The 144,179-nt window shown below is 38.1% G+C and overlaps 4 protein-coding genes and 1 pseudogene across 9 annotated transcripts; 2 read left to right on the forward strand and 3 right to left on the reverse strand.

Annotated features, from left to right (window-relative positions):
- The first annotated feature begins 1,030 nt into the window (after window positions 1-1,030).
- LOC122050892 (collagen alpha-1(I) chain-like) lies at window positions 1,031-1,498 on the forward strand. The gene has a single exon (XM_042611761.1). It carries the CDS (start codon window positions 1,031-1,033, stop codon window positions 1,496-1,498), a length of 468 nt encoding a protein of 155 aa, XP_042467695.1.
- A 24,848-nt stretch (window positions 1,499-26,346) lies between these two features.
- Window positions 26,347-33,160, forward strand: LOC122050893 (annotated as a pseudogene).
- A 2,749-nt stretch (window positions 33,161-35,909) lies between these two features.
- LOC122053410 lies at window positions 35,910-58,848 on the reverse strand. Of its 6 annotated transcripts, XM_042615452.1 has the most exons (4): window positions 58,604-58,848; window positions 50,295-50,338; window positions 48,073-48,898; window positions 35,910-42,497 (listed from the first exon to the last, which is right to left on the reverse strand). In XM_042615452.1, the coding sequence occupies exon 4, from the start codon at window positions 41,908-41,910 to the stop codon at window positions 40,864-40,866; it is 1,047 nt and encodes a 348-aa protein (XP_042471386.1). In that variant the 5' UTR covers window positions 41,911-42,497; window positions 48,073-48,898; window positions 50,295-50,338; window positions 58,604-58,848; the 3' UTR covers window positions 35,910-40,863. The 6 variants fall into 6 exon arrangements, 4 of the variants coding, with proteins under 4 accessions (XP_042471386.1, XP_042471385.1, XP_042471387.1 ...); XM_042615451.1 differs by lacking the exon at window positions 50,295-50,338; XR_006132205.1 differs by lacking the exons at window positions 35,910-42,497; window positions 48,073-48,898; window positions 50,295-50,338 and adding exons at window positions 53,231-53,968; window positions 54,686-57,330.
- A 9,177-nt stretch (window positions 58,849-68,025) lies between these two features.
- LOC122053411 lies at window positions 68,026-70,724 on the reverse strand. Its single transcript, XM_042615456.1, has 2 exons — window positions 70,546-70,724; window positions 68,026-69,173 (listed from the first exon to the last, which is right to left on the reverse strand). The coding sequence occupies exon 2, from the start codon at window positions 68,778-68,780 to the stop codon at window positions 68,130-68,132; it is 651 nt and encodes a 216-aa protein (XP_042471390.1). The 5' UTR covers window positions 68,781-69,173; window positions 70,546-70,724; the 3' UTR covers window positions 68,026-68,129.
- Window positions 70,725-102,570: 31,846 nt separating this feature from the next.
- Window positions 102,571-103,410, reverse strand: LOC122050894 (zinc finger protein 36-like). Its single transcript, XM_042611762.1, has one exon. It carries the CDS (start codon window positions 103,408-103,410, stop codon window positions 102,571-102,573), a length of 840 nt encoding a protein of 279 aa, XP_042467696.1.
- Window positions 103,411-144,179: the final 40,769 nt, after the last annotated feature.

The following is a 144,179-nucleotide window of genomic DNA, read 5'->3' on the forward strand; positions in this document are numbered from 1 at the left end:
AATTTGCATGACCAGTTCATATCATCAATCATCTTGGTTTTGGATTTTAGATTAAACAAGGATATTCTACTGGATAGCTCCTTCAGGAAGATGCATGCTATAAATTGACTAATTATGTTGAAAACAACTTGCTTTGTACATTATTATTTTGAGAATTTATGTTTGTTGCTTCCAGAAGTTAGCTAGAAATTGACACTTTGCTTCTCTGGGGTAAATTTATGTTGTTTTTCTTATTAGTGGATTGTTTAAGCTTCATTCCTCTTTACAGGTTCTGCATCATTTGGTTGCATTACAGTTGCGGAGCTCGACTGGGGACACGAAGATCATATCAGAGCTGTCGAACCTCCTTTTGATTTCATCCTTGGAACCGATGTGGTAAGTTCAATTGACATTGTTCCCAAATTCTGATTTCACAATCTTTTCGCTAGTTGTCTGATCGTGAACATCTTCTGCTTCATGGTTTTCATCATCTTCATCGCTTCTGTGACTAGACTTTGGAACATGACTTGCCCCAGTGTGACAGGAAGTGGATAAGCAGTACAGGAAGCGGAGCTTATTGGCACCGATGTTGAGGGGATAGAAATCCCTGCTGGAGGCGCCTCCTATGGATGCTGGAGGCACCCTCAATAGGCTATTTGAAGCTGGTTCAAACAACAGCAAAGATAACAACAGTAACTTGTCATCCTTCTTCCGTGTGCTGCTTAAAGGACGATTCGACAAAGTCATAACTCGACCCCGTCAACCGAAAGCCTTAAAAATTTTTTCTTATTTGTCGGTATACTTTTAATTATTGCATTAATATTATACTTTCAAGTTGTAATTTTTTGAAGTTATACTGATTGTCCATCGAAAGCACTCTTATATGCGGGCCTTGGAGTAGGAGTCGCGACAGTCTCCGAACCAAGTAAAATCTTAGTGTTTGTGTTTAAGTTTTATTATTCTGCTGCGTATCTTTGATTGATTATTTTAAAATTAAAGTGAAAGCCACGAGCGTTATTCACCCCCCCCTTCAAGCGCTTTTCGATCTGACATGAAATCTCCACCGCCGAATCTGAAGTCTCTGCTGCCACTGAAGCTCCCATCGGATCTTAATCCTTTGCTGCCCCTAGACGTCTTGTTGAATCTGAAGCCCTTGCTAGATCTGAAGGCCCCCCGGGCCACAGGGGCCTCCGGGGCCTCGAGCCTGAGGGGTGAGTTGGCCGGTGGGGCCTGCTGGCGTTATGGGGTCTGCTGGCATGGCCCTGTTGGGCCTTTAGGCCCTAATGGTCCTACTAGTAGGATTGGTCACACTGGCCCTATAGGTCCGCTTAGGCCTACTGACACTACAGAAGGAGCTGGCCCAACAGGGTCCATTGGCCCCACTAGGCCTAGGGGCCATGTTGGACGACCTGGCCCTATAGGTTCGCGTGGCCCGCTTGGCCCACGTGGCCCTGCTAAACCTCCAAGGCCTCTTGGTCCCACTAGGCCAGTCGACCCACAAAGACCCACTGGACCTTAGGACCACGCAGACCTCCTGCGCTCACTGAAAGTTTTGAACTCGCTTCACTCTAGATCTTTGCTACTTTTCTTAAGAAAACTCTTCTTTAAGATTTTGTTTGCCTCTTTTCTATTAGAACTATAATTGTTAGCCAAGATCAGCTTTTTCCTACTGTTACATCTATATTCTATTAATCAGAATGTAATAACTGAGGTTTTGACTTTCTTAATTACGATCTTGTTTGTGCTTTTTTTTCTTAGTTTGTATGAGGCATTATAGATAAATTTGGTTTAACTTTCAGTATTTTGAACTGAAAAACCTTTAGAATAATTGTTCTATGTATGATAATAATGTTGTCACTGTTGGTGCAATCATGCCCTGAAAGTTTCAATGTGTTGACAATTATTTAAGTTTAGGTTAATACGTTGGATCTAACATACAGTGTGAGTTTGCAGGAGAAGTTCTTGCAGGTCGGAAGACCGGATGCAAGGCAAGAGAAGTCCAAGAAAGTCGAGGACCAGATTCTTGGCAAAAGAATCCTTGCAAGTCAGAAGACCGGATGCAAGGCAAGAGAAGTCCAAGAAGATCGAGAACCGGATTCTTGGCAAGAGAAGTTCCTGCAGGTCATAAAGCTGGATGCATGATCCCTCACGTATCAGAAATCGATTGGAAAATTGATTTAGACACAACTGTGAGGCAAAATGCCTCTGGATCGATCAGTCGATCGATTGGAGGGAAGCCGATCGATCGGCCGATCGATTGGGAAGGTTCTGCGCGAAGCACAGAGTGCTTCTGGATCGATCAGACGATCGATTGGGGAAAACCAATCGATCGAGCGATCGATCCAGGAAGCTTCTGTGTGAAGCACAGAATGCTTCTGGATCGATCAGTCGATCGATTGGGGAAATCCAATCGATCGAGCGATCGATCCAGGAAGCTTCTGTGCGAAGCACAGAATGCTTCTGGATCGATCATCCGATCGATTGGGGCAATCCAATCGATCGAGTGATCGATCCAGGAAGCCTCTGTGCAAAGAACAGATTTCCCTTGGATCGATCAGCCGATCGATTAAGGTTACTCAATCGATCGGGCGATCGATTCACAGAGCTGCGATTTCACGAGTAGAGGTCTGAATCGATTCATGAACTACACCGATCGATTCAAACTCAAGTGAAGCAATCTAAGTCGTTGATCGTGACGCGATGGTTTCCAACGGATACTTATGAATCTATCCAAATATGACTCCGATCGATTCACGGCGACGGCTACGTGAGAAACGACTAGTTTTCTCAACGTTTAAAGGCATGGAAGAAAAAGAAAAGAGAGAAGAAAAGAAACAAATACTGTTCCATTGCTCTCCAAGGTCTAACTCTCTCAAGTGCTCAAGATCTTCAAAAGGTGCTCAAGTTCAGAATCTCCCTCTCGCTACTTTCTCAAATCTCACTCAGCGAAGAAGAAGCCTTTTAAAGCCTGTAATCTTTCTTTTCTTCTTCATTGTGGTGAGTATGATCCTTTACTTTGGAGAGGGAGAGTTGTAACCGTGTAAGGTTTCTCCACCTTCAGTGTGATTCCGAGAAGAAGGGTTTTGATAGTGGAAGAGTGTGAGTGGTGTGGATCCTTGGACTAGTCACCTCCTTGGGGAGGTGGATATCAAGTAAATATCCGAGTTAGCATTGCCTTTGAGTTTCCGCTGTGCAAAATCAAGTTGATCAAGAAAACGAAGTGAGTCATTCACCCCCCCCTCTAGCTCAACCGATCCTAACAAGTGGTATCAAAGCATTGGTTTGCTTTTGACGATTCATCGCCAAGAAAGCACAAGTTAAAGAGCTACAAGATGTCTTTGAAGGAGGGACATAGTACTTCACGACCACCATTCTATGAAGACAGTAATTTCGCGTATTGGAAGAGCCGCATGGAACACTATCTTATGACCGAGATTGACATGTGGTCCTCAATCACGGAGGGATTCACGACGCCAACCGAAAATGGAAGAATGCTTGAATCATCAAGGTGGACTGTTGAACAAAAAATGAAGGCTCAAGCAAATGCAAAGGCGATTGTGACTCTTCAATGTGGATTAAGCTCGGAACAACTCAACAAGGTTGGACTTTTCAAGAGTGCCAAGGATTTATGGGACAAGCTCATTGAGCTAAATGAAGGCACCAAGGATTCAAGAATTGCAAAGAGAGATCTCTTGATAAACCAACTCCAAAATTTCACAATGAAGGAGGGAGAAATGGTAAGTTCACTACATGGGAGGTTCAAGGAACTCCTAAACGGTCTTCATTCAGTTGGAGAGAGTGTAGAGAACCGAGACCTCATAAGGTATGCTTTAAAATCCTTCCCAAGAAACTCATTATGGTCATCCATGGTGGATGCCTATAAGGTATCAAGGGATTTGTCAATAGTAAAGTTGGATGAATTATTTTGTGAACTTGAATTACATGAGCAAGCTAACACAAGTCACAAAGAGAAAGGTATAGCTTTGGTTGCATGTGAAAAGAGCAAAAAGAAGCACAAGGAAAAGAAAAAGGAGAAGAAGGAGTCATCTTCGGAATCTGAACAAGATAGTAATAGTGATAGTGATGAAGAGCTATCATCTAGTGAAATGGCAAACTTTGTTCGAAGAATGATGAGACATTCAAGGAAGTTTGACAAAAAGGATGTCAAGAAGATTTTCAATGATGAAAAGAGAAAAGGTAAATCTCTTGTGGATTCTAAGACTAAGACTGATGTTATTTGCTATGAATGCAAGAAAAAGGGGCACTACAAAACGGAGTGTCCAAAGTTGAAGAAGCAAGAGGAAAAGATCAAGAAAAAGAAGAAGGCTTTGAAAGCCACATGGGATGACTCATCGTCAAGCTCATCGGAAGAAGATGAAAGGAAGAGCTCAAAGCACATGGCTCTCAAGGCCTTAAGCCATGTTGAAGATAGTGAAGATGAAGATAGTCATGGAGAGGATGTGGAGTCTTCAAGTGAGTCATCATCTAGTGATGACGAGGTAATTTCTCCCAAGCTTGATAAGATGTATGCCACCATTGCATGCTTAACCAACGCACTAGCTAAACAAAAGGGAGGTTAAGAAATTGCAAAATGACTTAAAATCACTTAAAAATGAAATTGTGTCATGTGAAACTTGCATGCTTCATGAAAATGGCAAAAATGATTTTGATGATCTTAAAAAAGAAAATGTATCGTTGAAATTACAAGTTGATGATCTTAGAAGTGCTCTAGAAAAATTTACTTCAAACTCAAAATACTTAGACATGATTCTAGGCGCTCAAAGAGGTGTGTATAACAAAGCGGGACTAGGTTTTAAATCACAAGATAAGGAAGTTAAATTCATGTCTCTAATTAGTAGAAATCATGCTTCAAGGGTTAAGGTTGTTCAAGCTTGGGTACCCAAGCAATTTGTTATTGATGCTACCGGACCCAAGGTTTGGGTACCAAAACATTTGGTTTATCGTGTTGAAACAGGCATGCGCCAAGGGGGAGCATCCAACAACATGGTTCGTAGACAGTGGATGTTCTAAGCATATGACGGGGGATTCTTCAAAATTCTCATCATTTAGACACAAAAGTAAAGGTACCGTTTCTTTTGGTAATAGTGGTGAATTAAAAGTTATAGGAATTGGAGATATTAGAATTTCGAAAAATTTTGTAATAAAAAATGTGTTATTAGTAAAAGGCATGGTCTTTAATCTTTTAAGTGTTAGTCAACTATGTGATTCGGGTTATGGAGTTGAGTTCAACTCATCTCAATGCCTAATCAAGCATAGTGAACTAAACACCAATATTCTCATAGGTCATAGAAGAGAGAATATTTATCAAGTTGAACTATTTGGTGCTACTAATGTGTTTGCTAAGTGTCTCATGTCCAAAGAAGAGGAGACATGGCTTTGGCACCGAAGACTTGCTCACACCAACATGAAGAATATCAAAAATCTTTCAAAGAAGGAGTTGGTGCAAGGATTGCCAAAGTTGAAGTTTCAAAAGGACAAAATACTTGATGCATGTCAAATAGGTAAGCAAACCAAAGCCACTCATAAAGGTAAAAACGTTGTAAGTACCTCAAATGCTTTGGAGCTCATTCACATGGATTTATTTGATAGTAGTAGATATATTTCTTTAAATGGTAGTAGATATTGCTTTGTGATTGTGGATGATTACACTAGATATACATGGGTGTTTTTCTTGAAACATAAGGATCAAACTCTAGATACCTTGATTGCTTTTTGTAATAGAGTATAAAATGAAAAGGCTCATAAGATAAACAAGATAAGAAGTGATCATGGAGGTGAGTTTGAAAATGATAGATTCACAAATTTTTGTATAGAAAAAGGATATAAACATGAATTTTCCACCCCTAGAACTCCTCAACAAAACGGAGTTGTTGAGAGGAAAAATACGATTTTGCAAGAGGCCGCTCGGAGCATGTTAAATGAATATTCACTTCATAGTTTCCTATGGGCCGAAGCAATTAATACAGCATGTTATGTGCAAAATCGAACATTAATACATAGGTTTCTAGGAAAAACACCTCATGAGTTATGGTTTGGTAAACCACCTACAATTAAGCATCTTAGAGTGTTTGGGTGTAAAGTCTATATCCTAAACACCAAAGATCACTTGGGAGTTTTCCGCTAAGACGGATGAGGGGATCCTTGTAGGTTACTCAAGTCATAGCAAGGCGTATCGAATTTACAACAAAAGATCAAAATTAGTTGAAGAATCACTAAATGTTGTCTTTTAAGAAAATCCTTCTTTGAACTCTATAAGAACAAACGATGAAGAAATACGTTTTGAGTTGGAGAAATTAACACTGGATGGAATAGATCATCAAGGAGAACAAAATCAAGAAAGTGATGGTGAGAAAAATGAATCTTTGCCACTTGAACCCGAAATTATATTAAATCAAGAATCAAGACCTACTAGGATTCATGTAAATCATCCCTTAGATCAAGTAGTAGGAGACATCACTCAAGGAGTGAGAACTCGATCTTACTTTAGAAATGAAGGAAGCCAAGTCGCCTTGATATCTCAAATAGAACCAAAAACCATTGATGATGCCTTGTTTGATCCCGATTGGATTTTAGTAATGCAAGATGAACTATCTCAATTTGAGATAAGTCAAGTTTGGGATTTAGTTCCTAGGCCTACAAACAAATCGATTATTGATACAAAATGGGCTTTTAGAAACAAACTTGATGATAAGGGGATAGTTGTGAGAAACAAAGCTAGATTGGTTGCTAGGGGTTTCAATCAAGTAGAAGGGTTAGACTATGATGAAATTTATGCACCCGTAGCAAGATTGGAGTCAATTAGGATGATGTTGGCATTTGCCGCCCACAAGGGGTTCAAATTGTACCAAATGGATGTAAAATCAGCATTTTTGAATGGTGTTATAAAAGAAGAAGTATATGTTGCGCAACCACCGGGGTTTGAAAATTTGGAGTGTCCAAATCATATATATAAACTTAAAAAAGCCTTATATGGGCTAAAACAAGCTCCCCGGGCGTGGTATGAACGATTGTCAACATTTCTAGTATCAAAAGGGTTTCATAGAGAAAAATTGATCCCACTTTATTCTTGAAAATAGTGGTAATGATATGTTTGTGGCCCAAGTATATGTAGATGACATTATTTGTGGTTCTACAAATAAAGATTATTTAAATGAATTCATTAATCACATGGAGAGTGAATTTGAAATGAGTTTGGTTGGCGAATTGACATTTTTCCTAGGGTTACAAATTAAGAAAACAAAAGAAGGCATTTACATTCATCAATCTAAATATGTCAAAGAGCTATTTAAGAAATTTGGAATGGAAAATGAAAAGGAAATATCTACTCCCATGGCCACTAGTACTAAATTGGATAAAGACATTAAGGGTAAAGAAGTTGACTCCAAGGTATATCGGAGTGCTATAGGAAGTCTTCTCTATCTCACGGCTAGTAGACCCGATATACTTTTTGCTGTAGGCATATGTGCAAGGTATCAATCTTGTGTCAAGGAGTCACATTTGAGTATCGTTAAGCGAATTCTCCGATATCTTAAGGGAACTCAAAATGTTGGTCTTTGGTATCCTAGAACCGAAACTTTTGACCTAGTGGGTTATACCGATTCCGATTATGCCAGATGTAAATTGGATCGCAAAAGTACTAGTGGTAGTTGTCAATTTCTAGGATCTTCTTTAGTAAGTTGGTCAAGTAGAAAACAACATTGTGTAGCTCTCTCCACAACCGAAGCGGAATATATTGCCATGGGAGAGTGTGTATCACAATTATTGTGGATGACTCATACTCTAGAGGACTATAAACTTACCTATAACAATGTTCAAGTTCTTTGTGATAATGTGAGTACAATCAACTTGACTAAAAATCTCGTTCATCATTCAAGAACGAAACACATAGAGGTTCACATTTCACTCCAGAGAGCATCTGAATCGATCAATGGATCGATTCAGATCGTTTGGATCGATCAATGGATCGATTACGACGCACTTTCGTTTAACCACAGAACGCGTACTCGAGTTTTTGCAGAAGGCATCTGAATCGATCAATGGATTGATTCAGTGCGTTTGAATCGATCAATGGATCGATTCAGACGTATACTCGATTCTCACAGAAGCCTCGTGAATCGATCGACCAATCGATTCACATGCTCTCAATCGATTGGTCGATCGATTGAGAATTTAAAACCCATCTTAAATCCCTAAATCCAATGGTTCTCGAATCGATCCACTTATGCTCATCTCTTCCTTTTCTCTCTCTCGACCCTGTCTTGCCCTAGGCGATTTTCCAGGCGACTCTTTCGTCTACCTCGCTCGTTCACTCCGACGTGTTTCTCCGGCGAAGGGGAGCTCTTCCACCTCTCTTCCGGTTCTGCTTCTTCTCTCTCGACGCACTGTGCAGCTTTTCTTCCTCGTCTCTGCGTCCTCACACACCATGCGGTCTCAAAACCCTAACCCTAAGTAAATTTCTTTGCTCTCTTCTTATTTTTTTTTTTTTTGTTTTTGCACTTATATTTGACCTAATCTATACGTGTCTTGTGTGTCTTTGTGCATTATCCCTCATGCATTGCATTACCTGCCCTAACCTTGCATTTTTTGCATATCTTTCGCTGCATTTTTCTGTTGCCCTGTAAAATCGTGTGCCACCTCTTGTGCTTTTTCATTTCCTATCCCACAGAAAGAAACAAAAAGTTCGTGAATCGGGCGAAGGATCGTCCGTACCTCCATCACGTCCTCAACCTCCTACTGATCTGAGATTCCCTAATGCTGCAATGCAGCAAACCTTTAGCAAACACACCTTCAAACTCATAACCCCTAAATCAGTTGATTTGCAGTACTATAGGACGTCTTGTTTTGATACCTATAACCGGTTCAAGCACTATAAACTTGATTCATTGTTAACCTGTGAGAGGGATGTCAATGTAAATCTTGTCTCCGAATTTTATAATAATTTGCACACTTCGGATGGTGTAAATTATCGCACTCGCGTTGCGAAACGGAGCTTAGACTTCTCCTATGAGATCCTTCAATCTTTTCTTGACTGTCTACCATCCACTGATAATTTTGTCTTTTATCCCAATCTTCCTGATGAGTTGCCTCCACCTTTTGAGCATATCAGCATTGCATCCATGCATCAGTTCCTCTTTGGTCGTCCTCATCCGGATGGGCCAAATGCTCAAATCACTAAGTTTTCTTCACTTGAGTTATCGGCTGAGAACGTCGCTTTGTTTAAAGTGATCATTAACTGCCTTTTCCCCATTGTTTCTCGTGCCTTAGCCGCTCTGCGATCTCCTCACATGTTTGCCCTCTATGCCATTCGTCATTCCCTTGACATCAACATCGCTCTGAACATATTTCATTGCATCATTCATTTTATCCAGCCAGTGCAACAGACGGTCCACATGCCTTTCGGGCATCTTATCACAGACTGGCTGGAGTCTCAGAAGATAGATGTCTCCCGGGGATGGCTGGAGCACATGACTGTGGCTTATTCTCGGATTTCTTCCCACTCATTCACGAAGACGGGCTTAGTTGGTGGTCCAGCGGGAGTTCGATGGCGCGATGGACGTGCTTTTGGTGAGGGACCCAGGGCTCGCCGTAGGGGGGATGCACAGGCATTGGTTCCTGCGACGGATGATGTTGAGGAGGATATCCCCGAGCCAGCTTCTCCGACATTCGAGGAGACTGTCGACACTCGCTTGGAGGAGCTGACCATGGAGGTAGCCGACCTGCGTTCCACGATGGAGACTATGGTCCATCGACAGACTTCGATGCAGGCGACTATGGATACATTAGTGGATTTAGTGAGCTCCTGGGTGACGGGTCATCCGTCTCAGTCTGTTCCATCCACAGCTCCCATTCCCCATGCTGAGGATGCTGCTGGTGCTGACTCTGCGGCGGTTCCTGCTCTAGCTACTACGTCTACTCCTCCTCCTGCTGCTGTTGATGTTAGGATGTATACTAAAAGCCTAGCTTTTGGTATAAATATTTATTTAGAAATAAGAATCACATTGGTCAAATGTCTACATTTATGATAAATGTAGTTATTCAATTAATTTATATTGTAGATAACATGGTGTGTAGTGTCACACACAGAAGATCATGTTATCAGTACCTTATAAATTATAAATAGTAGCTCACGGCCAAGATGGAAAGGAACAAGCCATTGGAAGGTCGTAGTGTAATTAGGTATTAGTTTATCTTAACTATATAATTACACTAGTACACTTAGAGTGTATTGAGTAGGACCATTAGAGGTCGTTTCTTTTATACTGACTTTATAAATGAACAAAGACCTCAGTTATTATGGAAGTGTATGCTCTTAATCCTAATATAATAACAAGCACATATATTTGATATTTATTTCTTTAATTTATCAATGGGTGAGATTTAGTTCGATAAATCAATAAGCTCGATAAGTTGGGAAATGATATCACTTATAGTGTGTGTTGTTGATTATAGAAGGAAACTGTGTCCTAGTAATCTAGGTTGAGAATGTCCCCAAGAGGAGCTCATAAGGATTGTCATGTTAAACCCTGCAGGTGGACTTAGTCCGATATGACGATAAGGTTAAGTGGTACTACTCTTGGACTAAGATATTAATTAAATGAGTTGTCAGTAACCCACTTAATTAGTGGACATTCGATATCTTAAACACAGGGAGATTAACACACTCATAATAAGAAGGAGCCCAAAATATAATTTGGGATTGGTGCGGTAGTTCAATAATAGTTCTCTAGTGGAATGAATTATTATTGATAAAATTAAGTTGTGTGTTCGGGGCGAACACGGGATGCTTAATTTTATCGGGAGACCAAAACCAATTCCTCCTCTCGGTCTCTATCATAGCCTCTTGTATAGAGATATTTATACCCACCACATACCCACCTTTTTATAAATTTCCGGAAACAAATTAGGAAGTTTTAATTTTTGTTTTAATTAAAACTTTCCTTGATTTGGGGAGAAGAGTGGCCGACCAAATAAATTGGAGAAGAGAAAATTATTTTTAATTAAATAAATTTTCTTTTTCAATGGCAAAAGAATTAAGGAAGTTTTATTAAATTTTTCTTATTTGTCAAGACCAAGGATTATAAAAGAGGGGGTAGAGTAGGCTTCATGGTGAACAACCTCTATTATTTTCTCCCTCTTTTCTTCCTTGATGTGGCCGGTCTCTTCCTCTTCCTCTTCTTCTCTTCTCTCCATCCTTTGTGGCTGAACCTCACATCTTCTTTGGAGATCAAGTGGTGGCCGGATTCTAGCTTGGAGAAGAAGGAGAGAAAGTTTACATCCCTTGGAGCTTGGTTGGTGGAAAAAGATCTTCATCTTTAGGGAAGCATTGTGCTTGGCCGAAACTTGAAGAAAGGAGAAGAAGGTGCTTTGGTGGTTTCTCATCTCGGAAGATCGTTGCTCACACAACGTCCGAGGTTAGAAGAGGAATACGGTAGAAGACCTAGAGGTTTTTGCTTGCAAAAGAAAAGGTATAATAGTATTTAATTTCCGCATCATACTAGTTGTACTTCTTTGTAAAAATACCAAATACAAGAGGCATGCGATTCTAGTATTTCGAATTTATTTTCGATGTTGTGTTCTTTTGTGTTTTCTTTTCGAACTTGTGCTTCGATTGTTCTTTTTGGTTAACCTTGAGTTATTTAAGGAAATTAAATATTAGCTTTCCTTAAAAGGCTTTGTCTAGTCGGTGGTGGTTGTTCCCATATCCAAGAAGGTCATGTGCCTCGCCATGTCAGTACTGGGAGCCAATTTTGAAAATTAATATTTAATGGAATTAATAACCTAGGTGATTTGGATCGAACGTGTTAAGTTCCGCAGGAGATCCAAGTCTAAACCTAAAAGAACAAATAAATTAAACTTAGGATCAAACGTGTTAAGTTCCGCAGGTGATTCGAGTTTAATTTAAAAGAACACATTGTAGCTAGGAAAATGTTCAGACCTTTGTACAAAATTTTTATACAGTGGAACCGTTAGGCTTTCCGAGTAGCAACCAACAATTGGTATCAGAGCTAGGGTTTTGCCTCTGTGTATTTGGTATTAGTTTAATTATGCACATGTCATACATAATTTAGGTAGGATAATAGTAGGATGTGCTAACTTTGTGGATGCAAGATTCAACTATTATGGCTTATAGTTATTATGTGTGTGATTGGACCCTTGGACATGTTAAGGGCATTTTATTGTGTGTGCATGATTGTATTATAAAATACAGCAGGAGGTGTATTTAGTTTTTATTAGAATTTTATTTTTGATCTAGTTACATGTACATTCTTTCGAGGAATATAGGATCGAAAAATGTAAAATTCTATTTATGTCGCGGATCGAATCTTGCAAGGCGTGGAACCTTTTGAGGACCAGAGACGCTGCGGAACAAGGAGCAAGATGGATGCGACAACTAGACCCGGTGGCGGTGGCCAAAGATGGCAGTAGCTAGGGTTGGCGACACACGGAGGACAGCAATAGATAAAAGCCATAATAATTGAAAATTAGTTTTTCTATTTATTACTTTTTATGCTGTGTTGTGTGTGCTTGTTAGTATGCATGCTAAGTAGGCTAGCATAGTCAAAATTCCTCAATTTAAATAACTAAGTGGGAGAGAGATTTATTTTAAATAAATTCCACGGTCTCCATTACTGGTTTATAAGTGATGCAACAAACTTGCGCGTTGGCTTTGAGTGCCTTCCTCCATATCGGATGAGTTTGTTTGCAGATCACTAGCTTAAACTTCCATTTTGGATGACTATAGGAAGTTAATTAAGAGCGTGTGATCTTCCCCATCGGAAGGGGCACAATCTTATTAATGGACTTAGTGTCAAGTAATGGTATACACTTAGGCACGTCTAATAGTATCCTCCCCATCGGAGTCACTGCTATTATTTGTGTGACCGAAGAAAACCAACTATTAATTTGTCAAATAAATAGGTTGACAAGATAATAAAATTAAAAACCCCTCTTACGAATGTTTGATTTTGTATACGTCCACACTATCGTGACATACAAAATTCACGGTGTTTGAGGTAATTTTATTTGTCATAAAGATTTATTGACAAGGTAATTAATGGGTAAACCCCTCCTCTTACAAATGTTTAATTTTGTATACGTCCACACTATCGTGGTATGCAAAATTCACGGTGTTTGAGGTGTTGGTGAATTTAAATAATATTGTTTGAGGAATCAATGTTATTTTAAATTCAAAAGGTTTTGACCAAATATTTGATCAAAGACAGATCAACTATTAATTTTATTCGTCATAAAGTAAAGTTGACGAGATAATAAAATTAATGGATAAAATCTCTTCTTTGATTTTGTATACGTCCACACTATCGTGACATACAAAATTCATAGGGATTTTAAAGAATTGATCTTGACCAAATATTTTTGTGTGATTCTTAGGATTAAAAATGTTTGTCAATTCCCTAGTTGTTATACTATAGAAAAGACTTAGTAGTCCCAATTGTAATGATTGGAAATAGGACTTGGACATTAAGGTAGACTGTCTTCTTAGAACTAAGAACAATATAAGTGTATTTAATTCATTAGTTGAAACATGTTTAGTAGTGTTATCTACCAGAACCTGGAGTGTAGATACAGATGTCATTAATCATGTCCGCAATTCATTGCAGGGTTCCAGGAAACCTGACAACTAAATGAAAATAAAAACACCGTCCACATGGGCACTGCTGTAAAAGTGGCAGCTGTTGCAGTGGGAGATGTTTATCTTTTGATAAGAATAAAATATGGATTTTAAGTAATTGTCTTTACGTACCAAGTTTAGAAAGAACTAGTTTTCAGTTTCTAAACTATTCAAAGAACTTGATATTCTGTCTCTTTTAATAACAAAGTTTTTATTAAGAAAAAGAAGGAAGTTATCTATTCTGGTACGTTGGTTGGCAATTTATAAATCCAATAACTCCCACGATGCAACAAATGGAAATTAGTAACACATCTTCTGACTTTAAGAGAAAGCAACCTTTGGAAATGAACCAATTATATCTTTGGCATCTAAGGCTAGGTTATATTAACTTGAGTAGGATTCATTGGTAGCTGATGAACTTTTGGGTTCATTAGTAGTGGAAATCTTTCCAACCTGCGAGTCTTACTTGGAAGGAAAAATAACCAAGAAGCTTTTAAGTGTAAGGGGTAGAAGAGGACTATTTCATGAATCACAAGCCCATAAGTAAATTTGTTCTTAATAAAGGACACGTCTAATCTAGTACCAACTGTACAAGATGAAATATCACAAAAAACTGCAACACGTATCACAATTGATACACAATTATAAACAGTGCCTAATTGTAGTGGGAGAGTTGTCAAACAACCTAAAAGATTCATGTTTTGGGAGAGTCTTTTGGACTTGATCCCAAATGAACATGAGCCTGATCCCGGACATATGATGAAGCACTCCAAGATAAAGATGCAGCAAAGAGCAATGAATACAGAATTAGAATATATGTATTCTAATAAAATCTGGAAGCTTGTAGAACCACCAGATGGTGTAAAAACCATTCGGTGAAAATAAGTCTACAATAGGAAAAGATGGATAGATAGGAAGGTAGAAACTTTCAAAGCAAGGCTTGATGAAAAAGGAAACTTTTTCACTGGTAGTCATGCTTAAGTCTATCCAGATTCTTTTATCTATTTGGCAAGTGGATGTCAAGACAACATTCCTTAAATGGAAGTCTTGAAGAAAGCATCCATATAAAGCAACCAGAAGGGTTCATTGCAAAGGGCAAAGAGCATCTTGTGTGCAAGCTCAATCAGTCTCTGGATTGAGGCAAAGCTTCAAGGTCTTGGAAGATCCGGTTTATCAAAGTAATCCAGACTTATGGATTTATTTGGTAACCGGATAAGTCTTGTGTATACAAAAAGTGTGGTGGAAACGTGGTGGTATTTCTTGTACTATACGTAGATAACATTTTTGGTAGTTGGAAACAATATCAAAGTGTTGTCAGAAGTAAGGGTATGGTTGTCCAAACAATTCGATATGAAGGACTTGGGAGAATGTATATATTCTTGGGATCAAAGTAATAAGGGATCGCAAGAAAAGAATATTTTACTTATCCCAAGCTTCATATATCGAAAAAAAATCCGTGCTCATTTTAAGCTTGCAAAACTCCAAGAAAGGTTTCTTACTTTTTTAGCATGGAGTAACTTTATCTAAAGAGGTGTCTCCGTAGATATCAAAGGAGATAAAGGAAATAAAGACAGTTCTTTATGCTTCGGCTGTCGGAAGCCTAATATATGCTATGCACGAGATCAGAAATCTGTTTTGCCAAGGGCATAGTTAGCAGATATCAAAGTAACCCTAGACAAGGACATTGGACTGCAGTAAAGCATATATTGAAGTACCTTAGAGGCACTTAAGATTATATGCTAGCATACAAGGCAGTTAATTTGGTCCCTGTGTGTTGCACGGATTTTGATTTCCAATCGGATAGGGACAATAGTAAGTCAACCTCGGGGTTTTGTGTTTACTTTAGGAGGTAAAGTCATAACTATGAAAGAGTGATAAGCATATGTGTTTTTCTGGACTTCACCATAGAAGCTGAGTATATGGCAAGCCTCTGAGGTAGCTATAAAAGTTGAATGACTCAATAACCTCAAGATAGACTTAGATATGATTTCTGGTTTGTCCAAAGATTATTACAATTTATTGTAATAATAGTGGTGTAGTAGCAAACTCAAAGAAACCATGAGTCTATAAGGCAAGTAAACATAATAAAGCGCAAGTACCACCCAATACGAGAAATCGTATAAACGAGGAGAAGTTGTTGCTACCTAGATTACATCAGATGATGACCTATAGATCTTTTCACTAAGGCCCTTAAGGCAAGAGCTTTTGATGGCATGTTGAAGGGTTGGGAATCAGGTGTATGGCAGCAGATGTGGCAGCTTAGTCTTTTAGTATAAGTGGGAGATTGTTAGGATGTATACTAAAAGCCTAGCTTTTGGTATAAACATTTATTTATAAATAAGAATCACATTGGTCAAATGTCTACATTTATGATAAATGTAGTTGTTTAATTAATTTATATTGTAGATTACATGGTGTGTGGTGTCACACACAGAAGATCATGTTATCAGTACCTTATAAATTATAAACAGTAGCTCACGACCAAGATGGAAAGGAACAAACCATTGGAAGGTCGTATTGTAATTAGGTATTAGTTTATCTTAACTATATAATTACACTAGTACACTTAGAGTATATTGAGTAGCACCATTAGAGGTCGTTTCTTTTATACTGACTTTATAAATGAACAAAGACCTCAGTTATTATGGAAGTGTATGCTCTTAATCCTAATATAATAACAAGCACATATATTTGATATTTATTTCTTTAATTTATCAATGGATGAGATTTAGTTCCATAAATCAATAAGCCTGATAAGTTGGGAAATGATATCACTTATAGTGTGTGTTGTTGATTATAGAAGGAAACTGTGTCCTAGTAATCTAGGTTGAAAATGTCCCCAAGAGGAGCTCATAAGGATTGTCATGTTAAACCCTGCAGGTGGACTTAGTCCGACATGACGATAAGGTTGAGTGGTACTACTCTTGGACTAAGATATTAATTAAATGAGTTGTCAGTAACTCACTTAATTAGTGGGCATTCGACATCTTAAACACAGGGAGACTAACACACTCATAATAAGAAGGAGCCCAAAATGTAATTTGGGATTGGTGCGGTAGTTCAATAATAGTTTTCTAGTGGAATGAATTATTATTGATAAAATTAAGTTGTGTGTTCGGGGCGAACACGGGATGCTTAATTTTATCGGGAGACCAAAACCAATTCCTCCTCTCGGTCCCTATCGTAACCTCTTGTATAGAGAGATTTATACCCACCTTCTTACCCATTCAATGGGGCCGGCCAAGCTAGCTTGGAACCTAAGCTAGGGCCGGCCAAGACCAAATGGATGAGCCAAGATTGGTGGCCGGCCAATGCTTGGGTCCCAAGCTTAGGTGGCCGACCACTAGAATATTAAAAAGGATTTTTATTAAAATTATTTCTTATGTGGATATCATGGTTTTAAAATAGAGTTTAAAAATTAAAAATTTCCTTTTATAGCTTTCTACAAAAGATTAAGAGAAGAGATTAATCTCTTTCCTTATTTGTAGATTAAAAGGATGATTTTAATTTTTGGTAAAAACTTTCCTTATTTGTAAATCATCCACATGATTAAAAGAGAGTTTAAAATTTCAAATCTTTTCTTATTTGTTGATTAAAAGGTGGATTTTAAATTTTAAGAAAACTTTCCTTTTTAACCATGTTCATGATTTAAAAGAGAGTTTAAAAAATTAAATATTCTCTTTTATAAGTTTCTACAAAAGAATAAGAAAAGATTTGATATCTTTCCTTATTTGTAGATTAAAAGAGATTTTAATTTTTAGAGATAACTTTCTTTTTATCCACATGTTTAAAAGAAATATTTTAATTTATTAAATTTCCTTTTTATAAACCAATCATGAAGGAATAAAAATTATTGGAGAAATTTTTATAAATTTTCGGAAACAAATTAGGAAGTTTTAATTTTTGTTTTAATTAAAACTTTCCTTGATTTGGGGAGAAGAGTGGTCGGCAAAATAAATTGGAGAAGAGAAAATTATTTTTAATTAAATAAATTTTCTTTTTCAATGGAAAAAGAATTAAGGAAGTTTTATTAAATTTTCCTTATTTGCCAAGACCAAGGATTATAAAAGAGGGGGTAGAGGAGGCTTCATGGTGAACAACCTCTATTATTTTCTCCCTCTTTTCTTCCTTGATGTGGCCGGCCTCTTCCTCTTCCTCTTCTTCTCTTCTCTCCATCCTTTGTGGTCGAACCTCACATCTTCTTTGGAGATCAAGTGGTGGCCGGATTCTAGCTTGGAGAAGAAGGAGAGAAAGCTTACATCCCTTGGAGTTTGGTTGGTGGAAAAAGATCTTCATCTTTAGGGAAGCATTGTGCTTGGCCGAAACTTGAAGAAAGGAGAAGAAGGTGCTTTGGTGGTTTCTCATCTCGGAAGATCGTTGCACACACAACGTCCGAGGTTAGAAGAGGAATACGGTAGAAGACCTAGAGGTTTTTGCTTGCAAAAGAAAAGGTATACTAGTATTTAATTTCCGCATCATACTAGTTTTACTTCTTTGTAAAAATACCAAATACAAGAGGCATGCGATTCTAGTATTTCGAATTTGTTTTCGATGTTGTGTTCTTTTGTGTTTTCTTTTCGAACTTGTGCTTCGATTGTTCTTTTTGGTTAACCTAGAGTTATTTAAGGAAATTAAATATTAGCTTTCCTTAAAAGGCTTTGTCTAGTCGGTGGTGGTTGTTCCCATATCCAAGAAGGCCATGTGTCTCGCCACGTCAGTACTGGGAGCCAATTTTGGAAATTAATATTTAATGGAATTAATAACCTAGGTGATTTGGATCGAACGTGTTAAGTTCCGCAGGAGATCCAAGTCTAAACCTAAAAGAACAAATAAATTAAACTTAGGATCAAACGTGTTAAGTTCCGCAGGTGATCCGAGTTTAATTTAAAAGAACACATGGTAGCTAGGAAAAGGTTCAGACCTTTGTACAAAATTTTTGTACAGTGGAACCATTAGGCTTTCCGAGTAGCAACCAACAGCTGATCCCCCTCCTTCGGGAGACGAGCTCATCGAGTTTTATGTCTCTTTGTGATATGTTATTGTACGTCTTATGGATGGTTGTTATGGAGTCCTTATGTGAACTCTATTTTATTTTTGGATATATGATATGCAACTTGTTCTCCCTTTTCTTTTGTTTCTACAATTCACGTGGTTATATTTTGTTGATATATGTGTGGTTTAGGGGGAGAAATCCTTGGGTTTATTGTGTTTGCTTAGTACACATTTTGAGTGGGAGTTCTGTTTTTTTGATATTTGACAAAGGGGGAGATATATGATGAAATTCATGCTAAATAATATATGTTGAAGTTCATGCTAAATAAAATTTAAATTGAAACTTAAGCTTACTGTGTATGCTCATACTTACTGCTTATGTTTAACTTAGATGATTTTCAGTGTTGTTGAAATCATTATTTATCATTGTACTATTATGGTATATTGGAAATTGGCCTAAACTTAAAAGATTGTCAAACATCAAAAAGGGGGGGATTGTTGGTGCAATCATGCCCTGGAAGTTTTAATGTGTTGACAATTATTTAAGTTTAGGTTAATACGTTGGATCTAACATACAGTGTGAGTTTGTAGGAGAAGTTCTTGCAGGTCGGAAGACCGGATGCAAGACAAGAGAAGTCCATGAAGGTCGAGGACCGGATTCTTGGCAAAAGAATCCTTGCAGGTCAGAAGACCGGATGCAAGGCAAGAGAAGTCCAAGAAGGTCGAGGACCGGATTCTTGGCAAGAGAAGTTCCTGCAGGTCATAAAGCTGGATGCATGATCCCTCACGTATCAGAAATCGATTGGAAAATCGATTTAGACACGTGCCTCTGGATCGATCAGTCGATTGATTGGAAGGAAGCCAATCGATCGGCCGATCGATTGGGAAGGTTCTGCGCGAAGCACAGAGTGCTTCTGGATCGTTCAGCCGATCGATTGGGGAAAACCAATCGATCGAGCGATCGATCCAGGAAGCTTCTGTGCGAAGCACAGAATGCTTCTGGATCGATCAGCCGATCGATTGGGGAAATCCAATCGATCGAGCGATCGATCCAGGAAGCTTCTGTGCGAAGCACAGAATGCTTCTGGATCGATCATCCGATCGATTGGGGCAATCCAATCGATCGAGTGATCGATCCAGGAAGCCTCTGTGCGAAGCACAGATTTCCCCTGGATCGATCAGCCGATCGATTGAGGTTACTCAATCGATCGGGCGATCGATTCACAGAGCTGCGATTTCATGAGCAGAGGTCTGAATTGATTCATGAACTGCACCGATCGATTCAAACTCAAGTGAAGCAATCTAAGCCGTTGATCGTGACGCGATGGTTTCCAACGGATACTTATGAATCGATCCAAATATGACTCCGATCGATTCACGGCGATGGCTACGTGAGAAACGGCTAGTTTTCTCAACATTTAAAGGCATGGAAGAAAAAGAAAAGAGAGAAGAAAAGAACAAATACTGTTCCATTACTCTCCAAGGTCTAACTCTCTCAAGTGCTCAAGATCTTCAAAAGGTGCTCAAGTTCAGAATCTCCCTCTCGCTACTTTCTCAAATCTTACTCAGCGAAGAAGAAGCCTTTTAAAGCCTGTAATCTTTCTTTTCATCTTCATTGTGGTGAGTGTGATCCTTTACTTTGGAGAGGGAGAGTTGTAACCGTGTAAGGTTTCTCCACCTTCGGTGTGATTCCGAGAAGGAGGGTTTTGATAGTGGAAGAGTGTGAGTGGTGTGGAACCTTGGACTAGTCACCTCCTTGGGGAGGTGGATACCAAGTAAATATCCGAGTTAGCATTGTCTTCGAGTTTCCGCTGTGCAAAATCAAGTTGATCAAGAAAACAAAGTGAGCCATTCCCCCCCCCCCCCCCCCCCCCCCCTCTAGCTCAACCGATCCTAACAGTCACCTTCCTACCTATCTCCAAAGCTATGTAATGCAAAGATTTGTCTTAATCTATGTAGTTTTGTTCGTTAAGTCTATTTTTCTTTACATAAGTTGGATGACACAGTTGATTATCTGTTACTTTGATCCCTTGCTACATTGAGATTCTTCCTGGTACTCAGAGGTCCAAGTGAGGTATGTTGCAAATGTCTTCGGTTGGAAGACTCAAGGGAAGTTTATTCTCATTTTTAACCGTAAGGTTTTTAACCTTCAATCAATTTTTTTCTCCTATTGTCTTCCCAGTGCTCCTTCTCTCCTCTTCTTCTCCTTCTGCAAGCCTCGCCGACGATCTTTCCAGCAGTAAGCTCCTTCTCTTTCTTCTCTCTTTCTTTCAATCCCAAAATTCCTCTCCTTGCTTTATGGCTGACTCCCCTCGCCCTCCTTCGATCATTCCTGACCTTTGGTACACGTCTACCGTATCTGATTTCAATGGTAGCGATGTTGATTAGAAGTGAATGACCTATCATATCCCTAACGACCACCGAATTGTCATACCTTTTGCTTATGACCACCCCCACAATCCTCCAGATAGTTTCCTTCCTTTTTTCAAAGACCAGTTGTACGTCGGCCTTCAATTCCAGCTACATCCTTTCTTCTCTGACGTCTGTAGGTATTTTAATAGTTCCTAACTCATTTAGGTTGTTGTGCGATATTGTCTATTGAGGATTGGTGGTTGGCTAGAAGGGGGGTTGAATAGCTCGTTACCCAAAATCACTTTCCTACGATGTTAACACTGCGGAATACAAACAATAACAAATAGAAAGCTAATCTAAAGACAATAAGAAGAAGGCAAAATACTACACATTGTTTAATGTGGTTCGGAGATTAGGCTCCTAGTCCACGACTTGTCCTTGAGGTGAACAATCCCTATCCATCGGTGGATTAGCCCCAAGCAAACTCCGACTATCTCAGATTTCCTTGTGGGAGAAGAAACCTCTCCACAACACTAACCAAGACTTGAATTTTTATTTTTACTTGCACTGAAATGAACTTTTTTTCCATTTCAATGCATTGGTGCTGATAAATATTAAAAAAATGGAAGTCTGGTTTCGTTGTCTAGTGAGCATTGCACCTGTAGTTTTTAAATGGAGACTTCATTTCCAATTCTGAAAATTAATATTACTAGAATATTAAAATTGCCAAACCACATTAGTCTGTTAAAAAAAATCAAATCTTTATTTTTACTTAAACAAGTCAGCATAGCACTTTGAAGACTAACTGGAGATTTCTTTTCCAATTTTATGAATTGATATTGTTGTAATAGTAAAATGTCATATTATTCTTATTTTTTTCAAGAAAAATTCTATACTTAGATAAATTAATTTTATCTGATGACATGGTCTAATTTTTTTCTATTTGAATAGTAAGATGTTTGCATATTAACAGCAGTATTCTCATACATTTTCAGGTGTCGGTGGAACAATATCATCAGGCCATCCTTGAAGCTGTAGTTGCACTTCAGCTACAACTGAAGCTTCAACACTGCTTTTGCACAGTACACTGATGCATCTAATGACTACTTCACTGCTGTTGTTGTTACCTCTGCTGATTCTAGTTTTATTGGATTTGTTGGTCCTCCAGCCTGGCTCTCTTGGCCACCTGGCCCTCTTGGACAGCCTGGCCCACCAGGGCCACCTGGTGCTGTCACTCTTGCTGCTCCCACCTGCGATATCGCTCCCACCTGCCATACAACTCCTGCTGCTCTCACCTGCCACTGTGCTCCTACCGAGCCCACCGCTCCTATCATCTAGATCTTTTTGCTTCCTATGTTTCTCAAGATGACACTTCTGTTTAGATTTAAAGTTTCATCCGTCTTTTCTCATGAAGAAACAGAATAATCTTCTATATGACTTTGATTGTTTCAGTCCATTGAAATACAAAATCTATGTCGTTTGTTTTTTAACACCTTTTAACCATTTTTAGCTACACATTTTATCTTATATAGGTAATTTCAGTTCACAAATGATAACATTTATTTCTTATATCTATGCAATGCATCCACCTCAACAAGCAATGGTGCTATAGGCATTGTTTCTTAAACATTGAAAATTGGTTGAATAACACGTAGACAACATTTCCAATGTAATACAAGAACTTCGTCTAAATAATTGACTCAAGGGATAATATTATGATATCACATAGAATTCATTAATTATGCAAGGTTATATTCTTACTATTGGTTTTTGGTATATTTATAAAGAAGATACCGATCGGTAAGTTTTAGTTCAGATGATATACCTATCCAAGTTTGAAAGAGTTTAGGAGATTGTGGTATATTTTGATCGGTTATCCTATTCAAGAAAAATTTGACAATTAAGATATGCATGAGGGGTTGTGAAAATATATTTTACAATACTAATTGTAGAGTGATCTAGTTGGCATGCTAAAATATTTCCATTGGCCGGTACAATTTGCTCAAATTGGTGGATCATTTCCATAGGCGTGGTCTGTACCAGCCTCTATTCTTAAGGTATCCTTTTTTAAGTGGCTTGGCCATTCTTTGTCATTGCTATTCTTGTAAAATTTCCTACTTTGAATTCTTCATTGGTGAGAGTGATACATATCCTTTTTAAAATTCTCTATTTTAGCATAATGGAAGGCGAGCAATTCTTGTGGCATTTTCCTCCTGAGATTCTAGTCCTGGATCCTAGTGCTAAACATGTCGTAGCTTTGATGCCTTCAGTCAACCTGTTTCATGGAACAAATGACAAGTCTATACTATCAAATTCCAAGTTGGTTTAAATTAATTACTAGGATAATATAATCTATGCCTTTTCGGATGTTTCTTAGATACACTTGGGTTAAAGTAGTGATTAGGAGAAAACCACAATTGTTATATCGGATCTTGCTCTGATTGTCTTAACTGTAACAAATTGCATTTCTTTCCCTATAGTTTTAGGAGAGTGATTAATTTTTTTGTTAGTTTCCTACATTTTCAACACATCAACTTGATCTGTACCTTCGCTAGAAACCCAATTCTCTGAGCACGTGATGGCCTGAATGACAATTCATTGTTTCAGCCATTAGATTATGTGAAAAAAATGCTAGACAATGCATGTTGCTTATCCAAATCTTCACTTATTGACCAAGATAGAGCATAAAGAAATAACAATGAAGGATTTATTTATCAAATAAAATATAAAATTGTCTTCAAGTACATATGAAGCAAGTAGTAAAAACATTAGGCAGAATATAACCATAACTATTATATCTGATCCTATTCTGATTTTGTCTAAACGCTAAACTATAGGGTTTAGGGGAATGCTTAAAGAACATTTTTGTTGGTTTCCTACTTTTGTCATGCTCCAAATCAATCCTTAGTCACAAACTAAATTCACTTAGCACATGATATTTTGTACAAAAATAAGTAACACCGTAAACTGTAATAATATATCATAAATCACATAATAATAACCATAACTGTATCACTTCCATAACTCTATGCATAGGCTTGTTAATATCACATTATATTTTGTTATTTTAGACTGAGCATGAGATATGTAGGTTTTCTCTAGTACTCAAACACTACAAGGTGGTACACTGAATTCATTGGAGCAAAAGGTGACGTCGTCACCTTAGCGGCGTGGTACACTGAATTCATGCAAGCATGAGTAACAACTTTTTTGATAATCCAAATTGTGCTATTGGCATAATGCTTAACGAGCTAACCTGAGGTCCATAGCAATTATCACAGAAGTTCTACATATGCATGTTATAAACACATTCAATCTGCACTAGAGCTATTATATTTATTGCAATTCAACATCAATATCACTTATGGTTATGTTTTTCATGGTATGGAAGTGTTTTCTAGTCATATGATAAGCAAGAGATGCTGTAGATAAGAACCTACTACTCAAGGATATTATTATACTTATTCAATCAACACTGAACTGAAATAAATATAATAACCAATTTTGCCTTTTATTAATAATGAAATATGATACAAAATAAATCCTTTACAATCATCTCATAATTGGTACTAGGGCTAATACTAACAATCTCCCACTAGCACCAGTGCTGATCACTCAGATATCGAATACCCATTGACCTAGTGTGACCATCATGCTTCCTCTGTGCCAAAGCTTTGGTCAAAAGATTCACAATGTTAGCATCGGTCAGGACTCTGCATATCCTCACGTCTTCTCTATCGTTGATCTCTCAAATGAGATGGAAACGAAGTAGTATGTGTTTGGATCTCTGATGTGAGCGAGGTTCCTTAACATGTGCAATAACCCCATTGTTATCACAATAGAGGTCTATTGGGTTCGCTATACTAGGAACAATACCAAGCACTGTGATGAACTTCCTGATCCAAACAATCTCTTTTGCTGCAACTGAAGCAGTAATATACTCGGTCTTTGTTGTAGAATCAGCTATTGTGTCCTACTTTAAACTCTTCTAGCTCACAACACCATCATTTAAGCAAAACACATACCTTAATTGTGATCTGTAATCATCTTTGTTAGTTTAGAAGCTAGCATCGGTGTAACCCTTTACAACAAGCTCTTCATCGCCTCCAAAAATCAAGAAATAATCTTGAGTCCTTCTCAAGTACTTAAAAATATTCTTGATTGTTGTCCAGTGACCTTCACCTGGATATGACTGGTATCTGCTCGTCATGCTTAAAACATACGAGACATCTGAGCGAGTACAAAGTATGACATACATGATAGACCTTATAGTAGATGCATAAAGAATCTGATTCATGCGACCCCTTTCTTCCTTAGAAGAAGGGCATTGAGTCTTCGAAAGACTCACACCATGTAACATCGATAGGAATCCCTTCTTCCTTTCCCTTCCCCTCTCTTCCCTTTCAATCTTCCCCTCCAAAGATCTCAAACTAACTCCTTAAGAATCAACCAAAGGCAGCACTTTTTAAAGATGGCAAGCACCACATAGTTTAGACTTAGCAAATATTCAAACAGAAGCATGTGCTTGTTATCATTGTCTGAGCATTCCTTTGGCAAACTTGATAAATATATATGTAGTCAAAATATCCTTGGCGGAAAATAAAAAGCGTGTCTCCTTTTTAAAAATTATCAAACAAGCACCCTTCTCATAATTTGATATCTGAAATACCCTTTATGCTCTACTTAAGAGCAACTTTGATCAAAGCTGCACCACTTTAGAGATATATTATTTCAAGAGGCACAAACAACTTTAACTTAAAATTGTATCACTTTGGAGCACAAAGGGGTATTTTGGATATCAAACTATGAGTGAAGTGTTCTTTTGATAATTTTTTAAAGAGGTATACCCTTATAACGATATAAATAACTAGAGGCCCTTTTTTGATTCTTTGCCAACATTCTTCCTGTTTGGCATATATTCTTTTATATTACATGTAACTTATTTAATCAACTGATGGCTATTGCTACCATTGATGTCTTTGACAAAAATGGGAGAACACAAGCTCTCTATTGTTACTCATGGAGAACATTATGATTGGCAAGATTTTTGAGGCATAACTGGATGTGCAAAAGTTGGTTTATTATATTATACTTGTGATCTTCATTACCCAATTGCAACAAAAGGTGATAACTATCACCCGAGGGTATCTCTTCAAGCTATAAGCAATTTTTAATGTACCAATATCCAAATTTACTTAATACCATGTCTAGGTTAATCTTGTTTCTTGTTTCTTGTGTAGCTGTAAATGTTGGATATCTCTTGTACATCTATAAATGTTTCTCACGGATTTGATACAGTATCCATTTGAAGAAAAATTATAAGATAAATTTTGTTCTTTATTGATCTAGTAACTTCTTGTAATCAGGAAAAAAATTGTCGTAAAGGAAGGTTTTGCCCATCTAAATTAAAAGGAAAACGTGTCATTGAACTTGAATCTGGTTGTGGCTTAGCTGGACTTGGTAAGTTTGTAGTACAAATTGGTATGTTTTTGGTATATTTTTCCTTGTACAAATAGATCGCTTCTAAATGGTATATATTTTAGGAATGGCATTGTTAGGGTGCAATGTAACATCAACTGAACAAACTGAGGTGTTACCATTGCTAATGAGGAATGCGGAGCGCAACTCTTGTTGGATTACTCAAGCAAATCCTGATTCAGGTCTTATTTGATTTTTTTTTTTTATATGTAGTATTTGCATAACTTTCCCTTTGTCTTTATCCATATCGTGTGATACATAACAATTGTGATACACTATTCACATACAGGCACATACTATACATGGGGATATCTTGTTTCTTATTTTATTAGTTGTACTTATTTCTGTACGTAATCCATGCCCAACCAATAGCCCAGATTTATCAAATTTGTTTGTTTATTCTTTATTAAATCTTCTTGCTGAAAGGAGTTTTTCATTTGTTTTGTTTTAACTCTTTTTGTTTGAGTTATACTTAGTCCTTGTCAACTTTTTCGGCTACATCCACCCTGATCATGATCTTGCTTGGAATGTGACCTTATTCTTTAGTGTTTTTTTTGTGGCACCATGGAAACCTTCACAAAATTTGCGTACTTTGATCAAATGGGTGTATGACCAATTTGGTGAAATCCATGTACTGAAATTTAGTGCTTTTCGAGCAATGTTTGCTTCTTCCACTTTCAACAACCAAGCGTACATCAGGCTAGCCAAAAGCAAAATAAATAAATGAATGAATAAAAACTGCTAGTCATGATTTTTTTTACAAAGGTCTTGAATTAATCAGCTAACATGTATGTTCTTGTAAATTTACATGACCAGTTCATTTCATCAATCATCTTGGTTTTGGATTTTAGATTAAACAAGGATATTTTACTGGACAACCCCTTCAAGAAGATGCATGCTATGAATTGACTAATTATGTTGAAAACAACTTGCTTTGTACTTTATTATTTTGAGAATTTATGTTTGTTGCTTCCAGAAGTTAGCTAGAAATTGACACTTTGCTTCTTTGGGGTAAATTTAAGTTGTTTGTCTTATTACTGGATTGTTTAAGTTTCATTCCTCTTTATAGGTTCTGCATCATTTGGTTGCATTATAGTTGCGGAGCTCGACTCGGGACACGAAGATCATATCAGAGCTATTGAACCTCCTTGTGATTTCATTCTTGGAACCGATGTGATAAGTTCAATTGACACTGTTCCATTCAAAATAGATTCTCTCATGAAGAATGTAGAATTAAGACTGCAATTCCAATTTCTTCCCTTTTCACTTAACAATTTTCTAAGTTATTTTTGCAGTTGAATTAAGGCGGTTTATTAAACATGAGTTTATGATAGCTTAGAGAGACTTTAACAATAAAATGAATCCAATGTTATAGTTATTGAATATCAGAAAAACAGTTTGAAGAACTCTGTAGGTTTAGTGATTCACCCTGCTTAGACCTGTGATTATTCAGTCTTGTGCAGGGATGCTGCCAATAGAGCTAGCTTTAGTGTAGTAAGGATTGCTTCTCCTCTGTGATTTCATTAAATTTGAAGCTCTCAATTAACCTGATAGATTTTGATGACCATTTTCCACCATTATTTGGTGTATCATACATATAATTTATGTATTATACTTTATAATTTTAGATGCTGCTTAAGTTAATAACGTAACTTAGTTTAGGCTAAACTCATGTTGTTAGTTTAACTTGTTATACTTGAACTGTACTGAAAACATGTCTTTACATACGTTCGCCACCTTCACCCCCTAACTATTGACATCAATAATTGATTTGATGCAAAAGTACTCATTTTTAAAATTTACTTGACACAAGTGACGTGGCACACACAACGTATGTTTATGGCACATCATTATTTTGTTAGGTTAATTAACAAGATAAAATGACATTAGCTGAAAACTCTAAAGGGTATTTTGATGATTTTAAAACTTGGGGGGAACTTTGAGGCAAAATCATTTTTTCTTCACTTGTATCAGTATATGAAAACCATAAATCTAAATATTTTTGAGAACTTTTGTGCATATTTTGCTTGATTTGAAAATGTAGTTTTAATTTCTTAAAATCTTTTGTTTTCCATGTCCTGTTGGTCGGTTGAAGGTATACACAAAGCATTTACTGGAACCTTTACTGCAGACTATTTTAGCTTATCAGGACCAAGGACAGTTATATTGGTACAACTTTTGCTTTTTAAGATTTTATTGTAAAATATTTAAAATGGGTGAATAACCATAAGGGAAATTTTTGAAAATTTTTCGGAGTTCATATGACCAGTTTAGGGGATAAATATTGGGTCCGGAAAAGTTTATTTAAACTACCCCATTTTAACGAGGAAAAGTTGGATTTTTCCTTTTCCTTTCCTTTTTCTTTTCTTTATTCCTTTTTCGTCGTTTCCTTCGTTTCTTCCCCTCCCCCATCATTATTTTGTTAGGTTAATTAACAAGATAAAATGACATTAGCTGAAAACTCTAAAGGGTATTTTGATGATTTTAAAACTTGGGGGGAACTTTGAGGCAAAATCATTTTTTCTTCACTTGTATCAGTATATGAAAACCATAAATCTAAATATTTTTGAGAACTTTTGTGCATATTTTGCTTGATTTGAAAATGTAGTTTTAATTTCTTAAAATCTTTTGTTTTCCATGTCCTGTTGGTCGGTTGAAGGTATACACAAAGCATTTACTGGAACCTTTACTGCAGACTATTTTAGCTTATCAGGACCAAGGACAGTTATATTGGTACAACTTTTGCTTTTTAAGACTTTATTGTAAAATATCTAAAATGGACGAATAATCATAAGGGAAATTTTTGAAAATTTTTCGGAGTTCATATGACGAGTTTAGGGAATAAATATTGGGTCCGGGAAAATTTATTTAAGCTACCCTATTTTAACGAGAAAAAGTTGGATTTTTCCTTTTCCTTTCCTTTTTCTTTTCTTTATTCCTTTTTCGTCGTTTCCCTAGCTGCCGGCTGATCCTCTCTTCCTTGCCAACTCCGATCGCCACCGACGTCTCCTCCTCGCCGACACCCGAGCACCGTCCAGCACCTACTGGCGTCGCCTTTCCTCCCTTTCCCTCTGCCCTTGCACTGGCTAGCCGAACCCTAGATCGTTGTTGGCGTACCTGTGCCCTAGATCGCTGAAAGACGAGAGCGCGAGTAGGTGACAGAGAGCTGTGAAGATCTGGCGGTGTGACTGGGAGGTAAGGGATTGGATCTCCATTTTGTGCTCTGTTCTTGTCCAATTCTGCCGTGAGCATCACTTGTGTTGGAGTGGAAGGTTATACTAACTTGGGAATGGTGGTTCTGGTTTCTGCAACAGCAGCTTCGATTTTTTCCCCGCAGCACTTTGTTGTAGCTCCGGCCACCAATTCCCAGCGTCAAACTTTTCCGATTGCGGGTCAACAATACCACGATCGAAGTTGGATGAGTTTGTTTGGATAGGTTTGATTCATTGTATAGTTGGTTGTTCATGTGTAGTTAGGTTAACTTGTGGTTCAGTTAGGAATGGATTGTTTTTAATTTGATGTAAGGTTAGGTTGATTAATGTATAGATTTTAATCGAATTGATTAGTGGGACGATTAGGGTTTAACGAAGTTAACCCCAGTTGATCAATGGATTAGATTTTAGCCAGACATTTGTTTTAGCTAATTAATTTATGTAATTAGCTAAATCTAAATATCATGCGTTACAGGACTTTGATTCGAGACGGTGTCTTGATAAGGAATCTATTTCGGATATGATCCTCTTATTGGAGGCTAGTACTTTGACTTATCTTTTTAGATTTGTCATTTGATATGCATAGTAGTTTTTAATAGGTAGTAATAATTATGTTTCTTATCTGCATCGATTTGTCACTACCGGATACTTGATACATGCTTGTTTTTGCTTACTTGTTATGCATTCCATGTTAGTATCCACCTAATTTTATATGCTTATAGAGGTATAGTGACATAACCATGCCTTATTATGTTTAAGACCTAGGTTTTTATACCTTATCTGACCTGTGTACCTAGATCATATTATTTGATCCATGTCTTTTGGTACATATTTTGGTAGAGATGGACAGGATAAGGATATTTCCATGCTTAGTGTCATGCATCATCTTACATGATTGCATGTTGTTCAATAGTCGGCTCCATTATTGTTGAGCACATCGCCAGTTACATAGATCTGCACACACCACCACTCATGGGTTAGTGGTATGTCAGGCAGGGTGTGTGGCAGTTCTGTTGTTAGGCTCCACTGGTCTGGTGACTCAGCATGGTAGCCGGCAGACAGTTCTGATCTGTTAGGCTCCGTTGGTCTGGTGACGCAGCGTGGTAATCGGCAAACAGTTTTGCTCTGTTTGGCTCCGTTGGTCCGCTCATGGGTAGTATCACGCAGCGTGGTAGCCGGCAGGGATCCCTCCTCTGGATTGTCTCAAGGAGATGAGAGCATTGCGCTCCCCCACTTATGATTTGGGATAGGAGGATAGGTGTACTTCGACAGCATCCCGTTCACTCGGTCACTCAGCAGAGTGCACGGTTGTCACAACCCTACCCACTAGGTCTCACCATCGTGTGTAAGACGGTCGACTGGCAATAGGGGTGATCAGGACATGTCATTGACATCATACGCACTGATGCATTTATTGCTTGTGTTTGCTGTATTTATTTGCTGCATATTGGGGTGATGCATATGTTTGACATGCATACAGGATTTCGATACCTCTTGATTTATTATCCATACACCAGGTCCTGGTTAATACAGTTGTTCTCCTATTTATTTCAGTTGCATTTATCCTTCTTATATCAGGAGACTGTACGCATGATTAGTGTTATTTGTTATATTTCTTATTATGCATGTCAGTAGTTACCCGCTAAAGAGTTGACTCACCCCATTGATATACTATTTTCAGGTTGAGGTTGTCCGGAGGATTTCCAGTCGCTAGTCCCCCTCCAGATTTCGAGGATTTTCGTATGGACCTTTTCATTGTTCTTTTCTTACTATATAGTTGTCTATGTATTGGACTTATGTTGTTTTGCTTTATGGATATTGTATTATCTTTATTGTCGATGAGTTTTATTGGATATATTTTACTACATGCCTGCCTGGACGGCAGAAAAGGTGAGTTGATTTTATTGCGTCGTGATTTGAGTTTTATTAGTATAGTTGAGTAGGATATAAGTTTTGAGTTTTATGGGTGTAGTTGAGTAGGATATTTGAAAGGATTTCTTTTTTCTTATCGTTGCATTAGTTTAGTTTTACTATTAAACTGGATGGGTGTTTGACTTATTTTTATTGTTATTGTTCCAGCCGTGTTGGCCGAAGTATCTGGATTGATGTAGTAAGTTTCAGATTATCGTCCGTACAAGAGAGATGTTGCCGAAATTTCTTCTGACAAGGATTCTCCCGAGGTGTGACATTTATTGATATCAATCTTCACATGCCATAGAAATGAGACTATTTGCTACTCATTTAATTAGGTCATGAGATCCGTTCCACGGTGGTGCATGATGGATATGTGGAAAGAAATTTTCATAATGAAAACGATCCCAAAGGCAAAGGTTGGTAAGCATTTCTTTTGCCTCTTGATTTGATTAACTTATGACGTCCATTAAATGCCTTTTTTTTCTTTTTATTATTTACCACTTGGTTGAATTTGTATTTTATTGAAGGTGAGCGTTGGCACAATAGTAAAACTGTTGCTTTGTGACTTAAAAGCTACTTGTTCGAATCCTAGAAACAACTTTTTATAAAAACTAAGTTAAGACTGCGTACAATGGATCCTTTTCCAGGACTCTGCATGGCAGAAGTTCCATGCACTTAACTATTTTTTTTTAATTTGCATTCCATTCACTGGTCTGAACCATAGATGTAACTAGGATGTGAGAGTATTGTGTTCCACCTTAAACTTTGATTGTCTGATAAATTGTTTACCATCTCTATTAGGATCAGAAAATAGAGCTCCTATTTAGTGTTATCTCAGTTATTACTGGCAACCAGATATTTAACCTAGATTGAAATCTCGTTCTACACGAGTTTCAGTTCTTGGTTGGAACAAGATGTGTCAGTGAATCGGTGATGCTGATAGCATACCAAGGTGGTGCCAGTCACACCATTCATACGAGGAATTGAGGGGAAGAAGAAACATAAATACAGGAATCAGCATGAGAAAGCCTCACGGGTTTCTCCTCTAAAACACTAGCTCGTGAAAATCTCAAAGTCATATTGTTGGGGAAGCTTTCTGAACTTTTAACCACCGGTACCATTTGTATCGATGCATCACAAAATTCTAAACCGTGTTTACAAATCAAATACTGGACATTGGTTTGATTGTTACTTGTTCAGGATAACTCCTCTTTCTTGATAAATCCTTTTTCAAACGTCATTGTTGTATGTTACATTTTTCAGCTACTAATATCATGATTTCTCTTGTATGCAGATGGATAGCAAGTATCAACATCCAAGTATTCAGCTCTTCATGATGAAAGTGAAAGATCAATCCAGATACTGCCACAGTGGGGCAAGTCAGGTTCCAGAGTCTAGTCACAGAAGAGATGAAGATGATGAAAACCATGAAGCAGAAGATGGTCACGATCAGACAACTAGTGAAAAGATTGTGAAATCAGAATCTGGGAAGGTGGTTGATGACTGGGAGATCATAAGACTGGGATCAATGGCTGCTCAACTTCTACGAGATGTTAAGATAACGTGGTTTGCTGGATCCTGAAAATTTGAAGCTGAGTGGGTTGAAAGCAACGTTGCTATGCATGGGATAGTTGATGATGCAGAAATAGTTAAACGTAAATGTTCTTTTTTTCTTTCTGACTTGTGGCTACCTCATCTTTTATTGTTAATGGGGGATTTGTGATGTAAGTCTGTCTTTAGTGGCTTGTACCTTTATGAACGTACATAATTATTCATCTAATTTAACATGCAAGGCAATCTGTTTGCTCCACCTATTTCTGTGTTTAATCTCCTAAGTTGGATATGTATTTTTTTTATTGAATTTCTGAATTAGGGATGTTTAAACAAATTAAATTCTCATATTATTAAAACACACTGTACTAACCTTAGACTTTAAAGTGCGTAATGTTCCATCAGAATCTCTAACATCTTCCAGACAAACAAGAGTGATTTTGAGGATATATGGCACACATGCTTGTACGTAGGCAGACAAACTATGGATATCATATAAAACATCAGGTACCACAGGATTTAACGGGAGGAATGGGATTTTGACGATTTTCTGCAAAGCATCCACATGCTGGCCAGCTCTAACTAACTTTTGCACTTGTAGAATAGCTTGAAGCTCCCGTAACACAGTTGCTGCTCAGAAACAGGTTCTCTTTTTTGAAGGCTACAAAACAAGATTAGTAAAGCTAGATGTGTGCTGGTAAAAGAGAAAATCAATAAATAAAATAATGAAACATTAAACAAATACAATTGCAAGAAGAAGCACTACCCCCGTTAATCAAGTCTGCAACAATTTATATGTCTAACCTGACATCAGAAGACATCCTGTTGCTCTCCAATATATCTGATCCTGTCCAAAATATGAACAGATGGTGAACTAGCAACATGACCCACTGATTGACTCGATGAACTCCTCACTGATCCTACAAACACAAGGAATGTCAGTGCCAAGCCAAAAAGGGATTCCCGACGTTAACCTTCTAACGCTTAAGTCAGTTTTCCGGCGAAACAGAATAGTGAAAAAACCATAACTAGAGCATGTAAAGAAATGAAGTTGCGCATACTGCCTTTATGGAAGGGGACCCATCTTCTATAAAGCTATTTTAACACCTGTGCAAGCATCTCAAAGTACAGGCACGTCTTCCCAAATGTTCTATGAAAGGACAATTTCAGAAAGTGTCCCTGATACTATTCCTTAAAAAATCATCTTCTGATAAGACGGCTGAAAGCTTTTAAGGTACTCTTCGCCAACTAGAGCAATCCTGCTATCAATGGCACCCACTCCCAGAAAAATGTGATAAGATGCTTGGCTCATGCAGAGCCGCTCGGGTGATCTGCTCGATCGTATTGTAGCCTGCTCGGCCACGTGTAGCCTGCTCGGCCGCATGTAGCCGCTTAGCCGCGTGTAGTCTGCTCGGGAGCGAGTAGCCTGCTCGGGAGCGCTCGGGCATATGTAGTCTGCTCAACCGCGTGTAGTCTACTGGGGGCGTGTAGTCTGCTCGAGCGCGTGTAGCTCGCTCGGCCACATGTATACCGCTCGGGTGATTTGCTCGGCGACTTTGACTCTCCTTCGGTGGGGTCCCTCGTTATTATCGGATCACAAGTCTCTCCCTCAAATCTAGTCGAAAGAGGTTGTAAGTCCGATTGACTAGACCATGAGAGTGCCTTGTCATTCGCCTTCCCAGGGTTTTGGTATGCTACTTGGCTGTCGAAGGCCTGGAGTTTGTGGCATCACTCAGCTGCTCCCGACCATGCGAGTAAGTGAGCCTGGAATTAAACCTGGTCGCACGGCGCATTAATCTTTGACACCAAGCGTGGCTAGCTAGGCTCACTTTTAACACAGTCGCTCGAGCGCGTGAATCTTTGACACTTGGCGTAGGGGCATGCCCACTTATAACACGGTCGCTCGACACGTGAGCCTTGAGATCAAACCTAGCCGCTCGGCACAGGAGTCTCTAGCACCGAGCGTGGCTAGCTATGCTCACTTATAACACGGTCGCTCGAGCGCATGAGTTTTTAACACTTGGGGTGGGGACACGCTCACTTATAACATAATCACTCGACACGTGAGCCTTGAGTTCAAACCTGGCCGCTTGACACAAAAGTCTCTGACACTAGACGTGGCTAGCTAGGCTCACTTATAACACAGTCGCTCGAGCGCGTGTCTGACACTTGGCGTGAGGGCATGTCCACTTATAACACGGCCGCTCGGCACGTGAGCCTTGAGTCCAAACCTGGCCGCTCGGCACGTGAGCCTTGAGTCCAAACCTGGCCGCTCGACAAAGGAGTCTCTAGCACCGGGCGTGGCTAGCTAAGCTCACTTATAACATGGCCGCTCGGGCGCATGAGTGTTTGACACTTGGCATGGGGGCATGTCCACTTATAACACGGCCGCTCAGCACGTGAGCCTTAAGTTCAAACCTGGTCGCTCGGCATATGAATCTTCTAACACTGGGCGTGGCTAGCTAAGCTCACTTATAACACGACCGCTCAGGCGCGTGAGTATTTGACACTTGGCGTTTGAGCATGCCCATTTATAACACGGCTGCTCGGCACGTAAGCCTTGAGTTCAAACATGATCACTCGGCACAAGAGTCTCTCACACTAGGCGTGGTTAGCTAGGCTCACTTATAATAAGGTCACTTTGACGCGTGAGTCTTTGACACTAGGTGTGGGGGCATGCCCATTTATAATATGGTCGCTCGGCACAAGAGTCTCTGACACTGGACATACCTAGCTAGGCTTACTTATAACACGGTCGCTCGGGCGCGTGAGTCTGTGACACTTGGCGTGGGGCATGCACACTTATAACACGACCGCTCGGCACGTGAGCTTTGAGTATTGTAGAGATTTCTTTCAAATTCCCCTATATTCATGCAACATATATTTCTAAAAATTACATGAATTCAATTTTGCACTTACTATCCGACCCAGCAAGGCTGTAGGTGGTTCATGCTCCATGGCCGTTCCAAATTCCTCCCGCTTTCATTTTGTAGACAATGAGAGTCTGAGCTAAGCTTTCCAGCTTAGTTAGCCTCAATTCCCCTCTCAATTACAATATAATCAAGGAAGCGCCCGTTTCTGGCAACAAACAAGCACTTGGCCGAATTCAGTCTAACTCCAAATTTCTCCAATGTTCGGTATGTTTTCTCTCCACATTTCTACCGGTGTGCTGCCAGCACACTTTGTTCATCAACATCTGGTAGGTGGCACCTGTGCTTTTATGCCTGAACGGTATGAGCCTAACTTTCGGGCTTGCGACTTCCGCGCCCCGTTAGAATCGCCATCCATCGAGCCCCTCACACTCATCTAATGTCGCCCCGAGCGGCATTCCTTTTATGTTCTTCCTCTTGCGTGGATATACGCGACCTTTCCGAAGATGCACGGGTAGATCTATCACCATGCCTCGACTATGATCGCCTACGAGCTGCCTCGACATGTGCGCTATCCCGCCCGTGCTGCGCATCCGCTCGGCAATAGTGTCGACGCTCGGGTCTTGGAGATCGGCGTTGAACGCCTTGCTGGGAGGGGCAGTGCGGTGGGAGATTGAAGCAGTAGCAGCCCCTCATATTGTGAGTCACCGTTTTATGCAACGAGCAAAACATAGGAGTCCATTGTCGAGGTTCTTTGACCTTCTTCCGCTCTGCCTCTACATGTTGCACGGCATGCACTTGGTGCTCCATATGCTGATTCGTCGTACCCGATCGGGGTCCCTTCGAGGGCGGATTATTGTGTGTCGCTCCACGCTCCTGAGTAATAACTGGCTTGACAGTCGCATCTCTCTTCCGAATCGCCTGCCTCCTCGACATTGATAAACTTCATTGCTCGTCCGAGCAACTCATCAAAGTCCTTTGGGGACTCCATGACGAGCGAGCGGAAAAATTTGCCCTCCGTGAGTGCCTAAGAGAATGCGCTACACAACACTTCCTGGGTAGTCGTCAGGACCTCCATAACCACCTGATTGAACCCCTTAATATAGGCCTTGAGTGGCTTCTTTGGCCCTTGACTTTGAAAAGGTTTACTTCCATCTTTTGGTAATGATGACTGCTAGAAAAGTGTTGCATGAATGCTGCTCGGAAGTCTCTGAAGCTGTGAATAGAACCGATCGGCAATCGTTGGAATCACCTCTGCGCCGACCCCGAAAGAGTGGTAAGGAAGACTAGACACTTGACTCCGTCCGAGTATTGGTGGAGTGGATACAATGTCGAACTCAAGCAAATGGTCCTCCGGGTCAGCTGACCCATTCTACTTCCCGATTGTCGACGGTCTGAAGTTCAATGGCAACTCGTCATTGTGAATTGCATGACAGAATTGTCGATTGACTCGCTCAGGAGATTCTTCGAGCCGGAGGGCCTTGTCCTTTCAGTTATCCCGAGCGGCCATGTCTTCACTAGATAATCGTTGCGTTCTTTCCGCTCAGCCTTGTCCTTCCATGGGAGTGAAACAGCACTCGATGTTATGGGATCGGTGCGTTAGGCGCCTGCTGATCAGCACCTATTGTCTGGCTACATGTCGTCGATCAGGCAGGTTGTCTGCTCGGGACCCATGGTCAGGTGGCTAACCTGGATCCAATGCAGCTGGGACCTTGGACACTTGGTCATCGCCCACCGCTTCCTGCTACTGCTGAAACATTCTCATCGCTCGAACATGTATGAACGCCCGCAGATCCTCGTGTTAGTGTTTACAGCTGTGAGTCGTCTAATGTCCTCCATTTTCACGTTTTGGATACAGGCTACGTTCTCACATACGACACCAATATGATTCTGTCCAAAATCTGAGATGGTGGGCAGGGGACGTGGCCCATTGGTTCTCGGTGAAGACTCCTCGCTGGTCCTACAAGCACAAGGAACGTCAGTGTCGAGCCGAGAAGTTGTTCCCGGCATTGATCCTCAGACGCTCAAGTCAATTTTCTGACGAAACAAAATAGTGGAAAAAAAGTAGATAGAGCGTGTAAAGAAATGAAGCTGTGCATACCATTGCTGTGGAAGGGAACACCCCTTTTATAGAGTCATTGTAATGTCTATGCATGCATCTCAAAGTATATGCGTGTTTTCCCAGATGTTCTATGAAAGGACAATTCTAGAAAGTGTCCCTGACACTATTCCTTGGGCAAACCAACCACCTTCTGACAAGATGGTTGGAAGCTTCTAAGGTACTCTCCTCCAGCTGGAGCAATCCTGTAAGCCAACGACACTCACTCCAAGAATGATGTAACAAGATACTTGCTTGACCCGCGCAAAGCCCCTCGGGTAATCTGCTCGACCGTATTGTAGCCTGCTCAAGTCTATGTAGCCTGCTTGCGCGTATATAGCCTGCTCGGCCCCGTGTAGCCTGCTTAGGTGTATATAGTCTGCTTGGCCGCATGTAGTCTGCTCAGGCGTATATAGTCTGCTCGACCACATGTAGCCCACTCGGGTGATTTGCTCTAGCGTACCCTCCATATCACCCGGTCTTGGCGATTTTCACTCTCCTTCGGTGGGGTCCCTCGTCATTACCAAATCAATATCATTGTCCGAATAAATCAGACTGGCAGCTTGACTATCAACATCTAACTTTCCTCGTGAAATGGGGCAGATTACATCTGAGAGAGACTTGTTAACTGTCTCCAATGCTACGGCAAATGCTCCAACTCGCTTTTATTCCCTTATGAAGATCTTCGATTGATAATTGTTGCAGATCTTCCAATAATTCTTTTGTCGATTGGTTTTCTGAGTCTTGATTCCTTCTCAATACTCCAGTTAGTTCATCCTGCAACCTCCTGTTTTCTGCTAACAAATACTAGGTATAATTGACAAGTTCAGAAATCAGATTTCTATCATCATACTGTACCGTTGGTGATGGCGATGGCCTTAAGGATGTTTTTAAATAATATCCTGCGCATAGAGTACATGTTGTTAACTTACAATTTATGCAGTGGCCTCTTGCTCTTTGCGTGGTATTCATCTTGCAGAATGTGCATTTGAGGAATTGGGAACCAATTTCCTGAATTAGTTGTCATTCATGTTCGCAGTAGTATTGTTCCTCTGGTACGTCTACCTGAACCTGTCATCCATGGATTTCCCCTATTAGCATAAATAATGTTTCATGTAGAGAACTAGTTACCATGCTGCAATATTGTTCTGTGTTAATTTCTCCTTCAGAAATACTGCAAATTGCGTCACTGTCCGTTTCCTCAAGATCTACTGACACCACATCATAATCATCTGGAAGATCTAATTCGTTGAGAGTAGCTATTCTTTCTTTATTTTCAGATCTATTTTTGCAGTCCCATGCAAAGTGACCTCCGCAAATAAAACATTTCCATTTTCGTACCTTTGCTCGGTCATTCTGATATTTCTTCTTAATAACCCACACATGAGACTTATGAGGTTTCCCTTTGTATGTCCTTGCTTTTCTTAGGCCATAACGTCGGGATGACTGATGATAGTATGAAGGTATTGGTATTTATGAGCAGAATTGTAAATCTTTTAGACTTCGTTGTAAAGAGGCATGTTTACACATCTCTATTAATTCTTGGTATGCATGATGTATTCGCGGGAGTACTCCTATAGTGTTTCCTGGGTGCTTTTCTTAGAATTTCTCCAGGTAGCTTCCAATTAATTGCGGCATTTTTCTATAGAATTTATTGGAGAGTTCCTCATTGATGAACATGCGCCCTGTTTTTGCTGCTAATGTTTTGTACTCGTTCATATAAGAAACTAAATTTTTAGTATCAAGGCATACCAGTCTCTCAAGATCCAAATAAGATTGATTTTGTTCCGTAGTTGATCCTGAAGCTGGGTCTTCAAGAGTTATAATCCTTCAAATCTGGGTTAGAACATTTTGTGTTTCATCAGCTGCTTCTATTAACTTATCATACTGATCTGGGAACATCATTCTCCATTGAATAAAAGTCTTCTTTTCTATTTCTCCAAGTAAATTTTCAATATACTGAACCTTGGTTTTGTTGTCAGCCCATATTTTCGAATCCACCACATTAGTGGTTATTGATTCCCATCTGGAAATTATATCATGATATAACCCAATATTATCAGGAAGAATTAACATTGCACCTATTTGCTGTTGCGCCGATAGCAATGTCCAATTTTCATTGTTATTTGCCTTTCGTTATCTTCCCACCTTTGCCTTGTAATAATCAGGATCATTATAGACATTTGGTGGTTCTATTTTTATTGTAGCAGGGGCAAATTGTGGAGGTCCCATAATAGCGTCTGTAGGTGGAATGTATGTTGAAACTGCTTATGTAGAGGCTAGCAAGCTTTCATTGCTGGATCTTTGTAATGGATAATCTAGCTCAGTTTGTAATGTAGCCATGTATTCGCTGGTAAAATAACAATCCTCAGGATCTTCAGCCGACTAAAAGTCTACTGTTGTTGTAGATGAGGTAGATGTAGAGGTAGAATAGCTTCCACCACCTTCCGCGAATGGATTAATCCATTCATCAGTATCATAGAGAACATATAAATCGTCCTGATCATCTTCAATAATAATAGGAGTGGGTGCAGGAGCGGCCGGTAGATGTAAATTGTACTGCTGCTCCTCATAATATTCTTCAATAGAAGATACCCCTTCAATTAAGTTTCTGAATGAGGAATCAAAATATTGCCTTGTGCAAGATGTATGTGGATGATCTTTATGTAGTGTTAATGGCCAAAAGTCCTCCCGTTCGCGTGGCAATAGGATATCAAAAATATATGTTTCCTGTGCCTGTTTGCCTTTGTTCATATGTTGTTGTTCTTATTTACTGGGAATCATGAATTCCTTTTGAGTTGTGGATCCAAATCCCATCGTTCCCCTAGGGGTTTCGTCAAGATTTTCAACTTGAATGACTTGTGGTATACAGATCTTTTCAATGATTAGTTGTGCAATGGCTTCACCTTTGACAAGAAGAATAGTATCAAAATTTAAATTGAATATCAGAATTTTGATTTCACCTCCATAATCTTGGAAAATAACTCCAGCGTCAATCTGAATTCCTTTCCATGTAACACCTGATCTTGCAACTATTCGCCCACAATAACCTTCTGGTATAACTACTGCGATGCCCGTAGAGAGTAGCATTCTTTCTCCTGAATTTAATTCATATGATTGTATGATAACAAGGTCATATCCTGTTGCTCCCATGGTCTTTCCATGAGGAATGACTGCTTCCGGATGTAATTTTTTAACTTTTAATAAAGAAGGTTCTTCCTCAGAAAGATATGCCAAGATTTCCCTATCAGGTGAACATATTTCTTCATCATCTTGATTTACTTGATTATTCAAGCGTTCAGGTACTGGTGTATATCCTACAAATTGTAGAGTAATACTACCATCCATTAGGGTTCTTGTGCTAACCTGAGTTGGTGTCAATGGGTTTCTTCTCACTGATGGCCTTAATATCCATCTTTGTTGTTGTAATTGTTCTGTTGTAAATCGAGTCCCCGGTAGAGCATGTACCCCTCGACTTGCCAGATAATCTGTCACATTTTTAACATTATAAGCAAAATTAGTGAAACTTGTAATGGTTAGCCTACCAATCATCATTCTTGTAATAAGGAGATTACTTGCTCCTCCTTGCCAGTCAATGTACCCTTGCGTTTGTAATGATAATTCTAAATGATTAGCAAAGTCTTCAATATTCATCATGATGTCTGGAATTACGTATACCATTTGGGTACCCCTAGTGAGATCCATTTCCATAGTAGCAATGATTGAACGATCATCTCGCCATCTTGTATCCCTTAGGACTACTAGAGTCATGACTCCAGTATCTCGCCTATGCAGAGTATAAATTCTTATCATAAGAATGCCAATATGAATATGTTGAAATCCTGACTCCCTCAAGGTCTAGTGGCTTTGTTCTGTAACCAGAGGTACATCTATCTGGTTATTTTCAATACACAGGACATCTTCCTCTGAATAATGTTGATATACCTTGTGTTGCGTTGGTCTATATCCTGTAGAGTATAAAACTTCTGCTGGCACCATTCCGACTCTATGCGTCCTGGAGATTTCTAATTGTGTTTCAGGATTTACCTGAGTCTCAATCGCTCTTCTGAACCTTCTTTGGTTTGGCATTAATCGTTGTTGAAGGTTATATAATCTTCGTTGATTTTGTCGATAATCTCTTATTTGATCTTCAGTATTTGGTATCACTGTTGTAGAGATAACTGTCGGTGGTCTATTTATATTCATTTTCTTTCTTCATTCTTCAGGATCTCTGCTGGATTTTTGAAAACAAGTATTGAACCCTTCTTCTTTGGGATAATCGGGTCAATCCCCAAATTTAGGCTTCCAATCCTTTTTGTCAGATCTGTGATTGATTCTTTAAGGTCTCTGGATGGTGTTCTTTGAGTAGTAGAAATTCGTCTGGTTATTTCTTGCAGCTCCTGTACTTGAAGTGTTAAGTTTACTATCAAGGATATCAAAGTATTGTTTTGCTTAATTAATACTTTTTGGAAGTCAAAGATTGTTTTTGGGTCTGTAGGGGACGCAAGACCCATTGTTGGTGTGTCAATAACTTCAGTAACTTTTAAAGCCTTCTTGTAATCAATGTTACAAAATTTTTAAAGCCTTCTTGTAATCAATGTTATTTGTAAGATCCTCGATATTCATCCACTTATTAGCTGCTTGACCCCAGCTATTAGGTGCTCAACTTTTCAAACACTTTTCTTAAGTTATTCGATCAACTTTAATGCCTCTTCCTCAACTACTTTTGGCTGTTGACTAACTTCTCTAACTAATTCTTGAATTTCAGATTTTTTTTTTAAGGGCTTATGAGATACTATCTCCTTTTCTAAGTAATTGATACTCCTTTGGAGTTGGATAATTTTTTGATTCAACTCCTGGTTTTCTTCTTTTAGGGAGTAAAAATGCTTTAAGGAAACCTTAGATAGGAGAGAGAGTCTGTCATATACAACCCCAATATTGTTTGCTATATCAACAATTTCTATTTTGGAATTTCCTGCTAAGTCAAGGTATTCAAGGCTTGAGGTTCGGGATTTACCATACCATTCTTTTATACTTTGCTCAAACTTTTCACTGATCAAGGCTCCAATAATCTATTGCTTACAGCTTAGGAGTTAATAAAACTTTCATGTTCACACGACTGGCAACGGCTCATCATGGAGGCTTATGTGCACGGCGTTCTTTTACAATCAGTTAATCAACTCGATCGTCTTATTGCAAATAGCAAGGGGTCCTTATAAGAAGTTATTCTAAGAATACCCTCCTTTGGGTTTCAAGACTTACCGTCTTAAGCACTTACTAGTCTTACTATCTTAGTAGCAAGGATGCATGTCGAGTCTCCATCTTTTCTCCCTGGATTCTTTCTTAACGTAATCACTTCTTATAATTGTACTAATAAAGTATAACAGAGTAAATGGCTTTCCCTTACCTTTTGCCTTGAATTATAAATTTAGCCTTCCATCAATCTTGCTCTGATACTAGATAAGGATCGTCTTTCGAAATTTGAAAAAGAAATCTAGATTATATCCGGATTTTATTTCCCTCGAAAGATTAGCACACAAGGAAAGCTTAGTGGAAAGCTTAGCACACAAGGAAAACTTAGCACTAAGAAGGAATGAGCTTCTTGGTTTTTGTCAAGGATGCTCATACCCCTTTCACTACTAGCTTTTAAATAGGCGAGAGTAGGTTGTGAAATGATGAAGGCGGGTACTCTGTTTGGCCCCATCGTCCCTCCATTATTCACCCTATGTCTGCCATTAAAGCTTTACAACACACTCTACACTCTTTACATCTCATCACTTTGGGAAAGGATGGCTCCCCGAGGCTCAATCCTTTCATAAAGTAATGCACTTATTAAAGTAGCATATTCTGCCCCACCAATGTTTCCATGTTATGGTGGGATTATTTTTACTTCGTGCCCTATCTGATGTACATATTGCATCTCTATGAATAGGTCCTTTTGATGCTTCCTTATCTTTTCAAGATTTTTGTGATAATAACTATCTCATCCCCCTTCTGCATGTCGTCTTCTGTTAAAGTCAAATTCCTTCATCTGCAGGATAAGCTCCAGCTCACGAAGGCATTCCAGCACGTTGTCAATTGGCTCATCTTCAATCTTAGCCATTCGATTTTTTTTCTCATGCTCTTCCTTTAGAAAAATTTTTGAGAACGTATCACTGATTAAATCTTCATATTCAGTTAATAAAGGGAATCGTGATGAACAGGCTGCTTCCTCCTTAGCATCAGTAAGAGTTGGTGGTCCAAATGCCACTTCCCCTTCTTCGGTTATGACCGCCAATGTTTCTGGTTCTTCTACTAGTCTTGAGAGCGTATCTGCAAGAATATTTAATTTACCATCTATGTGCTCAAAAATACCTTTACTCCTATGCTTGTAATGTAATCAGTGAATGCAAGCCAGCGTACCCTTGATGGTTTATTTCTTGAGGTTTTATTATGGAAACTGATAATGGCCTGACAATCTGTCCGCAAAGTGATTTCTAACTTGTCCATGTAGTGGATCTTTAGCGCAGTCATAGTTTCCATTGCAGCATATATTTCCGCGTCAATAACTGATTTTACTACTGGAAATTTCCCATTAGCATAAGCACATACTTTCTCCATATTTCTGGGATCATACTTGTTAGGCTTTCATTTACAAACTCCACCCCAGCCTGTCATGGATCCATCAGTTCCAGAACAATATAAGCATTTTCTGGTGGGATTTCTAAATCTGATAAATTATTAACTTGGGCTTTGATTTCTTTGACTAAAGCCCAATCCGAGCTTTTCATCCGTTTATCTCCATGAGGTGATGTTTTTTCATACAGAGGTCCCAACTTTGAACTTAAATTAGGAATATAGGTTCGTGCATAGTTGAGTATTCCCAACCATGACCGTAGCCCCTTCTTTTTCTTTAGCTGCATATCCTTGAATTTAGATATTTTTTTGATGATATGGAGGTGTAGCTTTAGCTTTCCCTCCCCAATTTCTGCTCCAAGAAATTCTATTTTCGGAACTCCAATTTTGCATTTTGAAGGAGATAGACTAACCCATGTTCTTCACAAATACTTAACATAATTTCCAAATGTTTAATATACTCCTTTACTGTGTTGAAAAATACTAAGATGTCATCAATATATACAGAGATAAAGTCTTCCGTATCTTGGAAACACTGATCCATTTTTCGTTTAAATACAGCAGGTGCATGCCTTTTGGCCTAAAGAATGCATCTGCTGTATTTCAACGAAAAATGGATCAGTGTTTCCATGCCTTTTGGCCTAAAGAATGCACCTGCTATATTTCAACGAAAAATGGATCAGTGTTTCCAAGGTACGGAAGACTTTATCTCTATATATATTGATGACATATTAGTATTTTCCAACACAGAAAAGGAGCATATTAAATATCTGGAAATTATGTTAAGTATTTGTGAAGAACATAGGTTAGTTTTATCTCCTTCAAAATGCAAAATTGGGGAGGGAAAGCTAAAGTTACACCCCCATATTATCAAAAAAATAACTGAATTTAAGGATATGCAGCTAAAGGAAAAGAAGGGGTTACGGTCATGGTTGGGAATACTCAACTATGCACGAACCTATATTCCTAATTTAAGTTTAAAGTTGAGACCTCTATATGAAAAAACATCACCTCATGGAGATAAACGGATGAAAAGCTCGGATTGGGCTTTAGTCAAAGAAATCAAAGCCCAAGTTAATAATTTACCAGATTTAGAAATCCCACCAGAAAATGCTTATATTGTTCTGGAAACTGATGGTTCCATGACAGGCTGGGGTGGAGTTTGTAAATGGAAGCCCAATAGGTATGATCCCAGAAATATGGAGAAAGTATGTGCTTATGCTAATAGAAAATTTCCAGTAGTAAAATCAGTTATTGGCGCGAAAATATATGCTGCAATAGAAACTATGACTGCACTAAAGATCCACTACATGGACAAGTTAGAAATCACTTTGCGGACGGATTGTCAGGCCATTATCAGTATACATAATAAAATCTCAAGAAATAAACCATCAAGGATTCGCTGGCTTGTATTCACTGATTACATTACAGGCACGGGAGTAAAGGTAAACTTTGAGCAAATAGATGGTAAATTAAATATTCTTGCAGATATGCTCTCAAGACTAGTAGAAGAACCAAAAACATTGGCGGTCATAATTGAAGAAGGGGAAGTGGCATTTGGACCACCAATTCTTACTTATGCTGAGAAGGAAGCAGCCTGTTCATCACGATACCCTTTATTAACTGAATATGAAGATTTAATCAGTGATACGTTCTCAAAAAATTTTCTAAAGGAAGAGCATGAGAAAAGAAATCGAATGGCTAAGATTGAAGACGAGGCAATTCGCAACGTGCTGGAATGCCTTCGTGAGCTGGAGCTTATCCTACAGATGAAGGAATTTGACTTTAACAGAAGACGACATGCAGAAGGGGGATGGGATAACTATTATCACAAAAATCTTGAAAAGATAAGGAAGCATCAAAAGGACATATTCATAGAGATGCAATGTGTAAGCGCGAAGTAAAAGCAATCCCACCATAACATGGAAGCATTGGTGGGCAGAATATGCAACTTTAATAAGTGCATTACTTTATGAAAGGATTGAGCCTCGGGGAGCCATCCTTTCCCAAAGTGATGGGATGTAAAGAGTGTAGAGTGTGCTATAAAGAGTGTAGAGTGTGTTGTAAAGATTTAATGACAGACATAGGGTGAATAATGGAGGGACGATAGGGCCAAAGAGAGTACCCGCCTTCATCATTTCACAACCTACTCTCGCCTATTTAAAAGCTAGGAGTGCAAGGGGTTTGAGCATCCTTGAGAAAAACCAAGAAGCTCATTCCTTCTGAGTGTTAAGTTTTCCTTGTGTGCTAAGCTTTCCACTAAGCTTTCCTTGCGTGCTAATCTTTCGAGGGAAATAAAATCCAGGTATAATCCAGATTTCTTTTTCAAATTCCAAAAGACGATCCTTATCTACCATACAGAATATTGCAACAACTGCCTAAACTTTGACATGGATTTTCTGCCCAGTCATCTTACGATTTTAATATCTATGAAAAACAAATTTCGGTTGATGTTTATGCATCTTTCAAAATACTTCCGAACCAAACAATTTACCTGCAAGGTGAATTTTTTGCTCTTCGGATAAAATTGAGACAGCCATTCCCAATACCCTTACAAAATGATGGATTAGATTTGTCAACCAATTAAAGGCAGCAAAATTAGTCCGACTGGAATTTGGACCAAGAATCTTTTATTTTGTTTTCCAAATAACAAGTGTCCATAACTACGAATGCTTTGGCTGATTAATAGTGTAACTAACTTCTGGTCCATGTTAAGTTACATGTATTCATATATCAAAGTCATAACAGCACTCTCAAATCAGTAAAAACTGAGAACCAATTATTTCATAATTGTCGCTGTCATTTTATACATGCAAATAAAATAGAGGTTAAAATCAAATACTTTAACAAGAAAGGGTATTACTTGAGTTACTACAAAAGCAGATACAAACTAGAGTTACTACAAAAGCAGATACAAACTATAATACTTCAAATCAGAACATCTAGGATAGGCATTACTTGACATTTTGCTTATACAAATCTTTACTAGTAGACCAAAACCATAGCAACAGACTCCTAATTGATATTCAGACATGCTTTCTAATGCAACTATGACACACAGCAAGTGGCACACCTTTATTCGGACTTTTGATAAAATATCACATTTTTATTAACAACTACTTTTAGTTTAAGTTAAAAAAGGTTGTGCACCAAAATCTAATGTCAATTTAATGTTTGATTGTGTTTTGTGAAATGTAAAAGGTTAGCCAATAAATTTAAAATGCATTAACAGGAAAGCCAATAAGTTCAAAATGCATTAAGAACGGAACAAATATGCAGCAAAATTTGATAGTAAAATTTGCTAACTGATTGAACTCTAGCCCAAGAAAATAAAGTTATGCAAGGGTTAAGAGGACATACTTTATCGTGGAGTCCAGATTCTTGGCATTGGCGAGAAGCTTCAAGTAAAAACTGTTTTCAGCCATTCTGATCCATCATATATTTACTAAGTGAAACTTCCTCCCCAGTGCCTCTTGGACCAAGTAAAAGAGAAACACCAACATCTTTTAGCAATATCTCTGTAAGTAGCTGTGCCAACATCTTATTTCGCTGCCGTTGCTGGTCATTACTACCCTGTGCACGCCATGACACTTCTCCACCACCCATAGCAGCAGATGCTTGAGCATAATATTCTAGAGCTAATTCGAAGGTGTTTGTTCTTTGTCTATAAGTTTGTATAGAGACAAAGGTGTTGCGTTTTAAAATATTTGTTTCTTTAGAAGGGTTGATTTGTAATAAATTATTCTGTCTTTCTTGTTAATCTCTTCAAAGAAATAGTGCTTAATGAAATTATGATATTTTTCTTTCAGCTCAAGGAAATTAAAAGAGACTAGTTCATTATTTCTCTCCCTTAACATTTCAATCCTCTATCTTCTCTAAAGGAGCAATGTTTTTAAAACTAAACCAAGCAAGGAACTTAAGGTCCTGCTATTTTGCTGGTTGAATTGACCAATCTGGTTCATCCAGGTGACTTTCACTAATAAAACAAAATCAGTTAGACTTCCAGTTCCCAACTTGGCTAATTGAACTTATCAGTTCCATCTGCGTTCAAAAACCACTTTTGGTCATTGAAAGGGAGCGCAACCAAAGCAATAGGTTCCTGAGGAGCAAAATAGTGGGCAGCACGTGACAATTCAGCAACTATCTTTGCTTCGTTGTAGTAGCCTGTTCTTAGACAATAATAAATCTGCATAAGACAAACAAGACAAATAATACCTAGTTAATACAAATACAATATAAAGTATACCTATATTTTCCTCAACTACAGTGTGTAGCTAAAGCAAATTGGCAACAGAAAATTAACTACTAGTCAGGAATGCCAAAAATTGGAATGTGGTCATTATAACGCAAGGAAAGCAACTACTAGTGCAAAGACTCAACCACATTTATTAATTTAATAGTTGAAATTGAATTCATTATCATTTACGTAACCATTGATACAATTCTAATGAATACAAGCCAACCAACAAGATTTATCGGAGAACATTTTACCCACCAAATGATCGTGTGTCATATAAAGAGTATGAAAATACTTTTGTGTTACTTTTCATTAATGTTTGCATACTAAAACTCTGTAAAGGTCTATTTGTCATCTAGTTGCAGCAGTGGCATCCACACATAAAAAAAATCTATTCATATGACTAATATCTTGGAAAGTTATACTAGGAATCATAAATATCATAGTATTCTCAGAAAAAATGTGGAGTGTTTACATTATAACATGTGAAATGTCAAAATAAATATATTATACAAAAAAGCCCAGATTGAAACAAATTTTCTTTCGGAATCATAGGTGGTGAATCTCAGAAAATCCACCTATTCTATGGGCTCTGGCATCATTATTTTCAGGAAATTAGACCATGGTGTAGGAATAATCATAAATACAAGATTTTAGGATTTAGTTCCATTCCAGCAACACGGGAATCAAGAATCTGTAAGCAAACATAAATTGAGTTTGGAGTGCTTTCTCAACGTGCTTTGAAAGCCAAAGCACTTTAGGAGTTAATTATAGTGTTTGATAAACTCATGTTCAAAATGCTTTTACCAGAGCTGTTTTTCTAATATACAGGAGAGTGCTTCCAGAAGCTATAGTAATATTTAAAAACACTGATCACATAAGATATTACATTATATATCAACAAAATGAGATGTAAATTTAATTATTTCTTTATACTTTCAATTAATAATATACTGTATTCTTATTATGCAACCATTGTTTTGCTTACAGTGAAAAGTGTTCCTAAATTACATTACCAAACACTATAAACTATAAAGCTTAACAAAGCAATTTTCAGATATAGGTTACTGAACAGTAAATTTCACAGAATGCACTTTAGCAAACAAGTGCATTTTCTAAATGTTCTTTTAAAATGCAAATGCAATGTCAAACCAAGTCATAGGATGAGTGGATTCAATTGAAACCATTGATTCATGCTAATTCTCATTCCATACTATCTATATCACAACCTCAACATTCTTGTTAGGCATAACCTGTCAATAGGCCCATAAAACCACTATAAAGGCACCATGTGCATTGATGCCATGGAGAACAGCAAGAAAAATGAATTAACAATTCAACGTACCCAGAGAAATGCCTGGATCTTTTCCCGGTTGTCAACAGCTCCACCTAGAGCAGCATAAACCCAAAAAGCAGAAAAGGCATGCTAATCATATTGATAAAAGAAAATACACCAAATAGAGCATAATCAAACAAATAAAAGCAATATTCGACTCTCATTCTCAAGATACTATTGGAAACAAAAAAAGACAAGAAATAAGCATCCCAGTACAAGAAAACAGTAAATGATTTTCATGTTTGCATTTGGAAACCTATGACATTTATTATGAGAAAAATTCCAGTTTATTAATATTGAACTGACAAAAATTAGAAAATAATACACTTAGAAAAAAAAGGAATTTTTTGAGCTTATATTAGGATATTTGAATTGCCACTATGACAAACTCATCACTGCCATAAGCACCATGTCCGTTACTCAGACTCGCATAAACAAAACCCCTATTAAGAGTATTACAGCAGCAACTGTGCAATCAACACTATTGTTGAGATATTTAAAAATGGGACAAGGATAACCTAAACCTATTAGATTAGGAAACAAAACAAGAGAATTAACTGCATGGTAAGGTTCCTTCAAAAGATTGTCCAAAATAATTTCTTGAGGCAGAAAAATGCAAGTCAAAACTACAGTCCAAACTATGTGAGGAATGAAATTTCAACTGACCCAAAAAAAAACAAATCCAGATGCCTTGCAATGTATAAAAAATTCTAAATAACACATATAATTATTAATTGTACGTTCTAAAAAACTGGGTTGTAAGTCTACCCATAATGGTATATCCTTCCAACAATAGCCATTCACGGAAGGATGATACCTGTGCAGGATGGGCTTTTATGGTATCAAGGATATATTTCTCATGGCCCCACTCAAGATGGTGCCTTGCACCTGTTATGAGAATCATTTTCCTTGACAATTTATGTTGATAATTTAAATATTCACCCACTAATGCCTGCATGAAATACCATCAAGAAAATTATTGAAGGATTTGTATAACATGTCCATGATAAAAAGAAACCAGATTACAATAATTGATTGTTAGTCACTACTAGCACAGATGAATGCCCTTGGCAATCTCCAGTAACTAAAAAACATACCTGGGTGAGGTGCCATATTTGCTGTAAGGTAACTGACTTATTACCAGAAAAATCGAGATTCAGATTCTCATAAGCTGTTTTGAAAGCTATAGCAGGCTCGCCAAAATATGAAATCAATTAATGCGGTGACACAATCATGCAAAAATTAAGATAGAACTAGTCATGCAGCGAGATAATTTAGTCAAAATGGCATAGGAATTGAGGAGTTACTAAATCTATTATGTTCAATGGTAAAACTCAAAACTACTCTTAGATAATTTCTACTAGAGACAAAATAAGAAGTGTTCTACTGGAAAACATTATCTTATTTTAAAAAGTAATCCACGTGCCCTGGCCTCATTTAGACTACTCACTATCTCAGCATATATTGTAGCTTTCTTATCAATTATTGGCTTATTAGCTAGAGCCACAATTTTTTTTTAATGGAAAAAGGAATATTAAATCTGTAGAAAAAGAAACCAAACAAGGAGGGGGGCCAAACCTAACCTCCTTCATTGGTCTACACACGACTATGCCAATTTACATGACACTCTCAAGTAAGGCAAACCATTTCTATCCATTCTACAAATACCAAAAACAGACCTATCTACCTCATGACTAGACAAAACCCTTTCCATAGAGAAACTAAATGCCTGATTTGCCAAATAATCTGCCGCTGCATTTGCCTCTCTATACACATGAGAATACCGAATATGATGCTTCACTATGAGTCCTTTGATTTTATTGATTAGATTTCTCAACTCCCAACCAACACAAGAAGATTGGATAGCCTTCAACGCCACCATAGAGTCTGACTCCAACCAAATTGGGAGATATTGATTTGCAATGCACAATTCCAAACCATTTAGAATCCCAAACAATTCAGCTCTTAAGTTTGAACCCTCCCCTATCACACCATGTATAGCTCTCACCACCATACCCTCATGATCACGCACAATAGCACCATAAGAAGAAATTCCAGGATTTCCTTTGGCACAACCATCCAAATTCAGCTTGAAGCCCCAATTTGGTTTCCTCCAACAGACCACATCAATGGTATTAGTAGTTTAGCCTTTCACATTCATCCCCATCACACTAGCAGCAAAGACATATCCCTTCCAATGTCTGTTCTTGATAATTCCTGCAGCCATACCAAAAAATATTTATATTCTGGGACCTTATCTTCACGGTGCTTAGATTCATTCCTAGCCCTTCACAAAGACCATAGTATCAGGAAGGGAATCACCTCCCTTGCATGCCCCGACGACCATTCTCTGTCACCTTTCCGGCTCCCAAAACAACTCTGCCTTCTCACACCAAGCAAAATATAGCCTTGTTTCCCTAGCTACTGTTCCATCAAAGAACAAGTGAGACCAATATTCCAACCCATCACAGAATTGATACTACGAGGTAAGACATATACCTCTTTTCTGCAACACCTCATCAACCGGTAATCTGCTTTTTAGGAATCTTCACATAAACACAGCAACATTTGGAATCAGCAAACTGCTCCAAACTGCCACCCAAATCCCACCTGACTCCTGTCCCCGCCTGACCTTCTCCCAAGAAGATTTCAGAGAAAATTTCCCATCCGCAGCTGGTTTCCAGATCATCTAATCAATTGCTCCATGAATGGAAACCGTTCCAGACACTTCAGCAGCTAAATCAGCAGATAGAATAGTTAACAGCTAATTCAAACCCCACCCCTGCTCATCCATGTAATCTGAAACCAAATTATCTGCAGAAACCTCACTAAACAGGAACAAAGGCCCCCTGTCAAGCCAAGTATCATACCAAAAATTTACTTGTCCCTTACCCAAGCTCCAACCAATCAGCTTTTCAGCAACTTCTCTAATTTTTATCAGCCTCTTCCGCCAGGGTGATGCATTCCTTTTGGAGAAACTATAACTGGATACTTACTCCCACAGTATTGCTGCTGCAAATACTTTGACCAGGGTGTATTTTGTTCCCTGAATCTAGCCCACAATCTCACTGAAACTGCAGTAGCTACATCAACTAGCCTTCTCACACCCAAACCTCCTCCTTCCTTCTTAGGTTTACAAATATCAGGCCAGGCAATCCAGCGTATTTTCCTTTTTGAGCTCAAAGACCCCTAAAAGAAGTTAGCAAACAAACTCTCAAGTTGATGAAGTGTCAAAGGGGAGGCATTAATACTTGAAGCATATAAACCAGCAGAGAACATAACACGCTTTGTATCAGAAACAGCCGACCACCATGAGAAAGCTTTGCAATATTCCACCCAAGAAGCTTCTTTCTCACCTTTTCTATCAATGGCTAGAAATGAACTGCTTATCTAACCCCTGCTACTATTGGCACACCCAAATAGAATATAGGAAAAGCACCTTCAGAAAATCCAGTAACTAATACAATCTTCTATCTCCTAGCCACTGAAATACCCTTTGAAGGAAAGAAGAAACTCTTACCTACATTACTTCTTGTCCAGAGCATGCCATATAAAAATCCAAAAAACTTTTAACCCGTTTGATACCATTTATAGAACCATTCATTAGTATCATAATATCATCTGCATAGACCAAATGAGAAACCCTATACTCACATCCAGATGACAGATATAATTGAGTATACCTGCAAAAAAGAAGATCCAATCCTCTAGATAAGAATTCAGCCGCAATGATGAACAACAAAGGAGAAATTGAATCCCCTTGTCTAAGTCCTCTCTTGGAATGAAAAAAACCCAATAAGCTGCCATTGATTCTCACAAAAAAACTAACAGTCCTCTATGCATCTCCTGATAATGTCTAAGAACTTCAGAAAAACCAAAAGCCCTAGTTACCTTGTATAAAAAACTCCATTGGATTCTATCATATGCTTTAGCCATGTCAAGTTTAAAAATTAAATTGTCACCCCGAACCCGATAATTCAGCTTATGGATAAGCTCTTGAGCCAAATGTACATTATCTAATATTAATCTTCCTTTGACAAAACCACTTTTAGAAGGTGAAATCAACTTATCCATCAATGGCCTTAACCTATTAGCTATCACCTTCGAGATTATTTTATTTGAAACATTACATAAACTAATAGATCTAAAGTCATTCCATTGTTGCACATTATCCATTTTAGAAAAAATAAAAAAAGGCAGCCCGGTGCACGAAGCTCCCGCTATGTGGGGTCTCGGGGAAGGATCCATTGTACGCAGTCTTACCCTACTTATTGCAAGAGGTTGTTTCTGATTCGAACCAATGACCTTTTGGTCACACAGCAACAACTTTGCCGTTGCGCCAAGGCTCCCCTTCACATTATCTATTTTAGGAATTAGAAAAACAATTGTAGCAGCCATACCCCTTAGAAACACCCTCCCTTGAAGAAATCCAAAAGAACACATCCTCCTTGATGGTTTCCAGCAAGCCACAAAAAAGGCTACTGAGAAGCCATCTGGACCAGCTGCACCCTCTTCATCCATCTCCCATACAACTTTTTTAACCTCCTCCAAGGTTGGAAGCCTTTCCAAAACATCATACTCCTCATATCCTATCAGCACTAGAATCTGTTCCATATTCTCCACGCTGCCAGTATTCACAGCAGGGCCCTCACCTGCCAACAAACCCTCAAAGAATGAAACCCTAGAAACTTGAATTAGCTCTGGCTTTTCCAAACAGATTTCATTATCCTATATTCTGAAAATTCTGTTATCCAACCTCCTCTTCTGCACCAGATTATGAAAGAATTTAGTATTCCTATCTCCCTCTCCAATCCATTTAAATGCAGCTCTCAGCTTCTCCACCATGTGTAATGTTTTAAATAATGAAGCTTGACATTGTGCCCTTTGAATTTTATTCTCCACCATAGGAGCCCTATCAAATCTCATCTCAGCCTCTGCAAATCTATCCTCCTACTTTACTTTGTCATGTATATTGCCAAAGACATCCTTGTTCCACCATTTCAAATGGTCTTTCAGCCTTCTTAATTTCAATTGCAGTTTTTGGAATCCAAGGGTGAGGAAGCAACTGATAGTTTGATCAGTAAGGGGCAGTGATCATACACAGCTCTGCTCAAGTGTTCCACACCCACCACTAACTCCTTAGCATTCCAAGAAGGTGAAATTAAGACCCTATCTAGTCTTTTCTAAATTTTGTTATTGGTCCATGTAAACCTATCTCCCACAAAACCAACATCAAGCAAACCAGATACCATCAGAAAATTATTAAACTCACGCACTGCTCCAGGCCATGACAACACACCATCAGATTGCTTACTGGGACCAGAAATCACATTAAAGTCCCCTCCCACCAACCAAAAAACCTCATCCACAGGCTTCACATTTAATAAGCTTTCCCAAAGAATCCTCCTTTCTCCACTATTGCATTTAGCATAGACCACAGTGACAAACAGATCACTAGGAAAAATGTGCAAACTTAACTTCAAATGAAGGAACTGATCACGATCCATCAACACATTACAATCAATCTTATTATCATGCAAAAACCAAATCTTTCCTGAGCAGTTAGCTATTGCAGATTCAAACCCCAACCTTCTAGTCATATAGACATCATCCAATGCAATGAAAGGTTCCAAAATACCCACAAAATTCAAATGATGAAATTTTCTAAGGAAGTGAACTCTCCTATTAGATGCCTCATTACCAATACCCCTGATATTCCATACTAAACCAGACATATTTAGCATTCAACAGATACATAAACCCCTAATCCTTTAGCTTTGCTTCTAGTCATCATTTGGTCCAATCCTTTTACAACATCAGGGCCCTATCTAAATCCTCCCTCTCTGTAACCAGTCTTTAGTAAATTACTTCTTTGAATATAAACTAGATTTTGACTCTCCACCTCCTCCAATTCCACAAACGACTTAGAAGTTCTCATCTCCTCAAAATCTGATGAAATTGTGCCTCCACTCTGTACTGAATCATCAAATATCAAATTATTCTTCTCCTTCGTCAAAGCGTCCCTTTGAATTGCATCCACAAGAACCTCCTGCCCATGATCTCTTCCCTGCATGTTTAGCACTTTATAGTTTACCTTTTTAACTGCCTTTGGTCTCTTCATAATTCCCACAACAGGACCAACATTAATAGCTTTAACCCCTTGAATCTTCACCCCCACAACCTCCTCTTGCGGCAACCTCTGATCTCCCTTCTCACCCTCAACATTAACACACCGCTCATCCATCTGTTGCTCCACATTATCCTCCTCCAAACCTGAGGTCCTGTCTCCACTATCACTGCCTTATTTCTTTTCTGTATCCATTCTTGCTTCCCTAAAACATGTCTCAAGCCCATTCCACTTCCGATCACCCCAAATCTTCCACGGCCTTCTTGCTTTTTTCAAAAACCTGCTCATCATTCACCTGCTCTCTCAAATCTTCCCCTACCTTATTAAGCTCCTGCATCACAGCCCTTCTAACAGGAATTGCTTGATTCCCAATAAAATTGCACTCCTCATCAGAATGGCCCAGATAAAGGCATTGTATACAGCACTTGGACAGCCGCTCAACCCTTTTGAAGCCTTCTTTCAGATCCAATGCCAATCCAAAAATCCTCTACCCTTGGCTTCAGTAAATCAATTTCAACGCAAACCCTCGCCATGGACAGCCGCGAGCCATCTGCTGTTGCCTCATCCAACTTGAGGGGTCTCCCAATGATGCTAGCGGCTGCAAATAACCCCCTCTTACAGAACATATGAATAGGTAATCTGGTAGCTGCACCCAAACAGGAACTACAGAAGATTCTGCCTCATATGTGAAATTTGGTGACCATTTGAAGATCCGCATTGGAATTCCACCTATAAACCAGATGAGCCAACAACTTCCATGCCTAATGGGCCCTTGGGAACATTAGGACAGGATATTTGAGATGGCATCTGAACACTACGAACAAGCCCACCACTTGAAGCACCACTGTTTCCCCTTGGCAATGTAGAGAGTCAACTTAAGTTTTGCAAAAATTCTCTCTTTTCCTTTTGCCAATCCGCCTATAGAATACTAAACTTAATCAAGACATAAGAGACTTAAAGAGAGGAAAAATGGCGTCGAGCATTGATCATATATGAGCATCAATGTTAAGGTAAACAAAATAAAATGACGGAGATACATAGGCATGCATAATCTTGCAAAGGAAACACTAAAAAGTGATGGACATATTGATTATGACCCAATTTTGTCGCGAATTGGGCATCAAACAGTGAAGTACCAAACCCCTCCTACGCTAATGTAGCATAGGAATGACTCGGGTCGTCCGCCAACAAAAGCAACGATAGGATGGTAAACTTAGGATCGTATGTTATTTCTATTTTTGGGATTTTTAATATGGAATTGGGGGTTTTGGATTTTGATTATAAATTTAACAAATGAAAGGCAAAGCAAGTAGGAAATTAATCTAGTGCTAGAATGAAATCTAACTATGTGTCAATAATTAATCCACAACGCATTGTCACTTTACGCTATGAGTTAATCATCAACACAATTAAACTAAGGATCGAAATAGCGAAGCATCAAATGAAATCTAATCTAAATAATGAAAGACAATGCAAGTAAAGAAAACTATATCTATCCTAACTAACCATTGAAGATTTTCCTACATCGCATTGTCACACTACGATACAAGATTATCTATCAATGGGCATAACATGAAGTAAAGCATCAAGAAACTAAGCATGTAACAAAACCTAAACCATAAAACAAACCTAAACTAATCTATCCTAATTGCATTCAATCAAAACTAGAACTTAACTAAATTAAAGGAACAAGACAAAGCAAAAATTAACCGAACTAAAATGCATCAAAATAAACCTAATTATTGACTGAAGCAATTGATCGAACACGTTGCATGCATAAATCTAATTAAGCATAGTTGATGCAATTCAAACATGGAAAGTCAAATTCAATACAAGGATTCAATAAAAATTCAACACAAACAAGCAAACATGAGCAATAAGCAGAATTAAACTAACTAAACCAAACACAATCCACACTACTTCTTCTTCAAATATCAACGACTACCCTTCGCCGTCACATGAAAGGCCCGGCTCGGAACCCCTAAAACCGGTGGACAGTAACACTATGCTGGTGGCTGCTTGCGTCGACACAATGACGGTGAATCTTCCAACGAAGAACCCCTTCGCTGGAAGTTGGCCGGAGATGAATTGAAGCTGCTGTGAGATGAACTGCCGCCACCCTCTTCGTCCTGCAGACTGAACCCCAGAAAGCAGGAGTTAAGGAAGAATGCCGGAAAGTGAAGAATCTAACCGGAGAACCCCTCCGGTGAGGTGGAGATCGTTGCCGTCCGCTTGCTGCCCGCCAAGAAGAATGTCGTCGTCGCCGCTGGAATCTGAGAAGGAGGAATGGGCTGTGGTTGGCCGGCCGGCGGCAGTGAAAGCAAAGGAGAAGCCGTCGGCCGGAGAGAAGGAAGGAAAAGAGTGCCGGTGGGGGTGAAGATCGTGAGCCCTAGCCCGCGGCATGAAGAAACGCGAATAGGAAGATGGGATCGGGGCTACCGTGCATCCGCGTGAAGAGGTAAGGTTTCTTATAGTTTCGGGTTTGGGTTAAGGAAAGGATATGCATTAAAGCTTAGATCCGAATCCAATAAAAAATTGAAATTGGATTTTTGGAATTGGACTTGAAGAATGGGTTTTAAGAGTTCAATTGTTAGTTCAAATTAGACTCTTCTCTTGATCTAAATTGGAGATGAATTGGACTTGAATGAGGATGAATTTTATGGACGGTCTAGATCTCTTTAAATGAGGATGAAGGGCTGGATCACTTGATCTAATAAAAGGGGTAGGATCTCACTAAATCTTGATCAACGGTCCACGTTAATTTAGCTTGATCTTCCTCATTTGACCTCCAAATCAAGCCAAATTCAAACCGGTTCGACCCTAATCCATGGCTCTTTGAATTTCCTACAAAATCACATAAAATATGAAATTAAATTCCATAATTTATAAGAAATTTACAATTAAATCCAAAATATATTCAACTCATAAATCATGATATAAACACAATATTAAATATATGAGAAAGTATAAAATATTAAATATAAGAGTCAAAACAATACATAAAAATATCCATTATCACATATCCATACAAAACACATACTATAAAGACATGGATTAAGTGACATGAAATGAGTCATGATGCCCCAAGGAGAATAAAAAAATTTCAACATCTGATTTAATCTAACACTAACGACACTAATGTTGACATGGAATGTCAAGAGGCCATAGCTTTTTATGTATTGTATTAATGTGACAATGGAGATATGCACGCACTAGTAGAGCATAATGATCCAAAAGTTAAATATCATCAATAATGTTGTCAGCAGGTACTGAATTTGCAAGTAACAGATATCAAACTTGATGTCCCTACATCAACTTGAGAGGTCTTGGTATCACATTCTTTTACCATGCCTATTGATCCAGTAGATAAATTAGTGCATGCATCATTCTATGTTATACATTACAACAAGTACAATAGTACATATCTAGAATGAGTATAATGACTTAGCACATGCCATGCATCCTTGATGCTTGCTACATATAGAGATGGTGCTAATATGACAGAGACAGAAGTATTGCATCTCAAAAATTAATAGAATGATGCACACCTCTAAGACTCACATCATGTGTTAATTGAAGCTTCTCAAATTGTCCTTTTGAGCTTCTTGGATGGATGAAACCATTGCCATTTCATGAACCTGTCAAAAGGGGAATCAGATCACCCCTTAATTAACTCCACAGTGCATATATCATCATTTAGCAATGAGAAAATATTAGCTGTTATATTTCAAGAGAAATGCAACAACCAGCACGCTTGTAAATAGGCAAATGTAAAGCTAAGAATTGGATGCTCAGGTCCAGAAAATTGATAATAAGAGAAAACAGGAAGTGACAATTGAGAAATTAACAGAAAATATGAACCTGCAGAGCTGTGAAAATCCTAATCCATCAATTCAAAGAAGAAACTTAGGCCACAAGTATTCAGAAAAATGAGTTCTTCAATTTTCTTACTAACAAGAGGAAAACCATTATGAAACATGCTTGACAAGAGCTTCTCAAGATAATGGTTGATGTAGAACTCAAAAATGAATGAAAATGTTACACATATTTTGAAATAGTAACCCAAAAGGATGTGAATATCCACAATGAAAATTCCAAGCAATTTTTTTCATAGAAGAAACTTGGGATGTGATTTTTTTTCTTCAAGAAAAAATACCAGTTTGCAATAATGGAAAACCAACCGTGAGAATATGTTAGGTAGGAATATCTCAGGAAATGGATGATATTGAAATCAAATAAAATGAATTTTTCTTATTTTTTAAATAGCTGGTCATCCACTATGTATTTTTATTTCATATAGGATTTGAAAAGACAAAAACAGTCCTAGTATTTTACTTTTCTTTTCAATTTTCAGATTCTCTTTTAGAAAAAGTTGTTGAAAATTGTAAGCAAAATTCACAAGCAAACATATCCTGCACTTCTGAAAGTAAATGTGATAATCATCAATCGACCAAAAAAGTAGCATAACCTATCTAGTTTGCATTTAGCAAGATATTAAGAACATTGTACAAAGAAACAATCATACAACAAGGCTATGTTTAGTTGGGTATAATGTAATGGAGCTTGTAATGAAATCAAATTTGTAATGTAATGTAATGTAATCTTGATTACATTATTACGTTTGGTAATATAATATATGTAATCTTTGATTACAGGGTGATTACATTCTTTTGTTTGGTGTCCATTATTTTTTATAAGAAATGTAATTCATATTATTATAAAATGATAAAACTATCCTGCGACTTTTACCGATGGGCTACCGCACCTCTGTCGAAGCTTGCGACAGCCACCGGCAACTACCGGTCGTCACCACTGGTCGCTGGCTTCTTGATTTTGTCTTAGGTTTTTGTCCATTTTTCTTTCCTTTCTTCTTGATTTGATTTTTCGCAGCAACAGTATTAGCCTCCTTTCCTTTCCCCTTTCCTTTCTTAAACCACTTGTTCTTATTCTTGGAACCAGAACCTTCAGCTATAAAAGCTTGACCCGAAATCCTTGCGGATTCAATCCTCTCTGCCTCAAGTTCCACATGGCGTGAGACATCAGTGAAAGTCTTGATACTCTCACTATGGGTTAGATTCTGTTTCATCATTTTCCAAGAATCAGGAAGGGAACGAATAACTGCATGAACCTGTTGTTCATCGGTCAACGCATAACCAGCAGTCTTAAGCTCTCGAATCATGTTACCCATCTCCCTGAGATATTGGGCCATGGTAACATTCGAGCTTTTTTTACAGCTATCAAACTTGATAGTTAGCTGACGGAGCTTATTCAGAATGACTCCACTGTACTTCTCTCTAAGGGCTACCCAAACAGCATGAGCAGATGGTCATGACTCATACTCAAATACTAGGTCATCCACCGTTGAACTAATCAATATACCCTTAGCAATGGAGTTCTTCCTTTTCCATGCCTTATAGGTATAAAGGTCACGTCAATGCTGTGCTGTAGAACCATCAGCTGGTTCCTCCATGAATTGATATACAACCTCTAGAACTTCTTGTTTCTCAAGAACGTATTGTATCTTGAGGTGTCAGATTTCGTAGTTATCCCCATATAATTTCTCTCCCTTATTGAGTTCAGCTATGATATTTATAGTTGTCATGATCTATATAAATAAACACATTATTTATTATTTCAGTGTAATTCATATATGTGAAATTATTTATTGACTCAGTGTAAATTAGAGTTAGTTTACAAAATCCAGTGATAATATTGTTTCCACTCATCATTTGTATGTTCTAATCTAATCAACACTGATCAATTATATTACACATATCTCATCTAATGAACGAATCATTATTAAAATGAACTAATCATTTTTCATATGAATATATGAACAAATCATATTCACATGAACTAATCATGTCATGAAATGAACTAATCATTTACAAGTTTATTAATATATAACATAACTTTTCATTATTTAATTTTATTCGTACATAACAACAGAAATTATTACATGACTCAAAACTAGATGAGCTTACACTGTTCGTACATAACGACAGTAAACATAACACTAATAAACTAGATAAGCTAGCACTACTCCCACTAGGATAAATGCTAGAGCAGTGGGTAATTGCATCCCGTTCATCCCGGATTCTATGATGGGTGGATCAGCCTCCGATGTATCCATCAGATCCATTTTTGGATCTTCTACACATTCTTGAGGATCCTCCTCTGATTCTTCTGGATCCATCTCTAGATCCTCCTCGGGATTCATCTCTGGATCCTCCTCAAAATCTTCAGGATCCATTTCTGGATCCTCTTCAAATTCTTCGAGGTTCATTTCCAGATCATCATCAGATTCTTCGGGATTTGGATCCTCCTCTAAATCTTCAGAATCCATTTCTGGATCCTCCTCAGATTCTTCGAGGTCCATATCTTTGGGATCTGGATTCTCTTCAGATTCATCAGGACCTCATTCCAAATGAAGTAACTGTCTGCATATCTCTGAATATGAGATGTGCCCATCAGGCTCATCCCAAAGTTGGAATACTATCTGTCTTAGATGTTCCGATAATAAATAAACCAGATATCATCTTCTTTCTGTTTCCTGAACTGGATACCCTTCTCGCTCGAGATTCCAGAACAACCAATCGAGCCGACCAATAAGCCTACCGACTCCATGATCCGGGTCATATTCCGGCTTCTTGATCTCCTCCCATAGCTCATGTTGTCGTTCATAGCGACCAGTCATCGTATATATCATTATTTGTATCTGGAATTGAAAATCATAATGTCAGTATAAAACCGACAGACCAGTAACAAAAACCGATCTATTTCAATTCCCACATATAGAACAAAATATACAGAATATACAAGCAATTAATAAAAATAAATTTTCTTATTTTGGGGAGACTCATGTGACTGACACATAGGATCGGTCAATCAGTAATCCGAATCTTAAGATTAGTCTATTGTCCTCATTAGAACTAATTTAATTGGACCTATGTTCTGTTATTGTTTAAGCTCATTTGAGTCAATCTCAGACTTATTAATCAAACTCAGGTTCGTTTGATTCGTCCAATTGCTCATTGGATTAAGTCTGACCCATTAGAACAAATCTAAATTTTTATGATCAAATCTGACACAACAGAACTAATCTGGTCATATTTGATTAACCCAACTTCTGTAATCAAATTTACCCCAATTAATTCAGTAATAAACCGAACCGGTTAAACCAACAAATAATTTGAACCAGCTTCAGGTATTATTAAATCAAACAAGTCTGCTTAAATCAACTAATAATTTAAACTAGACCTGGATTTGATAGGACAAGTTGGTAGGGTTCAAATTTTCAATAAATTGAACCATAAATTAATTAAATATTTATTTATTTAAATTAATTAAATACATATAGGTATGTATTATTAATTAGTAAATAAATATTTAATTAAATATTAGTTACTGTACATGATCATGAAGAAGCAAAGAAAAAACATGCATGCACTCTTTAATTTTTATACACGTTTTTTTTTTAATTCTTTACCATGCTTCGTCAAATGAGCACTGTTCATTCCTTTTTTTAAAAAAAATTTGATTCATGAATCGATTCAACACATGAGTGATGCACTGTGTCGTCAGTTGAATCGATTCAATTCCTTATTCAATCGATTCAAATATTTGAATCGATTGAACAATTGATTAAAACAAAAAATGCACATTGTTAATCTTCTTCGCGATAGAAAAAAAACAGCGAGCTATTCTCACGTCGATTTTCATACTTTCAAAACCATGATTTCGAGCTCCGATACCATTGTAGGTATTTTGAGAGCATGAAAACTAAAGCGAAGCAAAGCGGTAGCCACTCACATTGCTTTCCCGAAGAAATCACCGAAGAACCGTCGAAGACGTCGCTGCTGCTATTGTCGAGAAGATCACCTCACGGAACCTCCTTGAACTCTTCCATGAACCAAATCCCGGCCTCTGGGTATTCTCCTCTGCTTGCTGATCACCTCACAAAGCTCTCTGAACACCTCCGCTGAGCTCGCACACCTTTGCCCCCCTTTGGATATGTGCTTGGACGTTGCTTTTATAGGAAGCTTGAGGAAGACGTAGGGGAAAGGACGTCCCTTTGTCTCCTTGGCGTTTGCAGCAAAGGGAGTAACGAAGGGGAACCCTTCATCTCCAATAACGTCTCACAATATATTATTATTATTATTATTATGAATATAAATATGTTTATTAAAAAATTCATTGTGCTCGTCTCAAGTCCTGTCTGAATGAAAAAGGATGAGAATTTTTTTTTTTAAATAATATAAAAAAACATAATTTTATTCTGTCTAGGGTCTCAACTATGTTTGAGCCGGCCCTGACTTAACATATGGAGCATGTACATGTCAAATTACAATCCTTTTCATGCCAAAAGAAGTGTTGCGTAGGCCAATTGGAAGAAATTGCTTTTTCACCTCTTGAAAGAAATTTTTCATATTTTAGGAGGAACCCGTCATTCCTATAAAAGAAATATCATTATTCCACTCAATTACTCATGTTCACTCTAAATTCAAGTTGGGAATTTTTCTTTTGAATTCTCTTATTTTTTAAAGAGTTTTAAGACTTTGAAAGTTTGACAGGACTTAAAATTTAGAGTACTCTTATTTCGAGACATAAGTCGTTGTATCTTAGGAGACAATTATAGATAAATCGTAAACATCTGGGTAGGGTAATATCGTCTTAAGGAAAGAAGACTTAGTCTTGATTACCTCGACCTTAATACTTTTATCCTTGGATAAGTGTAACCAAAGGAGGTGTGTCGATATCGGAAGGGATAACTCGATAACCAACGAGATTAGGTTGGTAACGACGATACAAAAAAGCGCATGCCTTTTACCGAAAGGGTACCTCGGTAACCGAAAGGGGATGTCGAGAGTATAAATGGGACAAGGTTCATGCCACTATACTGAGCTCCACCAATTTAAGTCATCGACTTATCATCGAGATAACTAACCAGACCCCAATTGTTGAATCAACACCGAATATCCATATACATATAAAAATATCCAACAAAAGTTCACTATGATTTTGATATATGCGATCTTATTTTTTTTTAGTGGTAACTTCATTAAAGCTAAATTAATAATCAACTATGGTTAAGGAGATTTTTTTTCTCCAATATGTTTGCACATGTACTACTTAGCAAAGTGATCATGTAAGATTTAACATTAAATCAAAAGATAGGTAGGTTCATTTCCTCACTTGATATTTAATCATTGGATAATCGTAGTATATAAAATAATTGAAACCCAATATTAAGTTTCGTGAATCGTGATTAGATGTTAAATTAATGTGCTCAACTACAAATGATGATTAGGTTCAATTAATACGGACAGTTGAAGGCCGTTGGTAATTAAATGCACACATGATCACATCTCAATTTTTTTTATTAAAGACACAAAATTACTTGAAACATGTGAATGCTATATATATGTGCCTACGAACTAAATATGCCTAATTATTTAATTAGCGATGTAAAACCCTAAACGAGTACAAGGAAAACCCTAGGTGAATCATGTAATTTTATATTAATTTGTGTTTTCTATATATTATTGTTTGTATGGATATCTAGCTATAATTGTATATCTAGCTTAGGGTAGGTAGGGTTTATTTGCATTGCTAAACTCTTTTTTCTTAAAAAAAATGATAGATTCTAAAATATTTGACATAATAGTTAGAAAATTAGACTCAACGTTTTTGTTAAAGTTTAGAACCTCTTCACCCTTGTTTGCCACTCCCTTATGATATATCATGCATTAGCATCACATAATATCTTTAAAAATCTTAATCCTAATTAAATCTCATAGTTTGGCATGATAAATCATACATATGTACAGGCACACTAAAATTTAAGTCTAAACTAATTTAGTCGATAAGAGTTCTAAAAGTGATTAAACACTTGGAGTTTGAATATATTTCCTCACGACTAAGCAAACTATTTAATAATATGGCAAGATTAATTAACAATTTAGTGCAAAAATGTCAGCTTAATTGGAACTTGACTAAGTACATGGCAACTACAGTTGCGATAGTTGGTGATGAAGAATAATTAAGACATTCCATTATTAATTTAGTCAGTATGTAGCTTTAGAATACACATCTATAGGATAAAAATATGCTCAACACAAATAATTTGTCAAGTGATCTAACAAACAATCTAATTATAGATGGACAACATCTACCAAAAAAAAGCCTACATAAATAGCATGAACACTTCATGGCTTTCCATCAATAGTATCAATTAACAAGAACAAGTAGTGAGGTCCCATTTCAATCCTCCTATCTACCTCACATGCTAAGCTTAATTGACTATAGCAAAACTCTATAAATTCTATATTACTCACAAACACACTATTTTTCTTGGGATTTTTTTTTTTACAAAAAATGAATTGTAGTTCCATCGATAGTATATATTTATTTTTCAATTGATCTTTTTCTAGCTTTGGAATTAGAGGTTATTGGTTTTGGAAACACTAGTGCAAAATGGAGAAATGTGAAGAAGGCCTTAATGGTTGACCAAAGAGATTTGTATTGATTAATTGATCATTGTGTTGGGGAAAATACTGTCTCCTAATTAATCTCGCTTAATGATACTCAATTAAGTGGCTTCCAATACCAACTAAATATACTATCTGTTGCTAAGGAGCACAGATCCTCTGGTTTGTAAAACACGGAACAGAATATAGGCCACTCTCCATCATTGGTGGAGAGTGATGCCCCCACTTATTTTACACATAGAATCATCACTCTCCACCAATTATAGAGAATGACTTATTCTCTGGTCCGCGTTTTACGGACTAGAGGATCTGAGCTGGTTGCTAAAAGCTATATTAAGTACAAAAAGTTAGCATGCAAATTAATATGCAAGTCAAGTAGGCAAATCATTGCAATTAAAGTATTTATAGCCCCTTAATTAATTTTGACTCTTAAAAAAAACAGGGGAGATCCTCTCGTCTGTAATTCGGAACTGGATGGTAAATCATTGCAATTAAAGTATTTACAGCCCCATAATTAATTTTGACTCTTAAAAAAAAGTAGGCGGGATCCTCTCGAATGTAATTCAGGATCTTCCGATTCGTAAATTATAGACCAGAGAATAGTCCACTTATCGGTTGATTGTGATGATCCTCATCTATTAAATAGATAGGGATCATCAAATTCAACCAATGCATAAAATAAATTATTCTTTGATCTATAATTTACGGACTAGAGAATCCGTCCTTAAAAAAGAAAAGAAAAATAGGAAGAAGACAGAATTAAGACCATTAATTAACAATACATATTTGAATTCGTAATTGGATTTAAATCCATAACAACTGAAGATAAACACCCATTTATATAAAGCCCATACCAGTAGCTTGAATGCTTCCTAATTGGGCCTTAGTGGAGTAACTCTCTCCCATAATCATTTATGAGAGGTCTAAAAATATTTACATGCAATCGATCGGCAGTCGAGGTGTTGGACATGATTACGGAGATGAATAAATATATACACCATAGAAGACAACAACAGCATGTCAGATAATTTTAGTTGCATAAAACTGGAAAATCTCACCCAAACAGGTAGCGACTTAAAAGATTAGAACTGCACACGCATACGGTTTGCAATACATAACCACCGAGTGGAAGGTGAATGTATGTTATCCAGAGAGAAGATACATGTTGTAGCTATATACAGGCTTTATCACAATAAAATGCCGTGTCTTGTAAATTTCAACTTTTTTTTACCATTGTTGCAACCTGCGGCCTCCCAACATTTTATTAATAAGAACAGTTGTTGCGCCTTGTCCAGAAAATTGAGCACAATTTGGATCTTCTGCAATTTGCAGTGATGAAACAGCTTGAGCTGCCAAGAGACCTACGGAAAAATCAGTTACTTGACTTGTTCCTTCTTGGGGTGATAGTTGACGACCTTTCGTATAAGTTTGAGGTGGGCATACTGACTGATTCTGCAGCCTGTTACACTTCCACACAGGCTCATACGCACTGCTTGCCTGATTTAGATCTAAACAATGTTTTCCGGAGCTTTCATAACCCATGAACAGATCAATATTGCCTGAATAATTCCAACAGTTGTTCCAAGCAGAATGGTTCATTGCAAAGTGACAGGGTTCATCAGTGTCCTCCCCGAGAACATGAAGGGCAACTGCTTCAGCAATTGAGGCACCTTCCTCATCGAGCCTTTGCTGCTCTTCTAGTTTCTTTTGTTTCTTCTTTTCTAGCTCAGACCGTATGGCTGCAGATGCTGCAAGTGCTTTCTCTAAACGTTTCCTTTTCTTCTCAGCCTGCTTCATTCGATCTAGCTCGCCTTTCACCTGCTTCTTTTTCCCTTTCTTTGACATTGGATTTGCCTGACCATATCTTACTTTCTCCATTCTTATTATCCCACAGATACACCAAACTTAAACTATGCCTTAAAAAAACCTCTAGTATGACAGAAGATTGATTGCTGAATCTAACAACAAACTAATATATGCTAAATTTGCTCAAAGTTAATAAGTAGTCAATCAGCTGAAACTGTAATCCTACACGCATTCAGGTCTGAAGGAGTATCTGATTTTGCGAAAGATGCAATCCCAAAAGGAGATAACAGGAGAAAGGAGGAGAGACAAGTGATGGGTTCTAAGTAAGGCATTTCTGATAGTTCTTTTCCCTGACTTCCCACACCATGGAAAAAATCCCATATCACTAGCACCAGCAAGGCAAATTAAGCACGACCAAAGCAGCGTTAAGAAGGATCGAAATTTACTCTACTGCTCATAACCTTGCTGCGTAAAAGAAAAACAGGCATCCTAAAGAATCTCAACAAATTAAAATGCACAATGAAAAAAGTATCACAAATAAGTAATCAGAAGACAATTATACAAGGAGAGTAGTTACCATGCTTATATAAACTAGCATTACAAGTCAAGCTTATAGTTAACTCATAAAATTCAGGGCACTTGAATAAAACAAACACATTTTAAGTATCAATTGTCTATGTGTGTACAAGAATGGAAAAATGTAGGCATCTACAAGAGATAAATCCATGTTTCCTAGGTCAACAATGACAAATTTTTCACTAAATTCAGGACAGAAAACAGAAAACATTGAATAAGTAGTCAGAACACTACTTAAATTATAGAAAACTTTACTGTATCCCACTTGCAGCATCCATTGCTTCTCATACTTCCATAGACATTTGGAGTCCATGAGATATGGGATATTGGAACGGGGATATCAGGAAGGTCAATTTAAATCCATTAGAACTTAATAGGAGATAGATTTACAGAATGATGCCTTTGCTAATTGAGCAAGAAAACTCAAGCCCTTAGCACAATCAATGCAGATTTAACAAAGAGGTAGATCCACAAAAGGATGTCTTTGCTAGTTGAACATGAAATTCACCCGCAGTCAGGTCCAAAAAGATATTTTTGCTTTGCATCCATTGTCAATTTCTGTGATTTTTCTTGCTTCTATAGATTTTTTTTTTGGAGTGGACCAATTTGCAGGTAATCTCTTAATCATTACAAATGCTTGGTCACCAAGCTGAGCACAGAGTAATATTACTGCAAAATGGCTAATTAAATTAAACTCTTGAGTAACCACTAGAAGCATCAGGCAATCCTAGAATTTCAATGGGAAAAGAGGAAATACAAGTTGAAAACAACATAAGAGAAGAACTATGAACTCTCTGTTTATCCAATACGACACAGGATATCTACTTCTTCCGACTCTCTTCTCCTACACCAACTCTCCTCTTTATTGCCAAATCCACTTGCTTCACCTTCATAGACCTCAAGAAAACTGCTGATAAAAAATGCCCAAAACCAAGGTAAGGTCCAGTCAATACTACCATTCTCCTCGCCACCCAGAAGGAACATCGAAATTTCCATATTAACACCTTAAGTGCCATCATAAATTCCTCTCAACTATTCCGACTCGAGCACTACCAGAATCATCACCAATCACTTAATTTACCAAAAGAAAATGCGCCAAAACCCTAATCCCAAATCTTAAGATCACAAAGTAGTCTACAACTACACTTCGCAAATCAATTACGAAAACTAAATTAACAACAACAGGGTCTATATTCATCGAGGAAATCATATAATACAAACACCGAAAAAGTCGATAAAAGGATGAGAAAAGATGCTATACCTGACTTGATTGTACAAAAACAGAAAAAAAGGCAATCTTTTACATCAATAAGAACAACATCTTGATCTTCGTCGACAGAATAGCTCTGCGTCCGGAATTCAGATCTGAGATGGATCTCGAGAGTCGAGAGTGAAGAGATGAGATTAGATTGAGATTAGAAAGTGATTACGTGTGAGAGGAACAAGGGAATCAATGAGGAAAGCATGAGAAGGGCATTTACGGCATTTCAGGTACGCATTATAGGCAGTTTATGACACGTAACTTTGCATCCTAGCGGTCCATTAATGAACCAACGGCAGACATATTTGTGGGCAAACATTTCACGGTTGTAATGGACCCAAATCAACACTAGTTTTTTTTCTCTTATTTTTTTTTTCTTTTAAGAGTACCACGATTCAGTTATACACTAATAATTTTTATGAATTTAATTTTGAACTAAATAGTTATGGATTATAAACAATTTGATTTATTTATATTTGGTAAATAAACGAGCTTAGTCATAAATAAGTCAAATATTTTATAAAATAATAATGTTTAATTGTTAATTACTTTTTATAAAAAATTATATATAATTTAATAAACAACAACCCATCTGATCTCATTAGATAATATTGTCCTCCCGAGACGATTTAGTGAATTTGTTAGGTTGAAAGAGGCCATAAGGAGAGTTGAGGGTTGAATCTCGACGTTTAATTTATTTTTTCTTTTTCTAAGAAATAAATACAAGCTGCACTATAAAATTAAAAACATGAATACTCCATAAGTTACTTGATTAACAGGGGCGCCCTTGGAGTGGGCAGGCAAGCCACTGCCCAGGGCTCACTTCCGGTGGGATCATAATATCTATATCTATATATATATATATATATCCATATATATACTTCTTCAAAAAGTTAAAAAAACACAAATTTAGGACAAAAAAAATTACAAAGGATCAAAACCAGAAGGGTTCGAATCTCTTCTTTTTCTTGTTTGCTTTTGCCTTCTGGACCTGGTGGAGTCGAGGAGCCGTGGAGGCATGGAACAGAGGAGCATTAAAAGCACCACTGTAACAGTAGCCAGTAGACTTGTAAATTTATTTATCTTACATTTTTTTTGGAGCACTTAAAGTCTAAAATCATTTGCTTGTCTATTGTCTTGTATCAATTTTTTTTTTTTACTTTCGTGTTTGTTTTTTTCATCTATTGTTGCTTTGTTAGTACTTAGTAGGCCCATATACTATGGTCCAGTATATCAACAAAGTCATGTTACATTTGTTGGTATTTTACAATATAATGAACCATTAAGAAATTAAATTATTTTTTTTTAATCTTATTGTGTTTGTATTTAGTATAGCAAAACTTAAAAAAAAAAAAAATTGATGTCTAGAAAATATCTCTATGAAAGTGTTAAAAAAAAACAGAAGAGAATATGACTCAATTAATGAAAAATTCTATGGATAAATTTATTTTGACGGAAATGAAAATAGTGTAAGAAAATTTGATAGACAATTTAAAAAATTAGAGCTAGCTTATAAGAAAATCATTCTGAAGAACAAGTAGAAGTTGTGTATGTTGCAAACACTATGGATATGAATCATGACAAAAATAATAATGAGGAAAATAAAAACACAGACCATTCTCTAAATATATTTGATCCAAGAATTTGGGATGACAATGATATAAAAATGAGGGATTTACTCGTTAAAAAAAACCTAATTAGAGAGATAAATTTTGAATACTCTCATGATGAACTTGATATACATTTTTCCTCAAAACTTTATAATAGAATGCTTCCAAACAACAAGTCATGGAAGAAATTAATTAGTTTATTCAAATGAGTTAGATAAAGTATTTTATTTTTGTTGTAAGCTTTTCAAAACACTATAATCATGAAGTCATTAGCAGAAGAGGATCTAGAGATTGGAAACATCTAAGTGAAGCTTTGAGAACATGAACAATGTCATAAACATCTTGCTAATTTAAGATTCATAGTGGAGTTACAAGTGAGATTGAGGAAAAATTAAACAATTGAAAAAGAATTACAGGAACAAATTAAAAATGAAACATATCGTTGGGAGGGGTTTTGACAAGAATTGTAGTAGTGGTAAAATGTTTGAGTAAAAATATTTTGGCATTCCGTGAAAAGAATGAAAACTTGAAAGATGATTCAAAAGGTAATATCCTAGGATTGATTGAGATGATTGTCGAGTTTGATCCTATAATACTAGAACATCTTCGACTCATTAAAGGAAAAAAAATTCATCATCATTATCTCAGTCATAAAATTCAAAATAAGTTGATAACAAATATATCATTAAAAGTGGAAAGTATAATCATTGAAAAGGTCAAGACAACAAAGTATTATTTCATGATACTTGAGTGTATTCCTGATGCAAACCACAAAAAACAAATGACTTTAATATTATGGTGTGTCGATGTGTTATGCATTTCTGTAAAAATTGAAAATTACTTTATAGAATTTATAAATGTTGAAAATACGAGTGGATTAAGTCTTTTTAATGAATTATGTGATGCATTAGACTCTCTTGGCCTTGATATTGATAATATTAGAGAACTATTTTATGATAATGGCTCCAACATGAAATGAAAACACCAAGGAATTCAGAAAAAATTGTTTAATATAAATTTGAGAGCCTTTTACATGTCATGTGGTAGTCATTATTTTAATTTCGTGATTTGTGATTGACAAACTCTTGTGTTAAAGTAATTTTTTTTTTAAGTATGTCATTGCATGTATACAATGTTCTCCAATTCTACAAAACATTGGAGTATTCTACTTGATTGTTTGGATAATTTAACACTCAAGTCATTGTGCACAATGAGGTGGGAAAGTCATATCGATAGTGTCAAAGCCATTAAATCACAAGTTGAGTAAATCAGAGAAGCTTTACATAAGGTAGCTCATTTAACTAATGATGCAAGATTATCAAGGGATGCTAGATTGTTAGCAACACATGAACTTAGCAGCTTTGTATTTTTGTTAAGTTTGGTAATTTGGTATGATATTCTCTACAACATAACTTGGTCAATAAATCCTTACAATCTGAAATGATTTGAATTGATGTTGCAGTGAAACAATTAAAAGGGATTTTTTTTTTGAGAATTATAGGGGAAAAGGATTTGCATTAGCCATAAATTATGCTAAAGAAATTGCTTCTAATACAGGAGTTGACCCTGTATTTCTTGAGTGATGACAAACTTCTAGAAAAGATAATTTGATGAGATTACTAATACTACAAGATACTCACAAAAAGCTAAAGAATGTTTTAGGATTGATTATTTTCTTATTGTGGTCTATTGCTCTTATAGAGTTGAGGAATAGGTTTGAGCAATTGAATACTTTTGAAGAGATGTTTGGATTCTTGTTCGATGGAGAACAGTTAATGACATTAGATGAAGATGATTTGAGAAAATATTGTGTGGATCTTGAATCTACTCTAAAAAAGGATGATGTGTCTAATATTGATACTCATGATCTACTTTTAGGATTATGTATGTTGCAAGAGATACTACCTCTGGAAGCATACGACACGATTAAATCTTGGATGACCATTAAAATTTTAGAGTTTGCATTGAAAATGGATGTTTTTCTTATGGTCGTTGTTGTCTATCAAATTTTATTGACTATTCCTGTGACTATAGCATTAGTTGAAAGGAGCTTTTCAAAGTGAAAATTATTGAAATCTTATTTGAGAACAACAATGAATCAAGAGAGATTGAATGACTTAGCGATCCTCTTCATGGAAAAAGACATATTGGAGGATATCTCATATGATAACATAATTGATGACTTTGCTTCAAAAAACACAAGAAGAGTGTATTTTAAATAACATTGATTGTTGAATAAGTTATTTTGAGAAATTATATAAAATATTCTCTAGCGTATAGTTTCTTTAATTACATATTTTGGTTTACTTTGATTATGATATTCAATTAGATTTTTTAATATATATTTGACTTTTCAAGTTAATACAAGAGGGAGTGCCCAAATGGCCTAATCTTTAGCTTTGCCCTATTGGAGGGTGCTAGATGCGGTGTGTGCTTCACGCTTTTAGCTAAACATGCAGTGGAAGCAAAAAGACGATAATAAAACTATTTTATTATAATACACACACCATACACATACCAAATACAATCACATAGACATAATCATAAAACAAAAACTTTTAAGAATAACAATTTATTCTAGGCGTACCTTATGGATTATGTGTAGGGAAAAGGACATCAATTTAATGACGTTCACAAACCTAGCCTCTATTCATATCCACGCTGAGTTCTTCAAGACAACTCTGGTTAGAAACAAAGTTCACCTCTGATTGGTACTAGCCAAGCGTGAAGGTGATATGATTTAAGAGAAGGAAGAAGAAATGAAAGCCTGAGGAAGAAAAACTTCTTCCTCTTGGCTTGGTGGTCGACGACAACAAAGAGAGGGAAGGAGAGAGATTAGGTTTTCCAAAAACCTAAACTCATGAATAATGAATTTGTTCCGTTAATTTCTCCATACTATATCATTATATAGTTTCTCTTGTTGAGTTGGATTAAAAAAGCTCAAATCCAACCCAAATTCCTTAACCAAAATTTGGCATATTAACCTTTTGAAACCAAATAAGGTCTAACTCTTTCATAAGAGATGTGGTCCATTTGCGCTTCCATTCTGACAAAATATCTTCCATATTTGCCCTCCATCTAGTCCAACTAAACATCTTATCTCTTGATCTGAAAATCAAATTTTTAAAATTGTTTTACACTTTTTAGATACTCGTAGTGTGTGTATCCCAATAGATTTCTAATTTATCTTGGTCATCCATAATTAACCATTTAATTATGGATCGATCATGAATGACATCTAGTAGTACATCATGATCCTTAATTAATCAGAAAATCATAATTGATTCCAGAACTAGTTCTGAACCCTTCAGCAGCTACAGTGAGTCATGTCTCATTCTTTTCACTCATCTTATACCAAGTTGGTTCAGGACATGGTCTGTGTGTCTGTCTCCACTAGGTTGACTACATCACACCTAGCCCAAGTAATATTAATTCGTTCTATAGATTCAAATTATTCCAACATGTATCTAAGAGTATCTTACTCTTAACATATGATACTTTGCAAAGACTTTAAGTAACAACCTTGACAAGTGACCATAGGGTATACGGCTCCTCGCAAGAAGAGATGAATCCTCTGTGGGCTATTTAAACTCCTTCGGGTACTTCGACTTATACCCAATCATCTCAGGTTCACATCTCCAAGGAGATGCTTTGCTTAAGATGTTAAAGTATAAGTCTTCATGACCAAGGTGACTTGAATACCTCAAGTCGAAGAAAACTTGCACTCGAGCTATAATAAGAACTTCACAGATATATCCATATATATAGAAAACATATGAAGTTTTACAGTATGTCACTCTAATGAACTAGTTACCATAACTAACATCCATGTTTAACTCTCAACATCCTAATATCTCCAGCTAACAAGTAATAGCTGCTTAGTTAGACCAAGGAGTATTACCTATGCTAATCTCACAGAATTGATGATATCTAAATATATCAATTCATTGATTATGAAATATTTCAATACTTTCATAATTACACATATAGAGACATTCACTAATTGTGATCTAATTACAAGTTCTCTCATGCTATTAATCGTGTTGTGGACATTCAGTAAGTGAGTTTAAGACCACTCATACACGCAAGCAATGTGCACTCAAATAGTGAATCTTTATTTATCGAAATAAATATCATAAATTAAATGCGATTATCTTAGGACACCTGTCAAATATAGCATACTCCCACTTGGCCTAATGTCAATCGCCATGGTGTCCTATACCGTAAGCTTGGACATGACTCTCAAACTTACTTTGTGGTAGAGCCTTTGTCAACGAATCTGCTAGGTTCCTTTTGGTGGGAATTTTTTTAAGTTGTATTTCTTTTCTACTTATGATCTCCTTGATCAGATGATAGCGGAGAAGCATATGTTTAGATCGTTGGTGAGACCTGAGTTCCTTTGCTTACACAATGGCTCCAGTATTATCACAGTAGATTGGTAATGCTTCAACAATGGTCGGAACCACTTCTACTTCAATAGTTTCTTGATCCAAACCACTTCCTTTGCTGCTTCCGAACCTGCAATATATTCCGCCTTATAGGCAGAATCTATTATGGTGTCTTTCTTGGAACTCTTCCAACTAACTACACCTCCATTTAATATGAATATGTATCCAGACTGGACTTAGAGTCATCCTTGTCTGTTTGGAAGCTGGCATTTGTATACCCGTGTGTAACTATATCACCATCTTTATATATCAAGAACACTAGTTATTCTTAAGTACTTAAGGATTATCATGACAGTCATCCAATGATCCATTCCTGAATCTGACTGGTATCTGCTTGTGACACTCAAAGCGTATGATACATCAGGTGTAGTACGTAACATAGGACATTTGATAGATCCTATCGCAGATGCATAGGAAATCTTATTCATGCAAATTCTCTCATCTTCTGTGTGGGTATATAGACTTTGAAAGGTGAATTCCATGCCTCATGGGTATAAAATCTTTCTTGGATTCAGACATGCTAAACCATTTTAGCACTCTGTCTATATATGTAGACTATGAAAGACCAAACAATCTTTTCGATCTATTTCTATAGATCTTCATCCCCAGGATGTATGTTCCTTCTCCCATGTCTTTCATAGAAATATTACATACCCACTAATTGAACGTCCGTCTTCAGGAAACCCGACCCAATCTGCATCACTATAGGCATTCAACTATAGTGAGAACTGACGATATATAAGAAGACCATGTAAAATTGTACCTTTAAGATAACGAAGAATTGTCTTAATACCTTCCCAATGATACTCAGTGGGAGAATGCATAAATTGACAGACACGATTAACTACGAAAGTAATATTAGGTCGTGTAATGATGACATATTGTAGGATGCTAATAATACTTCAGTAGATCTAGGGGTCAACAATTAAGGAGAGGAAGAATGAGCATTAAAACCTCCTTCAATGATCGGTGTGGAGATAAGATGCGCGTCATTCATTTTAACTCGTTTAAGAAGTCCAGTGATACATTTGCTCTAAGAGAGAAGACAACTTTCAACATGTGGAAGAAACTCAATGCCAAGGAAAAAATGAGCTTTGCCGAGGTCCTTAATCGAAAGTTCTTGATTAAGAAGATAAAGAAGTGATGTCTTCTCAATCACTGCTAGTTATTAAAATATCATCCACATCAATTAGAAAAAATATGGTAAATTTTTCATTGCATTTATAGAATAGCGAAAAATTAATTTTTTATCCAAAAAACCCCTGAATGTGAAGCCATTAGATAGACGATGAAACTAAGCACGAGGTGCTTGTCGAAGACCATATATAGATTTCTGAAGTTTACAAACATGTGTTGAAAGTTACGGGTGGATGAAACTTGGTGGTTGCTCCAAAAATATAGTTTCTTCAAGTTAACCATGAATGAAAGTATTGAAAACATCTAATTGTTATATCAGCCAATTGGAGCTAATAACTATAGATAGTAACAATTTGATAGTTGTAATTTGGACAACCGGACTGAAAGTATTATTGAAGTCAATACCTAGTTGTTGACTAAAGCCTTTTGCAACGAGACAAGCTTTGTAATATTAATTCAATGGATCCATCTACATAATACTTGATATATAGTAAACCCATTTAGAGCTCACAATATTCATAGATGGAGTACAAGGAACTAAGGTTTATGTTTCATTACAAAGAAGAGTATTAAACTTTGTAGCCATCGTATCACGCTGATTTGAGTCTTTGACTGCCTGTGTAAAGCTAATTGGTTCAACAAAAATTGAAGAAGCAATTAAAGCCCATGGAAGAGGATAGCAGGTTGAAAATGGTGGACATTGAGTATAAATCTCGCTTAGAGGAAGCATACGACAGGGAGTATCATCATCGGAGCTACTCGGAGAAGAGTGGTTTGATTGATAGGCATCAAGACTAGAGAGCAGAATATTATTAGATGTTGAGTCTACTAGATTTGATGGAGATGGAGCAGAGCCCAAAATTTCATCTTCCCTTGGACTTTGAGTATGTCTTATTGGAGCAACTTGTGAGAGTTCTGATATACTATTAGGGGAAATTCGAAAGGTGCCTTGATTATTTGAGGGAGCGTCCAATAAAACAACTACAAAGGGAAAAAGAGACTCATCAAAAGTATATATATATATATATATATATATATATATATATATATATATATATATTGGATATATGTAGGCAACGATACTCATAATGCAAAATACTATAACCAAGAAAAACACATTGTTGAGATCATTTAACTTATGTTTAGAATAAGGTCACAACAAAGGATAACATGCACAACCAAAGAGATGGAAGAATGAGTAATTCGGAGAGTGATTTAAAAGTCTTTTCAATGGGCTTTTATTTTGAAGTAGTGGAGTAGACAAACGATTGATAAGGTATACTGAGGTTTGGGCAACGTCATCCAAAATTTAAGTGGAACTGAGGCATGATTAAGAAGGGCTAAGACAATTTCAATTATATGATGATGTTTCCTTTCAGCGGATCCATTTTGTTCAGAAGTGTGGGGACAAGAGACTCGATAAAGGATGCTTGAGGAGGTAAGATAACGATGAAGGCTTGATACTCTCCTCCCCAGTCAGAATGAAGAGAGAGTATTTTACCATTAAAAAACACTCAACATGCTTTTGAAAATGACAAAAAATATCGAAGAGATCATAATTTCCTTTTATAGGAAAAATCTAAGTAAATTTGCTAAAATTATCAATAAAAATAACATAATAAAGAAAACCTTAATTATATAGAATAGGAGCAGGACCTCACATATTAAAGTGAAAAGTTTCTAAAGGAAAATTAAAGGTGCAATTAGAAAACACAAAAGGTAATTTATGAGATTTTTCTTTCATGCTTCACATAAATGAGATGAGGAGGCTAAAGAAATTGGTAAACTATACTGATTAATGATATTCTGAATAAGACGTAAAGACGAATGATCAAGACCTGTGCGTCAAGAGAATTTGTCAGCACATTCTCCAACAAAAGCATTAGTATAGGTGGGTTGAAGATGATAGAGGTCGTCTTTAATGTTTCCTCAGAGTAGAATAGTTCCTGTTGTGGGATCCTTCAGAAGACGATGATGAGGATGAAATTCAAAAAATACATTATTATCAAGAGAAAATTAATACACAGAAAGTAAATTTTTGATGATAGAAGGAACATGAAGAGTGTTGTGCATACGAAAAGTTTGACCACATAAATGAAAGAATTTGTGCCCAAGGTGAGTAATTCAAACATGAGTCATTACCTATTTGTACCATGTCGGATTCATGATAAGGAGAAACTTCTATGATAATATCATACTCCGTTGTAACATAATAAGTTACTCCAGAATCCAGATGTCATCTTGGGTTCTAAAGAGTCAATGAAACTATATTAGGAGAGATAGAGAGTGAGTATACTCTAGAATAAGATGAATGAACCATAGATTACCAAGAAAGTGGTGGTCAATTTGAAGATGCAGGTTCTCCTTGTGAAATAGTTGGTTGTCTTAACGCTGAAGTACCACTAGCAAAATTCGAGTCAAATTTTTTAGGAGATTGAATACCAATATGTCCAACTCTGAGACAAATTTAACATCTTCTCCGATTATAAGACTAATCAAATCTTCTAGAGTAATGAATACCAATATGACCAACGATGCTATAAATTTGACATCGGTCTAAACTTTACTTTTGGCTACCATGATGTCGTTGAATATTTGGCTTCGAAAATAAATAACCTGTCTCTTGATACTAAAACACCTTGTTACAAAAACAATAAAGGAATGAAAGTTGGCTTCTGCAGATTACTGCTCTTCAAAGTTTGCTGTTGTGGCAAAGAAGATGCTCCTAATGATGGTGCTCTATTTAATGTGAGGGCATGACTTCTCGCTGGAAAACAAAATATAAAGCTAGTTGTTTGCTCAGACCCATGGCTAGTGTGAGCATAATCCAGACATGATTATTGGCTACGTGGTTTTCTTTTTTTTCCTTGCATTAGTGGTGATAAACTTTCCTAGCTTTAAGGGATAAAGTACTGAAATTAGTCTTCCTAATTTTAAGGGATAAATCATTGGAATTAGTCTTAGTCTTATGGTATATATAAAGGGTCATAGAGATGTGTATTAATTCAATTCATTTTTTTTCCATCATCTAAGAAAGTATTCTATCAATTGTCTTCTTCCTCGCTCTATTCTTTTTTTTTTGCATATTAGTGTGTGCCTTGGGTGTGCAATTCATCGATTCTAAGCCAACATCTAGTATCAAAGCCTTGGCAATATAGAACACTCAAGAATCCATGATTCTACAAAAATGTCTGGCATCCCACAAGTTGCTGCGAAGGAGAACGGCGGAGTGTCATTTCCCTATCCGATGCTAAGCCCTCACAATTATACTGTGTGGGCAATAAAGACAGAGGCGATTCTTGATGCCCAGGGAGTCTGGGAGGTGGTGGAGCCAGTGGAAGGAGCCCAGGTGGATGCAAAGAAGGATAAAAAGGCACGTGCATACATCTTGTAGTGTGTCCCCGAAGACATACTTCTCCAGATCGCAAAAAAGAAGATGGCGAAGGAAGTCTGGGACAGCCTCAAGACGAGGTACCTTGGAAGCGATCGAGTGAAGAAGGCACGCGTACAAATGTTGAAGAGCGAGTTTGACGCCCTCCGGATGAAGGAGTCCGACACGATTGATGAGTTTGCTGGCAAATTCAGTGCTATGAGCAGTAAGTTCTCCGCTCTTGGTGCCACACTTGAAGATTCATCTTTGGTAAAGAAGCTACTCGATTCTATCCCTGATAAGTTCTTCCCTATTGTTGCCGGTATTGAGTAGTTTCACGACCTTGAGATGATACCATTTGAGGAGACTATTGAGCGACTGAAGGCGTACGAGGAACGAACATTACGATTACGTGGCAACACCAACGACACTGAATGAGAGCTCCTACTTACTCATGTCGAATGACAAATGCGACAGAAGGGGAGCAACGTGGACACTTCATCAGGAGGAAAGGGGTGTGGGTCCAGTCCTAGTCGTGGCAAATGGCGTGGACGTGGGCGAGGGCGCGGTCGTGGTCGTGGTCATGGTACGTAACGCCAAGACAGTACAGGAGGGACTAGCGGCAACAACAGTGGCACTCGAGACAAGAGACATATAAACTGTTTCAATTGCCATAAAATGGGGCATTATGCGTCCGAATGCTACAACAAGCGGCATGATGATGAGGCTCACCTCACTTGTGCCACCGATGAAGAGTCAGCACTGATGATGATCGTGTCCCACGAGGAGTCTGACACTAGGCATGAGCGGCAGGATATCATTTTGCTCAGTGAAGATAGGTTGCTACCGGAGATATACCGCGACGTTAAGAAAGGAGATGAAGACGTCTAGTACATTGACAACGGTGCCAGCAACCATATGACTGGCCATCGCGATAAGTTTCAAGAACTAGATGAAACCATCACCGGGAGGGTGCGGTTTGGCGATGGATCAACCATTGAGATCATGGGCAAGGGGACAGTTGTGTTCAAATGCAAGAACGATGATCGGAAGGCTCTCCACGAGGTATACTACATTCTGAAACTTTGTAGTAATATCATAAGTCTCGGTCAATTGACAGAAACAGGGAACGAGGTGCACATGGAAAGAGATACCATGAAGGTGATTGATAGGAGCGGGAAACTCTTGATGCTGGTAAAAAAACACAAAATCGCTTGTACAAGATAACCTTGAAGACATTCAAGCAAGTATGTCTCCTAACAAGCCTAGAAGACCCAACCTGGTTATGACATACAAGGTTTGGACATGTCAATTTCCATAACTTGAAGTTGTTAGGGGAGACGAAATTGGCGGTTGATGAGACTCTATTGCCCCAGCCGAACAAGCTTTGCGAGGTGTGTGTGATCGCCAAGCATGCAAGGTCGTCATTCCCGTGCCAAGCAAACTTTAGAGCGGAGAAGCCATTGGAACTTATCCATGCTGATATTTGTGGGCCAATCTCACCATGTATACTGGCCAGTAACAAGTATTTCCTTCTGATTGTTGATGATTTTACAAGGTGGATGTGGGTGTTTATATTGGCAGCAAAGAATGATGCATTCCGAGCATTCAAGAAGTTCAAATTATTCACAGAGACCAAGACTGAATACAAGATCAAAACACTCCGGATAGACCGAGGCGGCGAGTTTCTATCCACGGAGTTCACTCAGTTCTGTGAAAATGAAGGGATCGAGTGACATCTCACGGCTCCCTACACACCCCAACAAAATGGTGTTGTGGAGCACCGTAATCGCACCGTGATGGCCATGGCAAGATCTCTCCTCAAAGGTACACATATGCCGGCAAGATTCTGGGGAGAGGCGATTTGGCATGCTGTCTATCTGTTAAACCGTCTCCCAACTAAGGCACTAGGAGAGTGCACACCATTTGAAGCTTGGATGGGGAGAAAGCCACATCTCGCCCACTTGAGAGTTTTCGGTTGTGTTGCATATGTGAAAAATACAGCCCCTCACCTCAAGAAACTTGACGACAGAAGCTCACCCATGGTATACTTGGTTGTCGAGGAAGGCTGCAAAGCTCATCGTCTATTTGATCCAAGGCATGACAAGCTACAAGTGGAGATGTGATGTTTCGAGAAAATTATGAATGGACATGGAATGCATGTGCCAACAATGAAGAAAAGGTACCAGAGTTTATGGTGGTGGATGCATTCGACACTAACGAGGTGGTTGCTGCAGCAGACATTGAGGCCGCAGCGGAAGATGTCACAACACCGACAATAGCCGTGGCAGGAGCATCAAGTCCGTCTACACCATCATCGAACACCAATACAGCTTCCTCGCCTTCGATAACAAACTCACCCGAGTCTTATGAAGGACCGGTCCGTTTTAGGTCCATTACTGATATCTACGCCAACACTGAGGAAGTGGTTGGTATTGATGAAGAAGAGGGTGAGGTGATGATGGTGATATCTGAAGAGCCGATATGTTATCAAGAAGCTGCAATCGAGGCTTGCTGGTACGAAGTAATGGAGAAAGAGCTGAAATCTATTGAGATGAACAATACTTGGAACCTAACTGAGCTCCCATTAGGCCACAAGCCTATTGGCCTAAACTGGGTGTTCAAATTGAAGAAAGATTCAGATGAGAAAGTCGTTAAGCACAAAGCAAGATTAGTGGCTAAAGGCTATGTACAAAGACAAGGCATTGACTTTGAAGAAGTGTTTGCGCCTGTCGCTAGACTTGACACTATTCGAGTCATTCTTGCGCTTGCGGCAAATCAAAGCTGGGAGGTACACCATCTAGACGTGAAGTTAGCATTTCTTAACGGAGAGTTAGAAGAAGAAATATATGTCACTCAACCAGAACGGTTTGAAGTACAAAATCAGAAACATAAGGTATACAGGTTGTCCAACGCCCTCTATGGACTGCGACAAGCTCCACGTGCTTGGAACATGTGTTTGAACAGGAGTCTGGAAGAGCTTGGCTTCAAAAAATGTACTCAAGAGCATGCAATATATACAAGAGGTGAAGGAGAAGCAAGGATACTTGTTGGAGTATATGTCGACGATCTCATCGTGACAGGAAGTAGCATAGAAAAAATCAACAAGTTCAAATAACAAATGATGACAGAATTTGAGATGAGTGATTTGGGTCTTCTCTCCTACTACTTAGGGATTGAAGTGGAGCAACAGAAGAGCCAAATTTTACTTAGGCAATCAGCTTATTATGCCAAGAAAATTCTATCTCAGTTCAAAATGACAGACTGCAATTCCACAAAGTATCCAATAGAACCCAAGACACAGCTGCATAAAGACTTAGAAGGGACTCAAGTTGACGCCATAGAGTATCGACACATCATTGGTTTTTTGAGATATTTGTTACACACACGACCAGACTTGTCATATTCTGTCGGAATGGCGAGCAGATACATGGAGAGACCTACAATCATGCATCACAAGGTGGTCAAACAAATTCTCAGGTATTTGAAAGGTACGATCTATTTTGGACTTGCTTACATAAAGGGACTCCAAGAAATTGGTGTATTCGGCTACTCGGACAGTGACTTAGCCGACGATCTCGATGGAAGGAAAAGTACAAGTGGAATGACTTTCTATTTTAATGAAAGTTTGGTGTCCTGGAACTCACAGAAGCAGAAGACAGTGGCGCTTTCATCTTGTGAGGCAAAGTTCATGGCAGCCACAACTGCGGCCTGCCATGCTTTGTGGTTGAGGAGCCTTGCCAGCGAATTAACCGGTGTAGAGCTAAAACCGGTAACTTTATTTGTAGACAACAAATCTGCCATAGCCCTCATGAAGAATCCGGTATTCCATGGTCGAAGCAAACATATAGATACAAGGTTTCATTTTATCAGAGAATGCGTTGAGAATGGACGAATTGTGGTTGAGTTCGTTAATACCGGAGAACAGTGAGCCGATGCATTGACTAAAGTATTACAAGGAGTAAAGTTAGCTGCCTTGCAACAACTACTTGGCGTCCGTGACTTAGAACCATGTCAGGATTAGGAGAGGTAATGTAAGCATAATCCGGACATGATTATTAGCTACGTGGGTTTCTTTTTTTTCCTTGCATTAGTGGTGATAAACTTTCCTAACTTTAAGGGATAAAGTACTGGAATTAGTCTTCTTAATTTTAAGGGATAAATCATTAGAATTAGTCTTAGTCTTATGATGTATATAAAGGGTCATAGAGATGTGTATTAATTCAATTTATTTTTTTCCATCTTCTAAGAAAGTATTCTATCAATTGTCTTTTTCCTCGCTCTATATATATATATATATATATATTTTTACATATTAGTGTGTGTCTTGAGTGTACTATTCATCAATTCTAAGCCAACAGCTAGCAATGGTAGAAAATCAAGCGGTAGCAATAAGCTCTAGGACGGCCTCACAAGGAGGAACTTCTACCTTGTGATTAGTGGCTGTGGCTCCAGAGAAGTCCGGCAGCAATAGCTTTTCCAGCGACGAAGAGGCCGGCGATCGACAAAAGGGAAAAGGGAGTGCTCCTTTTTTCCTGTGAGCAGCAGAAAACGGCGGAAGGGAAAAAAAATAGAGGAAAGAGAAGTCGTTGTGTGGTGGAACAGAATAGAAATAAAAGAAAAAGAGTTACAGTATGGGGCTGACAAAAAATTAAAAAAAAAACACAAATAACAAAGAGAAGAAGGATTAGAAGAAGAGTGATGAAGAAAGAAATTAGGATCATGGCTATGATATTATGAAAGAAATAAAGAAAATAAAAAATAATTATTTTTTAGATGATTTAATATTATGAAAGAAATAAAAAAAATAAAGAATAATTATTTTTAGATGATTTTATTAATAAAGTTAAATGATTTATTTATATAATTTGTCTAATTAATAATAAAACTATTAAATATGATATATAATAATAATAATAATAATCATAGCAATAAATATAATAAATTTAAAAATATTATCTTTTATTATCGATATTTAATTATGATATATAATCAAAATTAATTTAAAATTAATTTTTATAACTATGTTTTTTTATTGTCATTAGTTTATGATTTGTTTTTTTGCTACTTAGAATGTCCACGTCATTGTGCTATAATTTTTTTTCTGCTACTTAGAGTGTCTAATTATCTCTCTATACCGGAAATTAGTTCGTGCTGTAAAGCTTACTGGTTCATGTAGTGTACGAAGGGGGAGTGGGTGAAGGCGTCTTTGTTTTGCGGAGAAATGATTGTGTAAGCAAGATAGCTGTTGAAATTTGATTGGCAGGAGCTGATAATTTATTTATTTTTTAATTTTAAAAATTAGCAATTCTCTTTCCCTGAAATTAGGGTTGTAAACAAGTCGAGCCGAGTCGAATTTTAGATGTTCAAACTTGTTTGATAAGATAATCGAGCCGAGCCGAGCTTAAAATGAACAAGTTTTTGAAATGAGTGTTCAAGGTTGGCTTGATTTATTTTTTATGCGCTTGAGCTTGTTTAAAGCTGAGCTTGAGCTTGGTTCATTTAGATGTTATCAAGCTCTTAATTCAAGCTTGGCTTGAGCTTGGTTCGAGCTTGACTTGAGTTTGGTTCGAGCTTGGCTTGAGATTGGTTCGTTTAGATGTTATCAAGCTCTCAATTCAAGCTTGTTTGATTGGTTATTAAGAGTGATAATTTAAATTTATTTATTTATTTATTTATTTTATTATTTATTTAACATATTGAAAAGAATTAATAAATATGGTTCGTGAACATTGTTCACGAATATTGATCACCAACATTGTTCACGAACGTTAACGAGCTGAACTCATATGTTTTCAAACTTGTTTGTTTAGCTTAACGAGTTGTTCAAACTTGTTGTTTAATTAATCTTTTATATATTGAACGAACATAAACAAGCTCTTACCAAGTCGAACATCAAACTTGTTCTCAAACGCTTGGTTCACTTACAGCCCTACCTGAAATCGTCCACTCAAAGTAATTAGTATATATTAATTCGTCCTCGTTTCACCGTAGGTCGTTTCTCGTTCTCTCCTAATTTCTCTTTCTCTGTCAATTCTGGTTCTCTAGCTAGCTTTAATTTCCTCTCTCAATGTCTGAAGTAATCGATCTTTCTATGGTTTGTTAAATTGACAAAACAACGTCAAAAGGGGAACAATGATCTAGAAAGCTTTCAAAAAAGATGATCAATCTACTTGAAGGTAGTCAAAATTACGTTCCTAATCTATCTAAGCTCCAAATCCTTAAAAGTGGTGCTGACACGATTAAAAGAAACCGTAGACCAAAATGAAAAAAATGCATGTGAAGCTAAAATTCGCATCTTTATGTAGCTCAACCGAGGGCAAGCAAAATACCAGTTTCGTCAGTCATCAAATACTCAACTTCAATTAAAACATAAGATGATCCGGTCGGCTGTGATGGAATAGGTGCTAGTGGCGTCGCGGATGGAAGAAGGGGCATTCGCTGGCAGATCCTTAGCTTGCTGTGGGTTGCGGCTGAAGATGAAGATCGGAGACTCTCCTCTTCTAACCCGAAGAGGGGAGGAGCTCTTGCGGTGGCAGCATGGCTGGATGGCGAGGAAGCTGCTGTTGGTGTGCGTCAGCGTCAGCTGAAGATGAAATGAAGGTGGAAGAGGGAGAAGGGAGAGATATGACCGACCGACGGCAGTGATGAGGAAGGTGGTTGCTGGCCGTTGGGTGTCTCCGATGGAAGAGGGGGAAGTGGTGTCGGGCGAAGAAGTCTTGGTGGTCTGGATGGCGTCCGGGAGAAGAATTGCATGAAGATTCGTCCCGTTTGTACGTGAGTAGCAGATGAGAGGTAAGTCCTTTGATCCCCGCCCTTCATTTTGACAAGTTTATTTTGAACCCTTCGATTAAGGGCTGCTGAACCAGCTCATTATTTGAACCAACCTCAATTGAACATGGACCAAATTGAACCTGACTTCGTTTGATTTAAATCACATCAGTTGAGCTGAATTAGCTCTCCTAATAGAGTATTTATAATTACATTTTAAAATAAGTAACATTGATAAAATGTCATTGAAGGTTAATGAAAAATTAGAAAAATAATAATGCTGAAAAAAAATTCATCGTTGAAGGTCTTGCAATAATTACGATAGGAAATCTTGTCGTTAAAGGTAAGACATTAATGATCAAAAAAAAAATATGATCGTTGATGACAAAACATTAACGACAGAACAAAATATTATTGTTAATGCGTATACATCAACGATGGACACTAAATTCCATCTCAACAACCAATAACGAGGATATTTAATACCGTCGATATTCTATTTAGTTTGTTTTTATCTAATTAAGTATGGATTTAATTGAGTTTTGTATTTACTTGAGTATTTTCTTAAGAAATAATTTTCTAAAAGGATTTTTAAAGGTTTTAAAAATAATTTTGAAATTTTTTTTAAAGAGTTTTAAAATAATTTTTATAAGAATTTTTAAAATATTTTTTTAAAAGAATTAATAAAAGGGTTTAAAAATAATTTTTAAAGGATTTTAAAATAAAATTTAAAAGTTTTTTTTGTTAAAAAATATTTTTTAAAAAATTTAATTAAGATTTTAGATTAATTTTTTTAAATTTAATTAAGATTTTAAATTTAATTAACTTTTAATTTAATTTATAATTTCAATTTAATTAAGACGCATAAGGGAAGAGAATGAATTCTAAATTCGTGGATTTTATCCGTTCCATATTATTATTATTTAGGAATGATTCTAAAATTATTATTCTTACCCTTTAAATTAGTATTATTCCATTCCTATTTTCAAACCCTAAACCTAACGCGAACATGGATCGCAGCCTCCGCGTTGCCGTGGCCAGACGCCGCGTTGCCGTGGCCAGACGCCGCACCGCCCTGTCCAGACACCGCGCTGCCGTGGCCTTTGCCGCCTTCGAAGCTTCCGCCGCGGCAACTGACGACCGCGTTTACGACTTAGTTGCCGCCGCCAAGGCGACAGCCGACGCAGTGGCCTACGCAGCCGACGAAGCGGCCTACGCAGCCGACCAAGCGGCCTACGCAGTTCACTTCAACCCAGCTGCCGCCGCGGCCTATGTAGATGCCGCAGTGGCCTATGCAGCTGTCGCAAAGGCCTACGCAGCTGACATGCCCGTCGGTGACCCAGCTGCTGCCGTCGTCGACGGGGACAACCCCGCCGCCGCCGACCCCGTCAACAACGCCCCGCAGACCCCGCCGCCGCTGATCCCGTCAATAACCCCCATGCCGATACCGTCGCCGCTGATCCTGTCAACACCCCCCTCCCCCGCCGATCCGTCAACAATCCTGCCGCCGACTGATTCCGTCAACAACCCCCGCCGCTGATCCCGTCAGCAACCTCTCCCCCGCAGATATCGTTCCGCAGTTCATGTCAACAACTCAACCCCCTATTATAGTAGTTACTTTATTCTTCTCTTTCTGCTTATAGATAGAAAGACATTATTAGGTGGTTAGGTGTTCTCTTTTATTTTCAGAATTTCTTTAATTGCAAGACCTTGTAGCTCCCCTTTTTATAATGATATGGTTGTTTAATGCTAGATTGATTCATGGTAAATTTAAATTGCTATTATTAAGTTTCGATGAAAACACAAAGTATATTCGCTGCTCATGGAAGATGGGCAAAATTACTTGGTGTCCGTGCCCTCCTTCATTCCAAATTAAGAGCACATTTTTGATATAACCCAGAACTTCCCAGAACTTTAAAGCAGTGGTTTTGAGCATTCTTCTGAAGGCAAGAAATAATATTGCATGCCAAATATACATATTTTTAAATTGTATATTTTAGATTTAGTTTTCTGTCACATGGATGGTCTATTCATGTGACAAAAGGTGATTCGTTCGCCCCCAGCGCCTCGCCAATCTATCCCTAAACCAACACGGAGGAGGTAAATCACAGGATTATGCTCGATCACGCCGAGTTTCGACCCCAATACTTCATATGACAACACCTCATGTCTTAATCATCATACCGCCCCGAAGAAACTATGGATGGTCTATACATATGCTAATTGGTAATTGCATTAAAGTCATTACATTCAATTTTGGGCATCCTTCTGAAGGCGAGAAACACTATTGCATGCCAAATATACATATTTTTAAATTAATCGATGTTTGAGCATTATTTTGAAACCAACCAGTGGTAGATAAGTCAATATTTTAGATTTAGTTCTCTGTCACAATGGTCTATACATGTGCTAATTGGTAGTTGAATATAAATTTTGCCTAACACCCCAAGTTTATGAATTATGTGTAACGTCTCATTCACTCTGGGCATCAGTGGAAATTCAATCATGGAAGGACGGTCACGATATGAGCATAGCGAATATTTTTTCAAGCAATTTATAACTTTTATATAATTAAAAAATATTTTTTAAATAATTTGACATACAGAAAAAAGGTATAATATTATGAAAAAAATTCATACAATAATATTAAAATATTAAAGCAGTCTATTAACGAATTCGTGACAATTGCATTCTTCGAGACTCCATATTCTGAAAACGTTGTAAAATTGACTCATTGTCGACAACATTAAAAATATCTTTCTCGATATAGACTACCAAACTATCATTCATCCATTCATCTCCAATCCTGTTTGGCAAATCGGTTTGACAATATTTATTGTCGAAAATACTTTTTCAACGGTTGCAGTAGCAACTGGAAGAAGTAAGACTAGCTCAATCATCCGATAAACGAAAGGAAACATACGGTTATTCATTGTTTCAATCATTTTCTTTGCAAGAACTCCCAAATCTGAAATGTCTTCAAACTGTTCATCTGATCTGACGTCATCAATATATGTTTCAAGTTCATGTTCAACCAACATACGCTCATTCCAAGAAAAATCATCCTCATAAAAATGAGCCAGACACACTAACTTTTGTACATCAAATCTAGAGAACGAGTTCCTAGGATCAAGGCATGACATATAAATGAACAAATTTGTAGTTGTTTCAGAGAAACGACTATCTATCTCCTGTAGAATAATATCAATAACCTACAATTTAAAAATCAAACAACAAAAGTAAAAAATTAATAAATATGTTACTGTTTAAAAGAATTTAATTGATCGTAAAAAAAAAGAATTATGAAGTTACCTCACAAAAGATTTCAACATGATAGTAGTGATAAAAATTAATATTTTTTTCATCTCTCTTCAAACGACTACGACTGTTGATGTTATCTGTCATATTAATTATTTCAATGGAATGATTGTTACAAAACTTCTTCACATCCTCAAGTAAAAAATTCCATCCAGAATCTCCCAACTTTTGTAATTTGCATTTCACATTATTGATCAAATGCATCGCATTCACAATATTTTGATCTTTCTCTTGTAGAACAGTTGACAAATGATTTGTGTTTGTCAATATACGTTTCATCAATAGTAGAATAAATACAAATTCATACCTCTCCATTCTTTCAACCAAAGTTCTACTTAAACCCTTAGAAGAACGATCACCATCATCAATCAAATTTTGAAGAACCTCTATAACAGATGGCCACATTTGTTCAATATGACTTAAAGTTGAATGATAAGACCCCCATCGTGTATCTCCAGGTCTAGCTAGACTAGTTTCTTGGTTTAGTCCTCTATCAGAACTAATCTCTCATCTTTCAAGAAGTTTAACTTTTCTGTCATGTTCAAGTTGTCGAAGTTTGTCGGCCCTTTTGCAAGATGATGCAGATGTGTTCACAATCGAACCAACAATCTACATGAAATCACAAACATATTCATTTGCTTGAGCAACAGCTACAACTACTAACTAGAGTTGATGAGCAAAACAATGAACATACAATGCATACGAATTTTCTTTCATTATCAGTGACTTTAAGCCATTAAATTTCCAGACATATTTGAAGCACCATCATATCCTTGACCCCTCAATCTCGCCACTGACAAACCATACTTAGCAAATAAAGAGTCAATTGCCTCCTTCAAACAAGTAGCTGTAGTTGTTGCAACATGAACTACAGCCATAAATCGTTCAATCACCTCTCCATGTTTGTTCACATATCTAATAACAACTGTCATTTGCTCTTTCACTAAACAGCCACGAGCCTCATCAAGTAGTAAAGTGAACCACCTATCTCCAAGATCAGCTAGAATAGCATTTGTGGTCTCAACTGCACAAGCATTCACCAATTGCTTTTGAATTTTTGGGACAATCATTTTATTATTTCCAGGTGCATTCATTCCAACAACTACCGCAACTTCTGAACACTCTAAGCTATACCATTTGAGCAATTCTAAAAAATTTCCTCTATTGGATGATGTCGAAGACTTATCATGTCCCCGAAAAGGCAATCCTTGTAACAACAAAAATTGAATTACTTTTAAAATGGAAGTCAAGCGTTTGCGATAAGCAACTTCAAGCTCATGTTTCCCCGATGAAAATGAATACTCCACACTTTGTCTTTGATTCTTGAAACCTTCAAACTGTATTCTTGCCTCATTGTGTGCACCAATTAATGAAACCAGATCTCGTAAACACATCATCTCTTCCAAACCCTATATTACTAGGTCTAAAAAGATAACACCAGAAACAAAAGGTTGCACCCTTTGAAACACTATACTCCAACCAATCACAATCTTTAAACCAAACCTCTCTGAAACATCTATTGTCTTTACCCATTTTTTTTTTGGAAAATTATGGCCTCGAGGTTGACAAGGGCCCATAGCAATATATTCTTTTCGAATACGATCTCTAACACCAACATCATACTCTTCAATCAATTTTCGTAAACCAGGATCAACAACAATTTCTACTTCACTACTCAAATTTTCAATATTTTCAAATAAAACTATTTTTAACGCAAATTTTAAAGAAAATATCTCCTTATATAAAAATAAAATTATTTCTGCTTAAATTAATTTTAATTTTTTGTCAAAATTTTATATCTATTTTAGATATGTATGTTTAACCGTTATACAAATTTTTAGAATTATCCCATAGATAAAAATATTTTTTCAAATAACTTTGTTTAAAATGGTTTATAAATTGTAAAAATTCAGATTTTTTTTAAGTTTAAAGTTTATGATTTTTTTGGATGGTAATCAATATATTGTTATCCATTAGACTCTATTTTGAATTTATTTTAAGTAATACCCCTATTTTTAATGTGATCAAAGGGGGAGAACTAGAGGTCAAGTCTAGGGGATGGTACATCTTGATTTTTTGACCATTTTTTTAATTGCAAAGTTTATACTAATTACCTTACTGCTATTTGATTTTGGTTTACCCTAACTTAACTTGGATTGCTCACATCAAAAAGGAAAAAATTGTAAGTATCCCGTGATAGTTTTGATATAATCAACAAAGTCAAAGTTAGGTTCTGTTGTCTTTTGATGTCTTGTGTTTAAGTGGGAAGGAACATAGGAGCATAGAAAGTCGAACGAAAAACGCAACTAGCGATAATGACAGCACAGGAGAGAGTTGACGGGCTGATGGAAGTTATTCTCAGATAGGCGGTTACGAATCTCTGATACTATTGTCATCTATCGTTGTCTGTGCCTGCTCCAGTTCTGTTGCGGACCGCCCGGGAAATCGCTTAGCTGAGTTACCAGGCAGGGGCATTGGATGAGGAAGATGAGCTGAATCATGTGAGCTGAGCCCTATAAATCCCGAGTGGGTAAGAGTTGATCAGTCATAGACAGGCTAGGAACTACTTGGTCTGAGCCCTGTAAATCCCGAGCGGGTAAGAGCTGATCGATCTACAGGTCAGGAACTACTTGGTCTTATGTCTCAGATCTGGGTACTCGACCTGCCCGTAATTGATCGGGAGTTATGCGGCAGGTGGGGCGGTCATATTTCTTATGAATTTTCTAATAAAAATTATATATTTTTAATTTAAAATTTTTTGGTAAAGTTATTTTTTAAACTCTTCCAAGAAAATATTTTTATTTTTATTACTATTATTGAATCTTCTATCAAAATATTAATTTCTAATATTAAAATTTTTTGAACATATCATTTTTGAAAATTTATTTTTCCTGACAAAACAATTGCTCAAGTCTAGGGGGAGAGTACATCTTGATTTTTTTTAGATATTTTTTAATTGCAAAGTTTATACTAATTACCTTATAATTGCTATTTGATTTTGATTTTACCTTAACTTAACTTGGATTGCTCACATAAAAAAGGGATAAATTATAAGTATTCCGTGATAATTTTGATGTAATCAATCAAGTTAAAATTAGATTTTATTATCTTTTGATACTTTGTATTTAAGTATGAAGGAACATAGGAGCAAGTTGAACCATCGGTCTATTTGACTGAACTCCTTAAACTAATCTCATTAAAGATAAAGATAAACTATATTACAAGAATTTCAAGACTACATGTGCAATATTATAGCCACCATAAATCCCATTCATGGAAGAGAAAAAAAAAGAATTACTTCAATCAACGACAGAAAAAGATATTTATTTAAATACATGCAAGGGTTCATATCGAACCACAAAAGTATACTAACAATTTAATTTGATGACTAATACAATAGTTTTAAACTTGCTTTCAAAACTATCAAACCCTACACATAAAAAATAATAATAATTAGAATATAATTAGAATATATATATATTTTTAATTTATTTAAAAATAATAATTACTGAATTATTGTATTTTTTTAAAAAATAATATTTATAAACGAAAAAGGTCGTTAGTAGAAAAATATTAACAAAAAAATAATTCAATTATTAAAGAAGAAAAGTAATATCATACCTCTCGTCCTCCTAGGCTAATCGTCTCTTCGTCGGTATAGTCCAAGTGCAAATTAGTGTCGTATTTAGTGTTGTACTATTTTTTTCATAATTAATTTCCAACACTGTTAAAGATCAGAACTAAATGGATAAACACCCATCGATCTCTTCCGTTACTAAAAACTTATTCGATCTTTTCATGAATCTCCCACCACCTTTAATTTCGAACCACAAACGGGAGACTTTGGATCACATGTTTCCTTTTCACGTCGATCACAAGATTGATTTCCATCGTACTTACTTCTTGAAGAACCTGAAGATAATTATATAACTTAGTAATATATTTATTAGAGGAATTAATTTATAATGTATATCAATCATGATTTAATTTTCTATATTGGATTTGTAAATATTACGAGATAACAACAAATTTCATTAGACAACTAATTAGGTTTAGAATATTTAATTAATTATTTACTATGATTGGGAAATCAACCCAATATTATCTTGTATTTGTAAATATATCTTATTTTTTTAAAGAAAAGAGCAAATCAATATTATTCTAAATTAAATCTTCCTATTTTTCTACAATCATAACGATTTCCATTGTCAGTTCTTGAACCTGAAAACAATTTAATTGTATCTAGGAAAATTATCTAATTAATATAGAAATAATTAACAAAAAAGTATCTGCTCAAAATAGTATAGAAATAATTAACAAAGAGTATCTGATCAAAAAATAGTATAGAAATAATTAACAAAGAGTATCTGCTCAAAATAGTATAGAACATGACGATCGATATACTATGTATTAATGAGATTGATGAGGAGATCTGATTTTACTTAAAAGGCGGCACTAATTAATTTGACATGGTCATTGTTTACCTTTAAATTAAATAAAAATAAAAATAAAAAGAGACGATTCTAATTCTAATTTTATTTTAAAATTTTGAGGATTACGTTTTGCCATCGTATTTTATATATATTTTAAGCTACTAAACTAACTCTGAAATAAAAATAATATATTTTAGTGGATCTCAAAATAATTTAGGAAAATAATAAAAAATTCTTGATCAACTAATATAAATATTTTAATTGGTCAAATATCAATTAATTATTATAAAATACATTGAGAACAAGGTAAAAGATAATTATATAACTTAGTAATATACTGATGCTGTAGATATGTATCAGTTAAATTTTAGCCAAGTTGTCACTAAGCGTTCGTGACTAAGATATACTACACTAAGGGTTGACGGCCGTGACCATTCTACATATATCCAAGTATACTTCTGTTTAATTATCTCTTTGTTGGAGTTGTATTCGGTGTTGCTTGATAGTCGCACGGTCTTCATCATGTGGTCTTCCCGATCGGCGGTAGTGGCGGTGTTCAAGAGAAGGCGATAGACGGCGGAATGCTTGGGGGAGTGGGTCCACACGACTTTGGATTGAGATGACAACAACACTTCATATTATGAATTGTCTAGCGGTGATAAGTGTTAGAGTGTATACTAAAAGCCTAGCTTTTGGTATAAACATTTATCTAGAAATAAGAATCACATTGGTCAAATGTCTACATTTATGATAAATGTAGTTGTTCAATTAATTTATATTGTAGATAACATGGTGTGTGGTGTCACACACAGAGGATCATGTTATCAGTATCTTATAAATTATAAACAGTAGCTCACGACCATAATGGAAAGGAACAAACCATTGGAAGGTCGTAGTGTAATTAGGTATCAGTTTATCTTGATTGTATAATTACACTAGTACACTCAGAGTGTATTGAGTAGGACCATTAGAGGTCGTTTCTTTTATACTGACTTTATAAAGAAACAAAGACCTCAGTTATTATGGAAGTGTGTGCTCTTAATCCTAATATAATAACAAGCACATATATTTGATATTTATTTCTTTAATTTATCAATGGGTGAGATTTAGTTCGATGAATCAATAAGCCCGATAAGTTGGGAAATGATATCACTTATAGTGTGTGTTGTTGATTATAGAAGGAAACTGTGTCCTAGTGATCTAGGTTGAGAATGTCCCCAAGAGTAGCTCATAAGGATTGTCATGTTAAACCCTGCAGGTGGACTTAGTCCGACATGACAATGAAGTTGAGTGGTACTACTCTTGGAGCTAGATATTAATTAAGTGAGTTGTCAGTAACTTACTCAATTAGTGGACATTTGTTATCTTAAACACAGGGAGACTAACACACTCATAATAAGAAGGAGCCCAAAATGTAATTTGGGATTGGTGCGGTAGTTCAATAATAGTTCTCTAGTGGAATGAATTATTATTGATAAAATTAAGTTGTGTGTTCGGGGCGAACACGGGATGCTTAATTTTATCGGGAGACCAAAACCAATTCCTCCTCTCGGTCCCTATCGTAGCCTCTTATTTATAGAGTACTATACCCACCTATACCCACCTTCATACCCATGAGAAAGGGGCCGACCAAGCTGGTTCAAGCTAGGGCCGACCAAGCCTTGGTTCATGGGTGGCCGGCCCTAGCTCGAACCCAAGCTTAGGTGGCCGGCCCCCATTAAATTAAAAAAAATTTTAATTTTAATTTTTATTATGTGGAAGATATAATTTATTATAGAGAATTAAAATTAAAATATCTCTCTTTAAAAGATCTACAAAAAGATTAAAAGAAAGAGATTAGATCTCTTTCCTTATTTGTAGATTGGAAAGATATTTTATTTTTTCTCTCTGAAGAATTATTCACATGTTGAAAATTAAAATTATAGAAATTTCTTTTTATCAACCTTGAAGGGATTTTAAAAGGAAATTTTATTTTTTAAAATTTTCAAAGACAAAATAGGAAGTTTTAATTGTTGATTAAAATTATCCTATTTGCTCTAGATGAGGTGGCCGGCCACATACAATTAATTAGGAAAATTTATTTAATTTTTTCTTAATTAATTGTTGTCAAGGAAAGTTAAGGAAATTTTATTATAAATAAATTTCCTTATTTGCCAAAGCCAAGGAATATAAAAGAAGGGGTAGGGGTGCCTTCATGGGGAACAACCTCTATTATGTTTCTCCCTCTTTTCCTTGGTGTGGTGGCCGGCCCTTCTCTTTCTCTCCTCTCCTCTTGTTGGCCGAAACCTATCTTCTTGGTGGAGCTCTTGTTTGTGGCCGGATCAAGGAAGGAGAAGAAGGAGAGAAAGCAAGTCTCGTCTCTAGCATCCTTGGAGCATTGGTGGTGGCCGAATTTCTTCATCCTTGAAATTTATTATGGCCGGCCATCATCATCCTCTTCCTTTCTTCCTCTTTTGTGGTGGCCGAAACTTATCTCTTGCTTGGAGTTCTTGTGGTGGCCGGATACTACTTGGAGAAGAAGAAGAAGAAGGAGAGAAAGCTTGTATCCCTTGGAGCTTGGTTGGTGTTTTGTTCTTCGTCCTTGGTGAAGCTTCTTTGTGTTGGCCGAACCTAGCTAGGAGAAGAAGAAGGTGCTTGGTGGTTTCTCATCTCGGAAGATCGTTGCCCACACAACGTCCGAGGTTAGAAGAGGAATACGGTAGAAGATCAAGAGGTTTTTCTACAAGGTATAACTAGTAATTTTTCTTTCCGCATCATACTAGTTATTTATGGAAATAATACCAAATACAAGAGGCTTACGATTCTAGAATTTCGAATATGTTTTTCAATGTTGTGTTCTTTTGTTTTTTCTTTTCCTTGTGATTTGATTGTTCTTTTCGGTTAACCTAAAGTTATTTTAGGAAATTAAATATTAGCTTTCTATAAAAGGTTTTGTCTAGTCGGTGGTGGTTGCTCCCATATCCAAGAAGGTCGTGTGCCTCGCCACGTCAGTACTGGGAACCAATTATGGAAATTAATATTTAATGGAATTAATAACTTAAGGTGATTTGGGTCGAACGTGTTAAGTTCCGCAGGAGATCCAAGTCAAAACCTAAAAGAACAAATAGATTAAGTTTTGGATCAAACGTGTTAAGTTCCGCAGGCGATCCAAAATTTAATTTAAAAGAACACATGGTAGCTAGGAAAAGGTTCAGACCTTTGTACAAAATTTTTGTACAGTTGAACCTCTAGGTTTTCCGAGTAGCAACCAACAATAAGAGCAAAAGAGCGGGGTCCATTGTCAGGGCTCAGTGATTTTTGCTCGCTCGACCTCCACAGATTGGATCACATGGGCTCGGGGCTCCTGATGTTGCTGCATTGTGCCTGCTTGAGGCCCTTTTGGCGGTTGATGGGTGTGAGATGCTCGACGCTCTGGGATAGTCACTAGCTCAGAATCACTTCTTTTTTCCGAGCTGATTGGTATCTTCAACATTGATGTACTTCGTGGCTTATTTGAACAGATGATCAAAGTCTCTTTGAGGTTTCTTGATAAGCGAGAGAAAACAATCATTATAAGTCTTTGGGAGAAGACACTTACCAAGATTTTATAGGTGGCTGATGGGATGTCCATGGCCACTTGATTGAATCTCTTAAAATATGTTTGTAACGCTTCCTTAGGCCCTTGTTTGATTGCAAACAAGTTCACGTTCGTCTTTTGGTAGCGGCGATTGCTAGCAAAGTATTGTAGAAAAAGTCGCTCGAAAATCTTTGAAGTTGCAAATCGATCTGATAGGCAAGTGCTTGAACCACCTCTGCGTCGATCCAGAGAGTGTGGTGAGGAATACTCGGCACTTGACTCCATTGGTGTATTGGTGGAGCTTGGCTATGTTATCGAATTTCAATAGATGGTCCTTGGGGTCAGTTGACCCTGTGTACTTTCGGATCGTTACATGTTTGAAGTGAGGTGACAATTGATCGTCGAGGATCTTTTGGGAGAACTGTCTGTTGCTCCGCTCAGGAGAGTCATTGAGTCGGGTTGCTTTCCCTTTTGCGTGTCCCGGACAAGCGTATTCTCGAAAGATGATCCTCGTGTCCTTTCAGCTCGACCATGCCCTCCAGAGGGCGTGCGAAATAACGCCCTGTGGTATGGGATCAACGCATTCAGTACTTATTGGTGGTTTGGTTTGCGGTCAACATGGTCTTCTGCTCGGGCTCTTTGGTCAGCTCGCTGACCTATCACCAATACAGCTAGGTCGTTGGACGCTCAACAGTCGACTGTCATCTCATGTTGCTGCTGCACCATCTTTGCAGCTTAGACATTAATTAGTATCTCTAACTCTTTTTGAGTTAATGTTACTGTGGTGAGTCGTTCAACATCTTCCATTTACATGTCTCGGATGTAAGTGTAGTTCTCATATATGACGCCAAATATGATCATGTCCGAAAGCTGAGAAGAAGGCCACACAAACCTCGACCAACACGACCGGAACAATAACAATAAAAATAACTAACAATCGACACAGTTTATATTAACTTAGCATCTGGTTGACACAACCACGTAGTTTATTTAAATAAAACATACTCTACTGATACGACGGAAAACTTAAACTCACAACAAAAAATCCAACACAGTGGAAAACAAAGGCAGTCGACCAAAACTCGATAAACATCTACGAGTACACTTATACATCATAAGTATATAAAATGTAACAAGTAAACCAAAAAGCCCAACAATAATGGTTGTGTGTGCAGATCCATATAACTGGCGATGAGCTTAATAATAATGGAGCTGTCTATCGCTCAACATGCAATCATGCAAGATGATGCATGACACTAAACATGTAAATCCTAACCATATCCTCATCCATAAAGTATGTACAAAAAGGTAAATGGAATGACAAATAACTAGTCCAGTACACAATAAGGCATGGTATGTCACTACCTCCGTGAACATAAATACACATGGCAATAATCAAGAGGGTATAAAACATAAATGTAGAACAGATAAAAGCATGCAACAAGTATCATGTAGTGACATACCAAACAAAAATAAACATAACTATTACTGTAAGTTATAACCTACTAAGTATATCAGAATGACAATATCAAAAAGATAAGTCAATGGTACACGCCTCAAATGTAGATCGAGCTAAATAATCGCTATGTCAAAGTGCTCGTCCCGAATAAAAGTCCTGTAATAAATCGTACAATTTTAGTTAAGTTTCATTATAGCTAAACAAAATCCCAATCCGATTAGAAACTATGTAACTCGATTAGCTAATCCCTCTTGTTAACATCATAAATCGGATCTAACACGAAGCTTAGATTAGATTCAATGTTTTAACCCTAATTAAATATATCTCAACGATCAACTAGGGTTAGTTTCCTTAACCCTAGTTATTCCATTTAGATTTAAATCTATACTTAATCAATTCTAAACTCACCTAATCTATACTTAATCAACGTCACGTGATGTTGGGTTGGCGGTGTGTCGATTGGGGAAGATGAAGAGGCTCGGGGGAGGCGGCGGTGGCGAGCTCGGGAGAGGGGAGAAGGAGAGGAAGAGGGGATCGGGTGGTGAGGATGGGGTTCGGGTATGAATAAGAAACGAAGGAAAAAAGAAAAAAAATTTTTAAACTTTTCCTCGTTCAAATGTGGTAGCTTAAACAGGTTGTCCCATGGCCTAATAATTGATCCCCTTAAATTCGTCATACGAACTCCGAAAAATCCTCAAAAAATTTTCAAAAATTTCTAAATATTCCCTTAAGATTTTATGTAGGCGCCGTATTTTATAGTTGGCCCACTGATGCTCAAGTCAGTGATCCGTATACGAGGAGAAGAATAGTAAGTAGACTGTAGCAATGAGCATGTTCAACTATAAAATATCACATATCTCCGTCTGTGAATGGAGATCCCCTTTTATAGTGGCACTATAGCGTCTGTGCACGTATCTCAAAGTATATGTACATTTTCCAATACATCTTAAGAAAAGACAAGTTAAAAAGTGTCTTTTGACACATTTACTTAAGCAAGTACGTAAATATCTGATATGACTGGCTAGAAGCTTCTAAAGTACTATTTGTTTGTTGTACATTCTTTGTTATCGATAACACAAACTTCTAAAAGAGTACGATAAGATGTGTAGGTGGGTCCCGCTGTAGGTCGATTGTGAGTCGTTCGATCAGGATGTCACTAGCTCAGCCGTACTGAATAGAGCTATCGACCTATTCTTCACTCAACCGTGCTATTATCGAAGGGGTGTATTGTGTCCGATTAGATCGGAGGTCCGATTGACTAGGACGGTGGATCGGATAACTTAGTGTTAGGCTCTTAACCTTTGATGCAAGTGTGGAGGACGATCGTTCGGATGGTCCGATCAGCCTTTTAAGTCCACCCGCCATGTAATCTGCTCGGACAACTGATAATATTATGGGTACCTTTGACTTCTTATTGACTTTGACCATTATATTAACCGATCTATATTGTGTTAATCCACTTTTAGAGGGGCACATCTTTATCATCATTATCATATATTTTATTAAATTCACCAAAGGTTTTTTTAAATATTAAATTACAGACTTCTAATAAAATTAGTTTTAATTAGTTAATTAATAGAAAAGAAAGTTTCCTCTTATTGTAATTTTAAATCATTCTCCATATACTTGATCTTTAATTAATAGCATTGTTATTTAAAATTAATCAAATAAGATGACATCAGTTAGATTAATAACTAAGTTAATGGTGATAACAAAATTTGAACACCTTAAAAATATATCCATCAAAAATATATTTCATTACTTTCCAAAATAATTGCATAATTCTTCACCAGACAGATATCTCCAAATTGACCACAAATATCAAAGAAAATTTAATCTAGCAGTTTATAAAGATCAAATAACAGACACCTTTTCTTAATTTGCATTCTTTTCCTTTTTTTTTTTTAATGATTAATTAATGTCTTAAAAGAAAGTAAAGAAGCGAGGAGGGGGAGAGGTGGCCGTTGCCGCCGGCGCCGGATGAGAGCTCACTGTTTCCTCTTCCTTAGCCAATTCCGCTTCCGGCATCGCCTCCTGGTTGAGGTCAATTAACAAGCCCATCGCCGTCGAGCACTCAGTCAGCGAAGACGATGGCCCAGCCATCGGCCTGTTCTCAGCTGTGGCTTGCCGTCTAATCCTCTCGTAGTGAGCCCTCATGTGCCCGCCTAGCGCTGGCCCCGTCGCGAACGACTTGGAGCACAAAGAGCAAGCGTGAGGCTTGTTTTGGTCCGCTGCTCCGGTGACGACTGCCGCTGACGCGGCGGCTCTGTATTCGGCAGGGAACTTCTGATGGCTTGCTTTGTGGCCCCCCAAGGCCTGGTAGGAAGAGAACACCTTACCGCACTGGGAACATACATAACGCGCCTGGTTGCGCTGTGTCGTCGGAGCCGGAGATACAGACGGAGACGGCTGTCGGATAGGCGGCTGCGGCGGAAGTGGCTTGTACTGCTGCGACAGCGACGGCAGTGAAATTGGAGACAACTCTTGCCGCTGTTTTGGTGGAGACGGGTATGGCGACGGAAGTGACTGGCTCCGTTTCTCCACCTCCGGCTGAGAAAGCGGGGACCTTTCTTCCTCTGCCGGAGTCATCTCGTCGTTGTGAACGGGCGGAGCCCTTGATAAGTCCTGGAGCGCGAGGGCACACTTCTTCTCACTTTCGGTGAGCCAAGAAAGCGACAGAGGCGATGGGTGGCGACGCTGTGTTCGCCTGCCCTTAGGCACCTTGGAGACGGACGGCAGAGAATGGTAATCGCGGGTCGCCATTGCTCTGTTTCTTGTTGTGGAGGAGGAGAAGAGACGGTAGATTTTGGTTGTGTTATATTTATAGGGAGAAGAGGAGAATCAGAAAGGGAGTGGGATTGGTTGTAGTAATAGGAACTACAAACGAATTAAGCAACTGGACCTTGTTTTTGTTAACGAATCAAATCAAATCAAATAATTCATTATTTTTTTCCTTAACGGCGCTCGACTCGAATTACTCCGTATATATCTATCTTCTTTTCTTCGTCACGTATATTCAAATTTATTTTAGGAATTTTATAAATGTACCAAATTTTGATTACAGTTTATGAGGCGAAATTAGAAAGGTGCGCTAGTTATAGTTTGCATTATTTTAATCTTATCCAAATTACTAGTGATCCTGTCCGAACCGCTGAATCGACGGACGCTGGGCACGTGGCACTCTCCCCTATCTTCGGCCAGCTGCATCGACCTCCGGCGAACCTGCACAGAAGTCGGACCGGGGAGGGGTCCCCGGCGACGACCCTCCGACGCTCAAGTCAGGCAAGCAGACAGTAGATATGAGGCTCCAACATGCGAGAGAGCGTACCTCCGGCGAAGGGTGAGGACCCTTATATAGGGCTGTGAAGAGGCATGTGCACTCATACCGAGGTGCACACGTGTTATGTGCCATACCTTAGTATGGGCTTGTCAGATGGGCTTGCCTGACCCCTTACTGCTACAGTCTGAGCACGTCATTGATGGGACAGTGAGCCCATGCCTTAAGATCCTGCGTATCACCTGCTGTCAGAGGATGTTTCTGTCCTTGTCTACATGCCGAGCGTCCGACCGGTCGGCGGTTTCCTCACGTCCGACCGGTTGGAGCTTCCTGATCCGCTCGGGAGCTTCCTGGTCGCGTGCTCGGGACTGTTCGCAGTGTTTCATTCTTTCGGCCGAGCGGGCCATCCGCTCGCTCTATTATACTGTTCATCATGAGCGTCGGAACCCCGACTCCCCGCCGGGGTGTATCGCTTCCGCTCGGAAGATTCAGCCGGTTATCACCATCATAATCAGCTCGGCCAAGCTTCTGGTTGGCCTTTTACCTTTCGACCTCCACGTGGTGTTGACTCTGCTAAATGGGGTCCCCCATTCTTACCGCCGGATCACTTGCCTCCCCTTCAAGTCTAGTCGAAGGAGGCAGTGAGTCCGACTGACTGGACTGTGTGTCCGAGCGGGCGGTCGTCGCCTTATCGATGCTGCTGACATCCCGTGAGCCGTTCGACCCTCATGCCAAATTTAGCCGCTCGATATTTATAGCCGGTCGGCGCGGCTCTCGATCTTTAACGACGGAGCTCGTCGATTTTCCGCTCGGTATTTATAGACGTCGGCTCGTCTCTCGATGTTTAACGTCGGTGCTCGACGGCGCGGTTATTTATAGCCGGTCGGCGCGGCTCTCGATGTTTAACGACGGTGCTCGTCGATCTTCCGCTCGGGGATTTATAGACGCCGGCTCGTCTCTCGATGTTTAACGTCGGTGCTCGACGGCGCGGTTATTTATAGCCGGTCGGCGCGGCTCTCGATGTTTAACGACGGTGCTCGTCGATCTTCCGCTCGGGGATTTATAGACGTCGGCTCGTCTCTCGATGTTTAACGTCGATGCTCGACGGCGCGGTTATTTATAGCCGGTCGGCGCGGCTCTCGATGTTTAACGACGGTGCTCGTCGATCTTCCGCTCGGGGATTTATAGACGCCGGCTCGTCTCTCGATGTTTAACGTCGGTGCTCGACGGCGCGGTTATTTATAGCCGGTCGGCGCGGCTCTCGATCTTTAACGACGGTGCTCGTCGGTCTTCCGCTCGGGTATTTATAGACGTCGGCTCGTCTCTCGATGTTTAACGTCGGTGCTCGACGGCGCGGTTATTTATAGCCGGTCGGCGCGGCTCTCGATGTTTAACGACGGTGCTCGTCGGTCTTCCGCTCGGGTATTTATAGACGCCGGCTCGTCTCTCGATGTTTAACGTCGGTGCTCGACGGCGCGGTTATTTATAGCCGGTCGGCGCGGCTCTCGATCTTTAACGACGGTGCTCGTCGGTCTTCCGCTCGGGTATTTATAGACGTCGGCTCGTCTCTCGATGTTTAACGTCGGTGCTCGACGGTGCGGTTATTTATAGCCGGTCGGCGCGGCTCTCGATGTTTAACGTCGGTGCTCGACGGCGCGGTTATTTATAGCCGGTCGGCGCGGCTCTCGATCTTTAACGAAGGTGTTCGTCGGTCTTCCGCTCGGGTATTTATAGACGTCGGCTCGTCTCTCGATGTTTAACGTCGGTGCTCGACGGCGCGGTTATTTATAGCCGGTCGGCGCGGCTCTCGATGTTTAACGACGGTGCTCGTCGATCTTCCGCTCGGGGATTTATAGACGCCGGCTCGTCTCTCGATGTTTAACGTCGGTGCTCGACGGCGCGGTTATTTATAGCCGGTCGGCGCGGCTCTCGATGTTTAACGACGGTGCTCGTCGGTCTTCCGCTCGGGTATTTATAGACGCCGGCTCGTCTCTCGATGTTTAACGTCGGTGCTCGACGGCGCGGTTATTTATAGCCGGTCGGCGCGGCTCTCGATGTTTAACGACGGTGCTCGTCGGCCGTTAAGGCTAATTTTAACGCTTCCGTTCGGCGCAGCTTAAAATATACAGCATTAGCGCCATATTACACCACTTTGCTTCCCGCACGTGGCCTTCGATTTTTGTGTCGATGATTGGGTATCGTACGCCCGGCCGAACGGCACGGGGTTTTCGATCGTCGAGCGCTTGGCTCAGATATTATACCTCCGGCCGAACGGCTCGGGGGCCTTCGTTCGTCGAGCGCTTGGCTCGGATATTATACCTCCGGCCGAGCGGCTCGGGGGCCTTCGTTCGTCGAGCGCTTGGCTCGGATATTATACCTCCGGCCGAACGGCTCGGGGCCTTCGTTCGTCGAGCGCTTGGCTCGGATATTATACCTCCGGCCGAACGGCTCGGGGCCTTCGTTCGTCGAGCGCTTGGCTCGGATATTATACCTCCGGCCGAACGGCTCGTGGTCTTCCCATCGAGCTCTTGGCTCGGTTTATACACTCCCGGCCGAGCGGCACCGGAGTTCTTACTTAAACTACCAATCTGAGCAACAGGTAATTGAAAGAACTGACCTATCGATCGGCACGACTATGACCCAATTTCTCAACTCCCGAATACCCGTGGAGTGAGGAGCATACGTTATACTTGTCGAAACTTATTGGCCAGTTGCCTCGCCTGATGAAGACCCCTTTGTCGGACCGATATCGGGGCAGGAGTTGCTCCCACCTGAGGGCCGATTGGACCCTTATTTTACTCCCATTTCTAATGTTTCTCCGGTCAGTCCTCCTGGGTCGCTCGGATATCCGCTCAGCTTGAGCCTTTTGTCTCTGTTGCTCCACGAGCTTAGCTGCTCTTGCCCCCATTAGAGCGTCGAGTTTCTCCTGGGGGAGCATCACGGTGTGAGGTCATCCAGCCTCGTCCATCTATTCCGCTCGGATACAGGCGCGTTCCCACAGACGGCGCCAAATTGATCCTGTCCGAGTCGCTGAATCGACGGACGCTGGGCACGTGGCGCTCTCCCCTATCTTCGGCCAGCTGCATCGACCTCCGGCGAACCTGCACAGAAGTCGGGCCGGGGAGGGGTCCCCGGCGACGACCCTCCGACGCTCAAGTCAGGCAAGCAGACAGTAGATATGAGGCTCCAACATGCGAGAGAGCGTACCTCCGGCGAAGGGTGAGGACCCTTATATAGGGCTGTGAAGAGGCATGTGCACTCATACCGAGGTGCACACGTGTTATGTGCCATACCTTAGTATGGGCTTGTCAGATGGGCTTGCCTGACCCCTTACTGCTACAGTCTGAGCACGTCATTGATGGGACAGTGAGTCCATGCCTTAAGATCCTGCGTATCACCTGCTGTCAGAGGATGTTTCTGTCCTTGTCTCCATGCCGAGCGTCCGACCGGTCGGCGGTTTCCTCACGTCCGACCGGTCGGAGCTTCCTGATCCGCTCGGGAGCTTCCTGGTCGCGTGCTCGGGACTGTTCGCAGTGTTTCATTCTTTCGGCCGAGCGGGCCATCCGCTCGGCTCTACTATACTGTTCATCATAAGCATCGGAACCCCGACTCCCCGCCGGGGTGTATCGCTTCCGCTCGGAAGATTCAGCCGGTTATCACCATCATAATCAGCTCGGCCAAGCTTCTGGTTGGCCTTTTACCTTTCGACCTCCACGTGGTGTTGACTCTGCTAAATGGGGTCCCCCATTCTTACCGCCGGATCAACTAGTATGGTGACGGTAATCTTTATATTACTAATAATGATCTAATTAAAATAATTGGGACAAAGTTAATATTAAATATATAGTAATTTTAATAAATCAAATTAAAAAATATTATGTTGATTTACTTTAATATGTTATAAGAATGATTTATAGAGACACTTGTCACATGCACGCATAATCTATGATGATTTAAAATAGAACTATTTTTTTTTAAAAAAAAAAGATTCAGATTTAATACTCTCACTGATATAATAACATGTTTTGAATATTATACAAATAATAACATGATATATATATATATATATATATATATATATATATATATATATATATTAATTAATTAATTATTATAAAATATATTGACAATAAGGTAAGTGATAATTATATAACTTAGTAATATATTTGCTTTAAATACAAAATTTAAATCATTCAGTAAGAAGGTATAGTTAGATGTGAATTTTCAGTAATCAAGGTCCTCTGTGCAATCTATATCCACTCAGGTTCATATCTAATCCTTGAAATAAATAATCTACTATTTTTTGAAATATCTGAATATCCTCTTCACCGTTTTCCAATGTAGATGTGAATTTTCAGTAATCAAGGTCCTCTGTGCAATCTATATCCACTCAGGTTCATATCTGATCCTTGAAATAAATAATCTACTATTTTTTGAAATATCTGAATATCCTCTTCACCGTTTTCCAATGTCTTGATCCTGGGTTTGACTGGAAACGACTAGCTAAGTTAATAGCATAACTTAGATCAGGACGAGTACATTAAACTATCAATAACACTGACATATGGTTTTTTCTTCATTTCGACTATTTCCTCAGGAGTCTTGGATACATATTTTTGCTTAAAACAGTACATTTCGCTATAGATGTTTGTTCAATGTTGCAATATGACATATTGAAGTGTAGTAGTATCTTAGTGATATAAATTTCTTGAGACAAACCCAAAAGTCTTTTTAATCAATCTCTAATGATCTTCACTCCTAAGATGTACTCTGCTTCTCCCATATTTATTATATCAAATTATGATGAAAATCAGAATTTGACTTCTATCACACACTTTATGTGACTTCTAGTTATTAGCATATCATCAATATATAATAATAAAATAATAAACTTTCCTTTTTTTCCTTTCTTAGGTAAACACAATGATCCTTATTGATCATTTCGAAACCATAAGACAAAATGACTTCATTATATCTTATATTCCATTGTTTTGACGTTTACTTTAGCCAATATATAGACTTCTTAGGTCTACATATTATATTTTCTTAGCCATCAACAATGTAATCTTCTAGCTGTGTCATATAGATTTCTTCATAAAGATTACTATTAAGGAAAGTTGTTCTTACATCCATTTAATGTAATTCCATGTCAAATTATGCTACTATAGATAGGATGACACGTATTGACACAAACTTCACAACTGAGGAGAAAGTCTTTTCAAAATCAATATCCTCCAATTTGGTATATCCTTTTGCAACTAATCGAACTTTGTATCGATTAATCGATCCATCTGTTGTCCTCTTTATTTTGAGAATCCACTTATTCCCAACAACCCTTCCGCCCAGAGGAACATCGACTAAATCCCAAACTTGATTCTTTCTCATTGACTCCATCTCCTCATCCATTGCAATTTTTCATTTCTCTTACTGAGCTTCCCAAAGCTTCCTCAACTATTCAAGATTCCTCATCGTCAACTGGGAGAATCAACAATGTGTCATTCTCAATGTCAAATCTTCTTTGAGGAATAATTTGACTACTACTTCTTCGTAGGTTAGACTGTTGAGAAACTGATTCATTCAGTGGCAAATTACTCCCACTAGGTTTATTAGATTTAGGCATCTCCTGATTTGTTGATAAAGGAACATTATACTCTTCCTCTATCTCATATAGACAAATTGTCTTATCAACTTCTTCTCGTGTTGGAAACTCAGTTTCAAGAAAAGTAGCATCTCTTGATTCTATTTCAAATATGGTTCCATCTTGTCGCTTACCAATAAAGACATAACCCTTAGGAGTCTCAGAATACCTTATAAAGATACACTTCTTATCTCTGAATCCTAATTTTCCATATTCGTGAGTCTTATCATGAACCTAGGCAGCTGACCCCTAAGGTATCAAATTATTCAAATATGAGTTTCTGCTTGTCCAACGTTCATGTGAGGTAGATGGAACTGACTTTGAATGCACTTTATTAAGTATATAAGCCCCAGCTAATAATGCATCTCCCTAATAAGAGATTGGCAAATTAGTTGTCTTTCCAACAAGATAATACTCATATATAGACAAGTTAATCTTAGCATTGTTGGATCGTGAAAGTCGATAAGAGGGGGGGGGGGGTGAATATCGATTTTAAAAAAGTATAAAAGAAGATCGAGTACGTAGCGGAAAAAATAAAATTAAAGCAACGCTAACACAAGTAATTTTTTACTTGATTCGGAGCCTTGGTCGACTCCTACTCCAAGGCCCGCATTCGTTAAGTACTTTCGTTGGGCAATCCACTACAAGTGAAATTACAATTGCTATTAAAAAAATACCGACAACAATGAGGAATGATAAAAAGGCGCATTGTCGGAGGAGCTTTCGCAGCGTCGCAGGAGCGCAGCATGGCAGAGCATGCGTTGGAAGATCTTGTCATTCGTTACGTTGTTCTTTGCTCCAGGGTGCATCCTCCTTATATAGGAGGCTCCGGGAGCCCAGATCCCTTCTGAGTGCTTGGGGTGTGACGTAGCTCGTCCAAACATGAAGCTCCACGTGGCGACGCGGTGAGGGGATAAAATTTGCATCCTGGGTGCCCAGATCCCTTCCGGGCGCTCGGACCTCTGTTTTCCAACGACCTGCACGAAAATGTTAGCCCGAGGTAAAATACAAAACTACCCTGTAAAACAAAGTGTTAGCATAGTTAAGTAATAATAGTAATAAAAACAATAATTAGATTCTGTTCTCTCGAGACTGGAATCTAGTCACGATCTCAACTTAGATTTCTGAAATGGATCTAAGTTGGATCGACGCCTAATGTTCCCTTCCCGATAACACTGTTGGATCGTGAAGTTTCGATAGAGGGGGGGGGGGTGAATATCGAATAAAAAATTCGTTCGAGTATAAACGCAGCGGAAATAGAGAAACAATGCTAACACAAACCAATTTTACTTGGTTCGGAGCCTGTGTCGACTCCTACTCCAAGGCCCGCGGTCGTTGACCGCTTTCGGTGGACAATCACTAGCAATTCGAAATTTATTACAAACTAAGTACAGAAAAAGCTAATGAAAATGACAGCAATACCGACAAAGGAATGAATCAAAAAGAAAATGTGTGTTGTCGGAGCTTCGCTAGCGTCGCAGGAGCGCAGAGCAGCAGAGCAAGCAGTAGAAGATCTTTTTTTTCAGTTGTATTTGAAGCTCCCCTCTGACCCTCCTTTTATAGGATGTTCGGGGCGCCTGGATCCCTTTCGAGCGCCCTGGTGTGACGTAGCCCGCCCAACCAATGAGCTCCACGTGTCGATGCACGTGTTGGTTGCTACTTGGAAAACCTATAGGTTCCACTGTACAAAAATTTTGTACAAAGGTCTGAACCTTTTCCTAGCTACCATGTGTTCTTTTAAATTAAATTTTGGATCGCCTGCGGAACTTAACACGTTTGATCCAAAACTTAATCTATTTGTTCTTTTAGGTTTTGACTTGGATCTCCTGCGGAACTTTACACGTTCGACCCAAGTCTCCTTAAGTTATTAATTCCATTAAATATTAATTTCCATAATTGGTTCCCAGTACTGACGTGGCGAGGCACATGGCCTTCTTGGATATGGGAGCAACCACCACCGACTAGACAAGACCTTTTATAGAAAGCTAATATTTAATTTCCTAAAATAACTTTAGGTTAACCAAAGAGAACAATCAAATCACAAGGAAAAGAAAAAATAAAAGAACACAGCATCGAACAACATATTCGAAATTCTAGAACGTAAGCCTCTTGTATTTGGTATTATTTCCATAAATAACTAGCATGATGCGGAAATAAAATTACTAGTTATACCTTGTAGAAAACCTCTTGATCTTCTACAGTATTCCTCTTCTAACCTCGGACGTTGTGTGGGCAACGATCTACCGAGATGAGAAACCACCAACCACCTTCTTCTCCTCCAAGCAAGGTTCGGCCACAAAGGAAAACTTCACCAAGGAGAAAAACCAAAATACTAACCAAGCTCCAAGAGATGCTAGCTTTCTCTCCTTCTTCTTCTTCTTCTCCAAGTAGTATCCGGCCACCACAAGAGCTCCAAGGAAGGGAGAGAGGTTCGGCCACCACAAGAGGAAGAGAGGGAGAGGATGGCCGACCACACCAAGGAACAAAAGAGGGAGAGGAATAATAGATGTTGTATCTCATGAAGGCACCCTCACCCCTTCTTTTATATTCCTTGGCCTAGGCAAATTAGGAAATTTAATTACAATAAAATTTCCTCAATTTCCTTGACATGATTTTATTGAGAAAAATAAAATAAAATTTCCCAAATTAAAACCAATGGCCGGCCACATCAATGAAGGAAAAAATTTAGACAAGTTTTAATCAACAATTAAAACTTCCTAATTTGTTTCCGGAAATTTTAAAAAATAAAATTTCTCTTTAAAATCTCTTCATGGTTGATAAAAGGAAATTTCTATAATTTTAATTTTATCAACATGTGAATAATTTTTAAAGAGAAAATAAAACATCTCTCCAATCTACAAATAAAGAAAGAGATCTAATCTCTTTCTTTAATCTTTTGTAGATCTTTTACAAGAGAGATATTTTAATTTTAATTCTCTTTAAATTATATCTTCCATATAATAATAAAAATTAAAATTAAATTTCTTTTTTAATTTAATTTGGCCGGCCCTACTAGCTTGGGTTCAAGCTAGGGCCGACCACCCAATTTTATACCTAGGCCGGCACTAGCTTGTTCCCAAGCTAGCTTGGCCGGCCCTTATTGGGTGGGTATAGTAGGTGGGTATAGAACTCTATAAATAAGAGGCTACGATAGGGACCGAGAGGAGGAATTGGTTTTGGTCTCCCGATAAAATTAAGCATCCCGTGTTCGCCCCGAACACACAACTTAATTTTATCAATGATAATTCATTCCACTAGAGAACTATCATTGAACTACCGCACCAATCCCAAATTACATTTTTGGGCTCCTTCTTATTATGAGTGTGTTAGTCTCCCTGTGATTAAGATATCGAATGTCCACTAATTAAGTGAGTTACTGACAACTCATTTAATTAATATCTAAGTCCAAGAGTAGTACCACTCAACCTTATTATCATGTCGGACTAAGTCCACCTGCAGGGTTTAACATGACAATCTTTATGAGTGTTAGAGTGTATACTAAAAGCCTAGCTTTTAGTATAAACATTTATCTAGAAATAAGAATCACATTGGTCAAATGTCTACATTTGTGATAAATGTAGTTGTTCAATTAATTTATATTGTAGATAACATGATGTGTGGTGTCACACACAGAGGATCATGTTATCAGTACCTTATAAATTATAAACAGTAGCTCACGACCAAGATGGAAAGGAACAAACCATTTGAAGGTCGTAGTGTAATTAGGTATTAGTTTATCTTAACTATATAATTACACTAGTACACTTAGAGTGTATTGAGTAGGACCATTAGAGGTCGTTTTTTTTATACTGACTTTATAAAGAAACAAAGACCTCAGTTATTATGAAAGTGTGTGCTCTTAATCCTAATATAATAACAAGCACATATATTTGATATTTATTTCTTTAATTTGTCAATGGGTGAGATTTAGTTCGATGAATCAATAAGCCCGATAAGTTGGGAAATGATATCACTTATAGTGTGTGTTGTTGATTATAGAAGGAAACTGTGTCCTAGAGATACTAGGTTGAGAATGTCCCCAAGAGGAGCTCAAAAGGATTGTCATGTTAAACCCTGCAGGTGGACTTAGTCCGACATGACGATGAAGTTGAGTGGTACTACTCTTGGAGCTAGATATTAATTAAGTGAGTTGTCAGTAACTTACTTAATTAGTGGACATTTGTTATCTTAAACACAGGGAGACTAACACACTCATAATAAGAAGGAGCCCAAAATGTAATTTAGGATTGGTGCGGTAGTTCAATAATAGTTCTTTAGTGGAATGAATTATTATTGATGAAATTAAGTTGTGTGTTCGGGGCGAACACGGGATGCTTAATTTCATCGGGAGACCAAAACCAATTCCTCCTCTCGGTCCCCATCGTAGCCTCTAGTATATAGAGATTTATACCCACCGCATACCCACCTTCTTACCCATCCAATGGGGTCAGCCAAGCTAGCTTGAAACCCAAGCTAGGGCCGGCCAAGACCAAGTGGATGAGTCAAGTAGGTGGCCGACCAAAGCTTGGGTCCCAAGCTTAGGTGGCCGGCCACTAGAATATTAAAAGGATTTTTATTAAAATTATTTCTTATGTGGATATCATGATTTTAAAAGAGAGTTTAAAAATTAAAAATTTCCTTTTATAACTTTCTACAAAAGATTAAGAGAAGAGATTAATCTCTTTCCTTATTTGTAGATTAAAAGGATGGTTTTAATTTTTGGTAAAAACTTTCCTTATTTGTAAATCATCTACATGTTTAAAAGAGAGTTTAAAATTTGAAATCTTTCCTTATTTGTTGATTAAAGGAGGATTTTAAATTTTAAGAAAACTTTCCTTTTAACCATGTTCATGATTTAAAAGAAAGTTAAAATTAATAATTCTCTTTTATTAGTTTCTACAAAAGATTGAGAAAAGATTTGATATCTTTCCTTATTTGTAGATTAAAAGGGATTTTAATTTTTAGAGATAACTTTCTTTTTATCCACATGTTTAAAAGAAAGATTTTAATTTATTAAATTTTCTTTTTATAAACCAATCATGAAGGGATTAAATTATTGAAGAAATTTTATAAATTTCTGGAGACAAATTAGGAAGTTTTAATTAATTTAAACTCTCCTTGTTTGTAGCTTTGGTGTGGCCGGCCATGTAAATTGAGAAAAGGAAAATTGTTTTAATTAAATAAATTTTTCCTTTTCATGGCAAAAGAATTAAGGAAGTTTTTAATTAAATTTCCTTATTTGCCAAGACCAAGGATTATAAAAGAGGGGGTAGAGAAGGCTTCATAGTGAACAACCTCTATTATTTCTCTCCCTCTTTTCCTTGGTGTTGTGGCCGACCAACCTCTCTTCCTCTCTTCCTCTTGGTGGTGGCCGAACCTTCTCTATTGGCTTGGAGCTCTTGTGGTGGCCGGATACTACTTGGAGAAGAAGAAGAAGAAGGAGAGAAAGCTTGTATCCCTTGGAGCTTGGTTGGTGTTTTGTTCTTCGTCCTTGGTGAAGCTTCTTTGTGTTGGCCGAACCTAGCTAGGAGGAGAAGAAGGTGCTTGGTGGTTTCTCATCTCGGAAGATCGTTGCCCACACAACGTCCGAGGTTAGAAGAGGAATACGGTAGAAGATCAAGAGGTCTTTCTAAAAGGTATAACTAGTAATTTTTCTTTCCGCATCATGCTAGTTATTTATGGAAATAATACCAAATACAAGAGCCTTACGATTCTAGTATTTCGAATATGTTTTTCGAAGTTGTGTTCTTTTGTTTTATTTTTCCTTGTGATTTAATTGTTCTTTTCGGTTAACCTAAAGTTATTTTAGGAAATTAAATATTAGATTTCTATAAAAGGTTTTGTCTAGTCGGTGGTGGTTGCTCCCATATCCAAGAAGGTCATGTGCCTCGCCACGTCAGTACTGGGAACCAATTATGGAAATTAATATTTAATGGAATTAATAACTTAAGGTGATTTGGGTCAAACGTGTTAAGTTCCGCAGGAGATCCAAGTCAAAACCTAAAAGAACAAATAGATTAAGTTTTGGATCAAACGTGTTAAGTTCCGCAGGCGATCCAAAATTTAATTTAAAAGAACACATGGTAGCTAGGAAAAGGTTCAGACCTTTGTACAAAATTTTTGTACAGTGGAACCTCTAGGCTTTCCGAGTAGCAACCAACAATTGGTATCAGAGCTAGGGTTTTGCCTCTGTGTATTTGGTATTAGTTTAATTATGCACATGTCATACATAATTTAGGCAGGATAATAGTAGGATGTGCTAACTTTGTGGATGCAGGATCCAACTATTATGGCTTATAGTTTTATGTGTGTGATTGGACCCTTGGACATGTCAAGGGCATTTATATGTGTGTGCATGATTGTATTATAAAATACAGCAGGAGCTGTATTTAGTTTTATTAGGATTTTATTTTTTGATCTAGATACATGTACATTCCTTTTATGGAATATAGGATCAAAATTGTAAAATTCTATTTATGTCGCGGATCGAATCTTGCAAAGCGTGGAACCTTCTAAGGACCAGAGGCGCAGCGGAACAAGGAGCAAGATGGATGCGACAGCTAGACCCGGTGGCGGTGGCCAAATATGACAGCAGTTTGGGATGACAACACACGGAGGACAACTAGAGATAAAAGCCATAATAGTTGAAAATTAGATTTTCTATTTATTGCTTTTATATTGTGTTGTGTGTGCATGTTAGTTTACAAGTTTAGTAGGCTAGCATAGTTAAAATTCCTCATTAATAAATAACTAAGTGGGAGAGGGATTTTTAAGTAAATCCCATGGTCTCCATTACTGGTTTGTAAGTGATGCAAACAAGCTTGCGCGTTGGCTCTGAGTGCCTTCCTCCATAACGGATGAGCTTGTTTGCGGATCACTAGAACAGACTTCCATTTTTGGATGACTATAGGAAGTTAATTAAGAGCGTGTGATCTTCCCCAACGGAAGGGGCATAATCTTATTAATGGACTTAGTGTCAAGTAATGATATACACTTAGACACATCTAATAGTATCTTCCCCATCGGAGTCACTGTTATTATTTGTGTGACCAAATGAAACCAACTATTAATTTGTCAAAAAACAAGGTTGACAAGATAATAAAATTAAAGGGTTAAAACCCCTCTTACAAATGATTGATTTTGTATACGTCCACACTAACGTGGCACACAAAATTAACGGTGTTTGAGATAATTTTATTTGTCATAAAGTTACGTTGACAAGATAGTTAATGGGTAAAACCCTCCTCTTACAAATGTTGATTTTGTATACGTCCACACTAACGTGGCATGCAAAATTCACGGTGTTTTGAGGTGTTGGTAAATTTAAATAGTATTGTTAGAGGAATCAATATTATTTTAAATTTAGAGTCTTGACCAAATATTTGATTAAAGATAGACCAACTATTAATTTTATTCGTCATAAGTAAGGTTGATGAGATAATAAAATTAAATGATAAAATTCCCTCTTTGAATTTGTATACGTGGCATACAAAATTCATGGGGATTTTTAAGGAGTTGGTCTTAACCAAATATTTTTGTGATTCTTAGGATGATGGTCAATCCCTAGCTGATATACTTTAGGATAGACTTGGTGGTCCTAATAATAATTGATTGGAAATAGGATTTGGACATTAAGGTAGACTGTCCTCTTAGAACTAAGAACAATTTAGGTGTATTTAATTCATTAGTTGAAACATGTCTAGTGGTGTTATCTACCAGAACCTGGAGTGTAGATACAGATGTCATTAATCATGTCTGCAATTCATTGCAGGGTTCCAGGAAACCCGACAACTAAATGAAAATAAAAGCACCGTCCACATGGGCATTACTGCAAAAATAGCAGCTGTTGCAGTGGGAGAGGTTTATTCTCTAAAAGGAATAAAATATGGATTATTAGAAATTTTCTTTACATACTAAGTTTAGAAAGAACCTGATTTCAGTTTCTAAACTATTATAGAATAGATATTGTGTCTATTTTGATAACAAAGTTGTTATCAAGAAAAATAGGGAAGTTATCTATTCTGGTATGTTGGTTGAAAATTTAAAATCCAATAACTTTCACGATGCAACAAATGGAAATTAGTAACACATCTTCTAACTTTAAGAGAAAGTAACCTTCAGAAATGAACCAATTATATCTTTGGCATCTAAGGCTAGGTTATATTAACTTGAGTATGATTCATTGGTAACTGATGAACTTTTGGGTTCATTAGTAGTGGAAATCTTTCCAACCTGCGAGTCTTACTTGGAAGGAAAAATAACCAAGAAGCTTTCAAGTCTAAGGGGTATGGAGTCAAAGATATGTTGAAATTGGTTCATTCTGATTTGTGTGATCCTATGACTATCCAAGCAAGAGGTTGTTTCAAATATTTCATCTATTTTATAGACAACTATTTAATATACGGATACATTTACTTGATGTGCCACAAGTCTAAGTGCTTTGATTAGTTCAAAGAGTATGAGGCTGATGTGGAGAAATGTCAAGGTAAAAGTATCAAGACACTACGGTGAGATCGTAGTGGCAAGTACCTCTTGGGAGAATTTAGGAGTCACTTATCAGAAGTAGGGATTCAATCCCAACTAACTACACCTGGTATATCCCAACAGAATGGTGTAGAAAAAGGAAGGTATAGGACTCTTATGGAAATAAGTAGATTGATGATGAGTTATTTAGAAAATTACCAAATTCATTTTAAGGATATACTCTGAAACGGAAGTGAACATAGTACCTTCCAAAGTTAGAACTCTCTACTCATATAGAATTGCTGAATAGGCGTATTTGAAGCATATTCAGATTCGGGTAGTCCAGCACATATACAGAAGAGAGACAATGATAAGTTGGACAGGAATTCACTTGTTTGTGGGTTATCCTAAAGAAATGAAAGTAGGTTTATAGTCTTAAAAATCAGAAGGTTATTGTTAGCATCAATGACCGATTTTTAGAAAAGGACTATGTAATAAACCTCATGCCCATAAGTAAATTTGTTCTTAAGGAAATAATAAAGGACATGTCTAATCTAGTACCAACTGTACAAGATGAAATATCACAAGAAACTGCAACACGTATCACAAATGATACACAATTGCAGAAAGTGCCTCATCGTAGTGGGAGGGTTGTTAGGCAACCTAAAAAGATTTATGTTTTGGGAGAGTTTTTGGACTCGATCCCTGGAAGACATGAACCTGATCTCCGGACATATGACGAAGCACTCCAAGATAAAGATGCAATATCTTGGCAAAGAGTAATGAATAACAAAATTAGAATATATGTATTCTAATAAAATCTGGAAGCTTATAGAACCACCAAATGGTATAAAAGCCTTTAGGTGTAAAAAGGTCTATATTAGGAAAAGAGGGATAGACAGGAAGGTAGAAACTTTCAAAGCAATGAAAAAGGAAACTTTTTCACTGGTAGCCATGCTTAAGTCTATCCGGATTCTTTTATCTATTTGGCAAGTGGATGTCAAGACAGCATTCCTTAATGGAAGTCTTGAAGAAAACATCCATATAAAGCAACCAGAAGGGATCATTGCAAAGGGCTAAGAGCATCTTGTGTGTAAACTCAATCAGTCTATGGACTGAGGCAAAGCTTCAAGGTCTTGGAACATCCGGTTTATAAAAGTAATCCAGATCTATGAATTTAGTAACCGGATAAGTCTTGTGTATACAAAAGATGTGATGGAAACGTGGTGGTATTTCTTGTACTATACTTAGATAACATTTTTGGTAGTTGGAAACAATATCAAAATGTTGTCAGAAGTAAGGGTATGGTTGTCCAAACAATTCGATATAAAGGACTTGGGAGAATGTATATATTCTTGAGATCAAAGTAATAAGGGATCGCAAGAAAAGAATATTTTACTTATCCCAAGCTTCATACATCAGAAAAATCCCTGCTCGTTTTAAGCATACAAAACTTCAAGAAAGGTTTCTTACCTTTTCAGGATGGAGTAACTTTATCTAAAGATATGTCTCTGTAGACATCAAAGGAGATAAAGGAAACAAAGGCAGTTCTTTATGCTACGTCTGTTGGAAGCCTAATGTATGCTATGCACGAGATTAGAAATCTGTTTTGCCAAGGGCATAGTTAGCAGATATCAAAGTAAGCCTGGACAAAGACAGTGGACTGCAGTAAAGCATATATTGTAGTACCTTAGAGGAACTAGAGATTATATGCTAGCTTACAAGGCAGTTAATTTAGTCCTTGTGGGTTGCATGGATTTTGACTTCCAATCGGATAGGGACAATAATAAGTCAACCTCGGGGTTTTGTGTTTACTTTAGGAGGTAAAGTCATAACTATGGAAGAGTGATAAGCATAGGTGTTTTTCTGAACTCCACCATAGAAGCTTAGTATATGGCAAGCCTCTGAGGTAGCCATAAAAGCTGAATGACTCAATAACCTCAAGATAGACTTAGATATGATTTCTGGTTTGTCCAAAAATTATTACAATTTATTGTAATAATGTTGGTGCAGTAGCAAACTCGAAGAAACCATAAGTCTATAAGGCAAGTAAACACAATAGAGCGCAAGTACCACCCAATACGAGGAATCGTATAAACGAGGAGAAGTTGTTGCCGCCTAGATTGCATCAGGTGATGACCTATAGATCCTTTCACTAAGGTCCTTAAGGCAAGAGCTTTTGATGGGCATGTTGAAGGATTGGGAATCAGATGTATGGCAGCAGATATGGCAGCTTAGTCTTTTAGTATAAGTGGGAGATTGTTAGAGTGTATACTAAAAGCCTAGCTTTTGGTATAAACATTTATCTAGAAATAAGAATCACATTGGTCAAATGTCTACATTTGTGATAAATGTAGTTGTTCAATTAATTTATATTGTAGATAACATGATGTGTGGTGTCACACACAGAGGATCATGTTATCAGTACCTTATAAATTATAAACAGTAGCTCACGACCAAGATGGAAAGGAACAAACCATTTGAAGGTCGTAGTGTAATTAGGTATTAGTTTATCTTAACTATATAATTACACTAGTACACTTAGAGTGTATTGAGTAGGACAATTAGAGGTCGTTTCTTTTATACTGACTTTATAAAGAAACAAAGACCTCAGTTATTATGAAAGTGTGTGCTCTTAATCCTAATATAATAACAAGCACATATATTTGATATTTATTTCTTTAATTTGTCAATGGGTGAGATTTATTTCGATGAATCAATAAGCCCGATAAGTTGGGAAATGATATCACTTATAGTGTGTGTTGTTGATTATAGAAGGAAACTGTGTCCTAGAGATACTAGGTTGAGAATGTCCCCAAGAGGAGCTCAAAAGGATTGTCATGTTAAACCCTGCAGGTGGACTTAGTCCGACATGACGATGAAGTTGAGTGGTACTACTCTTGGAGCTAGATATTAATTAAGTGAGTTGTCAGTAACTTACTTAATTAGTGGACATTTGTTATCTTAAACACAGGGAGACTAACACACTCATAATAAGAAGGAGCCCAAAATGTAATTTGGGATTGGTGCGGTAGTTCAATAATAGTTCTTTAGTGGAATGAATTATTATTGATGAAATTAAGTTGTGTGTTAGGCGAACACGGGATGCTTAATCATGGAGACCAAAACCAATTCCTCCTCTCGGTCCCTATCGTAGCCTCTAGTATATAGAGATTTATACCCACCGCATACCCACCTTCTTACCCATCCAATGGGGCCGGCCAAGCTAGCTTGAAACCCAAGCTAGGGCCGGCCAAGACCAAGTGGATGAGTCAAGTAGGTGGCCGGCCAAAACTTGGGTCCCAAGCTTAGGTGGCCGACCACTAGAATATTAAAAGGATTTTTATTAAAATTATTTCTTATGTGGATATCATGATTTTAAAAGAGAGTTTAAAAATTAAAAATTTCCTTTTATAACTTTCTACAAAAGATTAAGAGAAGAGATTAATCTCTTTCCTTATTTGTAGATTAAAAGGATGGTTTTAATTTTTGGTAAAAACTTTCCTTATTTGTAAATCATCTACATGTTTAAAAGAGAGTTTAAAATTTGAAATCTTTCCTTATTTGTTGATTAAAGGAGGATTTTAAATTTTAAGAAAACTTTCCTTTTTAACCATGTTCATGATTTAAAAGAAAGTTTAAAAATTAATAATTCTCTTTTATTAGTTTCTACAAAAGATTGAGAAAAGATTTGATATCTTTCCTTATTTGTAGATTAAAAGGGATTTTAATTTTTAGAGATAACTTTCTTTTTATCCACATGTTTAAAAGAAAGATTTTAATTTATTAAATTTTCTTTTTATAAACCAATCATGAAGGGATTAAATTATTGAAGAAATTTTATAAATTTCTGGAGACAAATTAGGAAGTTTTAATTAATTTAAACTCTCCTTGTTTGTAGCTTTGGTGTGGCCGGCCATGTAAATTGAGAAAAGGAAAATTGTTTTAATTAAATAAATTTTTCCTTTTCATGGCAAAAGAATTAAGGAAGTTTTTAATTAAATTTCCTTATTTGCCAAGACCAAGGATTATAAAAGAGGGGGTAGAGAAGGCTTCATAGTGAACAACCTCTATTATTTCTCTCCCTCTTTTCCTTGGTGTTGTGGCCGACCAACCTCTCTTCCTCTCTTCCTCTTGGTGGTGGCCGAACCTTCTCTATTGGCTTGGAGCTCTTGTGGTGGCCGGATACTACTTGGAGAAGAAGAAGAAGAAGGAGAGAAAGCTTGTATCCCTTGGAGCTTGGTTGGTGTTTTGTTCTTCGTCCTTGGTGAAGCTTCTTTGTGTTGGCCGAACCAAGCTAGGAGGAGAAGAAGGTGCTTGGTGGTTTCTCATCTCGGAAGATCGTTGCCCACACGTCCGAGGTTAGAAGAGGAATACGGTAGAAGATCAAGAGGTCTTTCTAAAAGGTATAACTAGTAATTTTTCTTTCCGCATCATGCTAGTTATTTATGGAAATAATACCAAATACAAGAGGCTTACGATTCTAGTATTTCGAATATGTTTTTCGAAGTTGTGTTCTTTTGTTTTATTTTTCCTTGTGATTTGATTGTTCTTTTCAGTTAACCTAAAGTTATTTTAGGAAATTAAATATTAGATTTCTATAAAAGGTTTTGTCTAGTCGGTGGTGGTTGCTCCCATATCCAAGAAGGTCATGTGCCTCGCCACGTCAGTACTGGGAACCAATTATGGAAATTAATATTTAATGGAATTAATAACTTAAGGTGATTTGGGTCGAACGTGTTAAGTTCCACAAGAGATCCAAGTCAAAACCTAAAAGAACAAATAGATTAAGTTTTGGATCAAACGTGTTAAGTTCCGCAGGCGATCCAAAATTTAATTTAAAAGAACACATGGTAGCTAGGAAAAGGTTCAGACCTTTGTACAAAATTTTTGTACAGTGGAACCTCTAGGCTTTCCGAGTAGCAACCAACAATGAGCTCCTCTTGAGGACATTATCAACCTAGTATCTCTAGGACACAGTTTCCTTCTATAATCAACAACACACACTATAAGTGATACCATTTCCCAACTTATCGGGTTTATTGATTCATCGAACTAAATCTCACCCATTGATAAATTAAAGAAATAAATATCAAACATATGTGCTTGTTATTATATTAGGATTAAGAGCACACACTTCCATAATAACTGAGGTCTTTGTTCCTTTATAAAGTCAGTATAAAAGAAACGACCTCTAATGGTCCTACTCAATACACTCTGAGTGTACTAGTGTAATTATATAGTCAAGATAAACTAATACCTAATTACACTACGACCTTCTAATGGTTTGTTCCTTTCCATTTTGGTCGTGAGCTTCTGTTTATAATTTATAAGGTACTGATAACATTATCTTCTGCATATGACACCACATGCTATGTTATCTACAATATAAATTAATTGAACAACTACAAACAAATGTAGATAAATTGACCAAATGTGATTCTTTATTTAACATGAATGTTTACAAAGCTTAGGCTTTCAGTATACACTCCAACAATCTCCCACTTATACTAATGACTAAGCTGCCATATCTTCTACCATACATCTGATTCCCATTCCCTCCACATGCCGATCGAAAGCTTTCGCCGGAAGGGCCTTAGTGAAAGGATCTGCCAGGTTATCTGCTGATGCAATCTTGGCGATGACAACTTCTCCTCACTTCACGATATCTCGTATCAGGTGGTACTTGCGCTCTATATGTTTACTTGCCTTATGAGCTCGTGGTTCCTTCGAGTTTGCAACTGCACCGCTATTATCACAATAAATTGTGATGATTTTGGGCAAACCAGGAATCACATCTAAGTCCATTAGAAAGTTCCTGAGCCATACTGCTTCTTTAGCTGCCTCAGAGGCTGCTACATACTCAGCTTCCATGGTTGAGTCCGAATCGCATTTCTGCTTAACACTCCTCCATGAAATGGCTCCACCTCCTAAAGTAAACACATAGCCTGATGTAGACTTACTATTATCCCTATCTGATTGGAAATCTGAATTCGTGTAACCCACAGGGAGCAGATTGTCTGCTTGGTAAACTAGCATATAATCTCTAGTCCTTCTCAGTACTTTAATATATGTTTTACATCAATGTCCTTGTCGAGGTTACTCGATATCTGCTGACCGTGCCCGAAAGCGGATATCGGTCTCGTCATAACATTGCATACATTAGGCTTCCTATGGCCGAAGCATAAGAACTGCTTCATGTCTTCTATCTCTTTCGACGTCTTTGGAGACATCTCTTTAGACAGAGCTACTCCATGTCTAAAAGGTAAGAAACCTTTCTTGGAATCCTGCATGCTAAAACGAGCAAGGATTGTATCTATATATGAAGCTTGGGACAGACACAACATTCTTTTCTTGCGATCCCTTATCACTTTGATCCCAAGAATGTGTGCACACTCTCCTAAGTCCTTCATATCAAATTGTTTGGACAACCATACCCTTACGTCTGATAATACCTTAACATTGTTGCCAATTAACAAAATATCATCTACGTATAGTACAAGAAATACCACCACGTTTCCGTTACACTTCTTGTATACACAAGACTCATCCGGACACTGAATAAATCCATACGACTGGATTACTTCATTAAACTGGATGTTCCAAGACCTTGAAGATTGCTTCAGTCCATAAATGGACCGATTGAGCTTGCACACTAGATGCTCTTTGCCTTTTTCAATAAACCCTTCTGGTTGCTTCATATGAATGTTCTCTTCAAGACTTCCATTAAGGAATGCCGTCTTGACATCCATTTGCCAAATCTCATAATCCATATGAGCAGCAATGGATAAGAGTATCCGGATAGACTTAGGCATGGCTACCAGTGAAAATGTCTCCTCATAATCGATTCCCTCTTTCTGAGTGTACCCTTTCGCAACAAGCCTAGCTTTGAAGGTCTCTACCTTCCCGTCTGTTCCTCTTTTCCTTTTGTAGATCCACTTGCATCCAACGGCTTTTACACCATTAGGTGGTTCTACAAGCTCCCAGACTTTATTAGAGTACATAGACTATATTTCAGAATTCATTACCTTTTGCCAAGATGCTGCATCTATATCTTGGAGTGCTTCGTCGTATGTTCGTGGATCAGGTTCATGTTTACCCGGGATCAAGTCCGAAGACTCTCCCAAAAACATGAATCTTTCAGGCTGCCTTACAACCCTCCCACTACGACGAGGCACTGTCTGTGGTTGTGTATCATGTGTGACACGTGTTGCAGTCTCTTGTGGTACTTCATCTTGTACTGTTGGTACTGAAGTAGACATGTCCTCTCTAAGTTCTTCTAAAATAACTTTGCTACTGGGCTTGTGATCCATTATATAGTCTTCTTCTAAAAACTGGGCATTGGTGCTAACAATGACCTTCTGGTCTTTAGGACTATAAAATAAACCACCTTTCGTTCCTTTGGGATATCCTACAAACACACGAACTTCTGTACGGGATTCTAACTTATCAGATCTGGTTTCAGCACATGTGCTGGACTACCCCAAATCCGAATATGTCTTAGATGGGCTTTCGCCCATTCCACAATTCTATGGGAGTAGAAGAAACCGATTTAGAAGGTACTAAGTTCGAACGATATCTGCTATTCTGAGCATATCCCAAAACAATTTGGTAATTGAATAACTTATCATTGATCTAACCATCTCCATAAGAGTCATATTCCTTCGCTCTGCTACACCATTCATGGGGTGTTCCAGTGCGACAATTGGGATTGAATCCCGGCCTCCGATAAGTAATTCCTAAACTCTCTAAGAGGTATTCGCCACCACGATCGTAGTAGTGTCTTGATACTTTACCTAGTCGTTTCTCCACATCAGCCTTGTATTCTTTGAACTTATCAAAGCACTCGGACTTGCGGCGCATTAGGTAAATGTATCCATATCATGAATAATCGTCTATGAAAGAGACAAAATATTCAAAACCTCCTCTTGCCTGGACAGACATAGGACCACACAAATCAGAGTGAACCAACTCTAACACTTCTTTGGCTCTATACCCCCTGGCCTTGAACGGCCTCTTGGTCATTTTACTTTCCAAGCAAGATTCACAAGTTGGAAAATTTTCCAACTCAAATGAACTCAAAAGTCCATCGGCTATAAGCCTCTGAATCCTACTTAAGTTAATATGACCAAGCCTTAGATGCCAAAGATATGCTTGGTTCATTTCCGAAGGTTCTTTTCTCTTATTAGAGTTAGAAGATGAGTTATAAATTTCCATGTTTTGCTTTGTGGAAGAAATTGGATTTAAAGTATACAAATTGTCAACTAATGCACCAGAATAGATAATCACTTTATTTCTTTTAATAACTACATCGTTACTGAAAGAAACTGAATATCCATCTAAAAACAGTTTAGAAACTGAAATTAAATTCTTTCTAAAACTGGGTACATAAAGACAATTTCTTAAAATCAAATTTCTATTTCTACTAAAAGACAAGTAGACGCGTGTAACAGTTGCCACCTTAGTAGCATTGCCCATGTAGATGGTAATTTCTCCTTCGGATAATCGTCGGGTTTTCTGGAACCCCTGCAAGGAATTGCAGACATGATCAGTGGCTCCGTATCTACACAGTGTTGGTAGATAACACCGCTAAACATGTTTCAACAACTAGAGCATGAGATATACCTTTGTTTTGGTTCCTACGAGGACAGTCCGCCTTCCAATGTCCTGCCTGCTTGCAGATGAAGCACTTGCCATTCAACTTCTTCACTTCAGCTTTAAATCCCGTACTCTGAGATTTATTCACTTTCTTTGCTGAACCAACTTGTTTCTTCTTTTTCTTTCCTCTCGGTTTAGAAGTAGAACCATTTTCAGCATAGTGAATTTGAGAATTGTGACGAAATAATCCTTATACTGCTTGAAGTCAGTAGTTCCGCTAATGAATAAATCCTCTTATTCATATTATAGTTCGACCGCTCAAAACTTCTAGGTAGCGTTTGGAGGATCATATCGATCTGGGTTTCCCCATCAATTTCTCCTCCAAGGATCTGTATCTCGTTCAGATAAGCCATCATCTTTAGGATATGATCCCTTACAGGAGTACCCTCTTGCATGGTGGCTGTCATTATCTTTCTCATGGCTTCTTGCCTAGAAGCCCTATCCTGATGACCAAAGAGTTCCTTGAGATTGTTCATAATATCATAGGCTGTTGGTAAATGCTGATGTTGCAATACATTTGACATTGAAGCCAAAATGTAACACCGCGCCATCTCATCTGCTTTTACCCATTTCCTATGATATTCAATCTCCTCTTGGGTAGATTCACCAGTAGGTGCATCAGGGCACTGCTCAGTCAGTACAAATTTATAGCTTTCAGCAGTAAGAACAATGTCCAGGTTTCTTTTCCAATCTATGTAGTTTGGTCCAGTAAGTCTATTCTATTGAAGTATGATGGACAGTGGGTTGAAAGACATCCTAAGAATCACAAATAACTTTTGGTCAGAACTCTAAATTTAGAATAATATTGATTCCTCAAACAATACTATTTTAAATTAACCAACACCTCAAAACACCGTGAATTTTGTATGCCACGTTAGTGTGGACGTATACAAATTCAACATTTGTAAAAGGAGGGTTTTAACCCATTAATTTTATTATCTTGTCAACCTAACTTTTTGACAAATAAAATTAATAGTTGGTATCATTTGGTCACACAAATAATAGCAGTGACTCCGATGGGGAGGATACTATTAGATGTGTCTAAGTGTATACCATTACTTGACACTAAGTCCATTAATAAGATTATGCCCCTTCCGTTGGGGAAGATCACACGCTCTTAATTAACTTCCTATAGTCATCCAAAAATGGAAGTATGTTCTAGTGATCCACAAACAAGCTCATCCGTTATGGAGGAAGGCACTCAGAGCCAACGCGCAAGCTTGTTTGCATCACTTACAAACCAGTAATGGAGACCATGGGATTTACTTAAAAATCCCTCTCCCACTTAGTTATTTATAAATGAGGAATTTTAACTATGCTAGCCTACTTTACTTCTAAACTAACATGCACACGCAGATAATATAAAAATAGAAACTAATTTTCAACTATTATGGCTTTTATCTCTAGTTGTCCTCCGTGTGTTGTCATCCCAATCTCTGCCATATTTGGCCACCGCCACCGGGTCTAGCTGTCGCATCCATCTTGGTTCCCAAGCTAGCTTGGTCGGCCCCTATTGGTGGGTATAGAAGGTGGGTATAGAACTCTATAAATAAGAGGCTACGATAGGGACCGAGAGGAGGAATTGGTTTTGGTCTCCCGATAAAATTAAGCATCCCGTGTTCGCCCCGAACACACAACTTAATTTTATCAATAATAATTCATTCCACTAGAGAACTATTATTGAACTACCGCACCAATCCCAAATTACATTTTTGGGCTCCTTCTTATTATGAGTGTGTTAGTCTCCCTGTGTTTAAGATATCGAATGTCCACTAATTAAGTGAGTTACTGACAACTCATTTAATTAATATCTTAGTCCAAGAGTAGTACCACTCAACTTTATCGTCATGTCGGACTAAGTCCACCTGCAGGGTTTAACATGACAATCCTTATGAGCTCCTCTTGAGGACATTATCAACCTAGTATATCTAGGACACAGTTTCCTTCTATAATCAACAACACACACTATAAGTGATACCATTTCCCAATTTATCGGGCTTATTGATTCATCGAACTAAATCTCACCCATTGATAAATTAAAGAAATAAATATCAAATATATGTACTTGTTATTATATTAGGATTAAGAGCACACACTTCCATAATAACCGAGGTCTTTGTTTCTTTATAAAGTCAGTATAAAAGAAACGACCTCAAATGGTCCTACTCAATACACTCTGAGTGTACTAGTGTAATTATACAGTCAAGATAAACTGATACCTAATTACACTACGACCTTTTAATGGTTTATTCCTTTCCATTTTGATCGCGAGCTACTGTTTATAATTTATAAGGTACTGATAACATTATCTTCTGTATGTGACACCACATACTATGTTATCTACAATATAAATTAATTGAACAACTACAACTAAATGTAGACAATTTGACCAAATATGATTCTTTATTCATAATGAATGTTTACAAAGCTTAGGCTTTCAGTATACACTCTAACATGGGGCATATGTTTCATCATAGTCAAGTCCTTCCACTTGACTGAACCCCTTAACTACTAGCCTGACCTTATTTCTAGTAATTTCTCCCGTTTCACTTATTTCTAAATACCCATTTTGTTTCTATTATTTTCTTATTCTTGGGTGGTGGTACCAAGTCCCAAACTTCATTACGCTCAAATTGAGCTAATTCTTCTTGCATAGCTATGACCCAGTCTGGGTCAAGGAGTGATTCGGCTATGGTTTTGGGTTCAATTTTTGAGATTAAAGATATTTGACTTAGATTTCTAAAGGAAGATCTAGTTTGAACCCTAAGGTCTGGGTCACCAATTATTTGATTAGTTGGGTGATTTGGATTGACTCTTGTTGTTCTAGGGGGTTGACTCTCCTGAGGTTGTTCTTCTTCTTCATGACTTAGGATTTGGTTGGTTCCTTCAGAGTTATTATTTTCTTGAACAAATTCAATTGATTGATGTTGTGTTTGTACTAGGTTTTTTTTTTGGATTCTTCAAATTTCACATTAGTAGTTTCTTCAATTCTCAAGGTAACCTTATTGTAAACCCTGTAGCCTCTACTATTTAGGGAGTACCCTAAGAAAATTCTATTTTCAACTTTAGAGGTGAATTTTCCTAGATGTTCTCTTGTATTCAAGATGAAAGTTGGGCACCCAAATACTCTAAAGTATTTTATATTGGGTTGTTTATTGTAATAAATTTCAAAAAATATTTTGTTATGGGTTTTGTTTAGTGTTGTTCTGTTTTGTACATAGCAAGCTATTTAGGTAAGTTGTATTCATTTAACATTGTTCTAGAGGCTTCAAGTAATATTCTATTTTTTCTTTCTACAATCCCATTTTGTTGGGGGGTTTTAGGGCACGAAAATTCGTGATGGTAGCCGTTTTCAAGACAGAATTTATTGAAGTTATGATTTTTAAATTCTCCCCCATTATCACTTCTAATTCTTTTAATTTTAAGGTCCTTTTCATTTTCAACTTGTTTACAAAAGGTTGTAAAAATTTCAAAAGTTTCATCCTTATTTTTTTTAAAATTTTACCCAAGTGAACCTAGAATAGTCACCTATTATTACTAGACAGTATAGACTTCTATTTATTGATTTGACTCCATAGGAGTCAAATCAGTCTAAATGTAACAGTTCTAAGATTGAGTTGGTTTGAGCTTTATTAGTTGGTTTGTGGGTAGATTTTGTTTGCTTACATTGTTGACAAACATTACATATGGTTGAATCAAGGTTAGGTAATTTTGGTAGTCCTCTAACTAGTCCATTTAGTCCGCTTATATTTCTGAAATTTGTATGTGACATTCTTCTATGCCATAACTAGGTTTCTTCTTTTTGTGTTAAATAACACTTAATTGAAGAAGTGCTTAAGTTAATCGCATATATGTTATCTTTCCTAAACCCTTTTAGGCTTATATTAGGGTTGTCTAGGTGTTTGATTAAGCATTCTGTGGATAAAAACCTAACCTTATACCTAGTATCACACAATTGACTTATACTTAAAAGATTATACTTGAAATTTTCAACAAGTAAAACATTTGTAATAATAAAGTTAATTTTTAGTTCGATATTGCCTATACCAATTACCTTGAGTTTGTCGTTGTTCCCAAAGGTAACTGTTCCTAGGCTTTTGTAGGTGAGTTGAGTGAATTTTGTGTGATCTCCAGCCATATGTTTGGAGCAACCACTATCCAAAATTCACTTAGTTTCCTACAATAGGTAGGAATTGGGGTTAGTCTAATTATTGGACTTAAAAAATTAAGTTAAAAATAATTTTTAAGTTAAAGAAATTTAAGTTTTAATTTTTAAATAAATAATTTTTAAGTAAAACAAATTTAAGTTTTAATTTTTAAATAAATTTTAAGGAAAAATTTTAATTTTAATTTTAATTTTTTAATTTTAATTTTTAATTTAATTTAAATTTTAATTTTAATTTTAATTTTAATTTTAATTTTAATTTTAATTTTAATTTAATTTAAATTTTTAATTTAATTTTAATTTACTTTTTAATTCAAATTAATTTTAATTTTAATTTAATTTTTAATTTAAATTAATATCCTTAGTCATCTCACCCGATCTATGTTTTCAATCAGGAAATCATATAATTTTGTGAGATGAATTAGATTCAAATTTAGAGTTTGGTTTAACTTTGTGTTAGATTCAGGTTTAGTTTTGGGTTCAACAAATATGTGTTCTCTGGATAAATTTCTGGGCTATGGTGAGTCACTTGGACATCATTAAAGTAACCATGCCTTCGAGGTTTTCCAAAAGTCCTATCCACTGGACTTAGTACCAAACTTTGGTCTAACTGGTTAGGATTCATAAAGGGTAGCTTCGGTCAGTTCCACTTAGCCAAATGCACCAGGTCGAAGCCATATCTTCCTAGACATGCATAAACTAAGCTTCCCTAACGTACTTTCATCCAATATTTTACCAGTACCATTTTTCAAGTTAAACTTGAACCATTTTTAACTAATCCTAATTACCCTGTCGGGTAGGTTGGTTAGGGTTACCCTGCCGAGTAGGTTAGTTTTGGAGGTGCCAACTATTCTGGAGTCTCCCCCTGAATTAATGGTCATTTAATTTAATTTTGTTCTTGGTTTATGTCTATTTCTTTTGTAATTATATTTTACTTGGTGATAGTTTACATTTTGTTTAGTTTTAATATATTTAGATTTTAAATTTTTTTGTTTAGGTTTGTATTTTGGTCTTTGACTTGATTTATTCGAGTTTATATAAAATATTTTTTCTTTAGGTATGTAGTATTGATTAAGTCCTACTTGCGTGATTAAATACGCTTTCGGAACCCAAGCTTGTTTTGTTGGTTTGTGTTGGGTTATTAATGACTTGAATGTTTTATTTGAGCTTGATTTATAGCCAAGTCCGGTTCTATTATAAATTACTTTTTGATTATTTAATATTAAATCTAAGTTTTTGGATCTTGTTGTGAATTTTTCTAACATTTCTTTTAAATTATTAATTTCATTTTTTAGTGATAAATTCTCCTCCTCAAGTGTTAGATCTTGAGTTGGATTTGAATTTTTAATTTGTTCCTTGAGATTTTGATTTTCTTCAAAGAGTAACTCATTTTCTTTTTCTATTTTAACTAATTTATTGTTTAAGCAAGAAATAATTTTAAAAAATTTCTTATTTAAATTTTGGTATACCTCTTCAAGACCTTCGGAAACGAGTACGGACTCGTGACTCGATTCGGGTTCGGACCCGTCTTCCGATTCTTCCTCTGATTCTTCTTCGCGGGCCATCAACGCGAGGTAACTCTTGTTCTTCTGTTCTTCGGCTTCCGATTCATCCGAGGAAGTGTCGTCCCACGTTGCTTTAAGGGTCTTCTTTTTGGTCGTCCTTGGTTTCTCGTTTTTCAATTTCGGACACTCGTTCTTGTAGTGACCCTTTTTGTTGCATCCAAAGTATGTCACACTCCTCGGGTCGGTTGGAGAGTTGATCCTCTGAAGGTCCTTTTTGCTGAAACTCCTTTTCCTCCTGGTGAACATTTTCCTTACCAAGTTCACTAGGTGCTCTTCATCTTCAGAATTCTAATCAGAGTCGTCTTCAGGTTCACACTTGTTCTTTATCTTCTTCTTGGAGGAACCTGCAAACAAAGCTACACCCTTCTCGACCCCAACGTTAGTTTGTTCGTGTAGTTCTAATTCACAAAACAACTCGTCTAATTTAAGTTTAGATAAGTTTTTAGAAATTTTGAAGGCATCCACAATAGATGCCCACAAACTATTACGTGGAAACGCATTCAGTGCATACCTTATTAAGTCCTGGTTCTCCATTTGATGGCCTATCGCGTGGAGCCCGTTGAGGATGTCCTTGATCCTCGTGTGCAGCTGACTTGCAGTTTCCCCTTCCTGCATTTTTATATTAAATATTTTATTTAAGAGTAAATCCCTTTTTGTTACCTTAGCGTCGTTGGTTCCTTCGTGCAGCTCGATCAGTTTATCCCATAGCTCTTTAGCATTTTTATGCGGTCCGACCTGGTTTAGTTCTTCTCTCGTTAATCAGCACTGTAAAGTGTTGATGACTTTGTTCTCCGTTGATGCCTTCTTCTTTGGGTCTGTTGTCCAATCTTCAGGATCCAGTAGCTTTCCTGAGCTGTCTACTGGTATTTTATAGGCTTTGGTGACGCTCATCCACTGGTCGAAATCTGTCTTGAGATATACTTCCATCCGCTTTTTCCAGTACGGGAAATCGTCCCCGTTGAAAAGGGGAGGTCGTACTGTGATGAAGCCTTCAAGCTGAGATATTTTAATCCCTGCACACAATCAAACAAATAGACAGGCAAATTCTCAAGACTTGGTCTTGGATTAGCAGTGCGGGAAGAATTAAAAGATAATAGAGGAACTAAATTGGTGTTGCACCAATTTAGATTTAATTGCAACGAGAAAACTTTCCAAAAAGATAATAGTATCAGTTTGGAATTAAACGTAAGACTGAAAGCGAAAGAAAAAAAAACAAAAGAAATTTTCACCCCCTTGTCTGATTGGTGGTTGCACCAAATCAGAGCGGTACCTGCTCTGATACTACTTGTTGGATCGTGAAGTTTCGATAGAGGGAGGGGAGGGGTGAATATCGAATAAAAAATTCGTTCGAGTATAAACGCAGCGGAAATAGAGAAACAATGCTAACACAAACCAATTTTACTTGGTTCGGAGCCTGTGTCGACTCCTACTCCAAAGCCCCCGGTAGTTGACCGCTTTCGGTGGGCAATCACTAGCAATTTGAAATTTATTACAAACTAAGTACAGAAAAAGCTAATGACAATGACAGCAATACCGACAAAGGAATGAATCGAAAAGGAAACGTGTGTTGTCGGAGCTTCGCTAGTGTCGCAGGAGCACAGAGCAGCAGAGCAAGAGTAGAAGATCTCTTTTTTTCAGTTGTATTTGAAGCTCCCCTCTGACCCTCCTTTTATAGGATGTCGGGGCGCCTAGATCCCTTCCGGGCGCCCTGGTGTGACGTAGCCCGTCCAACCAACGAGCTCCACGTGTCGACACACGCCATGGATAGAAATTGCCTCCCGGGCGCCCGGACCACTTTTTCTCCAGAAACTCTTTTATCTGCAAGAAAGAGTTAGTCTGAGGCAAACAATATGTATATCTTGCAAAATAAGATGTTAGCACAGTTTATACTTTAATCAAAAGAAGATTATGAGTTAGATTCCGTTTTTCCGAGACCGAAATCTAGTCACGATCTCGACTTAGATATCCGAAATGGATCTAAGCCGGATCGACGCCTAATGTTCCCTTCCCGGAAACGCGTCCTCACAGTCACTCCCTTCCAGTGACTTACCTTTACTCACCTGCCAGACGTCCGGTCAGCCCTTCGACCCGTCTGGACTTCTCGCCAGCTATCCGGTCAGCCCGTCGACCTAGCTGGACTTCTCGCCAAGCGTTCGGTCAACCCGTCGACCCGCTTAGACTTCTCGCCAGCTATCCTGTCAGCCCATCGACCTAGCTGGACTTCTCGCCAAGCGTCCGGTCAGCCCGTCGACCCACTTGGACTTCGTGCCAGACATCCGGTCAACCCGTCGACCTGTCTAGACTTATCCTGTACACTCGATCAGAGTGTTAGATAACGACGAACCTAACTTAACCTGATTTGTCATTTATTAAAACTTGAGTTAGACCGTTAGTGCTAAGCGCACCAACAAACACGTCCTCACAGTCACTCCCCTCAGTGACTTACCTTAACCTACCTGCCAAACGTCCGGTCAGCCCTTTAACCCGTCTAGACTTCGTGCCAGCTATCAGGTCAGCCCGTCGACCTAGCTGGACTTCGTGCCAGACATCCTGTCAGCCCGTCGACCAGTTTGGGCTTCGTGCTAGCTATCAGATCGACCCGTTGACCTAGCTGGACTTCGTGCCAGACATCTGGTCAACCTGTCGACCAGTCTGGGCTTCGTGCCAGCTATCAGGTCGACCCGTTGACCTAGCTGGACTTCTCCTACACACTTCATCAAAGTGTTAGATCAATATGAAACTAACTTAATATACTTTGTCATTCATCAAAAAATTGAGTTAGACCGTTAGTGATAACCGCACCAACAAGCACGAGTGCCTAAAAGGTTCTCTTTAGCTAATCTATTCATTTATTCTTATCCTATATGACCTAGTCTAGCATGCCAAATTTTATCATTGATCATGTCTGACATCTGCGGAGATGGGCACTAGTTCTGATGGGTGGCGATGACCTCCGATGAAGATGAACTTAGAAAGAGTTAGTCCGAGGCAAACAATATGTATATCTTGCAAAATAAGATGTTAGCACAGTTTATACTTTAATCAAAAAAAGATTATGACTTAGATTCCGTTTTTTCGAGACCGGAATCTAGTCACGATCTCGACTTAGATATCCGAAATGGATCTAAGCCGGATCGACGCCTAATGTTCCCTTCCCGGGAACGCGTCCTCACAGTCACTCCCTTTCAGTGACTTACCTTTACTCACCTGCCAGACGTCCGGTCAGCCCTTCGACCCATTTGGACTTTTCGCCAGCTATCCGGTCAGCCCGTCGACCTAGCTGGACTTCTCGCCAAGCGTTCGGTCAACCCGTCGACCCGCTTGGACTTCTCGCCAGCTATCCGGTCAGCCCATCGACCTAGCTGGACTTCTCGCCAAGCGTCCGGTCAGCCAGTCGACCCGCTTGGACTTCGTGCCAAACATCCGGTCAACCCGTCGACCGGTCTAGACTTATCCTGTACACTCGATCAGAGTGTTAGATAACGACGAACCTAACTTAACCTGATTTATCATTCATCAAAACCTGAGTTAGACCGTTAGTGCTAAGCGCACCAACAAACACGTCCTCACAGTCACTCCCCTCAGTGACTTGCCTTAACCTACCTGCCAGACGTCCGGTCAGCCCTTTAACCCGTCTAGACTTCGTGCCAGCTATCAGGTCAGCCCGTCGACCTAGCTGGACTTCGTGCCAGACATCCTGTCAGCCCGTCGACCAGTTTGGGCTTCGTGCCAGCTATCAGATCGACCCGTTGACCTAGCTGGACTTCGTGCCAGACATCGGGTCAGCCTGTCGACCAGTCTGGGCTTCGTGCCAACTATCAGATCGACCCATTGACCTAGCTGGACTTCTCCTGCACACTTCATCAAAGTGTTAGATCAATATGAAACTAACTTAATATACTTTGTCATTCATCAAAAAATTGAGTTAGACCGTTAGTGATAACCGCACCAACAAGCACGAGTGCCTAAAAGGTTCTCTTTAGCTAATCTATTCATTCATTCTTATCCTATATGTCCTAGTCTAGCATGCCAAATTTTATCATTGATCATGTCTGACATCTGCGGAGATGGGCACTAGTTCTGATGGGTGGCGATGACCTCCGATGAAGATGAACTCAGATGATCTAAAGAAACTCCTCCCCGCTCCTACGCACAGTGAGATGAGCCAGCACAGCGTTAGTGACCTAAGACCGGGATGAGGATCCCTGGGTAGGCCCTCCGACGCTCAAGTCAGTCCCTCCTCCAGATGGAAAAGAAGAAGAAGAAGAAGAAGAAGAACAATCATTGAAGTGAAAACAGAGTTTCGATACTATAACTTGCGTATCTTGCCAACGGAGAAGATCCTCCCTTTTTATACCACCTCACGTGACCTTCGTAGTCGTGAGGTGGTCCCCGATTTGTTAGGGTTTGTTAAGAGATGACATCATGTTCAATACTTCGTGTAATAATCCTTTAAGGAATCTTTTTTTTACCCTAGATGTACCCGTTTTGTCTTTTTCGACTCATATTAATAATAGAGACATGTCATCATTTTGGAAGAAGCTTCTAGAAGATATTTCCCGCCAAATATTCTACCGAGCCTGCCCTAGTCGGTTGTTTAAACTGGACATATATACTTCCTGCTGAATATGTCTTGACCGGTCGTATATAGTGCTAAGAATGCTTCCCGTCAAATAGATCTTGGTCAGTCGTTCAAACCGTTTGTATATGCTATTAAGAATGGTTCCTGCTGAATAGATCTTGGTCGGTCGTTCAAGCCGACCATATATGCTGTTAAGAATGATTCATGCTAAATAGATCTTGGTCGGTCATTCAAGCTAGCCATATATGCTGTTGAGAATGCTTCCTGCTGAATATATCTCAGTCGATTGTTCAAGCCAACCGTATATGATGTTAAGAATATCTTCTGTGGATCCTTTTCTTTATGCTTGGGTGATCTCTGCCCGACCGAGTACACACAAGCACGAGGGTGCTCACTCGATCGGCAATCGGTCGGTAAGATGGTGGGGATATTATATAAGACTAAATGCCTTTATACTCGGACGGGCTTTGCCTGGCCGAGCATACACGAGCGCGAGGGCACTCGCTTGGCCTGTAGTCGGTCGGTAAGATGGTGGGAATATTATATAAGCCTAAATGCCTTTATGCTCAGGCAGACTTTGCCTGATCGAGCATACACGAGCACGAGGGCGCTCGCTCAGCCTGCAGTCAGTCAGTAAGATGATGGAATACTATATAAGGTCAAATGTCTTTACGCTCGGGCGGGCTTTGCCCGGCTGAGCATTCACGAGTGCGAGGGCGCTCGCTCAGCCTGTAGTTGGCTGGTAAGATGGTGGTAATATTATATAAGGCTAAATGCCTTTATGCTCGGGCGGGCTTTGTGCGGCCGAGCATACACGAGCACGAGGGCGCTCGCTCGGCCTACAGCCGGCCGATAAGATGATGAGGATTTATATAAGGCTAAATGTCTTTATGCTCGAGCGGGCCTTGCCCGGCCATGCATACTGAGCGCGAGGGCGCTCGTTCGGCCTGCAGTCAGCTGGTAAGATGATGAGGATATATATAAGGCTAGATGTCTTTATGCTCAACGAGCATATATAGAGGCGCTCACTCAGCCTTTGCTCGACCGATGATTATACTCGTCCTATCTGTTGGAATCCCAAGGTTGTTTTGGTGTGATCAACAAGTTAAGTTAGGTCATGTGTGTTTCTAACCTTGTGTCTAAGTGTGCATGAGCTTAGAAACACAGGTAGTCGAGCGGAAGACACAACTAGCGAGAAGGACGACAGTTCGAGGGACGAGGTGCTGTGGAAGAGTACATCGGCGGACGAGAAGGAAGCGTGCGGTGGTTCCGAGGGACGAAAGCCGGAGCGGAAGATTGCTCGGGGAGTAAGAGACGCAGCAAGCGGGAAGGACGACACGCGGTGCACCCGAGAGACGAAGACTGCGGATGAGTACGCCGGTGGACGAGAAGGAAACTCGCGGCGATTTCGAGCGACGAGAAGCTGGAGGGAAGCCCGCTCGAGAAGACCGGAAGTTGGGTTCGGGTGAGCCCTTTTCCGGATGGCAGAGATCACCCAAGCGAGCGGATCTGGAGGAGAAGAACCGAACCTAGGCGGGACTGAACCAGAGAAGAGGTCCCGGACGAAAAATTCAACATCTGTTGACTTTGGGCTCCGGGGCGCCCGGACCAGTCTTTTAACCAGGATCGAGTTTTGACTCTATCTGATCGTTGGGGGATAAAGTTTATCCCCCCAGGGCGCCCGGAACCCCTTCGGGGCGCTCCGACCAAGGCTATAAATATAGCCTTGGTCCATAAGCTTTTCAATAATCACGAGCATTCCATTTCAAACACTTGTACGCTTTAGTTATAGTTAAGCTTCTGTTTCTACGCTTCAACGTTGTAAGAGGTTTCTCCGCCTGAAGGAGTATTAGTGCGACAACTTCCTTGGATTAACAATCTCCCCGGTTGTAACCAAGTCAAAATCCGGTGCCTCGTTCTTTTCTGCTTTTCATTTACTGCTTAGCTTTATATATACAAGTGTTAGCTTAATCGTACGAGAAGGGTTGTTCTTACTTTTGTAGGCTATCCAACAACCCCCTCCGAGCCGGCCCAACGGTCCTACAAGTGGTATCAGAGCCGAGACGTCTCAGAAGGACTAACCGTCGTCTGAAGCAACAAAACGATGGTCGGAGCTAGCGACTACCCACCAGCATTCAAGGGGGAGCTTGCTTCTTGGAAGCAACAAATAAAGGTATTTCTTAACTCTGATATTGGTATTTCTTTAATAATGAAATCTAGTTATAAAGCACCAAAGAAAGCAAACGGAGAAAAGATCGACATACGCCTCTGAAATGAGAAGCAACGCGACGAGTTTATGGCAAACGGTCAGGCAGAGTTTCACATTCTAAGCGCAATACCAACTAAAGATTTCGATAGAGTCGGAGAATATAAAAGCGCAAAAGAACTTTGGGAAAAGTTCTTAAAACTCTACAAAGAACCGGTTGAAGTCGTCCCCTCAATAGACATCGAGCCATTATCAGAAGAATCCGAGACGGAAGATATTACCGAGACAACCCCAACAGTCGAAGTACATCCCGAAGCTACAAGCTCATCCCAGATGAGCATCGATGAAGGGGGAGAGACTTCGAAAGAAAGCAACTCGATAGGGGGAGAATCAACTACTAACAAGGTAAGTCAGGTATGGTCTCCACCTTCTAAACAATTGATTAAGTTGCCTGAAGATTTTTTCAAATTAGAATTTTTGTTGTCAAAAAATTTTTGCGAATTACAAAATATTTTGTTGAGTGAATGATACAAATTAGAAATATTGCCGAAAATCTTCTTCGAATATTTTTTTGAATTGTAAATTATTTTATCAAAAGAATTTTGCAAATTAAAATTTATCTTGTCAAAATATTTTTGTGAATTAAAAATTCAAAATATAACGAAAGATATTAAGTTAAAAGAAATAGCTTGTCGATTAAAGAATTTCGACAAGCTAAAAACTAACATGATACAATTTTTTGCATGTTTAATATTGCTCATTTTAAATCTGAAGAATTATGACTTAAGAAATTATGTCATATTAAAATGGAAATTCAGATATCATAATGATATTAGAGAAATGGTAATAACTTGAGAAAGAATTTTTTAAATAATTTTTTTTATATATAAAAATTTCTCAAAGAATCATTTTTGCCTAAGTTAAAAAGCATTTCTGAAATTGGAAAATTCTGCTTAAATGACTTAGAAAAATTATCAATTTTTTTTGCTTATGTCATTTCTGTTTAAATTACTAAGAAAAATTTTTATTAGATTTTTTTTTAAAAGACTGTTTCTGTGAAATTTTTGCAAAACTTAAAATTGTGTTACTTAAGTTTTATTGATGCAATATTTAGAAATTCAACAACAAGTCTTTTTACTTAGAAATTCTGTTAAAATTGAAATCAGTTTCAAAATTTTCTAAGTTTTAAATCCTTAGATTGTTCTTTTTGTACCCCATTTTTTTGTGATCAAAGGGGGAGAAGAAAGTATAAGTCTAGGGGGAGATAGAATTGAAAATTGAATTTTTTGAAAACTAATTTTTTTTTTCTAACATGTTGCATTTTATTCATTTTTATATCTATTTTTTGTCCCTAGCTTAACTTGGGTTGATCACATCAAAAAAGGGGAGATTGTTGGAACCCCAAGGTTGTTTTGATGTGATCAACAAGTTAAGTTAGGTCCTGTATGTTTCTAACCTTGTATCTAAGTGTGCAGGAGCTTAGAAACACAGGTAGTCGAGCGGAAGACGCAGCTAGCGAGAAGGACGACAACCCGAGGGACGAGGTGCTGTGGAAGAGTACACCGGCGGACGAGAAGGAAACGTGCGATGGTTCCGAGGGACGAAAGCCGGAGCGGAAGATTGCTCGGGGAGCAAGAGACGCAGCTAGCGAGAAGGACGGCACGCGGTGCGTCCGAGGGACGAAGACTGCGGATGAGTACGCCGGTGGACGAGAAGGAAACACGCGGCGATTCCGAGGGACGAGAAGCCGGAGGGAAGCCCGCTCGAGAAGACCGGAAGTTGGGTTCGGGTGAGCCCTTTTCCGGATGGCAGAGATCACCCAAGCGAGCGGATCCGGAGGAGAAGAACCGGACCAAGGCGGGACTGAACCAGAGAAGAGGTCCCAGACGAAAAAGTCAACGTCTGTTGACTTTGGGCTCCGGGGCGCCCGGAACCCTTCCGAGCGCCCGGACCAGTCTTTTGACCAGGATCGAGTTTTGACTCGATCTGATCGTTGGGGGATAAAGTTTATCCCCCCGCAGGGCGCCCAGAACCCCTTCGGGGCTCCCCGACCAAGGCTATAAATATAGCCTTGGTTCAGAAGCTTTTCAATAATCACGAGCATTCCATTTCAAACACTTGTACGCTTTAGTTGTAGTTAAACTTCTGTTTCTGCGCTTCAACATTGTAAGAGGCTTCTCCGCCTGAAGGAGTATTAGTGCGACAACTTTCTTGGATTAACAACTTCTCCGGTTGTAACCAAGTCAAAATCCGGTGCCTCGTTCTTTTCTGCTTTTCATTTACTGCTTAGCTTTATATATACAAGTGTTAGCTTAATCGTACGAGAAGGGTTGTTCTTACTTTTGTAGGCTATCCAACAACCCCCTCTTAGCCGGCCTAACGACCTATCTTTCTAGACTTACATTCTTCCTTCACTTGCTTGACCAATCTAACATAACCCGCATCACTAGCCTCCTCTTCAAGTTTAGTCAAAGGAGGTATAACCGACTGACTTGACCTAAGCCTGTTTTTGTCCTTCTGCGATTCTCTGCAATAGTGATCTCGTGACTCCTGCTACCATGATTCCGTGACACCCCCAGCAAGTTAAATAGGGATGTGATCCTATCTTCTACAACATCAAGTTCTGCTTTTTCTTGTTCTACTTCCTCTCTAAAGATTTTATTGTAAGTCATGGCTTCAAATATTCCCTCCTGGGATCAATTGCTACACGAGAAGGAAAAATCCTTAGCTGAGGCCACGCAAGCTCTGGATCTACATTGTTCACGCCAAAGAGAACTAGAGGTACGTTTATTGGCAGCTCAATCATAGGTCCAGTCAGAAGTGGCTTTGAGGAACAAAACCTATTTAAAGTTGAAGCAAAAAACTGAGGAGTTGGATGATTTAAAAGGCCAACACGTTTCAGAGATAACCGTCTTGACCAAGAAAGTTCATGTAGATGGTTTGCTGATATCACGACAACAACAAGATTTAGACTAGCAAAAGGCTAAGGTGGATCTTCTACAAGCTGAGTTGTATCAGATTAGGCTAGAGATGACCTCTTAGTCACATGTTTCGGGGGGGAGGGGGGGGGGGGGGTGAGTTAGGCAAGCGCTAGAGGACTGGATGGGCTTCTCCCTTCTGTCTAGGGTGCCATTCTACTACACGCCCATAGCTAGGATAGGAAGAACAATTGGGTAGTTCCAAATAAGAGTTTAAATTCCGTTGGATGACAGATTTTCCTATAGGTAATTTGTTTTCCTCCCACAAAATGTGATAATGAGTTAGCTTGTTCATTCCCTTTCTCCCATAAAATGTTCATGTTGTCAGTAGAAGTTTGTTTACTTGCTATATTTGTTTATGAAGGATTTTCAAAAGTTTAAGAGTTATGATTGTACTTCCAATGATAATATAAAATTTCACATCTATGTTTGATTATGCTATTTATCTTATTAAGTGTTTCTTGTGTTCACCTGAAGACTGGTCAATTGGAGAAGTAATATGTGTATGTCGAACAAATATGAACTCAACCGGGCTTCGGGGCTTCTTTCTGCATACACGGTCGGTCGGGTCTACAATTAATCAAAATCTCTCCCTTATTTACAAATTTTGTTTATTCGTCTAGATTTTATTATTCACGTGATTGTTTAGAGTGGTCTTGCTAATAATCGATCTTTCAAACGGAGAGGGAACGCTCGAAGATATGACGGTTCAGTGTATGATTCGACTTGTTCTGTTTATCATAAATGCCCTTTCTGGGCGAGCACCACATATTCTTCCTGGGTTTTTTAACGACAGCATGGCCAGAAGCTTACAAGGAAATTGAGAAACTTACTCCTCCTTGGCCTCAATTAAAGAAGAGCTGGCTACCAAGGAACTTGAGTCAAAGGCTTCCAAAGATACTTTAGTGGTTTATCGAACAGCGAAAGTAGAGCGATTCGAGAAGAGGATGAGGGCTATCCTAGAATCCTCTGAGTTTAATACTCCTATTGCTGCCTGCATCACTAAGGCTTTCACTCATGGGGTCGACGGAGGTATAAGACAACTGAAAAGGAGAGGAATATTTGTTCTAATTCTCCTGCCAGTTTCTTGGACCGTCATGAACTACTAGCCACTATACCCCCTGATCTGTTTCCTAACTTGCTCACATTCTGTGTTTTCACTATCCATCCTGAGTGTTAATCATGGCTTTCCCTTTGTTGCCGTGTATGTTTTAGTGAACATTCAACGATTTGTATAGTTTTCAATGTTGCTTTTGTTTGCTTAGAAACATTTTATTACCACCTTGCTTATCCATTTAACAACTTCGCCCTATTTTTCGTAACTATACAAAATTACTTTTATATTGAATTTCATCTAGGCTTAATATTACCTCTATTTAATATTCGGTCGGCTATGGGTGGCCCTTCAAGTTTAACCCTATGCTTCAACACCATGCATCACCCGGCCGATTCTCGATGATCAATCAGACTTATTCATATACGACACCAAATATGATCCTGTCCAAAAGCTGAGAAGTTGGTTGGCTGGGCACGCAATCTTGTAGTTGGCTGGAAGAAGACTCCGATGTGGCTCTAGTGTTGACTGGAAGAAGACTCCGATGTGGCTCTAGTGTTGACTGGAAGAAGACTCCGCGATGGCTCTGGTGTTGACTGGAGGAAGACTTTGCGCTGTCCTGTAAGATCAAGAGCGTTAGTGTCGGGCTAGGGAAGGATTCCCGACGTTGATCCACCGATGCTCAAGTCAATGATCCGTGTACAAGGTGAAGAATAGTAAGTAGACTGTAGCAATGAGCATGTTCAACTATGAAATATCACATACCTCCGCCTATGAATAGAGATCCCCTTTTATAGTGGCACTATAGTGTCTGTGCACACATCTCAAAGTATAAGTACATTTTCTAAAGTGTCATAGAAAAAGACAAGTCAAAAAGTATCTTTTGACACATTTACTTGAGCAAGTACGCAAATATCTAATATGACTGGCTAGAAGTTTCTAAAGT

This window comes from Zingiber officinale, chromosome 3A (genome assembly GCF_018446385.1).
Source record: "Zingiber officinale cultivar Zhangliang chromosome 3A, Zo_v1.1, whole genome shotgun sequence".
Taxonomy (NCBI): Eukaryota; Viridiplantae; Streptophyta; class Magnoliopsida; order Zingiberales; family Zingiberaceae; genus Zingiber; species Zingiber officinale.

Bases quoted from the DNA above. Each gene is read 5' to 3' on its own strand.
- LOC122053410 (XM_042615451.1), bottom strand. From the start codon at position 41,910: ATGATAAGAATTTATACTCTGCATAGGCGAGATACTGGAGTCATGACT.
- LOC122050892 (XM_042611761.1), top strand. From the start codon at position 1,031: ATGAAATCTCCACCGCCGAATCTGAAGTCTCTGCTGCCACTGAAGCTC.
- LOC122050894 (XM_042611762.1), bottom strand. From the start codon at position 103,410: ATGGCGACCCGCGATTACCATTCTCTGCCGTCCGTCTCCAAGGTGCCT.
- LOC122053411 (XM_042615456.1), bottom strand. From the start codon at position 68,780: ATGGAGAAAGTAAGATATGGTCAGGCAAATCCAATGTCAAAGAAAGGG.